General features: G+C 36.0%; 1 protein-coding gene and 1 pseudogene across 1 annotated transcript; both read left to right on the top strand.

Moving 5' to 3' along the window:
* The first annotated feature begins 29,677 nt into the window (after nt 1-29,677).
* LOC149215040 (beta-galactosidase 8-like) lies at nt 29,678-95,448 on the top strand. The gene is made up of 19 exons (XM_089392498.1): nt 29,678-29,773; nt 30,008-30,120; nt 30,368-30,434; nt 30,592-30,684; nt 43,545-43,688; nt 62,208-62,299; nt 66,063-66,168; nt 66,353-66,437; nt 66,636-66,754; nt 67,063-67,227; nt 74,974-75,155; nt 82,040-82,149; nt 84,123-84,232; nt 84,496-84,603; nt 89,084-89,194; nt 94,125-94,272; nt 94,321-94,336; nt 94,515-94,848; nt 95,261-95,448. Exons 1-19 carry the CDS (start codon nt 29,678-29,680, stop codon nt 95,369-95,371), a joined length of 2,310 nt encoding a protein of 769 aa, XP_089248624.1. The 3' UTR covers nt 95,372-95,448.
* Nucleotides 95,449-117,701: 22,253 nt separating this feature from the next.
* Nucleotides 117,702-118,229, top strand: LOC149215039 (putative pentatricopeptide repeat-containing protein At3g23330 pseudogene; annotated as a pseudogene).
* The last annotated feature ends 25,950 nt before the right edge of the window (nt 118,230-144,179 follow it).

The following is a 144,179-nucleotide window of genomic DNA, read 5'->3' as shown; positions in this document are numbered from 1 at the left end:
TATATACATGATGTTGTGTGTTGGATCTTTGGTAGGATGACTTGGAAAGAGATGACTAGATAGGTAAACATTGCACTAACGATAAGGATAAAATATGTGTAGACTAGTTGGTTTGTGTGGGATTTAATGTGAGGATCTTAGATTCAAATCTCATGAGGAGGGGTTGAGGGTGGAAAAGTCAACTATGAGGGATAAACAATCCTAGTGACTACATCCCACAATTGGATAGATCGTTTTTCCATCTAATATTGGAGTTGGCCCTAGCCCAAACTTAACATAGCTCGAAAAAAAATCCAATATTGGAATCGGTGACCGTACATGAACGATTCTCTCGTCGCTATTGTGGTGGAAGTGGCTTAAAACGCGGCCAACAATCACTTAGATCTCTTGAATATCCAAGTTAGCAATAATTTGCATCTAATGGTTCCAAACCTTGCAAATCATTTCTATCTCGTAAATATCCAAGGCTAACTACAGTTTGGACTTCACTGTTACAACAAAGCCAACTATCATTTGGATTTGGTCAAGGCTATTATTTGGATCATCTAAAGTAATGGCAATTTTTCAAGGGTAAATTGAGTTGCGGGATATTTTATTGCCCCAAAAAGTGAGTTGGGTTGGGGAGATTTCCCCTGTGTATGCGAGTAAGCCTAATAATAGATCCAAATATAATGCAAGCTTCTAAAAAAAATTAACCGTTATGAATCTGCGTGCCAAAAAAAGTGAGTGGGCCTTAAGTGGGAAAATTTCCCAATAATGTTAATTAAAAAAATAAAAATAAAGTTCCATTTAATGTAATAGACAAAAGTGCATTTTTATTTTTTTTAGTATATAAAAAAAATGCTTTCCCGAGAAGAAGCAATGGATTTTATATATCAATTAAAATTTAAAATTAAATTATTTTTTAATCAATTATATAATATATAAAACAAGCGACATATATCCCTCTGAACACATGATTTGATTTAATGGGGAACACCTAAAAGTTAGCACCTAGCAAAAGTTTTTAGGGGATACGGGTCAAAATTGGGCTAGTTTTAGTTTCTTATATATTTAATGAATAGAGAATAAGTACCATATTTATGTTAGTTAAAAAGAGAATAAGACATAACTATGTTAATATAGTTAGACTATTATTTATTGTATATATTATTACAATTTTTAAATGTGAAATTAAATTAGGGGATCCAGGTCAAAATTGGGCTAATTTTAGTTTCTTATATATTTAATGAATAGAGAATAAGTACCATATTTATTTTAGTTAGGCTATTAATTATTGTATATATTATTACAATTTAATTACAATTTTTAAATGTGAAATTAAATTATTGAAATTAGGTTTTAGGGGATCCGGGTCAAAATTGGGCTAGTTTTAGTTTCTTATATATTTAATGAATAGAGAATAAGTACCATATTTATTTTAGTTAGACTATTAATTATTGTATATATTATTACAATTTAATTATAATTTTTAAATGTGAAATTAAATTATTAAACTTATTTATTTTTATTTTATTGTGATATTTTTTTTTGCTTTAGTTAGTGGAGTGTGAGGGTGTGCATTTTTGTGCATATTTCCAAACTAGTGGATGATAAAGTGTGCATCTACTTATATTTTTATAAGAGTAAATGGTGAGATAGTTCATTCCCATTATAGCATGATAGCATATATTTCTGGTTCTGTTCATTTACTTAAGTAGTTTCCTGCTTTTCTGTTTATTTGTTTAAGTAGTTGCATTTCCATTACAACAGGGTAGAACATATTAGTTGTGTTTTAGTTTGCTTCATTTATGCTTTTGTTCAATTAGTATGGTAGCAAAGAAAAGATCCACAAGGTTGCCCACAGGTGTCTCGGCCTCACCTCCTCCCTTTGGGAGCATGACGTGAGGAAGAAACCCTGCAGCAACCCCAAAAACACAAGGTTTTGGTTTTTCACAGAGAGTTTGTTGTTTAACACAGTCACTGAGCTCATTTCATATCACTTCGTTCCTTTAATGGTCATCTTCTCCTTCGCTCTCTTCCCTTCATTTGATCTCCCTCACATCCCTTTCATTCTCCTTCAACATGAAAAGCTGAGCAGAAGTTGTTAATCCACGTCCAAATGGTTTTTCACTGTAGATTGCCTCACACAGCAAAACTAACCAATCACCGCCCGAATTCACTTTTAGCGTTTGACTTTGTGCACTTTAAATCCCAACCGTCAATCTCTATCGCGCACCTGCTCACCAACCAGCTCGGTCAAACCTTCATCGTTAATCTGCCTTGCCAGATCCGACAGCCATCGCGCAATATCACGTGGATTTTTGTCCAATCGTTATCTACCCAAGGGCACGCGAAATGGGTGGTTTCCCCATGCTATGTGTGGGCCGGGGAGGGTAATAGTGTAAAATTTTAGGAAACCACTTACAGCTTTGAGGGAGCGCGATATACTGCTTACTGCTCTCTAAACTCTCTCCCTCATTTCTTCACGTTCCTTTAAGCGCTCCAATCTCCACCGTCAATCTATCTCTTGATCTAATGGCCATCGCATCACTCGATACCATTTCCGCACGTTTCTTTTTCCCGCGATCTAATCTCCGCCATCCATCTGCCAATAAATCTTGTCTATCCATCTCCTGACACCAACCGCGCAATATAATCTCAGTCGTTCAATCTGTTAGTTCACCTTGTTCGCCCATATACCTACGTACCCTCCTGCGATCTGATCTCAGCCATTCGTTTGCCTTTCACCTGAATGATCCAATGATTCTTAGGCGGTGTTGCTCCCTCGTGTCCTCTTTTCATCAATTTTACCTTTGACTACTTCTTCCTCTTAGACACAGACTCAGCTTAGTTTCCATTGTTTACCCCTTAGTCTAGTTTTAATGCTCTTACTTCTGCAACTTAGATAATTAGCATTAGATTAGTATTTGACCTAGTAATTCTACTTAGCATAGTTGTTTAATTGGTTAGCTAGGGTCTGGTGTGAGTTTATAATTACATGATTGCTTTCTTCATTTCTATAGTAGAATAACTCTCCCCTAGAATAGGTTTGCTCTCCTTCCATCAAAATCAAGCTTCTTCTGACCATATAGAAGTCTGGCTTGGAACCCCTGGGGTCTCTTTCCAGATGAGCAGTGACAACAGACAATATCTTCACTTCTACTTGTGTATATAGCACAATCACCTCCAAGTTTGTACGAACCCCGGGTTGATAAGTAAAGCTGGTAGCCCTCGAAGTTGTAGCATTCTTGCTACAATACCTAGGCTCATCACTTTTCACCACTTCTTTTGTTCTCTTAGCTTCTTCTAGTTGAATTTTAAAGGAGATTGACTTCTTCAAAAAATTTCTCTTGCTATTTCAACTTTTTTATCAACTTCTACTTCTAGCTTCTCATAATCCTCAACCTTTTCCTTCAACTAACTTAACAACATTTCTTCTCTCTTTTCTGCTTCCTTTGCTTGACATCTCAGAGGACAACTTTTGTTTCAACAATGTTATGATTCTCCTCTTCAAGGATTTCGAAATTCTTCTTAAGCCATATATTTTCTTTTTTAGCCTGATCATTTAATTTTGAGCAACCATAAATTCTACTTCAAAATCAATAGTGTAAACTTATTTTAGATATGACTGAATCTTATAATTGTCTTAATCTTCTTTAAAAATTTTATATTCATGGCTACACATGAGACTTATTTTGGGGGTTTGGAGTCACACCTTCTTGACATTTCCATCTGTGTTTCTAACGTCCACCTTCTAGTTGTTAAGTCATTTCAAAAAGTATTGTCTCTGGTACCAATTGTTGGAAACACTAAGAGGGGAGGTGAATCGATATTTCCTTATTTTTTAGTATTTTTTTATCTTTTAAAGAATTTGATGCACATAAATCATGAAACACAAATCTTTACCTAAGAAACACTTATCCAAATTTTCTTTGTAAATGTTTTGTAAACTTTCTTGTACATAGTAAGAACCAACTTACAAATTTTGTAGGCACCAACCTACATGAGATTTCATTCCTATATTTATTTATCAAATATTTTAATTCCATGAAGAGAAGGGGCTCCATAAATATGAATCTCCCTAAGTTAGTTAAATGATCTAATATACCATTTTCAAATATCCATTAATGTGATGAAAATCACAACAAGGTGTAACAATAAACTCCAAATTGGGGACATGCACTCTTCTTAGGAGTGCATGAGAACCCCAAAATATTTGACCAAACCCGTCAAGGAAAAAGGAAGAGGCAAGACCATATAATGAGATGGATATAGAATGATATCCACAAACACCACATATTTTTTTTTGCTTAACATTAATAAAAGTTCAATGTTCAACTTCATCAATGTTTAGAACATACGTGAAAGTAAACTATTGTTGACATGTGTTGACTTTATGCATCCTACACTACTATAACCAAGGATGAAGCAAGAGTTCAAGTGAAATCCAATAGTCAATGCAACCATCTAGGCATCTCCTCAAGACTATGGTCTCTACTGTTATGTTCAATAATGATCCAAATCAAGGCTACATAAAAAGTGAAATGAATGTATGTTGGAAGGTCTAGTTCATCATGGATACAAATTGAAATTACATAACATACATACATTGAAATTGAAATATGAAAGTTTGTTCTAGCACATGCTAATTCAATCCAAATTTCAAAAAGGTTTAAAAATGCACGTGATATCCCATCATCAACTTCCATACTATCAAATATGTGCTTCTACAAAGGAAAATGTGCAATAAAAACATCATCAACACCCTCAAGCAAAGAGGATGTAGGTTGCGCTAACAAGAATTTTTTTCTACCAAGCATAATTGTTGGCCAAATTTATTTGCATAAACTAGGACATTAATTTGTCAATCCATGAGTCCGTAAACTTGTGTGATGTCATGCACTATATGTGTAGGCTTAGATCTAGTCTCACGTTAAGAAATGGAAATTTATTATTTACCTAAATATCAGAGCTAAGTTGCTTAAGTTAATTAGTAGGAAATTTGGTAATTTAAATTCTAAAATTAAAAAATCAAGAAAGCATGGAACACAACTATGATTTAACATCCCAAACACCTGAAAGAAACTAATTACTTTTCTTGAAACTAATAGTACACTTCTTGAAAGTTAAATTACACTTCTTACTTTAAATATTTCGGAAGATCAAGCATGCACTAGTGTCTCACAAGTTGTAGTTACTTTGGATTCAAAGGTCGACAATGGTTGGCTCTTGATTCTTGTACTTATCTATTACGATTGATTTCAAGTATTAAAATAAAAGGAAATATCCAAAAATAGAAAGAATGTTTGAGTAAGGCTAGTTTGGTGGACTTTGCATGTACTAGGGCCTTTTCCAAATGGATGGACACTCCTAATACTTCACCCAACCCATAAATAAGCTTGTTTCTCAAGACAATTAATAATTTATGGAAAACAAGACTTACAATTCTTTTATACAAGACTATTTCGATAAACTATACATGCATTAAGGCCTTTCCCAATGGGTGGACACTCCTAATCTTTTACATAATTTATCAATAAGCTTGCTTTCAAGAGAATTGGTTAATCTATGATAAAATGACTTGATTTTTTCATGAATAATAGTAAAGCTATGGTATCTAATAAATCAATGAGGTTGATAACTTGAAATAGAGAACTACATACAAGTATGGACAAGAAAAAGCATATACGAACAAGATATTGAAATTTCTGAAGTAAAGGTTTTCTTGCATAAATAGGTATAAAATAAAAGAAAAACACATGAAAATATGTACCAACATCTACAATTATGGACAATAATAAAAAACAAGTGCACATACTAAGACAATGGGGATCGTCCATGCCTCAGCTTACACAACAAAAGCTACCGACTAATGAAAATTCACAAGGACTGCATATATTACTGATAATGAAACATAAATTAGAGCTAAAATAATGAAGTTTTTGAAGATTAAAGTCACAACACAAATCTAGAAGTTTGAAGTCAAAAAAATATTTGGCATGCTTCAATAGCTTTGCTTTTATACACAATTTGAAAGAAAGTACTAAAAAATCTCATTGTAGCTAATAAGAGACTAATTTGAGCCTTCTTCTAGATAAAATTCAACTCCCTCCATGGCCAAAATCATGGGAAAATCACGTTTTAGAATATTTGAGCAAATTCCTCCACAAAATCTATTTTTTAGTAGGTAGAGTGGGCATATTGACTGTGTGTTGATTGTGCCTCTGTGTGTAGTTTTTCAGAAAACCAAGGGGAACTCACCATCTTGGGATCATGGGTGAAAAAACCCATGTCCCCATTTTACCTAGCTAGCCTGCAAATATGAAAATAGATGATTATTTATCAAAAATGGTATTTTTTAGTAAAAATATGGTAAAGTAAATTTACAATGCGCACAATTTTCATGAAATTTTAAAAAATTATAAATTAACAACAAAATACCTTAGGAAGTAGTGTATTAGTCAAACTAAGTTCAAAATGTAATAAAAGTGGCATGGAATTGGTTTATTAAAGCCAAAATATGGTATCTTATTGGTGCAAAAATATCGTCAAAACAAAGGACTAACAATAATGATGTAGGGAATGAAGCTTTAGATTTGGAAATAAATTTCCACCACAATTTCATAGTTGGAAATGACTACTACAAAATTTGCACTCAATATCTTGTTATCCCAAACAATTTATAGCACCAAAAACACACTTTTCATCTAAAAAATGACAAGTAAATTAAAACAAATCTAGAGAAGTAGATGGTTGAAAATTTCCATCAATTACGTTATCGAATTTCTAAAAATATTCTAAACGATGTATGTTAGAAATGGATTAAAATTTTTCAAATAATCATTGTCAAAAACATGGTTCAAATTCTAAAATAAATCTATAAGTATGCATGAGAAAAAAAAGCTGCAAATTTTTTTGTTTTACCCCCTCATTTTCAACAAACTCATCCACAACATAAAGTTGTTTAAAGCCCCAAAATTTGCACCATTAACTTTAGAATTTTTACTACTAATACCATAGATAGGGTGTCCATAAAAATGTCAAGAATGCAAATTTCCACTATGGTTGCTGATAGAAAAAGTTGATCTACTTGGTTTCTTTTAAACAAATTTAAACAATATTTTCTTCCAAGGGTTTGTATTTTAAATTGTTTTGCTCAAAACCATAAGAAAATACTTCATAAAAATTAGAATCTTGAGAAGTATCAAAACTTACAAAGCCTTGGTATTCTTGAGCAAATGAAGTAGATGGACAATCACAACAATGTCCTCCTTATATAGATTTTTAGTGGAAACATGAGCAACTTCTTCATGTGCATCTTCCATAGGTGATGAGGGGAGTGCTTAAAAATCATGTCTTTTTCACTCGCAGTGGTCCTAAGAGTTTCAAAAACCTTCTCATAATTGTCTTCTTCATAATAAGCATCCCGATGCTTGAAAAATACTTTAAAAAAATCTTCAAGTAAAGAAATTTCTTTCTTTCCAAGATTTTCATACTATTCTAATGCATCATCTTCAACTATACATGCAAAAGTGATTATCATAACATCTGTTAATCAAGGTTGTCATTGATGTCAATATGGCATTATTGGGATGGAAAATATTATTGTGATGCATAATATGATGATGTCCTTTCTCATGATGACAAGTCCCTCTTGTTTGATGAGGATGCCATTACTGAAGATTTCAAGCTATTAGTTATTCCATTATGATGTCAAGCCACTAAGAAGATGTCTTGTCCTAGATGCTTAAACTAACCATGAAGACACCATAACCTCATGTATCCTTTTTCTTGATGAAGAAGCCCTAGAAATCATGATGATGTTCTTACTCTTGATGAAGAAGCCTAGAATCTGGATGATGTCCTTACCCTTGATATTGAAGGACTATACATGAATGACCACACTTGACGATGTCATATGTGATGGCACCTGATGAAGGTCTTGATGACATGGAAAATGATTGGAGACATGACATGAAGGACTTGGAAATCTCCTAATGGAAAATTAATAAATGTTGTACTGTGGTTGGTGACATATCACTGCACTATTATTGGATACATAATGCTACACTATCTTGATGACATGAATGCTAAATACACTATCATGATGATATGAATGTTAAATACACTATCATGATGTCGGATACACTATCACAGTGACATGGATGACTTACATGATGAGAAAGCACTTGGGGACACACTAATAACCTTCTTGTTGTCATAATCATCAAGCCCTAATGACTTATTGTTGTCCTAACCATCTTCTGCACTAAATATTTCAAGGAAAATCACAAAGAAAAATATTTCTTGACATCTTGGAGGCATCTTTCCATAATGAGACCTATACCATCTTATAGAGTATATTTTCACCTTTCTAATGAGCCCTTACTTTCCCTCAAACTCTTGGTGGTTGAGGAGATAATGAATTTTTAAGGTCGAATGATTTATTTTGCAACCTAGCCGACCTAAAAAAAATAGTCATTCAAGTCAGCCTGCTCCCAGAAGACGTGTCCTTTAATTTCAAAGTCAAATTCATATCGGACTGTCATTTTTACTCACTGATTTCTGGTGTAGATTTCAGAGATAAGGCACAGAAGAATACAGGCCGAGGAGAAAAAAAGAGATTTTTGTTTGGGCTAATTATTGGGTCATATTTTCAGCTCATACTATAGGACAATCACCTTGGAGACCGATAAAAACCTCAAACTAAGTCTTGGATCTATGAAACAATGGACAACAACTTGTGATACTTCGGAATTGTGGACAAGCCTTTTGTGGAAGGGTTGAAACAATGATTACTACCTTCAAGCTCGGACTTGGTGCAAACTTTGTGACAGAGAACAGTCACAAGTTTTAGAGAACTTGGACCTGTGGCTCCTGTGGAAAAATTTCAGATCTGTAGCACTGAAATCTTGGATTTTTAACATATAGCATTACATCCTCAGACCAATGACAATATTTTCAGACTTGTGACATCTATTTCAATTTTTTTTTGGACCTGTAACAACTTGGGAAGAAAACTTCTAGCAGTTTGTGACCTCACTATAGCTCGATCTTGTAGCAGCACTGAATTGCAGATGTGAACAATCATCTAGGAGAGCTCGGTACCAGTGGAGGTATAGTAAACTTGAAGGGTTACATATTTTTTATAAGGTCTAGCCTTAAGTTCAAACTTGTATCAATCACTTGTGGAAGGATAGTAGCTATAGTCAAGTATTTGAAGCATTAAGAAACCTTGGATAGTCAATTTTTTGAAGCATCAATCAAGGAGCCTGTGGAGAGATATCTTGTTTAGGAAAGGGTTATTGAAGACACCCTTGAAGAATCCTTGGAACAGACCTAATGCAACATAGTGAAGAATCTTTAAGACATCTTGAAGTACCTTGAAGAATCTTGAAGATTTGTGGAGATCATTGAAGACTGTGATATCATCATGAGGTTTTGGGTACTATGAAGAGCAGTGGTGAAACATTCTAAGAAAACAAGGTTGTCGTTAATTACATAACGTGGAGACTATGGTGAAGACGAAGATAGGTAGGGCTCATTGAAGAGGACATTGGGATCCGTGAAGTACAACAAAACATACCTTGACAAAGTGAAGCTATAGGGTTCGAGCCCTTGGGGTTGGTGCCTCAAAATTAACAATGTTGGTGCCCTGGAAATTCCAAGTTGGTGCTTGGAAAATATAAGATTGGTGTCCTTGGAGTTGATGCTCCTAAACTCAAGGTTGATACCTTCAATAAGATAGGGTTGGAGCCCTAAAGGATTGGAGTCCTCAAGAAACCAGATCGGAGTCTGTACCAGAGAAGGGTTGGTGCCCTAGGGGTTGGAGCCTCTAAACACAAGGTCGGTGCCTTGAGAAGATAGGGTTGGTGCCCTAGAGGTCGGAGCCTCACAAAAGTCCAATTTGGTGCTTGGAAATAGGTTGGACCCTGGGAGATTGAAGATTGATGTCTTCATCTAGGGCTTTAGGCTTACATATATTGTACTTGGTTTATTGTAAAGAAGAAATTAATAAAAGAATTTATTCTTATTGTTCATTTGTGTTCTAAATATAAGTGATCTAGTTTATGAGATATTTTTCGGCGTAAATCACATGATATTTCATTTGTCAATGCGTTTCGAACCAACTAGTGTGGTTCATCATTAGGACAAGTTGAAGAAACAGATCAAGCTATGCATGTTAAATAGATAGAGCAGACCTCCAATAGCTATAATTCTTGACTAACAGCTAAATTTGACTAGGGACAGTTATAAACTTGATATGGATCACAGAAGCCTCATTTCAATAAGTGATCTAACTGGTAAAAATAACAATTGAAAATAAATATTGATTCACCCACCCTCTCAGTATTTCCAACAAGATCCTCATGAAAAATATGAAAATATGCCATAATCTCAATACATGATGTAATATGAAACAAAATTGAATCACAATACACAGAGCCTCACAAAAGTTCAATTTGGTGGTTGGCAACAGGTTGGAGCCTGGGAGATTGAAGATTGGTGTCTTCATCTAGGGTTGGAGGCTTACATATATTGTACTTGATTTATTGTAAAGAAGAAATTCATAAAAGAATTTATTCTTATTGTTCATTTGTGTTCTAAATATAAGTGATGTAACTGGTAAAAATAACAAGTGAAAAGAAATATTGATTCACCCCCCCCCCCAATATTTCCAACAAGATCCTCATGAAAAATATGAAAATATGGCATAATCTCAATACATGATGTAATATGAAGCAAAATTGAATCACAATACACATGAAATAATCAAGCAAATTTGGAGCATAACCTTATTTGGGAATCTAAAAATGTCTAAGAAATCAAAAGGAGCATATAAATCAACCAACCATGGAGCTAAGGCTCCTCACTTTTAAATCTTCGAATCTGAAAATGAAGTCTACAAATAAATATCTTCATACCTCATACAAAGAAAAGTGGAGTCACCAAGATGAATCTTCAACTCCTTCACAATATCATTTACTACACCATACAAGTAATAAGGTCAAAATTTCCGAGGAACGAGGACTTTGTTCCTCTAATGGAATTGGTTAAGATGAGAATATGATCTTCAAATATACATGATCATCAAAGAATATTTCAATCTACAAACTTCTCCAAGAAAATGGATGTTATTTGTAGAAATGATGCCAAAATGTTACAATGAAATTTAGCATCCCCAATGTGAAATCCCAAGCATCAAGGAGCCAATTTCGTGCAATTCAATAAGGCTACCAATTGTCACCTTAATAGTTATTCTTCTCACTTTTGGTTGTCTCTTCTCCAACTCAAGGGGAATTTTTGAAGGATAGGATTGCTAAGGCAATAGAGTAGAGGCACTAGGTGATATATTGAAGAGTAAGCCAAAGAAAATAAATGGTTGTAGTATAGATAGATAAGTGAGTGATGTGAGAAAAAATTATGAAGGAAAATCTCAAGACTAGTGCCAATCCAATTATGGATTGAACGTAGTAAAAAATAGTATGAATCCAAGAGGGAAAGTGCTTGAATATGTAAGGTTAATAAGGGTTGTTATGCATGTTAAAAATCAATTTTAGCTTTGCTAAAATTTAAGCAAAAAACTAACCTTAGAGTGCTAAGATTAATACTCTAAAACAATTATGAAGGTGATGTTATATTATTTCAAGCATTAACCTAGTTTGTTAGATGCAAGTTTTTTTTTTCTATGTGGTTCATGGTCCTCAGAGAGTAGTGATAGCTACATCCACTGAATAAGTGTACCAAGAAGATCTACCTAAAAGGATCACTTTATATTGGTTCAACCATGGAGCTTGACCTCAGAGTGTCAAGAGAATTTAACTCCTGACCTCTCAATAGCAGATGTGCTTTTCTAATGGGGACTCGACCAATTGAGCTAACCCTTGAGATTATCTGTTAGATGCAAGCTTAATACAACAACACTAAATATACGAGGGATTAATTCCTCACATGAAATCATGCAAATGACATATGGTTCATTACAAGGCCTTCATAAAATGCTACAAGGGTCTCCTACAATAAATAAACAACATATGAGAGAAAACATAAAAAAGCCGCATATTAGATAGATGTTATACACCCAATCTTCCATAATGTTTCCAACGGGATGTACAATGAAACTAAAGAGGCGAGTTCCTCATATCTCAAAATCTCAACAACCATTATAATGGAGAGAATGCTCTTCTTTATATAGGAAGTCTATTCACTCTCATACAAGAAAAAGTTGTAGAAATTAGGTTTTAGATTTGCAACTGCTCATGAAGTTTTAATCAAAATCACAAGACACAAACCTACTCTACTGCTCTAAGGATATTAATTCAAAATTTAGAACAAAAATCTCAAACATGCGAGAAGAAATAACACACATGCAATAAGTATTTTTATCTGGGGAAAGAAATATGCTAAAAACCCCAATGCTTGCTTGCATTAATCAAATTAATAGAGATGTATTACAATTGCTTTGCTAAATTGAGCACACCCTGCAAGTGCATAACCTATCTCTTTTCTCACTGAAGGCCTTTGACCCATAATTAGTCAAATTTTTCCTCTCCTTGAGCTCATATTTCCTTGTGTTCTTCCTTAAGGAATTAGGCTCCTATTATTTAGAAAATTTCTCAAATTGAATTGCGCAATTCCTTAAGTTAATCATCTAACTGCATGCAACACCTGTACACTCAAGACTAGTCTACAATTGATGTTACACTGCCTTGGAATCTCCACCAAGCCTTAGGAACTCAAATTATTTACATGCACTAGCTATTTTAGGTTTATTAATCAGTTAAATGGATGAATACTGAGTTTTACTGAAGTCCCACTGCACAACTTGACCCTATACTAGTTCCTCCAACAATAGGAACTAGTTTAACTGAAAACAACCTTAGATAGCTAACCTTGATTGCTACAAATTAGCAATCACAAATGATTAACTAAACTCTAACTCTTCCAACTCGAGTTTACTGAGTAAACTAGGTGGCACAAGCTGTGTCACTCAAGTTGCATCATCCAAGTTGTTTGCTGATGTGGAAATTCGAATTTTCACAATTTAATTAAAAAAATCAAATTGAGAATTTTTTGCTGCATTTTTCAACACTCCATCTTAGCAAGAAAGGGATTATCAACCACCCCTATCCTGCACTTGTGGAACTCAAACTTCCCTCTTGACAAGGCATTTGTCAAAATGTCACCATCTTGTTCCTCTGTTGAAATGTACTGCAACAACATTATCTACCTCTGCACACAATTATGCAAATGGTGATACCATATATCTATATGCTTGGATCGATCATGAAAAACAGTTTTTTCAGAGAGCTTGATGCAATTTTGGTTATCATAGTTGGATCCATCATCTGTCCAAACAATCCAACAAGTATATTTCTCATCCAGATCACCTCACATGTTGCTTGACTAGAAACCATGTATTCTTCTTCTGCTGAGTTGAGTGCCACAGATCTTTGCTTCCAATTGTACGAAGAAACCGTTGTGGAACCAACACTGAAAATTCCAAATGATGTACTCTTTCAGTGTAATGGACTCCTCGCCCAATTTGCAGCTGTGAAGCCACATATCTTCATTCCCCCTATCTGTCTATACCATAATCCAAATTGGATAGTGCCTCTGAGGTACCATAGAACATGCTTAGCTACCTTCCAAAATAATTTGGTTGGCCTAACCATAGCTTGTCTCAGTTGGTTAACTATATAGAACATATCTGGTCGTGTGTTCATAAGATACATTAGTGAACCCACCAACTTCCGGTAAACAATAGCATCCACTTCCTCACCTGAAGTGGCATCCTCTTGCAACTGTCTATGCAGAACCTTTGGAGTATCTCATTGGCATACTTCCCCTGAGAGACAAACAATTGCCCATCACCTTGCCATACTTCAAATCCGAGGAAGTAGTGCATGAGACCCATGTCCTTCATTTCAAACTCTCTTGCAAGGTCCTCCTTGCAAGATCTAATCAACTGCTCATCACCAGTTAAAATCAAATCACCAACATATAAGACAATAATCAACAATTTACCTTCTACCAAGATATGATAGAGGTTTTCATCCACTTCACTTTTGGTGAAGCCTAAACTGGTGAGATAGTTATTGATCCTAGCGTACCATGCATGGGGTGCTTGCTTGAGATCGTATAATGCTCGTTTAAGTCTGCACACATGAAACTCCTGATCAAAAGTCTCAAAGCCTTCTGGTTGCTTGATATACAACTCCTCAATAACTCCATTGAGGAATGTTGCTTTTACATCCATATGGTTGATCTTCCACCCCATCTGTGCATCCATAGCAAGAATTGATATAATGGATGATTACCTTGCTATAGGATAAAAGGTCTCCTCATAGTCAATCCCCTCAACTTGAGAGTACCCCTTGGCCACAAATTTGTCCTTGCACTTTTCTATGCTTCTAGTTGTTGCATGCTTTACCTTGAAGATCCATCTCGAACCCACAATGATTTGTTTGTTGGTCTTGGGACCACTTCCCAAACATTGTTCTTTACAATGGATTCGTATTCCTCCACCATTGCATCAGCCCATACAGGTCGCTCTACTTCTTCCTTGAAAGACGACGACTCAATTTTTATAAGATCAATCATTAGAGCCATGTAGTCAGAGCACTGATCTGATGAACTTTTATGCCTGCACTGATTTGAAGAAGCACCCACATTCTCCCTCACGTCCTGCACAAGTCTCTCAGCTTCCCTGGTCCTTTTCCTGCCTTCTATGGATTGTTATGCTTGAGTGGATGTCTCCAGTCTCTGTTCCTTGATTTGTGGTTTCTCCACACCTTCCTGAGGCTCCTCCTTTGGAGCTGAAATCTCCTCTTCTAGTGGGATCTAAAGCTCCCTCTCAAGAGAGCACCACACCGCTTTATCTACATCAAATTTTACATCCCTTCACACAACTGTCATTATGAGGAATGGAAAGTACACATGATAGTTGTGGGGATTTCTGTGTAACCCACAAATACCACCAATTTTGTTGTCGGCTCTAGCTTCTTCCTTGATTCTTTATAGACATGGCAATAAACAGAGGCTCCAAGAATCTTGAAGTGCGACACATCTGACTTTCTCCCCAAGAAAGCCTCCTCCATGTAATCATGCCCAAAATCTGATGAGGACTTCATTTCTTCAAATAGACTATTGTGTTTCATGCCTCAACCCACAAATGAAGAGGTAGGGCTTGATCATGTAACATTGCCCTCGCTTCTCCCAAAATGCTACAATTCTTTCTCTCAGCCACCCCATTCTTTTGTCGGTTGTGGGGTGTTGTCAACTCTCGTCAAATGCCTTATTTTGCATATTTTTTTAAAAATTCATTTGACACGTAGTCACCTCCATTATTACTCCTGAGAGCCTTCACCTTCTTGCCCGTTTCTTTCTCAACCAGTGCCTTGAATTCTACGAACGTGGAGAATGTCTCATCCTTCTTCCACATGAATATCCAATAATTCCATGAGAAGTCATCAATAAAAATGACAAAATATTTGTGCCCGGTAGTGGAGGCTATTAAGAAAGCTCCACAGGCATCCGAGTGGATCCTTTCTAAGACTGCATGCACTTTAATGTCATGATCATGGAATGTGGATTTTGTGTACTTCCCCAAAGTACATCCTTTGCATACATCTTGTTGCTCAAGTGCTCCTTTGGGGAGGCATGTGGTTATCTGTTGCATGATCTTCAAAGCACCATGATGCAAATGGCCAAGTCTTCTATGCCAAAGTTCATCAACATCGCAGCTTTGCACCTTCTCCACCTTTGTGCTCAATGCAACACAATCCTCCACATATAGCTTGTGCAGTTTCTTCACACGACCTCAATTTGCCTCACATGTTCCATGGCTACATGTCTCAGGAATGCCTTTCCTTTGTTGAAGATCACATCATAACCATGGTCTTCCAAAATTGCAACAAAGATGAGATTTTTCTTTAGGCCCAGAACGAACATGACATCCTTAAGCCTGGGGGGGGGGATCCCTCTAAAAGGTGATTGTATTAATCTCAGTCACGCTATACCTTCCGGCGTCCCCCATCTTGATGTGCATCTACAACTACAGGTCACTAAAATTTATCTTTGGCTTATCATGTGGAACGATGCACTTGAGTCCAAGTACCACACACTCCCCATCACTGTGCTGGCTGTTGGGTTCTGTTATATTCTTTCCACAACTACCCCACACACGGGGGGGTCACAGTGGGGTGGTATCCCCCCTGCATGCGGTTTGGTGCAGTGCCCCAAGAAATTTTTTTCGAACCCTATATTAGGTGAGTGGACCTACCTATGGTTTTGTGCATGGATTTCGCACATGGTTTTGGGCATGATGGTTTTCTATCCATGGTATTTTGTAGATCCGATCAAGGCAACTATGGTTATGTTCTAATCCACGGTTAATGGATTGGGGTTTATGGATGCTTCGGCATGTATATATATGTATTGTAACACTGAAAGGAATATAATGAAAAATCAATCTAGTAATCCCGGTTTCGGATCTAGGGGAAAATCTCTGTGTAGATCTATTTTATGTTTTATGCTCTCTCCATTGTTTATTTTATGTTTTTAGAATTCATATGTGCATAATTTATGTACAGGGTTAAAACCTATATTTTGTATCAGAGTTGTTTTGGCTTCAAGGGGACACCTTTTCTATTGAGGGTTTTTTGCTCGGGGCTGTGGTAAACCTCGTTCAATGGGATCTGTGGGATCGATTCTTGTGATGAAAGAAGATGGTGAGCAGTGGAAAGATAAAGATCGAAAAATTTTATGGTTAGAGTTTTGAGTTGTGGAAACTCAAGATGGAGGATCTGCTGGTGGATAAAGATCAGTGGATCGTGGTAGATACAGGTACTAAACCAAAAACAATGTCAGCTGAAGATTGGGTGAAGTTCGATCAGAAGGCAAAGAGCACAATATGATTATGTGTCTTAGATTCAGTATTGTTGAATGTATCAGGGGAAGCTTTGACGAAGGATTTGTGAGACAAGTTAGGGACTTTGTACCAATATAAGTCTCTAGTAAATAAATTGTTCCTACGGAAAAAGTTGTATAACCTAAGGATGAAAGACGGAGACTCAGTGACAGAGCATTTGAACGCATTTAATAGTGTGGTAAGCCAGTTTTTATCTGTTGATATTAAAATTTTGGATGATGATAAGTGCATTATTTGTTGTGTTCTTTACCAGATTCGTGGGATAGTTTGGTTTTTGAGATAGGTAGCAACACAACTGCCTTGCAGTTTGATGAAATAGTCTCATCCTTACTATCAGAGGAGATGAGACGAAAAAATATGGTGATACCTTGTCTGTACGAGGATGATCCTAGAACATAAACAAAAATAAGTCCTCGAGTGAAAGATCTAAATCTCCAGGAAAACCTGTAAAGATGTGCTGGAAATGCAGAAAGGAAGGGCACTTCAAAAGGGACTGTAAATCTAAAGCTCTTGAGAATGGAAAGGGATCTGATGATGCTCCTTCTGTAGAGGTGAAAACCACCTCAGATGAAGGTGGGGATGTGTACTTGGCTTCTTCTTAAAGTACACATGTAGATCATGAGGCATGTTTGATTAACTAAGGTGCATCATTTCACTTCACTCTCCATAGAGAGTGATTCTCAAAATATGAGAAATATGATGGTGGTGATGTCTTCTTAGGAGATGAAAGGAAGGCTAGAATCATTTGTAGCAGAAAATTCAAGTTGAAGTTGCAAGGTGGAAGAATTAGAACGCTTCTAGGTGTTTTTCATATTCCTACATTGGCTAGAAATCTGATTTTTGTAAGTAAGCTAGATGATGCAGGTGTAAAAACAATGTTCGAGAAAGATACTTGTAAGATGGTTTGGGGATCACTGGTATTGATGCGGGGAGTTCGAATTGGAACTCTATACAAGCTTCAAGGTAGCATTATTATTGATGGGTGCAATAGTTCTGTGGTTCCTGAAAGTGGAGCATAAAATCTAGTGGTCTCTGGAGAAAATATCATGCTATGGCATCAAAGGCTTGGAAATATTAGAGAGAAGGTCCTTTGAACAACGGTCTCTTCGAAATACTGAAAAGTTCGGAGAAACAAATCCATTGTTCTCCTTATGTGATGACATTTCGAGAGCCTTCAATCCATTCGTGAGGAAGCGAGAAGCTACTCTCTTTTGGGCTATGGGTCCTAAGACACAATCCAACCAAAGGGAGAGTCGGGAGAGACAGATATCGTTGCTCGACCAAAGGGAGAGTAAGGATGGATATTAACACCCTCATGGTAATGGTATGATAGAAGGTATGTCTAATTGATCTCTGGATTTTGATTTCTGTGAAAATTGTGTATACGGGAAGCAGAATTGGGTGAGTTTCCCCTCTGGTGCTAAGATGGCGAAATGAATATTAGAGATTGTGCACAATGATGTGTTTAGACCTGTGTCGGTTCCATCACTGGGTAAGTCTGTGTACTATGTATCATTTATAGATGACTTATCAAGGAATACATGGATATATTTCCTCGGGAATAAATCTGAAGTCTTTGACAGGTTCAAAGAATTTAAGGCTCTGGTGGAAAACTAGATAGAGAAGAAGATAAAGGTGTCAAGGACATATAACAGTGGAGAGTTTTGCAATAAGAAATTTGAACAGTTCCGTAAGAAGTGTGGGATGGCACGACAAAAGACTACTCCATACACACCTCAGCAAAATGGAGTTGTAGAAAGAATGAAAAAGAAGTTGATAGAAAATGCAAGAAGCATGCTTAGTGTTGCGGGGTTGGGATAGGAATTCTCGGCAGAGGTAGTGGAGACTACATGTTACCTAGTCAACAAATCACCTTCATCAGCGTTGAAGGATAAGACTCCACAAGAGGTATGGACTGGTAAGAAACCATCTCTTTGACATCTGAGGGTATTTGGATGTGATGCATATGTACATGTTCCAAAGGAGAAAAGAACAAAGTTGGATAGTAAATATGAAAAGTGCATCTTTATTAGGTATAAGGATGGTTTAAAAGGTTATAAGCTTTGGAACCCAGAAATAAGGAAGGTTGTGTATAGCTGAGATGTGGTGTTTAGAGAGGTGAAAGATGTTATTAAACATGAATTCCTACCAAAGGAACATGAGAAGATAAAGTTTGAGATAAAGGAGGAAGAGTCAGACTCAAGAGCAGAAGAGGAATCAAAAGATGAAGAGCCACAAACTTCGGCTGTGACAAGATCAATTCGAGAAATAAGGTAGCCATAAAGGTATAGTCCATCTGGTTTTTGTTCAAATTTTGCTTTATATATTACTGATGATGATCCCAAAATTGTGAGGGAAGCAGTAGATTCAGAGGATGGTAAACTCTAGAAAGAGGCCATGGTTGATGAAATGGCATCTTTGCACAAAAATGAGGCTTAGGATCTGGTGGAGTTTTCGGCTGGAAGGAAACCCATTCGTAGAAAATGGGTGTTTAAGAAGAAGATGAATGCAGAAGGAAAGGTGGAGAAATACAAAGCTCGGTTGGTAGCAAAAGGTTATCCCTGAGTGCTGGGAATTGATTTTGGTGATATTTTTTCTCCTGTTTCCAAGGTAGATTTTATTAGATTAATTTTATCTGTTGTTGCTTCTTTTGATTTTGAGGTAGAACAGATGGATGTGAAGACAACATTTCTTCATGGGAATCTGGAAGAAGAGATATACATGAAGCAACCTGAAGGCTTTGCGGTGAAGGGTAAGAAAGAACTGGTATGCAAGTTAAAAAAGTCTCTATATGGGTTAAAATAGTCACCAATGATGTGGTATCAAAAATTTGATACATTTATACGGGGACTCACTAGAAGCAAAGCAGATCATTATGTCTATTTTACATTAATTGGTGACCATGTTATTTATATGGTCTTGTATGTGGATGATATGTTGTTGGCTGGAAATGACAAAGAAATTATGTAGGATTTGAAGATCCAATTGTCCTCCAAATTCGACATGAAATATCTTGGTGCTGTAAACTATATTTTGGGCATAGAAATTAAATGGGATTGGGTAAAGAGGAAGCTCTGGTTAAACTGGAGGAAGTATGTTGAGACAATATTGCAGAGGTTTAATATGCAAGATAGTAAATTGGTGAAGGTTCCTATTCCTGTAGGTGTAAATTTATCTGTTGAACAGTGTCCCAAGGCACAAGAAGAGGAAGAGGACATGTCTCGTGTTCCATATGCAAGTGTAGTTGGTAGCCTAATGTATGCAATGGTTTGTACAAGACCAGACATTGCATATGCAGTGGGAGTAAACCAGGGAAGGAGCATTGGACAACAATGAAGCGGGTTTTCAGGTATTTGCGTGGCACTAGTGATTATGGTTTATGCTACCAAGGAAGACCAGGATTGGACAAAGTTTTGGACATTCGTGGCTTTGTTGATGCAGAATGGGCTGGAGATTCGGATCAGAGAATATCTACAAGGGGGTATGTGTTTAACCTATTTGGAGGTGCAGTCAGTTGGATGAGTAAGAGACAGTCTGTAGTGGAACTTTTAACTACAGAGGCAGAATACATGGCAACCACTCATGCAAGCAAGGAAGCAATTTCGTTGCAAAGATCATGTTCAAGTATGGGGTTAGTACAACGAGCTATAAGGATAGATTGTGACAACCAAAGTGCAATTTTCTTGGAAAATATCCCTGCTTATCATTCAAATAAAAAACACATTGATGTTCAGTATCACTTTGTGAGGGACATGGTTGAGGACAAAAAGGTGTTGTTGGTAAAGCTGGATATTTTGAAGAATACTGCAGATTCATTGAAAAATTCTATCAGCACTAACAAGTTCTCTTGGTGTAGAGGGCTGGATCAATGACTAAGCTCTCCTATGGCCCCTTGTGGAAAGAAAACAACAAGTGGGAGAATGTTGGGTTGTGTTATATTCTTTCCATGACTACCCCACATGGAGGGGGGCAGTATCCCCCTTACATGGGGTCCGGGGCAGTGCCACGACAAATTTTTTTTGGACTCTATATTAGGTGGGCGGACCTACCTATGGTTTTGTGCATGGATTTCGAACATGGTTTTTGGCACAATGGTTTTCTGTCCATGGTATTTTGTAGATCCAGTTAAGCGGACTACAGTTATGTTCTAATCCAAGGTTAATGGATTGGGGTTTATGGATGCTTCAGAATGTATATATATGTATTGTAACATTGAAAGGAATATAATGAAAAATCAATCTGGTAGTCCCAGGATCCAGGGGGAAATCTTTGTGTATATATGTTTTATGTTTTATGCTCTTGCCATTGTTTATTTTATGTTTTTAGAATTTGTACGCAAGTAATTTCTGTACAGGGTTAAAACCTACACTAGCCATGCAGGAAATAAGGGTGAAGTTAAGCTCGAACTATGAAGCTAAAGGTTCATTTGCTGCTCCTCCTGAGGTCTTCTTGCTTGTCTTGTTGTGTGGACACTTCATGGAATAATGCCCAAATTAATGACAATGGAAACATTTAATTTTTGACAAATCTTTCTTCTTGCCCCCTTGACTGGATTCTAGTTTGGAATGGGATTTCTTCCCTTTTCCTTTCTTTGTCTTTTCAACCAATGAAAGGTTTTCTTCATCCTCACCCTTGGATGAAGTCCCATCTCTGGTATTCTACCTTATTTCCTCCCGTACCAAATCACACCATAAGCACTCCCAATTCAGTAGTTTCTCCCTCATGTTTACTGAATCTTGATAGCTATGCCAACTCTTGGGAAGGCCTAGAAAGGCTAGGCTTACCAAGTCATCTTCAGGGACAGTAACACTGACCCCGCCTAGTTCATCATGACATCATGTGAACCTGCTCAGATAATGTGGTATAATGTCATTCTTCTGCATCTTGATACTTCAAAGTTTATCCTTGAGCGCTAACTTCATGTGGTCACTACTATTCTTCAACAATTTTGTCAGTGCTTTCCACATCGGGAGCAAAGTTTCTTTTCCGTGGAGATTTGAGACAATATGATCATGTACTCCCTCCAAGATTATTCTCCTCACCTTGGCTACATCTTTCTTCCATTGTGCAAGGTCCTAAAAATTAGGTGTTGGTGGTCTTGAAACATCCGTCTTGATATATTCAAGTAATCCCTTGTCATCCAATACTGACTCCATACGGTCCTTCCATGCAACAAAATTTGAGGTGCTTCCAAGGCATACTCTAACCTTAGTCTATTGATGGCCATCTTATCAGCTCTGAAGAAATCCTGCTACACTAATCTTCAAATTCGAACCTATGAGAAAAACTTCGAATTTCCTACTCTAATGTGAATCCAACTCCGAGACCATGTAGAAATTAGGCTATATATTTGCAACTACTCATTAAGTTTAATCAAAATCACAAGACACAAACCTACTTTACTGCTCTAAGAAAATTAAATCACAATTTAGAACAAAAATCTTAGACATGCAAGAAATAACACACATGCAACAAGTATTTTTATCTAGGGAAAAAAATCTGCTAAAAACCCCAATTCCTGCTTGCATTAATTAAATGAATAGAGATGTATTAGAATTTCCTTGCTCAACTAAACACACCTTGCAAGTGTATAACCTATATTTCTGCTCATTGAAGGCCTTTGACCCAGACTTAGTCAATTTTGTCCTCTTCTTGAGCTCCTATTTCCTTGCGTTGTTCCTTGAGGAATTAGGCCCTTAAATTGAATTGCGCAATTCCTTAGCTTGAGCATATGATTGCATGCAACACCTGTACACTCAAGACTAGTCTACAACTAATGTTACACTTCCTTGGAATCTCCACCAAGCCTAGGGAACTCGAATTCTCTGCATGCACTAGCTATTTTGGGTCGATTGATTCGTTAATTGGATGATCACTAAGTTTGGCTGAAGTCCCAATGCACAACTTGACCCTCCACTAGTTCCTCCAACAGTTGGAACTAGTTTAATTGAAAACAACCTTAGATATTTAACCTTGATTGCCACAAATTAACAATCACAGATGCTTAGATGAACTCTAACTCCTCCAACTCGAATTTACTGAGTAAACTGGGTGACACAAGCCATGTTACACAAGTTAACATCATCCAAGTTATCGCTGATGTGGAAATCGAATTTTCTCAATTCAATCAAGGAAAAATCAAATTGAAAATTTATTACTGCGTTTTTCAACAAAAAATATTATTTGCTAACTAACTCAATGACAAGTCAAAGAAATAATATAAAATTTAGAAATAAGATCTCACTTCAATCCATGACTAACCACATTGAGCTATGTGGACACTAGCATCTCCAAGAACTTGATGTTCATCCCAAAATAGGAAGAGAATTATGTCTAAAAGTCTCGAAGAGAGGGCATACAACTAAAAATACTAAATAAGCATGATAGCTGAGTGAACATGCATAAAGTCCACATAGAATAGGCCCTCACAAAGTGAGTCCTAGCAAAGCTCACAAAGTGGGCCCTCCAAGATGCATAAGAGATATGCAATAAAATAATCCTTCTAGGAAAATGTTTCAAAACATCCATTAAAAAATAACAAGTGGTCGACAAGATGCATGCAATAAAAGCACATGTGTGAGTCCTAGGGCAACCAACTTGGATAAATGTGCAATGTGCCAACTTGATGGAGCACTCCATAAGAAAGGAAGCTTGTTGAACCCAAAAATTAATAACTACGTTATTACAAGTGCATCCTCTAATATAATGCTCCCATAATAAAATGAAGACCAAGCAAGAGCATGTAGTGTGTCATGAGTGGCCGTCCAAATATGCCACACGCCTCTTGACAAAACATCCTCCATAACCACCTTCATTAAAATAATATATTTGCAAATAAAAAAGGTGAAGATGCTCTCTAATAAAGGTCAAATGATGTCAATCATAGTTGAAACATCCATGCAATAATGATGAGAAAGCACATAGGAGAGGTGTCCCTTAGAAAATTTGACATGTAACTACCTCAAGCACCCATTATATAATAAAATATCTCCATGTTAAGTGCACCCTAGGAAGAAGGGCCAAAATTGTTAGACTTAATTAATGCTCATGGCAAAACCATGTGTTGTTTACCAATGCCATCAACTAAGCTCCATGAACCATGTGCACAAAAAAATATGTACCCTATACAAGTGTGCCAACCTTTTCAATAATAATAAAATAACCATGCAATTATTAGAAATTGTGTCCAAGAGGGGAGCATTCCATCAAAACCTTTAATCCCCTCCAAATAAATCCCTCTAAGTGTGAATAATTTCCAAGCGAAGTAGGGTGCTTAACCAATTAACCTTCATAAAATAACTAGATTAATTAACTATTGAATGGTTAAATCAACATCAACATGTGCACAAAAAAGTTTATGCTCTTATAAAACCATACTCCAACCTCCTAATAGTTAATAATTAATTAAATCAACATGAACATGTGTGCCAATAGGGGGTGATGTGTTTAGATAAGTTGTTTAATATGAAAAAAGGTTATATATCGTAGCAAAGACCACTGTGATAATAACAAAATGACAAAATATAAGCTCCACCTAGGCTTGAACTTAGGGCACATTACCAAAGGACTATAATAAGATAAATACCTCATCAAACCATGGAAAAAATCTTTATCATCTAAGATGTATGTAGTACCACTCCAACTAACTCCAACTTAGGAAAAAGTGCATCAACAAGGATACTAACATCATCAAACATTCCCACCTAAGCGATATTCAACAAATACTACAATATCAAGTCATATCATCTAGGTAAATCCCACCAAGGCAAAGTGCACTACCACAATATTCATCATCCAACCACATCAACACATAAGAAGGGGAAAATATAAAATACTAACCCACCCAATCACAAAGTATGTCCCTACCTCACATCCAACACAATAGGACCATGTAGAACACCCCTTTCTAGTGATACCGATTACACAACATCAACATGCAAAAGTCATTATGAAAATCTAACAATGTTACCAAAAATCTATGTCCTCACACCATCCTCTAATCCTTAAGGGGTCTATAACCATCATCCAAGAATAAAATCTAGCACATCTAAGATAAACATGTATACCAAAACCACACCATAATGAGATAGCATGCTCCATAACCATCAAATATGAAACCGAGGGATGATCAACAAGGAAATCACATGTGAAAATACCACCAAGCTAATAAGTGTAATCATCCAACCAAGGAGAAGTGTGACTCCCCTAGCCAAAGACCTCCGTAAAATAATCTAATGCCTTGGAGAGAAAGGGATCCATGAAGATGTATCCCCTTGAGTCGATCCAATGCTCCAAGATACGACTTGCAAATCTCCATCGATGTGATGAAAATCACAAGGTGGAATTGCATATAATAAGAGTTGCAACACATTGAATATGAGTGATTCATCTATTTTAATACAAAGACCATCCAATAATTTGACCTCATGAAGAGAAGTGGCTCTATGAAGATGCATGCCCACAAGTTGGTGCAATGCTCAAGATACCACTTAGAAATCTTCAGCAATGTGATTAGAATCACAAGATAAATCTCATACCATGTGAGGTGTAACACATTGATTAATTCATATTAGTACATTTTCCTTCTTATCTCCATATGAATAATCTTATTCATAATCTTTCTTTTAGGATGCAAACAATGATAATGAATAATATTGCTTTTAGGATATAAACACCAATAATGATACTTTGAATGCATCTTTGTGATCTATACCATGGACTATAATCGATATGCAAATATACATTTTATGTACATTACAAATATTTGTTGTCTAAGGATAGGGCAATAGAAAACAAATCACCATGCATCATAAACTACAAATTCTTGGTATGCTTATAACAAATAAAGTTCTTATAATCTTATTAACACTGCTTATAACAAATAAATCTCTTACTATCTTTAGTTATTTTATTGACACCCTCTGCTAAGATTTTATAATCGGGATGTGTGTGGAAAACCTGAGGGGATTATTACACTGCCATGGATTTAGAATCAAACTGTATTAGATAAGGGGCGCACTCTAGTCAATCTAAATATATTTCCGATCAGCGTTTGTAAAATTGGGACTGTTCGGAGTTTTATTATCTGGTAATCATTATAACTACTTAAGACTATTTACACCAGTCATAATCGTGGTGATGAAATGAAATGATATGATATTTTAAGGTCCACGAGACTAAAAATAGTCTATGGGACCATTAGTTCCCTTCTTTTCTCCTTTTGCAATTCAATCCTTTTCTTATTCAAATTGATGATGAGTTGGCCCAACCTTCCAACAATTCCCTCGCCGAAAAGACAATGCCAATAAATCGATGCTAACATATTCCTATAGCTTTCTCTGATGTCTTTGAATGCATCACATTCCAAAATGAAATGTTTTTCCGATTCCATTGCTCCAGACATGCAAAATGTACACACCCGTTTTCTTTAGGCTTTTTCCACCATCTTGTTTCACACCGAAGTTGATGTGAGTTGGTTCTTAATTGAGCAATAAGAACTTTTTCCCTCCATGGAATGTTGGCTCTAATGAACTCTTTTTGTTGTAGATCACGCGTAGGGTTGAATTCCTCAATGTGGTACTTCTTCTTTCTACCCAACTCTTTTCCCCATACTCGTTTACGAAACTTCTCCATAACAAAATTATTTAGCTCCTTGCTATTTGTGGGACATGCATTGAGGCAGATACTCCATTTTTGTATCCATGTGTAGTTTTGTTTCATCCATGTTTTCTTTCTTTCGCTCATGCCTTCATTGAAGATAACATTAGGCCATCTACCTACTCCCATTTGCTCAATTCTTTTTAGATATCTTATGAGCCGCACCATAGCAATTGCTTTGATGGTAGTTGCTCATGTTTCACTCAACATTATCTCATAAGGTACCAAACATTTTATTTTGAACTTGTTCATGATCAAGCGTTTTTTTATTTTCTTAGTTTGTTTCCATTTTGAGATGGGGGTGTTGCTAGCCCACAATTCACATCACTGGACAAACTAGGAGTCCAAAAAGCACTTTGATTGTTTTCCAATCCCATAACGTTGCCTCTCTACATCTGTTTTGAAGAGCATATAATGCTTTCCACCCTCCTAAAATTCTCTTTTTCTGCAATCCTACCAATTAAGTTTTGTTGTTGAAATCAATCCCAAGGTACTTGTACTCATTTACTTCTTCAATATTGTTGTCTTCAAAGAAGAACGTATGTTGGCTCTGCTTTCTTTTATTAGAGAAAATCATTATTTTGGTCTTGCTAGTACTGACTTGCATCCCCACTGCTCTACAAAAATGCTCAAGGGCATATAGGTGCATTTGCAATCCATGGGTTGATTTAAGAATCAATATAAGATCATCAACGTATAAAAGAAGCTTTATCACAAACTCCCCCAACCGAACACCATCTCTACCTTGCAGATTTAGCCATTTTTAACTTAACCCAATCATACTTGGTTCAAACATCACATTTATTCAATACATAGTACGGTTTAATGTCATGCAATCCATCTCCCATGTGCAAAGCAATCTTTATGGAACAAGAGTAAATGTATATACATGATGTTGTGTGTTGGATCTTTGGTAGGATGGCTTGGAAAGAGATGACCATATAGGTAAACATTGCACTAAAAATAAGGATAAAATATGTGTAGACTAGTTGGTTTGTGTGGGATTTAATGTGAGATATGTAGATCAGATCTTAGGTTCAAATCTCATGAGGAGGGGTTGGGGGTGGAAAAGTCAACTGTGAGGGATAAACAATCCTAGTGACTACGTCCCACAATTGGATAGATCGTTTTTCCATCTAATATTGGAGTTGGCCCTGGCCCAAACTCAACATAGCTCGAAAAAAATTCTCTCATTGCTATTGCGGTGGAAGTGGTTTAAAACGCAGCCGACAATCACTTGGATCTCTTGAATATCTAGGGTAGCAACTATTTGCATCTAATGGTTCCAACCCTTGCAAATCACTTCTATCTCGTAGATATCTAAGGCTAACTACAGTTTGGACTTCACCGTTACAACAAAGCCAACTATCATTTGGATTTGGTGAAGGCTATTATTTGGATCATCTAAAATAATGACAATTTTCCAAACTTGGATCTCTTGAATATCTAGGGTAGCAACTATTTGCATCTAATGGTTCCAACCCTTGCAAATCATTTCTATCTCATAGATATCAAAGGCTAACTACAGTTTGGACTTCATCGTTACAACAAAGCCAATCATTTCGATTTGGTGAAGGCTATTATTTGGATCATCTAAAATAATGGCAATTTTCCAAGGGTATTTTTATTTATTTATTTATTTAATATTTATTTATTTATTTAATATTTATTTATTATTTATTTATTTATTTTTAAAATTAATAAATAAATAAACAATTAAATTAAATTAAATTATAAATTCTTACTACATTTATTTATAACAATCCTAACAATAGGATCTTTTTATTAAACTCTACAATTAAAACAAATTTGAAATGGTTAATTTAATTGAATTTAACTTTAACTTATTTTAATTTTTAATTAAGTTGTTCTCCTTTCTCTGGTCCTATCTTGCTAGCCGTTTCCAAGTTCCAAGTCAAGATTAGCCGTTAGTTGGTCAAAGTCATTGGAGGTCTTGCTCTAACTATTTAACTTGTTTCCAAGTCAAGATTCCAAGTTCCAAGTCAAGATTAGCCGTTAGTTGGTCAAAGCCGTTGGAGGTCTTGCTCTAACTATTTAACTTGTAGCCTTGATCCAGTTGGTTTGAAACACGTAGACAAATGTAAGTTCATGTGATTTACGCCAAAATTTTTTCTCATAAACTTGATATGGATCACAGAAGCCTCAACTCAACAAGGATAAATTGAGTTACATGATGTTTTATTGCCCCAAAAAAGTGAGTTGGGTTGGGCAGATTTTCCCCGTGTATGCGAGTAAACCTAATAATAGATCCAAATATAATGCCAGCTTATAAAAAATAAATTAACCATTATAAATATGTGCGCTAAAAAAAGTGAGTGGGCATTAAGTGGGAAAATTTCCCAATAATACTAATTAAAATAAAAAATAAAAAATTCCATTTAATCAAATAGAGAGAAGTGCATTTTTATTTTTTTAATAAATAAAAAAAAATGCTTTGTCGAGAAGAAGCAATGGATTTTATAAATCAAATAAAATTTAAAATTAAATTATTTTTGAATCAATATAAACCAACTACATATATCCATCTGAACACATGATTTGATTTAATGGGGAACACCTAGAAGTTTGCACCTAGCAAAAGGTTTTAGGGGATCCGGGTAAAAATTGGGCTAGTTTTAGTCCTCCCTACACTCTGGCATGATACTCATATCTGGGGGTTCTCAGCTACATACTTGTAAGTTGTTTCTATGTTAAGGGTCAAGAGCCCATATATATATTGTGTAGTACGCATATGAAGCGCTGAAGCTTCCAACTAAAGGCCACTTTCTGCAATTGCTCCAGTAAACGCCACATTCTGCGATTCGTGGGACATACACAATGTATATCTCATTGAAAGCAGTTGTGGGATTTTGCCTGTGGGTGGCCTGCTGCATATTTGCAGATGGATTTAACGTAGCATACGATCGTGCTTCTCTCATCATTAATGGTCGCCGAAAGCTTCTGATCTCGGGATCTATTCATTACCCTCGTAGCACTCCTGACGTGGGTATCTTCTTCCTTAATGCTATACAATTTTCATCCTTCTAATACTCTGTGGATTGAGTGTATATACAATGTCTATATGATGAATTATGATTTTTACAGATGTGGGGTGACCTGATAGACAAAGCAAAAGATGGAGGACTGGATGTCATTGAAACCTACGTTTTCTGGAATATGCATGAGCCTCAACCACGCCAGGTAATTGTGCTGTTATTATCTTTATTCAGATGAATATATCTCATGAATTAAGTAATTATACAGAGAGGAGCCAATTGCTCTGTATATCCAGAGCTGAAATGAATATATTTTAGCACGGATAAACCATTCTATTTATTATGACTCTGAATTTAACCGATTTTATTTATTATGCTTGTGAACTTAACCCATTCTATTTATTATGACTATGAATTTAACGTTCTTTAATTATTGCAGTACAATTTTGAGGGGAGATTGGATCTGGTTAAATTCGTGAAGTTAGTACACTCGAAAGGACTGTATGTGAATCTGAGAATTGGGCCATACATCCAGGCTGAATGGACTTACGGGTCAGTATATTCTCATTCTCATTCGTATCGCATTATAATAATCAGATTCAAATCTAATTTGTGAGCTGGATGATGGTTCATGGTAAATTAAAGATGTTTCGTATTAGGAAATTTTTTTCAATGCAAGTAGGTTCCATGAAATGGGATCTCTTACAATTTAAAAAATACAGAATTCAATCAAATTTGATCCAAGATGTTGGACTCTTAAGATCTCATACTGACAAATTCATGATGGCTTTCAATGCAGTGGAATTCCATTTTGGCTTCATGAGATTCCGGGGGTAACTTTTCGCACAACAAACAAGCCCTTCAAGGTAACATGCAGAGATTCAGCATTGTGTAATTGTGCATATCTGATAAAACATCAATGTAGTTGATTGCGGGTGCAAATTCTTTAAGGTCCGCATTTTGAGTTTGTGTTCTTTTGATCTTTCTGTGTCATTGAATCATTTTGTGACTGTGGGATTGCAGAAGGAAATGAAAAGATTCACAAAGAAGATTGTAAACATGATGAAACGTGAAGGCCTTTACGCATCTCAGGGAGGTCCCATCATTTTGCAACAGGTTTCCCTTCTTTTCCTCCTCTTTTTGTTTTTTCATAACAAAAACCACCTGTATTTAGCCTGAACTGGACAAAGAACTAACAAAAAACACCTGTATTTAGCCTGAATAGGATAAAGAACTAACAAAAACCACCTGTATTTAGCCTGAACAGTATATAAAGAACCTGAGTTTTTTCAGAACAAAAACCACCTGCATTTAGCTTGAACAGGATAAAGAACTAACAAAAACCACCTGTATTTAGCTTGCATAGGATAAAGAACTAACAAAAACCATCTATATTTACCTTGAATAGGATAAAGAACTAACAAAACCATCTATATTTACCTTGAATAGGATAAAGAACTAACAAAAAACACCTGTATTTAGCCTGAACAGTATATAAAGTACCTGAGTTTTTTCAGATCAAAAACCACCTGCATTTAGCTTGAACAGGATAAAGAACTAACAAAAACCACCTGTATTTAGCTTGCATAGGATAAAGAACTAACAAAAACCACCTGTATTTACCTTGAATAGGATAAAGGACTAACAAAAACCACCTGTATTTAGCTTGCATAGGATAAAAAACTAACAAAAACCACCTGTATTTAGCCTGAACGGTATAAAGATCCTGAGTTAATATTGGAAACTACCGCAAATTGAGATTTCCTCCTCCACCTTTAACGGCAATTGTTTTGTATATTGTTGGGATGTCTGTTGTCATTAATAATGCACGATCCTGGTCCTTGGGAATCGGGCGGGTCAAATTTTCTTTTTCGAATAACGGATCTGCATGCGAGAATTTATATAGGGTGTCACCAAGTATAGAATCCAAGAATTTATGAAGGGTTTTCCCAAGTATTGAATCGAGATTTTATGTAGGGTTTTTCCAAGTACAGAATCAGAAAAAATATTAGGTAAATGATTCCGTTAATTAAAAGAAGAGAACATGCAATATAATTGTAGTTTAATTAGGTTTTTTTTGTCGGGAAAGTTATGGAAATTTTGATTATATTTTGATAAAATTTGTTATATTTTTGTAAATCTAAATTATTAAATTTCAAGATTTTAAGTACGAGTCAAATTTTTGATAATGTTAAATAAATTTCCACTATTAAAAAACATAATTTAAATACTACTTTTACAAAAAAAAATTATTTTATCCAAATTCCCTTTTAATGTACCCACAGTTCCTCCATCTCCATAAAAATACTCCTAATTATTTATTCTTACCACCCGGGATTTTAATATTCAACAATTTTATTTTAATATTCAACGAAAAGTTGATTCATATTAAAAATATAATTTACCTCGTAATTATCATTTATTATTGCGTTACTTATATTTTCATTGTACTGAAAAATAAAAATAAACAATATTTTGAAAAATATGTAATCTCATTCTTTTAAATCATTCGGTACGGTGGTTTTATTAATTTTTAAACATTACATATTATATTATATATTTTTATTATTAAATAAATGTAAGATAGAAATATGTTTTTTAAAACCTTTAATATGGAAATATGTTCACGGTAAAAATTTGCCATACTCCCGTACAATTACGTACAATTCAAACATCGCAATAATGTTGTCTAGATTCGGCCGATTAGAGCATTTATTAATAGGGAAGTGTCAAGCTATATATACTGTTTGAATATATATATATATATATATTTTAAATGGGAGGGGTTAGTTTCATTTAGAAGTATTTATGGATTCTTTTTGTACATATACTTGTTAGAGCAAGCTGACAACTTTCACATCAAAATATTACAATCAATATACGCCATGGATCGGAATAAGCTGCAGCATCCGCGCAGCTTCACAAGATTCGAACGCGGCCAAGGTGCATACAAACTGACTGCCCCAACCCCTACATCATGCACTCGTATGCATGCATATATATATATATATATATATATATATATATATATTTAAAAAAATAGAAATAAATTGGGGTTTTTTTAACTTTAAATTATTGGTAATTAAGATTTGTTTGAATTGTTTCTATTTGACATATTATTAGATTAAATAATTATTTATTAATTTAAATTTTTTATTATAATTATATTTAGATTAAATAATTATCTATCAAGTTATAATTAGAAATTATCAATTTATAATTAGAAATTTTGTTGGATTTTAAATTTTACGAGGGTTGTTTTGTTAAACTAGATTTTACTAAAGTTGGTTTAAGTAATTATTATTTAATATATAGTTAAATTTTGATTAATATGTTTAATGTTTGATTTTAGACTTTAGATTTTTGTAATTTATATTGTAAATAAGAATGTTTTTTAGATTAATTATATCATTAAAATTTGGTCAAATCCTAATGATGTGATTAATGAGAAAGACATTCTCATTTGTAATAATTTAAATTAATTATATTTTTTAATTTTTAAACTAGAAAATTTTTAGTATTAATTTAGTCTTTGATTAAAATAATCCAAATTTTGTCAAAATTAATTAAGATTTATTATAATATAAATAAGGACCAATTTATTTTAATTAATAATTTTTAATAATAATTTAAATTAATTATATTTTTATAATTTTAATTTACTTTAAAATAATAATAAAAATAAATTAACATAAATCTATTTTAATCTAAATATTTATTGAATTGTAAAATTGGTCTTTTATTGATTTCTTTTTTATTAATATTTAATAAATATTGTTTTCTTATATATTTAATTAATGAATAGAGAATAAGTACCATATTTAGTCAAAAAGAGAATAAGACATAACTATGTTAATATAGTTAGACTATTAATTATTGTATATATTATTACAATTTTTAGATGTGAAATTAAATTATTAAATTTATTTATTTATATCTTATTGTGATACTTTTTTTGCTTTAGTTAGTGGAATGTGAGGGTGTGCATTTTTGTGCATATTTCCAAACTAGTGGATGATAAAGTGTGCGTCTACCTACATTTTTATAGAGTAAATTATAAGAGTAAATGGTGGTGAGTGAGGGTGTGTTGAGCATCTTGCGAGAAATGTAGATGGAGAAATGTAGATGGTGGGGTGTGTATCTATCTTTTCAAGGTTGTGTAAGAGTGGATGGTTAGGATGTGTATTTGTGTATATGTCTTTGGATGAGTACAAGTGGGAGTGATTGGAAGGATTTGTGCATGTGCCCAAAAAAACGGATGGTGGGGTTGTTCTTTCATGTACGCATTTTTGAAACCATGGATGTTGGAGATTATGGTGTGAATTGTGTAGGATGAAGATGTGCATTTGTTTGCATGTGCACACAAATAAATCTGTTCGCCCCTTACTAGCTACCTCTAAAAAAATTAAGTTTATACATTTCAGTAAGCAACAACTAATGAATCTATAAACTTATTTTATTTTATTTATTATATTATCTATAAATTTATAATCTATTACTAAATAAACGTGAAATCACATTTTTACATCATAATGGCCTTCTAAATAAAAAAGAAAGACAATAAAGATCATTCTTATATAAATGAAAAAACTAAAAAACTTTAAAAATGATTAACTGATGTTACAATATATGTGGTGAGAAAAAAATTAAAACCCTAACCCACTCAATCCAAAGTAATCAAATATATAAATGATGTACTATAAAAAAATTCAATGAACCTAATTATAGTCTTTCCCAAACCAAACTTCACAAATATTTCATCTTTCTTATTTGATAAAGTTGTTAAATTTCCAAACCATAATCAATTATGATATGTCTACCTACCACAAAATCTCCTAAATCATCAAAAATCAAATGGCCGATACATGTGTCTTTGAAGCAATTATTTTAGCAATCCTTGTACATTGAATTACATAATGTATTAATAGCCCTAAAACTATTAAAGTTTAGAGCATTGCTCATTTTTCAAGTAAAAAATGGCACTTAGGAATTTCAACGTTTTTCTCTATCTTTTTAATTCCTCTACATCTACTAGTATAACAATATTCCACATCCACTCAAAGAGATCTATTGGGAAACTATTCAAACATAGCACTTCCATTATCTTCAAAGCAAACATAACTTTATGTGATTCATCCTCCAATTAGCTTACAAAGATGTGTTTTTGTTTCTTAATTGATCATTTTGGAAATGCAAGATAGAATGACCTCTCCTTCTTCTCTTGTTTTTCCCTTTGGGTTAGAAAGAAGGGATTTGAATAAGGGACATACTTCCTCCACAATATTTTGGCCTTTGATAAGATTTGCATTTAAACTTCAATTCTTCTCTTACTTTGAACATTTTGTCAAATATTTCATATTTCATATCTTCAATCTAGAGTCATGTGGATTGTTATGAAGTATAAACACCTTTGACACTTTTAGACATGATTGTCATCTCACCATTATTGAACTTTATTGGAGAGATTACCTTGATGTAAAAATTGCATATCCTTGAATCTAAAACATAGCTTTGAGGACTTATCTTCTAGAGTTAGGTTTAGGATAATACACAAATGATTTGATAGAGAATCTTTAAAAATAAAAGATTCTGAAATTATTTTCCAACCAATAATTGTTGACAAGAAACCCGTTAAGGCATTCTTTAAGCAATCCTGTACCTTTTCTTCTGTGATGAAGTAGAATAATTTGTTTCGAATTTTAGATTTCACATTCACAATGATCCAAACCCACAAATTGTTGAACTTTGGACTACTAAGTAATTCAGATTTATCCTTTTGGTTGGTGCTCAACTCTTACCATTAGGGCTCTTATAACATCAATATACAAATTTATTATTATAGTCTTAATTATGTTGCAGTCATTTGGGGTATGTATAACTCAGACTCTTTAATGAAAATGATCTGAAAATGGGACTCTTGGGTTTCTTGTCTAGCTTACAAGAACCTCTCCCACTTCCAAAGCTTGAATATTCCCAAGTCTTTTTTATTAACCAATGTGGAATTAAGAAATGCTTGAAAATATGGGTGTATGCTTGTATTTGTTTTCAACTGAGTACTTGCTTTAATTTCTGTTGTGATGCTGTAAATTAGTGTGCTGACACTGATGTACAAATACATATAACAGTAAAAAAAACAACAAAGATAATGCAACAATAAACACACACAGAAACAACAATTTAATTTGGAGTTCACCCACATTCCTTGGGCTACATCTTCGTGAGCTCTAGTCAACTCAACTAGGCTCTTTGGGATTATGGTATAAGTCTTTTTCAAGCTCTTTAGCTCAACTCCTGTTGTTCTACACATAAACAGTGGGTTCAAACACCATTTAATCCCTGGCTCTTGAAGCTCTGGCTCTTGGCTCTTGGTTTTGGCTCTTGGCTCTGGCTCCGGCTCTTTGGCTCTGGCTCTCGGCTCTTTGGCTCTAGCTTCCTTCTGCCTTCTGCAACCTTCAACTCTCTGGCTTTTCACTTGAATTTCAAGTGACCCCAAAGGCTCCCTCAGCTGCACTTTTGCTTCTGCCCTGCCTCTTTGGCTTCTACACTGCCTCTTTGGCTTTTGCTTAGCAACAGATACCCAACAACAACAACGATTCGGCCACTGTCAACAACTCAGTAGCCCACAGTCTTTGACATTCATGGCTTAAAAGCCAAATCGACGCTATCTGTTGGTTGTCCCTTTCGGGCTCCCTGTCTTCCTACCACAGTCCATTCAAATCTCATCTCTGAGCATTAGCAATCATTGCTAAACGCCCTCAAGGATGAATGCCACCTATTTGGTAACGGAAGGGGTCTATCAGCACTTTGAATCCTTCAAAAACGGTCGCTCTGTGTTTACACAGAGAACGCTGCTATACATGGAAAATTCTGCAGAAACACTGTTCCCCGGACTTGAAACATTCATAATCCCGCTTTATAGCACCATCGGGTCCGCCTGGGGATCGCTATCACATATGGCAATTGGCCTGCTCCATGGTTTTCCCTTTGTATTTTAAAATACATCGAAACAATGAAAATAACGCAAACATGGCTTTGGCGGATTTCAAATATTATGCATTTTCATTCCCAAACCCTTTCGGGTCCGGTTTACATCGCATCGCGCTTCCCTTCACTTTTCGTTTATTAAACGAAATATGTGAAAATGCATGTAAAATTGCCTTTTGACGGACTTCAAAATATATCGATTATCGTCTAGATCCCTGTCGGGTCTGGCCATCGCATCGCATATATGCATATATATCTAGGCCCACTCCATTGTAACGCGCCGATGCGATATCACGATGCGACTTGTCGCAATCGCAAATTGCTCATGCCCCGGGCCTGTGTAGTGCTCCGTTATGGTCGTCGATTGCGATATCACGATCACGCTAGACATATACCATGTGCCGATTTCCACCAACTGCCACCACCGATTGCGATCGCCGATCGGATCTGGACCGTTGATCGGCCAAATCCGACGGCCCCTGTGCAACCACTATTCAAGCCTCTGATAGCCTTGTTTTCAAAGTTTTCTCCATGTTTTCAAGGCCTGATAGTGTAACCTGATATGTCCAAGGCTTCTCCTTTTTCGATGGTTTTTCCCTTTTGGGAGATTTGGAAGACTTGGAGGGTTTCTTGACCCATTATTCAAGGGATTTTGCCTCTTTTTCCTTTGAAAAAGGGAAGCCTCATTTTATGATAGCTTTCCAATCTGAAGTCCATTTTTGCCCATTTAAGTTGTGTTGGATTCAGAATGGAGGGATCTATGCAATGAGACTATTTCTGAGAGTAGCCTGCTACTTTCATTTTCCTCTGATTTACAAAGGATTTGTGCCATTTGGCACCTTTTACCTCTTACATGAAGTCTTTTAGACTTAGAGGTTTATCCAGGATCCATTTTTGGATTATGCCTTCCCACTAAAAAAACTTTTGGTCTCCAAAAGACTGATATACTAATCTGAACAGTAAATGAGAGTGACTCACCCTCTTCTTTGAGCCTCCCTACACTTGCCTTTGCATAGTGCCTCTGAACCAAAGTGTCTGACCACTTCCCTTCTCTGGATGAGCTGGTCTTCATGAGAAGAATTGTCTTCCTCCTTGCGTTCCTGCAAAACTTCTACTGAAATGGTCATAGAAGGTAGTTTGAGCTTCTTTGCCTTCATCATTGATCCAAGGTGGTTCAACAAATGTGAATTACATCTGCTCCCCAAAACTTTCATTTTTACCTGTTTGACAAGCTGCTAACAACAACTGTTAACAACAACAGGCATACAGACAACAACTGGATGGACTAACTCCTGCTTCAACAAAAGAAACATATTTCACATCTTGTGAACACCTCCATGTCTTACATCTGCACACAAATGATGGACTAGATAACAAGCCCACAAAACATGCCTTTAAACAAATGACCCATAAGTCAAACATGTAGAAAAATACCATTTGGATTCTTTTTCAAAAGATGAAACACTTCATCATTATCTTCATTTGGAGACCAAGTTAACTTCTTCCAAGTCAAAATGGCATCACATACATGTCAAAGCAATCAACCCTGCAAGTTAATTACACATACATGTTCAAAAACAAGGAAATCATCAGTATCCCTGTGTTCATGCATCTCAAGCTCATGCATGCATTTCACCTTTCAACATTCGCTTAAGCACACTGTACTTTCGAAGCTATAATGAAATATAATGTAGATGCATCAATAGACATGCAACCTTAATCGGATAAGAACTCTAACCATTTCTTACCAATCCCTTTCAAAGGTACTACCTTTGTCTTCACATCAACATCATCATGTGAATCATTTTGAGACACATCATTCATGGAATCTTCACTTCCATTTCTGCCATCTTCTCTTTCCACTTTCTTCAGCTTTGGTGGAAGCATTGTTGGATTCAGTGTCCAAAATTTTGCAGCAAGATGTCCTTGCTTTTGGCAGTAAGTGCACTGCATGTGCATCCTCTTGAAAGCATGATGTGCCTTGTCCAATGGACCTTTGGCTTCTTGATTCTTTTCCTTCTTCTGCTTCCTGTATGCGGCCATTCTCTTCCAACATCTAAAAACATCATGGTTATCCAAACCACAAAAGGAACATGCAACTATTTCCTCGTACTTATGTGGAAATTTATCATGCTTTGAAAAATCAAAAGCAATATGTTTAGAACCAGATTTATACCTGCCTCTTTCACCTTTATTGCCTTCATGAGGAGGTGAAGCAAATGAAGAAGTGGCTCCCTTTGGAACACCATCAATCTCTTCAAGGCTGTTAGAGTCACCCCAAATCTCTGGCTCAAGTGTGTGCTTCTGAACATCTGCATCCTGCAATTGATGTTTCAAGCTATTGTATTCCTCTAGGATACAATCTTCACACTTTTGAGGTAGAGGACATGAAATGAAACTCCTTTTTGGGACTGTTTCAATGGCATTCATGGCAGCTTTGGAATTCTCTCCATAAGACTGTCCATAGCCAAGACCCAAATATTTAGGCCTTTCCTCAACCATTATTGGTTCAACAATACCTTGTGCATGTTTTCCCAAGCCCTTTCCTTCATAGCCCATCTTGGACATTAGCTTGGAACCTATGCGTTTAGTATGTTTTTCAAAAGAACCAACACAAGCATTCTTAGAGGAATTTGAAGACAAACTGGAATGGCTTACCTCTTCTTCAAGTTGGTACTTGACTAAGGCTTCTTGGGCAACAAAGAGCTGTGTTTCCAACTCATGCATCCTCTTCAGGTTCATATTTGCAATATTAAGTTGCCTCTCCATTTCCTGCAATTTGTCAGCAAGCAACTACTTCTCTTCCTTCATAGAATTCAACTGCTTTCTAAGCATGTTGCTCTTCCTTCCATCCTCATACATTTCTCTCACATGTCCATCATGGTGGATAATTCTTGCTTCATGTCTTCATCAAGGAGTCTTGTGAAGAGAGCAGGATTGGAGGACCCACTTGTAGAAGTTGTCATTATTCCAATGAACAAAGAAACTTTAATAAGATAATAAAGAGCTTATTCAGCAACCTTTTGCAACAAACCTCTTGTGCTCCAAAAATTGCCTTGAGGTCCTTTGGGATGGAAGAATGCCTTCAACCCTTCTCCTTCTTATCCTTCTTGGATTGAGCTTTCCTTTTACGTTTGCAAACTCAAAAAATGGTCAGTGTGCAAAACAAGCATACAATTAGCCTCTTGTTGTTCAAACACCTTTCAGACAAGCAATATTTGCTCTGTCAATCAAGCATTCTGATATAACCTTCTTAAAGGTGTGGTTAATCAAACTTAAGCTTTGATACCACCTGATCTGAAAATGGGGCTCTTGGGTTTCTTGTCTAGCTTACAAGAACCTCTCCCACTTCCAAAGCTTGAATATTCCAAAGTCTTTTTTATTAACCAATGTGGAATTAAGTAATGCTTGAAAATATGGGTGTATGCTTGTATTTGTTTTCAACTGATTACTTGCTTTAATTTCTGTTGTGATGTTGTAAATTAGTGTGCTGACACTAATGTATAAATACATATAACAGTAAAAAAAAACAGCAGAGATAATGCAGCAATAAACACACACAGAAAGAATGATTTAATTTGGAGTTCACTAACACTTCTTGGGCTACATCTCCATGAGCTCTAGTCAACTCAACTAGGCTCTCTGAGATTATGTTAGAAGTCTTTTTACAAGCTCTTTGGCTCAACTCCTGTTGTTCTACACATAAATAGTGGGTTCAGACACCATTTAATCCCTGGCTCTTGAAGGTCTGGCTCTTGGCTCTAGCTCTTGGCTCTGGCTCTTGGCTTTGACTCTGGCTCTTTAGCTCTGGCTCTCGGCTCTTTGGCTCTTCGGCTCTAGCTTCTTTCTGCCTTCTGCAACCTTCAACTCTTTGGCTTTTCACTTGAACTTCAAGTGACCCCAAAGGCTCCCTTAGTTGCTCTTTTGCTTCTGCGCTACCTCTTTAGCTTCTACGTTGCCTCTTTGGCTTCTTCTTCAGCAGCAGAACCCCAACATCAACCTTCAACAACAACAACAATTCGGCCACCGTAAACAACTCAGCAGCCCATAGTCTTTGACATTCATGGCTTAAAAGCCAAATCGACGCTGTCTGTTGGTTGTCCCTTTTGGGCTCCCTGTCTTCCTGCCACAGTCCGTTCAAATCTCATCTCTGAGGGTTAGCAATCATTGCTAAACACCCTCAGGGATGAATGCCACCTTTTGGTAATGGAAGGGGTCTATCGGCGCTTTGAATCCTTAAAAAACGATCGCTTTGTGTTTACATAAAGAACATTGCAATAAACAGAAAAATCCGCAGAAACACTATTCCCCGGACTTGAAACATTCATAATCCCGCTTTATAACGCCATCGGGTCCACCTGGGGATCGCTATCGCATATCGCAATCGGCCTGCTCCATGGTTTTCCCTTTGTATTTTAAAATGCATCAAAACGGTGAAAATAACGCAAACATGGCTTTGGCAGATTTCAAATGTTATGCATTTTCATTGCCGAACCCGTTCGGGTCCGGTTTACATCGCATCGCGCTTCTCTTCGCTTTTCATTTATTAAACGAAATATGCGAAAATGCATGTAAAACTGCCTTTTAACGGACTTCAAAATATATCGATTATCGCCTAGAGCCCTGTCGGGTCCGACCATCGCATCACATATATGCATATATATGTGGCCCCGCTCCATTGTAATGTGTCGATGCTATATTGCGATGCGACTTGTCACAATCACAAATCGCTCATGCCCCGGGCTTGTGTAGCGCTCCGTTATGGTCATTGATTGCGATATCGCGATCGCGTTAGAAGTATACCATGTGTCGATTTCCGCCCACTGCCACCGCCGATTGCGATCGCTAATCGGATCTGGACTGTTGATCGGCCAGATCTGACGGCCCTTGTGCAACCACTGTTCAAGCTTCCAATAGCCTTGTTTTCAGAGTTTTCTCCATGTTTTCAAGGCCTAATAGTGTAACCCGATATGTCCAAGGCTTCTCCTTTATCGATAGTTTTGCCCTTTTGGGAGATTTGGAAGACTTAGAGGGTTTCTTGACCTATTATTCAAGGGATTTTGCCTCTTTTTCCTTTGAAAAAGGGCAGCGTCATTTTATGATAACTTTTCCATTTGAAGTCCGTTTTCGCCCATTTAGGTTGCGTTGGATTCAGAAAGGAGGGATCTCTGCAATGAGACTATTTCTGAGAGCAGCCTGTGACTTTCATTTTCCACTTATTTACAAAGGATTTGTGCCATTTGGCACCTTTTACCTCTTACATGAAGTCTTTTAGACTTAGAGGTTTATCCAGGATCCATTTTTGGATAAGAAAACTAGCTTTCAAAAATCAATTATCCAAATTCTAATCTTAAATGTGTTCATTTGCGCCAATGTTTAACTTGGATTCTTGTATGAAAACTACATCTCGCTTTTAACAAATATTTTTTTCATAGATCTTTGTTATTCAAGAACCACTTCTCTCATGTTAAAAAATATTTTCATCTCTATTTAAGGACACTAATTTTCATTAATAGGAGCAGATAAGGGTTCCAATTTTCAAAGTTGGGAATGAATATATATTTATATCCATAATTTGATGGTTTTCAATATTTAATCAAAAATATTTTAACTCATTTTATTTTTTTACAACAAACATGTTTATCTTTTGATTATATTTGATGTGCAAAACATCCTTTGACAAGTAATTTGAATAGAAAACTCCATATTTCATTAGGTGAATTATGATCTTTGAATTTGAGCTAGCTTGCTCTAAGAATCTCTTATGGGGCTTGACCTTAAGACCTTATAACCTTCTTCACCAAGAAAAGAAAAGAACTCCTCCTTTAACCAACATAGTAGCTTCCTACATAAAGCTTCTTTAGATTTTTTTGGATATCTAATAGTTAAGGGTCTCTCTCTCTCTCTCTCTCTATATATATATATATATATATATGTACTTGCTTGCTCAATTGTTAAAAAATGATGGATTAATGTAGCGCCTACCAAGGTCAAGTTTCACGAATGACATGACGTAAAATCCTTTAAACATATTCTAGGCATTTTGCTAGATTATGCAAGATTCATGTATGATGTAATGAACCTTAGAGATAAAACAAAGTAACTTGAAACAACATGACTATATATATATATATATATATATATAACAATGTTAGTTTAATTGATCTAATCATTAGCCCAAAGGACCTTATATATATATATATATATATATATATATATATATATAACAATGTTAGTTTAATTGATCTAATCATTAGCCCAAAGGATGTTGTTGACATGGAGACCATGGGTCACAAATATTCGAGGGTTACTAACCATTATTGCAGTTGTCGATTAAATAGCATTATGTTTGCATATTCTAAGGAAGAGGGGGATCTCTCTCTACACACATAAATGTTCGTGCATAGTAGATTTAGGGCACATGACCTTGTTGGAATCAAATATGAGATTTGCATAACATGCCAAATTATCAACAACACCTTAGTAAATGTAGTACCAATGGTTGCTAGTGGTTTGAGTTATCTTTTATTAAAAAACGAGAAACCATATTAGGTTTTTTTTGAAAAATTATGTTCATAAATTTTTTTATTATAATTTTTTTTATTAACTAGATTTTTTAATATTAAATTTAACTTAATAACATCTAATTTAATATAAATTTATTATAATCCCAGTCTAAATTGTCTTCATTCTCGATCAACCAAGTACAGAGATATCAATTCTCTTTTCACCTTAAAAGAAATTTACATCTCAAAAAATTTGATCTTTTAAATACTTAATAAATCTAAAATTAAGATAATCTTACTTTAAAAAGAACTATATATTTATTAATTACTCCCTTAAATTACTGTCGAACTGATATAGCATGTTTTCTATATTTTTTATTTAAATGAAATAGTGCAGGGACCTTTGTATGCAGTTACAATGCCAAGCATATTTATTGATCACGTATCCTGTTACAATGCTAAGTATCGTTTTAATGGTTGTTGCAGATAGAAAACGAATATGGAAAAATTGGCGATTATTTCGGAGCAAAAGGGCATTTATATATCGATTGGGCAGCTAACATGTCAGTGAATCTGAATACTGGTGTTCCTTGGACAATGTGCAAGGATGCAGATGCGCCCAGCTACGTGGTTAGTAATTTCTACTATTGTTTTTCTAAGAGACCGCATTTAAATGCATCTTGCAGTATACACCTACTTAGCCCCTTAGAAATATTTTAGTACTGTCAAAAGTTTTAAACAGTATCCAATTTCTGTTTGCTCAAGCTTGTTACATGCACTAAACTGTGGAAGGCCAATAGTGGTGGACGAAATTTAACATTAGAAAACTCTGTCACTGTTTAGCCATCGTTCACTGCCATCGCACCTTCTATTCATCCTACCCAATAATTAAGTTGCCAATGTCGAGGTAATTATTGAAGTGTATTTTGTTAGGGGCATGCCATATAGTATAAATAGTCGTATTACAAGTTAGGAGGATCATCCATCCTTTTCCTACCTGCTTTTCAAGTGGGCCTGGTTCCAGCAAAGATTACACAATAAAGCTGGGTTTGTTTACCATGAGGTTGTAAATCTCGAGGCTGTATATCTTAAATTCCAATATTTGATACATCTGCCATTTGATGTGTCCTCGAGCTTTGCGGCCTTGAGGTGCTCGTTAAATATGGGTTTAGATAGGTCTGTGATAGTGTCCAGATTTCATACACTCATTGCATTGTGTAGATTTGGCACTGTTACACACTTAAAGGTGTTAATTGTTGAAGTGTATTGTGCTATGGGCATGTCATATAGCATAAAGTTGTAGTATAAATTAGGAGAATCGGCCATCATTTTCCTACCAGCTTTTCAAGCGGGCCTGGTCCCTGAAAAGATTGTACAATAAATGTGGGTTTGTGCAGCATAAGGTTGTAAAGCTCGAGGCTGTATACCTTGAATTCCAATACCTAATATATTTTCCATTCGATGTGTGCCTGAGCTTTGCAGCCAGGTGCTTGTCAAACCTGGGTTTAGAATCTAGATAGGTTTGTGCTCGTGTCCAGATTCCATACCCCCATTGCATTGTGCAGATTTGGCACTGTTATACACTTGAGGTGTTGTTGTGTTCCACCATCCCCATTTGGGTTGGAGAGCATCTTGCTTCACCCAGAGTAAAAGTTCTCCAACTAGGAGCTCTTAAGAATAGATATACTCCACCCAAACTTTCACATCGTCTTGTAGACCTCTTGTCTCTGCAGAACCAGAAGGCATGCACTAAATCATCTTCAATCTGCTTTTGTATTTGGGAGATTAGTATCTTTTTATGTGCCCACGTTTCAGCTACCTCTGCTGAGTAAAGAGCTCTATGAGCTAACTGCTAATACATCGAATTCTACTTTGGCTTCCCATATTTCCGCCATATCCAACTCTAATAAGTAGTAAATCCCAATTGCTTGACATGAACTCGTCCTTAAAAGGTTTTTTTTTACAATGTTTTTATGGTGAAGGCCTGACTTCTTGCTCTATGCAGGCCTTGAATCTTTCCTAGGAACATTAGGAGCAGTTCTGCTTTTTCCGTGAATAGATATGATTCTCTTTCACCCTTAACCAACACTTAGAACATGCAAGGATCATCCTATCTTGATTCTTATCATTAAAGATATCTCTTAACTTATTATATTCCATGTTGCTTCAAAATGTCTCTTAGCTTAGCTGTATCTGCTTCTTCACGTAACTGACCACTATGCTGCCTTCTGCATCTATCTTCTCGCACATTAAGTCCTGCTCCATCCTGTCCCCGAGCAGTCAACTAGTTTGGTACTACCTTATTCTAGACTGTTGTCATTGGCATCCATGAATTCATCCCTGATGTGGCTTGATTCATTTAAAACTTTGCTCGATCAGTTGTACTGCTGGTAAGATACAGGAAAATATATTCCTTTTCCACAAGTAATCTTTTGAAGTAAAGAAATTCCACACTCATTTTTCTCCTTGTTAACTTGCACTTTCTCGAGATAAAGTTCGAAAAGTTCAAGTGTGATCTGAGTGAAACTAAGAGGGGACCATTGTCACCTCAGCAACCTTCTTCTGCACTTCAGGCCAGCTATCGTCTAGCTCAAGGGGGGCTTCGCTAGGTTAAGATTGCTGGGATTTATTGCAATGAGTTCAACCCAACCAAATGGTTTTGGTAATTTTTTATGGTTTGGTTTGAAGGACAGATCACAGACCAGTGGCTTGTCCTACTACTATTTTTTGAGGTACATGGGATCAACTAATGACTCCCTTGGTGGATAGAAAGTGGATCTAATGTGATATATAGAGCTGTCCACTACAGATCCTAGAAGATCTGTTGAATTTTGGAGCTATGGTTGGTCTTCATAATCAATTTTTAGCCCTCCAAAAATTTAAGAAATGATAAATATATACGTGGATTCCAAGTCAACCTCAAAAGAAGAAAATTTGAATTTTTTAAACTTTGAATTTTGCCTCCAAATGTAAGGTCGGCTTCAAGTTGGCCCCAGTGACACACCAATTCAACTCATTCAACACCTATATATTGGCATTCATCCTCTCCATTTGATGCACAATTCGGATCACTTTTGTTCACACATGGGAGACAAGAGAAGGGTGAATCTGAGGAAGAATAGAAGGACAAAATCTGAGGCAGACCTAATTTTTTGAGGAAGGCTGAATTTCTGAGGCACAACAAACCAAATTTCTGAGGCTAATTGAGGGCAATTTGATCAGGTTTGACCTGGGTTTGGTTACTGGTCAATTTGAGTTATTTTAACTAGAAAATTCAGATTATATTCCTTGTTGAATTGGACAAATTTCACTAAGAAAAGGTTGTTGGGTTTTTTCCTTGGTTTGGGGTTTTCCCATGATAAATTTTGTGCCTCTTATGTTTGGTTGTCTCTACTATCATTATTGTTTTATTGTTGAAGATTTTATTGTATAATTACTTAATGATGAATGTGGTATAAGATGAATTGGTTTAAGAATCATTGGAAGTAATTATCAATTTAGAAAATTTTGAAAAATCAACACGGTTTCAAAGCTTGGGTTATAGAACAGCCAAAAGACTAGACACTTATTGAAGAAAGGTTGAAGCCCTAAATTTGTTATGATTGAAAGGAAGATCACAAATCCCTCATCCTTGTCCAAGAATAAACAATTTTGTGAAAGTCGAACCTTGTTTGTATTTAATGGTTTTGATTGGGCTTGAAGAAGGGCCGAAGCCCTAGAATGGGGACTAAATGACCTCAGTCTTACCTGCAGGAGGGTTAAGACACACCTTAGTCCAAGTCTTAGGAGGCCGAAAGGCCTTAGAACTAGGCCGCAACTTATCTGAGGTAGGCTACAGGAAAAATAGGAGGCTGAGAGACCTCAAGGAGTGTTTAAAAGAGGCAGAGGAGCCTCAACAATAGGTTGCAAAATTTGAAAAGGGCCTCAGTTTGAACATAAAAGGCCGAGGAATCTCAGAAAGCCAACAAGTTGTCTCTTGTGTAAGAGGTCTGCTAAAGTTTGTTTGCATAAGGTGAATTGTGGAAGACACTGTACATGTTCTTACCATATTGCCATGGATTTGGCTAGTGGGTTGAGCTTGTTCCTTGTAACATCGGGAAAGTATTTACAATTCAATGACATGTGACGACATGTGGGAATGAGAAATGAGCCTCGGGTTTCACCATGGGTCAAGTGGGGTTCCTGACATGTCTCCAAGTGACATCTTGTTGAGTTGGTGACCCTGGGACTAGTGGGTGAGTAGTTACTCCTTTTATGCTAGTGCAAGGATGCTTTCCTCATGTTTCTAGTGTTGAACATGAGGTGGATGGATTCATCAACAGAACTGAGCTCTTTTATCCTTTTCTTGGAATAGAGAATTTTTCAACAAGACAACATCTATGGAAGTCATTATGAATACCTCCCTAGCTAGGAGGGAGTATTGAATTTTGTAGCTATGGTCGGTGTTCATAATCAAGTTTTATCCCTCCAAATATTTAATAAATGATAAATACATGTGGATTCCAAGTCGGTCTCAAAAAAAAAAAATTGAATTTTTTAAACTTTGAATTTTTGCCTCCAAATGTAGGTTGACTTCAAGTTGGCCACAGTGAAGGGACACACCAATTCTTCTCATTCAACACCTATATATTGGCATTCGTCCTCTCTATTTGAGCATCACTTTTGTTCACACATGGGACACAAGAGGACACATTTGAGGAAGAATAGAAGGACGAAATCTGAGGCAAACCTAATTCTCTATGGAAGGTCAACTCTTTGAGGCATAATAGACCAAATTTTTTAGGCTAATTGAGGGAAGTTTTACTTGGGTTTGGTTATTCGTCAGTTTGAGTTGTTTTAACTAGAAAATTCAAATTGTATTCCTTGTTGAATTGGATAAATTTCTCTAAGAAAAGGTTGTTGGGCTTTTCCCAGGATAAATTTTGTGTCTCTTGTGTTTGGTTGTCTCTATTGTTATTATTGGTTTACTATTGAAGATTTTTTGTATAATTACTTAATGTTGAATGTGGTATAAGATGAATTGGTTTAAGAATCATTGGAAGTAATTATCAATCTAGAAAATCCTGAAAAATCAACAAGATCCACCTAGTGCTTTATAATATCTAAGAAGTTCAAGGGAAGTTTCTCCACTAGAAAGCTTCCTAGGGATTTAAAGAAGGGCTCCTTTAAAAGAAATAATGTGAATGCACCGTCTCCACTAGATGAGCACAATTACACTTAGATTATCTATAAACAAATCCAACAAAATCAGAGAAGTCACTTACTCATAAAACCAATATCATCCATCAAACCTTAGCCTTGAACATCCATATAACTAAAATCATCTCCAAAAGAAGTTGTTCTAGTCATCCTTCCATAGCCTTTTGATAATGAGAAAGGTGGTAGAAATTTAGAACTAGCTAAGGGATTTCTCCCCGAATCCATCCATGAGAAAATATTGATGAGGAAGTGCATCTTTATTTATATGGAGATGCTCAACTTCCTCTTTCACTAAAATATCAATTTCTTTAAGTAAAACCCCTTGATATAGCTCACAGAGGGTAAAAGTCCTCTTCTCTAATTAATTAAGTTAAAATACAAAAAGAATGGCTTCTACAAGCCATATGTACAACGATCAACATCCGAAAGCAGGGTATCTCCACAAATGCTGGAAAGAAAAGGCTTCAAGATAATGCCCACATCCTCCAAAGATCTTGAGGTTTCCTTTTCCTCCAGAACAATGTTACTTGGGAGCGGGAGCGAAAGCGGGTAGTGGGAGCGAAAATGGGTGCGAGAGCGACATTTTCAAAAACTCTTGGTTTGGGAGTGAATCCCAGAGCATTTTTTATATAATATATATTTTTTATATTGTTATATTTTGATACATATATGTCAACAAAAACATGTAGAATTATGAATTAGATATAAAAAACATAAAAAAAAACATAGATTGAACCATATAACAACAATCATCTAGAAGTTATAATCGTCATCAACCACGTCCACAAGTTAGTAACATAGTAACATACAACATATTGAGTCTCGTGATTCATCAATCTTAAAGTTTCAAGCTTTCAAAATTCAATATATAACATTTATTATCATTGATCACCAAAGTTGTACTTGTAAGATAAGTGTAACCATTACAACAAATAATATCTAACAAGAAATGAAATGTTATAAAATGAAATGAAACAACTTTCAACTTTCATGAAGCATCATATTCATAATTCATTACTAATGAGTTATAATTGCCAACTTCAAACTTAAATTGTCATGTATTGCTTAAACTTTAAAAAAATATCATAATAAATATGAAAGAGTCAATAGTTATACAAACTACTAGAAACTAGAAAAGACAAGTAAATCTATTATCTATTGCTTATGCTTGGGCCTCTTGCACCACGAGAAATGTCTAGTTTTTTAGTCTTGTTGGAAAATCAAGATCTTTGTCATTAATATCACCCTCTAAGCATTAATATCCAGAGATATCTTTGTCATTACCTCTGTATCTGTATAGGGATCTTTGTCATTAATATCATCCTCTAAGCATTAACATAAGATAGAAAAAGCATGGCATGTCAAGTCAAGATTTTGTTTGAGTGATGCATACATTTTTGGGAGGGTCATGATACAAGAGTTCAACAACCAATGTCACTAACATCAAGGTACATAGAGGGATTGGTGCTCTTGATTAAATACGAGTTCCATATCCTAATACATGACAAAATTCAATGGAAACATTGCAATCCTGAAATCCTAAAAAACTGATAAGTCTGCTGGATTTTGAATGAAATCTAAAATTCTACTTTGTCCATATGAAATCCAATGAGGTCGGAACCACTCTCAAACATCCTGAGTCATTTCATGGTAATGCTAAAAATTTAAGTAAAATGATGAAAATGAAGATTAAGGAGAATGTCACTTTTACTTCAAGAATTTAACATTACCATGAATCACATATCAATACTAGGGCCATAGGCTTGATCATTAAGTTGCCCCACTCAAAACTTATTTGTTTCTTTGAAAAAAATTGCATTTGGAACATTACTGCAATTTTTTTTTTGCAAAAAAGGCTAAACGGTCCCGAAAAGGCAAAGAGCGTTTTTTCTTTAGGGAGCGTGGATTGGGAGCGGGATCGGGGTGGGGGGGTGCGCTCCCTCGCAACACTGCTCCATAAAATAGTAAGTATAATATCTAAGTATCCTCCTAGGTGGGCCAATGGGTTTCCAAAATGCATGCTTAGCCTTCAAAGGCTCATGGGCATGCCTCCTCCATAAGTCATGTAAGAAATGTTTCCAAAACCTCCTCCATGTGTGGTCATTTTGACCTCCAAAGTTCAAAGCGTGGATGCATATGGCTTAAAAAAACAGAATATTTAGATTACTCGTCAATCTCCCCAAACCCAATTATGTACTTTGTGTGGGCAAGAATCTCTTTTCTTTTTAAAGGCATCAACCGCCTAAGTCACATGACACGAGGACATAGGACACGTAAATACAGGTATTTGACATGAGACACAATAACCCAGGAAACATGACACAATGGACACACACACATATATTAAAAAAATACGGAAATATAGTGTCTAATCCATATTTTCTAGAAATTAAAACATCTACAGGTATGAATCATGATGATGTCTATTTAGTAATTTAGTATTTACAATTTTAGAACTAGTTAGTTTATTAATTTACTACATCAATGATGGAATGTTATATGCCATCCAACCAATACAAAGTTACATAACGTTGAATCAAGTTCAAAAAACCCTTCCTTGTCATGTTGGTTCAGGTTCATAACTTCCCACATCAAATCTCATAAAAAACCCTTTCTTGTTAAATTATTAATGTATAGTTAGATTCTTAAACAGACAATGTTGACTCAGGTGCATAACTTCCCACATACTCAATAAAAATCCAAATCTTATACAACCCCTTTCTTGTTGGGGTTAGTAATGCAAAGTCAAATCTTAGAGAACCCCTTATCATGTTGTTTCAGGTTCATAACCACCCCACATAGTACAAACTCTATATTTTTGGTTTCAATTCTTATTTTTTATGCTTACACCCAAACGAAAAAAGGAACAGTATTAGGCCATGTGCATATGGCAACTCACGAGGTATTGTTCTCTTTGGTCTTGACTGGACGCATTCATATATAAACCCATCTAACTTATAAATAAAATTATTATCTTACCTGGTTGATTCACATTAGTCTGTGGCCTTCAGAAAAGACATAGGAAGTCCGATTAGCTACGCGAGCAAAAGGTGAAAAGCATTGTCTCAACTCTAGCAAGATGTGAAAATGCAAACAACGAACTAGACTCCAGAATACCTAACGAACAGAGACAAAAAAATGATAGAAAAGCAAGACGCGACGTTTTAAATTGGGGATCTTCAGGGGACACATGTCCTAAAATCGAAATGCGCTAGGGAATATTTTCAACACGGTCCAAAAACTTATCATGATTTTAGGACATGATGAAAATTGTGTTCGACACGTTTTAACGCTCTTGTTGTGTCCGACACAAGGAATACAGGACATGAGACCCTAAGGGACGTGTCCAATGACTTAGCTAGCCACAAATGCTTGACAATCCCCTTCCAAGCAGACATTGTGGTCTCCAATCAACGTCCCTTCTACTTCATGAACTAAATATTTCAAAGCGGTTGGCCTCTCCAAATTTGTCTTGTTACCACTCCTTTTAGCAAGGTTGTTGAAGATTCATGCCACATGCTAGGTCGGCACACATAGGACAAAGAGCCACTGTCACCTCGCCCAAAGTCCCTACTCTTTTAGCCCAAACTCCTACCAAAATGGCTATGGGAGGCTTCCCTCGGATGAATCTTGCCAACCAATACAAGACTAGTGCCTTGTAACAAGATCAAATGGTTTAAGTGGAGGAGTTTGTGTTGCTGCTCTGCTAGCTTACTATGAAAAATCTGTAGAGAATAAACTAGTCCAGCAAGAAAAAAGTTAAAACACTTCACTTTAACAAGATATAGCATGTGAGTAGTCAAATTGAGTGTGAATAAAACATACTAACCAAATATAAAATGATTTTTGTGATTAAATGCTTGGTTAGAGGAGTTGTTGTATAAATCCAAAATCGGCTTGCTATCCTGTTTTTACAAGTCTGTAATTGTTGCAAAATATGCAGAAAATAACAAGATAACTCCTTGAAAAAAATCACCCAAAAGTGCCTAAACACTTCTAGATCAAATCCCTAGGGGTGGGGAGGATAGAACATAGAATATTGGTCAATTTGGACCACTTTCAAGCTTTGGACCTACAATAAAATAGAATTTCCAGCAAGCTAGAAATTCAACTATTGAGGTCTTGGGGTCAAAATCCCTAGGCGCAAAAGTCAGAAAATTATTTCAGCAAAAAATAAGATGTTTTAAGGTCTGAAACAACTAAATTTAAGCTATAGATTAAATATATAAACTATTAAATCAAATCTAAGCTAAAGCAAGGTGAGTTAAGATACTTGTAGAAATGACACTTTGTAGAGTGAAAATTCTGCAGAAAGGGGTTTGCTACAACAATGCCTTACTGCAAATCTACAAAATTAGCTAAATACACCTATATATGAAAGGTATGCTCAAAATCAGATGTATTATTTCCTTGGTCTTGATATTGGTATTTACTTCTTTTTTTCCAAGGATTGCTAGTTGTGAATGATACAAAAATTATAACAAAATAATTAAAAAAATAAAAATAAAATGGATATTTAGATTTTTGAAATAAAATGGTTGAGAAGTGAGGATTACCTTGGCCTTTTAATTTACCAATTTGCAAAGTTGTGATCACAACCATTTCTTTATCAACTTTTTCTTGAGGACTAGAGATGAATGAGTTGGGGGTGAAATTATCCCACTCACTTAGTTAAAAACAACTTGCACAAAAATCAACCTCATAAGGGGGATCTTCTCACACAATATGCCCAAACTATTATATTGGCAATATCATCAATAGTCCATAATCTGGTGGAATATCCCCCCTAGAGGGCTCGCCCAACACTTGGAAAGTGTATTTTTGATACTAGCTAAGGGTGAGGTGGAGGCTTGGGCCTAGATCTCCGTTTCCATGTGATCATTTGCCCCTCAATGGATCATCATAGTAGTCTTATGATGATGAATGTATGTTTGCAAATTAGCTCTTTAGGCACAAATTATAGGAAAATGTCAAGAATAGAAAGCATAGAATAATCAACTCAATACAATAGTATATTTCCAAATGGCTTCTTTATTGTATGGCACCAAATGATCTCATAGTCAACAACAACAATAGGGAGAAGAAGCTAGGAATTTTTAACTTTCTTTGCTAATGGCTAGTTGTGAATGATACAAAAATTATAACAAAATAATAAAAAAAATAAAAATAAAATGGATATTTAGATTTTTGGTTGAGAAGTGAGGATTACCTTGGCCTTTTAATTTACCAATTTGCAAAGTTGCAATCACAACCATTTCTTTATCAACTTTTTCTTGAGGACTAGAGATGAATGAGTTGGGGGTGAAACTATCCCACTCACTTAGTTAAAAACAACTTGCACGAAAATCAACCTCATAAGGGGGATCTTCTCACACAATATGCCCTAACTATTATATTGACAATATCATCAATAGCCCATAATCTGGTGGAATAGTCCCCCTAGAGGGCTCGACCAACACTTGGAAAGTGTATTTTTGATACTAGCTAAGGGTGAGGTGGAGGCTTGGACCTAGATCTCCCTTTCCCTGTGATCATTTGCACCTCAATGGATCATCATAGTAGTCTTATGATGATGAATGTATATTTGAAAATTAGCTCTTTAGGCACAAATTATAGGAAAAAGTCGAGAATAGAAAGCATAGAATAATCAACTCAATACAATAGTATATTTGCAAATGGCTTCTTTACTGTATGGCATCAAATGATCTCATAGTCAACAACAACAATTGGGAGGAGGAGCTAGGAATTTATAACTCTCTTTGCTAATGGCTAGTTTCCTCTATGTCATCCACAAGTCGGAGACTAGGTTGACCTCTAGAAAATTATTTGTTTACATGAAGTTTTCCCGCTAAAGGGGTTAGATCTGACTCTCACAACCCAAGATAACCCAATATTTCACTTGCTAGTGGTCTGGAAGACAAAGATGAGAAATAATAGCCATTAGTGCTCCCACGTTCCCCTTGAAGTCTTCAACATTCCAACTTTCACCTCAATGAATTGGTCTTTGAAATTGACTTGATAAACACTAGAATTTTGTCCATAATCTTATCTTCTTGGTCCAAAATAATGTCCTTTGACATTCCAACAACTATCTTATCCATTTAACAAGTTTCTTTGATTTTCATGCATAGAAGAAATCAATGTTTTACGACTCCGACTCCGACTCCAACTCGGCCGAGGATCGACTCCGACTCCGACTCCGAAACGGTAATGACTCGGCCGGCTCGATTTCAATGACTCGGTCGTTGTAAAAAATACATTAAATATTTATTTTTTTATTAAAAAACATAATTTTAAATATTTTAAACATAATTTTAAAGATTTTCATTCATGTTTCCAAACACACAGCATTATAATATAGATGGAAGACAACTTTGTATCCATCTGGCCCACATTTGCCAAAAGAAACCTAGCTGCAGGCACCGAGGGTATCAAACCCTATTACAAGCTTTAAAGGGGACATTTACCCTTGACGCTGGGGGTTTAATAGATTTATTGTTGTTAATCATATATACTGATATTTTATTTACAGGCCTAGAGATGAATTTTTGAGGGATTGGTGTGAGTTTACATTGAGAATTTGTCATTTGTGACTATCCCTGTTGATTTACAGGCCTGATTATCTTTCCTTACCCTGGCCACTGGCTTATTGGGCATTATCACAGGTCTAAAAGGCTTATTTCTCTTTTCTGCAGCCTTGTTCAACCTTGTCTCCCTCAGCCACCAGCATCTATAGGGTCTCTTCCTTAATGTATACAGTATAGGGCCAATAAATTTGTAATTGCAGGCTCAGCGTTGCATTCTGAAGGGGTCACATTGCCAAATTGGAGTCCAACATTCATATCCAGGCTGATTCAATGTTCACTGTACCATATCTTAGGCCTGGTGTTTTCCTTTTGTCTCTGAAGCTCATTGTTAGTTAACTTATGCGATAGTAGATAGCATTATTTCTCTCTTTGTGAGTTATCTTTCAGATGCATTAATTTGTCAAATTGAAAAATCACTGTTAACAATAGCAATTATCTATCTCATTATATTGTGATTTCACTTGTCCTTCTTGCTGTCATAAAACGTCTAAGTGAAATTTCTACACACAGTACACATTAAGAGGCATCCAATTCCTATATACATCAGGCGGTTGTCAATTAATTAACTTAAGGACATTCGTTCATGATCATTGTTTGAACATTTTCTCTGGTCTGTTCTAACATCATGATCAATACAAAAGGCTGTTACAATATCTCAGCATTCTGAAGCTAACAGTGGTGAGAGCATGCTCCAATACGTCTAATTTGCAATATATAAGTCTCTGTTATGAATTTTTTTATCATTTACGCTGCCCAACTGTCCCAACAGTGACTCGGCCAGCTACCCGGCCGGGTTGACCGAGTCACATATGACTCGGCCGAGTCATTGGATGACTCGGCCGAGTCATATGTGACTCGGTCAACCGAACCGGGTAGCTGGCCGAGTCACTCCCCAGGCCTTTGACTCGGTTCGACTCGGCCGAGTCGGAGTCGATTCGGCCGTTTTGTAAAACAATGGAAGAAATTCGACCTTGGCCACCTTTTTCTAGCTCTTCAATGCCTTGCTAATTTGGCCAAATGTTGCATTTAATTGGGGTACTATTTGCTTAGTTGTAACCTATCATATATGCCCTGTCAGCCCCAAAATTCCACCACCTCTCATGCCCATACAAGAGATCTCTAACGCTCTTGTAGTACTTTAGAAAGTCAAACATGGGTTTTTTCCATCTCCTCCCTTAGACCATTTTTGACATAATGCATGTGAAAATCGGCCCCAATGCTCCCCCTGTTTTGCTGCATGGAAACTTGCAATACTTGTTAGCCAACTTTGACAACAACCATAACTTGAGCATGCCTTCACCAATTGAAAAATTCCACATGGCATGTCATCCTCTCATCAGTCTCTATATTATAGTACCAAGTTGACTTTTTGACTTTTGAGACCATTTTGGATTGGGAAATATGAACTGCCTTGGGAATCGTGAAGTTGCTAGCTGTGAGATTGCCATGTTGAGAAACATTTATGGGATACTGCACCAAAGTCAAGGCCACCTACAAAGTCAATGGACTCATAACCATGTGGTATGACATAGGCACACCCGACATGGGCTGGACTGACTCCTACACTGGCGATCACCTCTACAAAAGCAGGGTCCTCTAAAACAACTAGTCCTCATGTAAACCCATCCAAGGTCCTCCAATCCTATCAAGGATGAAAGGATAGATATGAACTCAAAAGAATTGGCCATGGTCCAATCCATCACATGACACAAGGTCTAGGACACTCAATAGAAAGCCTCACATGGTTGTCACAAGGAGTTAACTTGTGACCTTGGGCTTACAATGGTGTGAAAAAATGTTGCAATAGACATGTGCCCCTGCTAGTATAAGGGGTAACATGTCCCAAGACCCATTATGGGTTTTCTCACTTAGAACATGTCCCTTCAAGAGGAAGCATTCAATGAAAAATCCCACATAGGTTGGACTCTTCCAGTAGGAATGCCAGTCAACTATATATGGTGTTTGTAACTTTGTACGACACCCAATTGGATCAATTCCTATTGAACAACTTCACTGGTCATTTTCAGCATGATTAATCTCCGCTTTCCTTAAAGAATGCTTTCCGGGAGGAAACTGAAGTTCACCACGCGTGGTTGGTAATATGTCTTCATTAGAAGACATGTCTGCAGATTTCATAAATCACTAAGCCAGTGGTTGGAGCTCATATCTACCTTTGTAAACCTGATATTATTGTCTATTGTTTTTGCATTGATCATTTCCATGCGATCATATGCTTGGTATGCACAAAACCCTTTAATGCTTTCCCAAACTGTGCATAAACTGGTTACTGCATGATGGAATTCAAGCATTTGGCCTCATCTGCAGTACTCTCGTAGTACAAATATGCTGCATAAAACACAATCAGAAGTTGAAAAAAGCTGCAAAACTTGGCTTAGAAACATGTTTCCAAAAACAACAACATTTCTATCTATATTCCCAAGACTTTTTCCAATCTGTTGATAATTCATCCAATTGGATTAGTCTGGAAGAATGACATTGGAGTTCTTAATATGGAGCTGAGCATACCATTCTGTAACTGCTTAGCAGCATAAAGGTTTGTCAAAACCAGCCAAAACGTGTTTGTCAACAATACCAATCCCTGCTGAAAGGATAAAATGGCATAAACAATGATGTAAAAATTTGGACCCACATCTCCTTTGGAGCAGTTTCATCTGTCCATATGCTTGGCCATGTATTGCTTTAGACTCTCAAAACTTCTGATGCCACATAATCTGAAAGAAAACGAACTACCCATAAGCCTCCTGGTGTATTTCTGTATCTCCGAAGGGCTTGCAAACTCACAGCTCCTGTGATTTTGCTTCAGCCTCCATAAAATACAGTATAACATTGTCTAAGAATTTGCTATATTGATTCTTCACTATAGGCTTTAAAGTTTACCTTGGATATCCAGGAAAATGTGGGCAGGGCTCTTGCATTTGAGGAACAACTAGCTTGGATCTCAAGTCATTGGGAAATATAACAACTTCAGCTGTTAGTTTTTCAAGTTGAATCTCAGATCCAAAACTCCACTTATGACAAAATGGTGGGTAACACTACCTTTATCTAAAAAATAAGCACAGGGTCTCTTAAACCAGGCACATCAAGCTGCTGCTTTGAAGATATGTCCCTATTGCTTATCAAGTCTCCACAGATCTTCAAAACATAAATGTTAACATTATTACTTGATGGGACAGACTAGGGCGTTTAACTTGTCATGCTTCCAGCACCCTCTTGATTTTGTCGGCTCTATGAAACCAGTCTTCTAACTTTATTGGCTTGATATTTAGGGGAATTTCTAGTTGTTGTATCACACTATGTAGTATGTATCACCTAAACTTGCAAAATGTCAACCAACTTGTTAATGGATGGTCCATATGAGCGAGGGGAAGTCTTAATTTTACAAACTTAACCCTGATGACCAAACCTTTAAAACAAACTTGCAATTCTCTCTTTCACACCTCTACCTCAAGTTTATCTACTTTCTCCATTGATATGGTGTTTGTTACACATGATTAGTGGGTGATGTTCAACTCCTTTATAATCACAACTCCTTTACAGTCATACATGATTAGTGGAGCATCTTGAACTCTAAGGTTAGGGTTTTATCTCTTGGAAAATTGAGATTAGGGTTTTGAGATGAAACCCTAGGGTGTATTTGTAAGAAGAAAAGGAGGGGACATCTTGCCTTGGGACTTGTTTGAGCGATTCATGCATGTCGGAGGTCCTTGGTTGAGCTAAGGTTTTCATTGTTTTTCCTAGCTAGGGTTTTGGAGGGCTAGCAAATTGTACTAGCCTTGTCATAAGGATATGGAATGTATAACAAATTCATCTTACACATATTATTGAGGTTTTCAGCTTCTCAATACTTGTGAAAATTTAAGTTTTAATTTTCAGCTTGCTATGTTCTTTGTGGCTTTTAATTCCAGCTATATATGTCTTGTTGATTTGACGTAAGGACAATTATGTTAAACGATGATTTTCTGCTTATTTACAGCTGTAAATGAATGTTTTGGGATCTGGTTAATGCATGATAATATTGCCTTGGAGAGATGAAACTTTTGGAACACCTTGGTATCTTTTTTGTTGGATTGTCTAGAAGTTTGGGGTTGTTAACAATTGAAATATTGTCCTTTTTTTTACATATTTCATAGGAGCCCTAAGCCAAGCTGCGGGGGAGCACCCCATGTTAATAAGAAGCTGATTAACTTCCAATCCCAAATTTCTTTTCTTTTTCTTTATTCTGTAGTGGGAATGCCACTTTCCACTCTCCTTGTAGCCTTTTTCTTGTTCCTTGCTCCCAATTCAACTTTTCATTATCAACAGCCAAGTATTTGTAGCTTTATATGATCTCCAATGGTTTTTTGTTGAATTTGATCTAAAGTTGGGCTGTCTTTCTTTGCAATTAAAATATGACTACCTTAATTTTGTCCACATAAATTCCATACCTCTTTGCAGAATTTTACAAGTGCCTCCAAATTCTCTTGAAAGCTTCATTGCATTCTTGCTGTTAAGATGACATTGTCTGCATATGGTAAGATTTTAATAATTATGCTTTATGTTTTCACCCCTATTCCTTTCTCATCAATTGAGCTGTTGAATTTATCTGTATATAGGCAAAATAGTGTGGCAGAGAGGGGGAAACCCTATTTTACCCCGATATTGCTGCTAAAGCTATTTGACATATTTCCTTGAGTTTTTATTTTCGCTTTGACTCGCTCATATTTCCTTGAGTTTTTATTTTTGCTTTGACTTGCTCATATAGTTTGTATAATGTTGCTCTCCCTTCAGTGGGAACTCCTAGTTCCAAGAGGCTTTCCTTCAATTTCTCCTTTGGGTTTGTGTCAAATGTACTACAATTATTCATCTTTGTCATCCCGTTTTTTCTTTATCATGTACCTTGAGTAAGGAAACGATCTATAGTGGAGTGTTTCTGTCTAATCTTCACTTGGCGACGTGGCATGTGGCTTGTTTATTGTTTTCTTCTGCCCATTTGTTGATTTCTTTTGCATCACCCTTCCTAGTAATTTTGAGAAATTTGAGCTTATCATCATTTGTTCTATAATTGCTTGGGTTATTCTTGTTCCTACTTTTGAATATGGGGAGAATGACATTGTGACAAAGCACATTGGTCGTCCATCTTTCAGGGAATCCTTCTTTCACCATTTGGTTCATAATCTTTGCTATATGATGGTTGATGTGTTCTTGTCATCGTTTGAGGTTTTCCACTAGGAGACCTTTATATTTGTCATCGCCACTTGCCAAGAGTTTAGTGCCTCCTATGTCTGCTTCTATGAATACTTTCATTCTGAGTTCAATATCTGGGGGCTTCCTTGTTGCTGATATGTTTTCATATAATAGCTTTGCCTATGATTACCACTGTGAGTTTGAAGTGTCATTTTCCTGTGGTGGTTTTTACTTGCAATTCTAGCCAAAAAGGCTTTGGGGCCTCTCCTTCATGAAAATGTGTTTGTGTCTCTTCTCAATCTGCTTATATATCTTTGAGTTTGCACTATTCTTATTCTGCCTATAATTTTTACTTGCCTTTTCACACTTGTCATCAAGGATTCACTGGTTATTTGTTTCTGGTTGTCTTTGTCTTCCTCTTATTTTTTCTTCCACTCCACAACTTAGTTTCATGAAGATCAGGTTTGATGTGATCCTTTCCAGTCCCTTTTCAAATATATCCACATTTTGTTGATTGCCACTATATCCTGCTTTGCTGCTCGCTTTGAATTTTCTTTTCTTTTTATGTCTTGCTTTCCCTTCCATTTGAATTCTGTGTGTATTGGCTCATGATCAGATGACATCTCCTTACTGACAATCTGCTATCTCAAAGTAGCCAAGTTGTTTGAGGCTGCCTGTGGAATAGGTTATCTAGCTGGTTACACTCTGCAGTTGCATGTATAGCATGTGGCTCTTTTCGAAATTTCCCATCAAGCTAGCCTCCTGAATTTTCCCATCATGCTAGCCTCCTAACTTTTCCCATCAAGCTAGGCCATTATAGATGACTGGTTCATGTGTGTTGCACATATTTAATAGTTCCTTGATAAAATGGGTGGTTTCTTTTTCTCCATATGCAGATTTTCTTTGCCAAACTTATTCTTATTCTATTAGACATAGTGGGTGATTGCTCTGTATGTAATGGTCCATCTATAGGTTCTCTGTCCTCACATTAAAATCCCCTGTTAACATGATCTTTCCTTTCCTTTCTCCTTTCTCTAGTGGAAAGATATGCAACTAGAAGATGCCACATGGGAACCAAACAGTGATTCTCCAGCAATTTCCTCACCTTCATCTTTGAGGAAAACACTGCTTCTGAAGGTGGAGGGCATGTTAGGGTCCTATGTTAACTCCTTAGATACTTTCTTAATATATGAGGCCACCTATCTTGAATAAGGCCAATTAAATAGTTAGTTAATACTTCATAGTCATTCATTGTAAAAGGGGTCTTTTTTTATTAATAATGCTTAAATTAGTTGGTCGACCCTGATTTCAAGGGGCTCATAGGTAGATAAGATTCTCTATTGCTAGCTATATATGGAGTAGAAGGTTATGTATTGTTTTGTTACAAAGTGCTATTGTATTTGGAGCATTGCTCTTGGAGGTTGCCCCCTTGAAGAGGCAAGTCAACATAACTATACTTTTTACCATCAAAGAGATCTTTCTTAGGGTTTATCTCTCTTTTATCCTTTCTTGTTGGGTTTTTCCTATGTTTCATGTGTATTACACTATATAGTACTTCCCTAGGCTGTTAAGAGATTATCCAAGATGAGTTGTCCTTGCTAAAACTTGTTAGCTCATGAAGAATTATTCTTGAGGTTGTGTCTTTAATGTGATTTGTTAAATCTTTAGCTAAGACCTTCTAGGACACTTTGAGCAAGGTGGTATATCTCCAGCCTCAAAGGATGTCCTTCTTAGAGCCTTTTGGTATCAGCTTGATAAACCCCACATTTATTTGTACTCTAGTGCCTCTGGGCACATCCTTAGATCATGGCCTTCTGTTTGCCACAATTTAAAGTAGAATCACATTGTAGGCCATCCAATCCAAGATATTTACTCTTATCCATATCCCATGCATTTCTATGATCGTTGAATACTAGTATTAAAATCTTTTAAAACTAAAATTTTACTTATTTTATGTTGTTTCAGTATTCACTTTATCATAATACGCTGATATCATACTTTACTTTGCTTTAGCCTTTGCTTATTTGATTGTATACAATATATAGATATTTTTCTCATAACTTTCCAAGTTTTTGAATACATGTTGATGTAAGAGGAGCTAGCTACACTATTTATGAAGTAGGAAATATTGTTTGTTTGTTTCTCTCAATTTTTTCTTAAGTGCCTTTTATCTTTGTAGATCAATACTTGTAATGGCATGTATTGCGGGCGCTTATTCACCCCTAACTCAAAAAATGCGCCAAAGATGTGGACTGAGAATTGGACCGGCTGGTATGTTTCTAAAGAGTTCTCATATAGGCTTTATATAGCATATATAAAGAGTTCTTTTTTAATTATAAGAGTGAATTCATAGTCTACTTCAGTAGAAACCATCATGAAATGATATAACTAGACTAATTGCTAACTCTTACCATTATATTAAAAGAAATATAGAAAATGAAATTATTCCCTGATAAGTATTATGCAAATACAAATTATAAATCATACAAGTAAAATCTTATACAGTAGCCCGGCTAGCCAAGCTTAGTATCCAATGCACTTTTTATGGACTGCATGAGAATTGTTATCCCTGGAAAAAACCTTTAGAAATCGTACTGCCCAAAGTGTGTGGATAGCTTTAAGGAGCGTGCCATGTCACCTCTGTTCACTCTCTTGCACATCTGCACTTATTTTTGTCAGACTGAGGGGGTTTCTCTGGGGGTAGACTTTGAAGTTCATGTGATTTCAATTGATTTTATTTTATTTTTAAATATTCCCTGAATTTTTTTTGTAATTTCATTATCAAATTAAAATTACAATCTTCGTATCCATGATAGCATTTCTATTAAAAAAAAAATTCAATTTTCATATGCATGATATCATGCCCAGTGAAAACAGCTAGAACTGTACATGACCTTCACACATGTCCACATAACACTACATATATCTTGATTCCCCTCCCATCAAGACAAGTTTGAATTGATTCACAGGACCTCAAGCATATTCATGAACTTCGCTGCCACCTTGAAATACACAACAAATTCAACCAAACAGCAAAGGAAGGCTGCAGATTTCTGTGAAATTTATCAATTACAACAGCAATTTATGCATGTATATCATTGTTTGTCGGTGTTTCTGCAATTAGAATCACAGAACAGCAAGCTTTTTTACCCTCTGTGTCAGATTTTGACCTTTAAGATTGTTTCTCGAGGTGTAACTTCATGTTGCCAACTGGTCCTTCCATTCCCAGTGGCTTATGGGGAGAAATGGAGTTTAAAATTGAAGAAAATTAGTGAGGAATTGGTATTTAATCTCACTAACTCATTTAACACGCCAAAAACCAATTCAAAGCTTATGAAAGAAAGAGTCATTCATATCTCATGTAGACAAACACATTAATCCTCACCAAATATTCTTTAAAAGTGTTCTATCAATCAATACATCAAAATTCAGATCTGCTTTGGAGACACCCAAAGAAGTTACAAACATGCTACGGGGACCTAAAAACAACATGAGCTGGAGGCTGTTGCCTACAATATCTGCTGAAACTTGATGGCTTAATGGAAATGTGTGTTGCTTCAAGACTGGAGAACCTCTGTTAAAGAAAGAAGGAAAGAGCACTAGAAGAAAAGAGTGAATGAAATGGAAGCTTTAGAAAATCAATGAACCTTCATTCGGCCTTATTTGCATCGAATAGTAAACCTCCAAAAGTGATGCACCCTCATTGCCTTGGAATAAAGGAGAGATGATAGGAGAATAGTCATCCATATGGTGGCTAGAACTGCTGCATGCATACTCTGAGAGTAGGGTGCCATAATAAACTGAAGAGAAAGAAGAAAAATGCATGGAATGGTGCTCAAGTGATGCGACCTACTCTTGGCCAGTAAATTTGGATGAAAGGAGGATAAGCCAACTTGGCATGACTCTTAGATAATGCATTCTCATTTCCCCTACACGGGGACTGACCTGAACTAGACGATGCATGGATAAGAAGAACTGAACTAAACTAGTGCACCCTCCTTATCCTACCTAGAATAGTTTGCGTGTTGCATGGATAAGATAGAAATGAAACTCTCTGAAATGAGGTGCATTAGTTGGACTCAAAATAAACTGGATAATATTCCTTTTTTCAAGATTATCTCAATGGAAGCTAGGCATTCAATTGCATGGATAAGATTCACCCTTTGCTAGTAATATTATCTCGTAGATGCTGTCAAAGGGGAGCACTGGAGTCGAGTAGAATTATTATCCACCCAAAGTACTCACGAGATCGAGTGCTCTTCTTTTGCCTACCCAAAATCACAAGATGGAGTGCTCTTCTCTTGGTCAACTCACTAACCCTTAACTCTTTGCTTGACCATGACACACGTTAGAATCCTCACCATCACAGAAAAATGAATATTCTTTCATTATTATTCCTACTCCATACTTAGATCAATCACCTCAAAGTCACATGTGATCAGGAAAATGCATCTTGGCGAGTTAATAAAAAGCTTGATAATAATTTGAAAATATCGTGTGACACATTTTTTCAAGGTTATCTCTTTGGGTAAGCATTTTGTTAGGAGTTTTTGTTAGGAGTTTTGATTGTTGACATATTCTCAAAGCTAAATGTCCATTGATCTATCCCTATCTTGAGCCAATGAAGGATGGCTTGAAGATGAGCTCCTTAATACTACACATCTCATCCACGTTCAAATGGTGCCGAAGCTTAGTTACCCTAACTTTTTTCCTTGAAAGTTACCCTAACTTGTTACTCTTCATTGAAAGGATTGTTTTCTAGGCACTAGCTCACGTAGCCTAACTATTCTATGACTACTTCCCGATCATTTTCTCCTGATCGGGAAAAACTACCTACCATACCCCCTCAACAAAGAGATGTTGTGTAATGGTACCTTTTGACCATTCAATCCAACTAACTCCTCTTAGACCATAGTTGAAAAGATTGTCAAGTATCTTGCAACATTATCAAAACCAAAACTGACCGAGGGTTAATTAACTAGGATCGATTGGAGTTGGACAGAAACAAGTTGAAAAATGGCTTGAAAAGTCCACAAAAAAGCATGCTACAACAAATAACTACATGTCACTAAAATCATCGCCTATATCTGGATCTTTATCATTAGTAGCACCCTTCACATCATCCTTTGGCCTTTGCGTTGATCCACTAGAAATTTCAATACTATTGCTTTGTGCTACTTGTAGATGCCATTCGTGTAAATGCCACCTATAGTTCTTAGTACTTACCACCAATTTGTAAAATAATGCCTTACTAGATTTGCACCAATGTTGTGAACATCGGCATTGGAATAAAATCGGCAAGAGTCTGGAAAACCAAAAAAATCGGTAAAAATTGGCAAACATCGGCAAAATCAAGATACCATCAAAATATTGGTAAAAATAGGCAAATATCGGCTAGGCCAAAAAATCGTGATTCAAAATAAAATTGGGATGTTATCGAGATGTTCGCAACACTGATTTGCACAACATTGAAATCCCTAAAACTAAAACGAAAATTGCCACCCATAAAAATAGACCACAGGAACTAAAACAAAATTCTAACAAATTGTTCTTATTGCAAATTATCAAGGAACATTGTGTAATCAACATCATAAAAATAAACCATGGTTATCGTCCTCTTAACTATGGTTGCAAATTGACTAAAACCATGCACTATTCAATTCCATCTGTATATTCCATCAGACCTGCGATTGCGGTCTCCAAGTTGATAAACCAAGGATGGTAATACTAATTCTTAATATAATTAAGCAGTATACTTTTAACTATGCAAATTACGATATATTTCCACTATTTATAATGATAATAATAATGATATGCTGCTTTCACTTTGGAGTTAAAATGCACCACAGTTGGGTTGAAAATTAGGAATTTAAACTTGAACTTTTTTATTTTTGCTGGCAATCTCTCTTTAAGATAATTATGATGGCCAAATTAATTATCTTATACTTTATTATGATTTTTTGATTTCTACTTTTTCTAGCGAATCTTGGGAACGTCCATGTTTAATATTTTGTGAAATGATTTTCTCACACAGGTTCTCAGTATTTGGGGGTAGGTCACCTCAAAGACCAGTAGAAGATATTGCATATGCTGTTGCACAATTTTTTGCAACACAAGGAACATTCGTAAATTATTACATGGTATGAAACAATTTATACATACTAAATCGGTTTCTATTCATTCCTTGAGATAGCTACGATAATTTATTAGTGCATGTTATCCTTGACGAAATAACTAATATGAAAAGACATATCATCTCAGTGAAGTCTAAATGTTTTTAAAATTTCACTTTTTTAACGATTGTCATGGGAATTCGCAATAAAGTATTATGGAGGAACAACATTTGGGCGATCTGGAGGGCCATTCGTCATACCAAGTTATGATTACGATGCACCAATAGATGAATATGGTTGGTAATGGTACCCATTTTTGAGTTTTGTCTTCTACCAATACAGAATTTCCTATTCTTACAAGACAGCATGAATTTAAGGGACAATGGACCTAGGAAAAATTCTAGTACATTCACGATTCATATTATCATCTACTAACTGAGATATGGAAGAGGTTATAACATCAATGAACTAACGTGACCTTTCTTTATTTTCAGGCTTTATCAGACAACGTAAATGGGGCCACCTTAAAGATTTACATGTGGCAATAAAGCTATGTAGCCGTGCTTTGCTTTTTGGAATGCCCAGCTATTACTCATTGGGTTTATTACAAGAGGTAAATAAAGAAGGCCCGGCCTTTGATTCTATTCGTTTAATAAAGGGATAAGTCTATTACAAGAGGTAAAGAAAGCAAGTTCGGACTTTGATTCTTTTCATTTACATAATAAGGGCATAAGGGTATCTTAACCATCTATGAAAGATTTGATGAGGGCTTTCAGTTTTTTTGAAAATTATTGGCGGTAAGGTATTGTTTTTATGAAAAGTAACAGATCTAGTATTTAGGTATATATTTTCCGTCGAAAAGATATAGAAATGAATGCGAAGGCATGATTTGGTGCCCTTGATGGTGTAATTGACATACAGGCACAGGTTTTTGAAACGAAGAAAGGAGAATGCGCAGCATTCCTTTCAAATATGGATTTTAAATCTGATGTGACTGTCCAGTTCCGAAACTTAACATATGTCCTGCCTGCATGGTCAATTAGCATACTTCCTGATTGCAAGGCTGTTGCATTCAATACTGCAAAGGTGAGGTGCTGCTGTCATTCCATTTATCTGGTCTGAGCTCGTTAAACAACTAATGCTGGCAATGCATCTTTCAGTTAGCTACAGAAAAATGATAAAGTGGAAAATGAAAATCCCGTGAAATGAATAAGCCTCTCTGATCAAACATTTCAGATATAAGCGAATTTTATTGTGAATGAAGAAAATTCAATACGGCTAGTTTCAATTGCACTCAGTATGACAACTAATAGAATATTTCTATACGAAATCTTGTTTGGTTTGGTTTGGTTTATTTCTACTTGGATGACCAATTGATCTACAACATAATCACATAGCTCTTTCAACCTACTGGACTTGAACCTGGCTCCAAACTCTAGCACTAGCTTGACCTGCAAACTGGACTCCAGACTGGGGGCAATCAACTGCTTCGAGTCCATACTGGAGAGATTTCTCAACACTTATTTCCATTATTTGTCTGGTTACCTCTAATCCAAAACATTTGTCGATAATGCTAATTTTTAGTACAAAATCCATGTTTGCATGTGCTCTATTTTTGAAAGACTTTTCCATAAGCGTTGGTGGATGGTTACCTTCATCAATTGCCAATTAGGATTGACAGCCTTGAACACTCTTCCACAAGATATGGTTTTCTGCAAAGGAACTACATCATTCTATGTAGTTCTTATAAGCTAAGTATTGCGTGTGAGTTGTAGGATATCACCTGTTATAGTTATTTTTGTTGCAGGATCACACTCTAATTTCCCCTCTTCAGTTGAGCAATGATAGAAAAACTAAAATTGACAGCTGGTTTAATCCATTGCCAATCCTATTTGGCAACTGATTAAGAATACTTATGGAAGCTTGCTTTTCTTCTATTCTTCTGTATTGCATTTGTAGAAGCTATTATTATAGACTGTACAGAGAATACCATTCTATGATATGAATTGCACTTAAAAATGGACTTATTTAACTTGTCAGTCTACTTCCTTGGGGCTCTCTGAACCTAAAATTTCTTATCGTTATAGTCATTTTTCCAAATTTATTGCAGACTTATTTAAGCATTTGGTGTGAAGAAATCGTGCAAAACTTTGTTTTGTTTTTGTAAGGCTTGACTTGATAAATATAACAACAATGATTATGCTGTATGATCGCCTTTTATGGCGTGCTTCCAACCATGAAATAGACCTTAATATGCATTCAATTTTTTTAACAATGTACTCTCACCTATGAAATAGAGCTCAAATTCTGCCAGGGATTTTATGATGTGCCCTGAACCATGGTATTTACTATTGACCTAAAGTTCTGGTCAGATTTTTCCACAGATGTTGGGCTTTTTTATAAATTGTGTTGTATGATGTATGTTGTATTGGATAAATGATTGTTAACCCATCATAACAGGACAAAAAGCCCATACAATCCGTACAGATTAAAATATATATAAGTCTATATCAATAATGATGTAAATAAAATTACCGGAGTTTTAAAAACCGGTTGACTCGAGCTCGGACTTGGTTGAGTTGACCCAGTTGATCTTGGAGGATACTGACTTGGCCTTCAAATCAGATCAGGCAGCAGTTTAGTAAACCAGCCAATTCAATGTGCGAATTGGCTGCTTTATCACTGAACCGTCCAGTAAACCGGTTGAGTTGATACCAGTTCAATACCCAATCTCAAACAATTCTCATTAAGGCCTGTTAAAAAAAAATTATTCTTATTATTTAATTAATTCTTATTTTCTATTAATTCTTTTTAGGTTGAATTAGTACTTTAATTCTTATTTTAATTAATTTATTCTTTAATTTTTAAATCTTATTATTTTATTATTAATATTTATATTTTCTATTTTTAACTATTAAATTTTTTATTTTTTATTTTTTAATTTTATTAATTCTTATTTCGATTCATTTTAAATCTTTTATTTCATTTGAAATTTGGTCAATTTTAACTCATTCTTATTATTATTATTTAATTATTAATTTTAATTTTAAGCTATATCTTTTTATTAATTAATTCTTATTTGTATTTTTTTTTCCCGAAGAAAAATCGTAATTTAAAATCGTAATTGAAAATTACATGCTGTAGATACTAGTAGCATATTTTGTAAAAGTGGTCAAAGCCACTGACTGTGATGTTCTATCCAAAAATGAATCTATCCCAAGCATGGGAGACTATTTAAATAATTACATATGATATGTTCTATAAATATATAGACATTTTTTTTTTCTCAGTAAAACTAGCTAATCGATTATATTATATACAGGTAACATTACATGCAGAAAAACAGTTTGTCCAGGGCCAACTGTGGCACCTTGGAAGACCTTGCTTGACACAGAATTTGCCCACGCAGGGGCATCACCTCCATGATAAACCAAAACATCTGACACAGACTTGAACTTAGACAGTAGTTTAGCAGCCCGCGCAGGGGCGTCCAGCAAAAAGACTCATAGTGGACCTTGCCATGACACATAACAGATGGACATAGAGTATGAAAAAGAACTAAAAGCATACAAACATAGCGAGAGAAGTAAACCAGAGAGTGCCTCTGAGGATTAGTCTTCAGGCTCTTCCTCAATGATATAGCACCATCCTTGGCCTTCAGGAACACCAGCCCACATTTCCCAGGGATCCTTCTCAGTGGCCGGCGGAATCTGCTCTGGAGGCTGAGGAGGGGCTTGCTGCGGCTCCTTCTCTGGATTGCCCTTTTCAATTGGAGGCTGCAGCACTGGACTATCCTCGCTATTGCCTTCAGGAGGCATCTCAGCCGAAACCGGTTGCTTTCCCTTGTCGTTCTCCTCCGGAACCTTCGTAAAGAGGACTGATATATGCGCATTGATGCCTGTGTTTCCCTGCGAGCTGCCCAATGTGAAAACAACTGAGCCGAAAGCTGGAAGCACGGGCTCACCTTCACTGGAGCTGCCCACCTCCAAGAACTGATTGGCCGGAACTGGTAAGGCTCCCGCCCTCCTGTAGCAGTAGCAGCAGCAGCAGTGATGGTGTTCATCTGCTGCAGGGGTGCGAGAAGATGTCCCGCGTCCAGGTCCCCTCCTGCTCGGCTGTCTCTCCCGCAGTCGCGCCATGATTTCCACGATTCCTTCAAATTGCTCCAAGAACGAACTTGTGGGTTTGAAATCCCAACTCTTTCTGCTGCCTGAGTGCCGTCCCCAACTCCAAACAAAGCCGAGTTCAATTGCCCAGGTACCACGCACAGGATGAGCCAGCAAGAAGCAAACGTCGCCCAGGTGAACGCCTTCACCTCCTGCCTCAGATGCGTTCCTTCTGCCCTCAGAACTCTGTGTTGCTGGCTTGGCTCTCTGAGCCCTGAGCAGCAACATTCTTTCCCATTTAACCTTGCATTCATTCTCTTGGGATTTGCAGGCATTGAATTCCCGCTGCGGGCTCTCCATCGTTCCCAGCGTCGCCATAAAGATCTCTGCCGCGCCTCCCCCTTCTTAACGTTTCGGCGGCCCTGGACATTAACTCCCTTCGCTCTTCACGTGGCGGCACATGCTGAGCATGTGGCACGCCATGCCCGGTGACACCCGCATCCGGGGTATAAATATATAGACATGAAATGTACAATAACAAAAATTAAATACATCAAAAAAGCTCCATATATGACATAAAATCAGGGCCGGTTGGCCCCATTCTGCTGCACATCCTCATATGGCCGATGGTAGTAGCTATAGAATTCCTAATTAGACTGTTCCCTAATCAACCAGATCCCCCGTTGCTGGTGTGAGGCTTCTTTGGATCGCTGATCAGAAATTTGGTTGCGCTCCCTATATATATGATGACAAGAGATATAGTCAAAATGAGTCCTCAACATCAATGTATCATCCAAAATATGTCGGAGTGTGAGTGTGACATGTAGATTGATGATTAAACCAATTTATGATAATCTATGAGTCACCAAAAATCTGTAAACCATGGCATCCTTTCTCAAGTGCAAAAAATAATAAATGACAGAGAGTAATGAGTTCAACAAAGTTGCTTGTCCTGTCCCCCAGACACATCAAAATGAGTCATCAGCATCAATGTATCATCCAAAATATGTCGGAGTGTGAGTGTGACATGTAGATTGATGATTAAGCCAATTTATGATAATCTATGAGTCACCAAAAATCTGTAAACGATGACATGCTTTCTCAAGTGCAAAAAATAATAAATGATAGAGAGTAATGAGTTCAACAAAGTTGTTTGTCCTGTCCCCCAAACACATCTGGATCTTATAGTAGTGGTTTTTAGTGATATGTAGGAGGATGCCCCCGCCACATCCATGATGCTGCGTCGAGCCATCAAAGTATGCCCATGGAGTATTACAGTCAATAGTCTCAGCAATGATGGTGTGCACTGTGGGAACACGGTCATCCAGCGGAATGCAATGATATATAGAGATAAGATGTGCAGTAGCATGTGACCATCGAGGGTGGTGTCAGTGAAAATGATTTTGTTCCTTTGTAGCCAAATACACCAGCAGATCAAAATAGGTAGGTTTCGAACCCTGTGTGATTGTGTAGGCGTCCACCACAGTTGCCAGGCCTCCAAGATGTCCATCTTGTACCATCTAGTTTGAACTTGAAGAAGAGCAGTTACTTCAAGCTAGATAGAAATAGTAACAGGGCAGGTAAGAAAAATATGGTCTACAAATTCCAGTTCCTATTTGCAGAGAACACACCAGGATGGTCCTTGATAGTATCGCTTTTGTAGATTGTCCCTAGTGGGAACCTTATTCCAGAGAATGCACCACATGAATAATTTGGCTTTGGGTGGCCTCTTCAATTTCCAGAGTATAGTCCACCGCCAACTAGTGACAGGTGGTTTGTGATTCGAAAAGATGTGGAGATATCCAAACTTTGGGTAGTATTTTCTATTGAGTGAGCCCATATAATTTCATCATCCCCATCGGTAATTTGGACATGGGATTCCATAAGTGAATTTGTATATGATTGCCAGAGTACATTCCAGATGGGAGGGATGCCCAAAATGCCAGAAGATTTCTAGGCATGTCTGAAGATATTAGTGTTCCCCTGATCAGGAATATGGGCCAGTCTAGTGAAACCTGCAATTGAGAGATAGTGAATATGATCTTGGGGAAGTTGATGTGCGTTCCCACAACCAGTCCATGGGTCCAATCCAATGTGAACCAGATTGCCATTTCCAATCTTCCAAGTCAATCCATCCCTGATATGTACAAGTGAATTTAGGACTGCCCTCCAAACTGTTGAAATACTTGATCTGTCCTAGGAGGGAAGTCGAATCCAGTTGAGGGGATGGAGAGGGGAGATATACTTCTGGGTGACAACCTCTGCCCAAAGATTCCTGGAGGTGAGGACATTCTAGCCCAATTTGGCTGCTAGGGTACTTGCAAATATATCTAGATTTTCCATACCCAACCACTCCATTTTTTGGGGAGAGCTAGATTATCCCATCTAGCCCAAGAAAATATGTGCCATTCATGTTTCCCCTTCCAAATGAATCTACAACACAGATGTTGTATTCTACTAAGGATACCTTTCGGTATCCAAGCAAGTGACATCCAGTACACCAGAGTAGCTTCCATAATTGATTTGATGAGGACAAGTCTGCTTGCCCTGGATAGCCATCGATGGTGCCAAATATTCAGTTGCCTTTCGATTTTAGCCACCAGCCAAACCCAATCTGTGATCTTGTATTTTGCAGGCTTTAGCCGAAATCCCAAATATTTGAGACCTTCTTCAAGGGGAAGAAAGGTAAAGGGGAAGCACTATCGAGCAAAGAGAATTTCATAAGGAGTGCATCCTGTAGCAGATAATGTGGATTTGTGGTGATTGCAGTCCATGCCAGTGGCAAAGCAGAATAATTGAAAAACAAAGGAGAAAGCAGATGTGTCCCCAATCGATCCATTTAGAAAAATGAGAATATCATCAACGAATAGAAGGTGTTAAGGATGCAATTATTTGTGGTCTTGATGCCCATCAGTCTGCTCTGTCATTTTTCTGCAGTAATGTGACTACTCAGTCCTTCCATGACCAATAAGAACAGGAGAGGTGAGAGATGACAACCTTGTCTAAGAGCTCTCTCGGCATGAAATAAAGATGGTGCAAAGCCATTAATAAGGACATTGTAAGATAAATTAGTAATACAACACATAATCCATTGAATGAAAGGTAAAGGAAACCCCAGGTGAGTCAATAGCATCCTTAGGTAGAGCCAGCTGGTACGATCAAAAGCCTTAGCCAGATCAATCTTGAGAATCATACCTTTAAGTCTCTTAATTTTGATGGAATGAAGGACCTCCTATGCAGTGCCGACTGCTTCATGGATTTGCCTGTGTTCAAGAAATGCAAATTGCTTTGGGGATATGAACTCAGATAATATGGGCTTTAGACGATTAGCAATCACCTTGGAAATAATCTTATAGATGCAATTGTAGAGTGAAATAGGCCTGAAATCATTAAATGTTTGTGGATCATCAGATTTGGGGATCAGAGCAATAAAAGTAGAGTTAAATGCATCATACATACGCCTCCCCATTCGACATTCTTCCAAGACCTGAAGGAGGTCATTCCCCAAGATAACAAAGAAAACAAAGGTAAATTCAATCGACCAACCATCCGGTCCAGGGCTTTTATCCTTCTTGAACCATTTAAGGGTGCCTCCCAGTTCCCCCATAGTAACAGGCAGTAGAAGGTCCTTTGTTGCTTCTTGATTCACAAATTTAGAGAAAAGACCTGCCACCTTGATGATCTCAGTAAGATTTGCATCTTGTGAAGCTTTGAATAGTTGACTAAAATGGGAAGTACTGTGAGTAGCTAATTGATGAAAAGTCTTTGCATGTGAACCCGCATCGTCCACCAGATGCTAGATGGTATTGGTGACCCGGCAACCATTTGCAAAACAATAGTAAAACTTTGTATTTTCATCTTCTTATTTGTATTCTTATTTTCAATTTTTTCATAATTTTTATTTTAATTAATTCCTAATTTTCTCTAATATTTTTTTCAATTAATAAAAATTATTTTCTTTTCAAATTTAAAATGGTTAATTATCAATTTTTAATCATAAATTTTTTAAGTAATTCTTTTTATTTAATTGTCAAAAGTGAATTTGGTTAAATAATTTCTAATTTAACTTATTAATTATATTTTTTGACTGTTAATCCAACAGATACCTGATTCCTTTTCTCCTATAAATAGGCTCTCAACACTCATTTACCCACAAGGCTCTCTGGTTCCGGCTGATGGATGAAGTTACCATCCGAAACGTTGTACGGATCAAATATTACACAGTTCTATTCCAGAAATCTCCAACAACAATATAAATAACTATAAAAGTCTCCAATCACTTATATTTAACTAGTTTAATAAATTTAAGTAATTTACATAACTTCATAGATATATAAGTTAGAAATTAAATTTGCATATTGTACTATTTCTTTGTTGAAAATACATGTAAAAAGGGGAATCAAGTTCACATGCACAAGTAGTTTCAATTCGATCCTGCTGGTTGAAAACAAATTTATATTCGGTAACAATCAAAAGAGTAGACTTGGTTATAGGGTCATAATGGGTTTTTCTATTTTGTATAATCCTCTATATGCTATACAAGTTGCGAAACAAATAGCATTCATACTAACAATACGAGGTCATTTTTGCACATATCTTTTAAATTGCACAATGCCACTACATTCTTGCAGCTTTTCACCTCTGCGGAAGGTAAAATATTCTATCAATTTTACTGTATTGTCTATTGGATGGCATTCTATGCTAACCATTGACCTGTTCATAACAGGTAACTTCTCAATCGAACATTATGGAAATGCTACCAACTGGGGAACTTTATGAGGGTGAAAGGTGGGAATCGTTCAAGGAGCAGATTGGAGTTTCGGGAAATGATTATTTTCAGGCAGCGGACCTTTTGGAACATATCAATACAACTAAGGACTTATCAGATTACCTATGGTATACGGTCAGGTATGACAATTGTTCTTGTGATCAAGTATCTGTCATTTGTTTGAAAGACTCTAAAATTATAGTTTATTCCTTTCATCCTATTAAAGTTATTACATGTATCTTGTCAAGAAGATAAAGCCTTCTATAGCACAACGTGGGTGGAATTTCAAGGCTTTTGGAAAATTAACGTGTTTAGTGTTTATATCATGTTAATTTTGTAGTTATGTAACTATGATTTATATGGTACATAGTTTATACATTTTATACGTGTAGGATGAAAAGGTGTAAGTTTACTACCATTATTCAATCTTTGATATGTTTTGTTAATACTTTGTAACTATGATAATGAATAGATGTCACTGAAGGGTTTTTGTACGTTGCTCTTGGCTACTCATATATGGACTTATTTTACTTTTTGTTAATGTCATTGTTACTGCAAAATCTCACACCTTAGTGTAAAGTTTCACTAACCAATCTAGATCAAGAGCAACAATGAGATTAGTCACGACTGTCACTTTAGCAACTACTCTCCTGTTATTCTTTAGTTGGATGTAATCCCCAAAAGGGAGGCTTCCCTAGTAGATCTCAGAGATTAGATAACATAAGTGGTTTTAGGCCAAATACCCCCTAAGGGTTCTACTATCTAATTCACCCAAGGATAAATGTTCAATAATTATGGAGATAGGTGAGATAAGATGTAATTTCAAATGACCCTATGGCTAAATATTGAGGGCTTAGTAAGTCTTGGAGAGTCTCAAATATGTTCCCAAACACAAGTCATCGATAATATACAATTTGTTGCTATAAAGTAGGGTTTCAAATTTCAATCAACGCAATCACAGCATGCAAATATTTATAACAGCAAAAACAAAATAGCTCAAAATTTATAATACAAGTGAAAATAAGGGCTATTCAGAGGTAAAATAGGAAATACATTACAACAATTTTCAGTGGTCAATGACACAAAGCAACAATAAAAAACCTAGATGGCAGCACTAGTTAATGGCTAAAAAATGCATGTAAAATAATATTTTTACTTTTCCTATCAGATGCATACAAAGTATAACCCTAGGACTACAAGGTCCAGGTAAATAATACTTAAAAATGTAGATTTTGCTGTAACCTATCCCTAAGTTACCCTAGAAAATGTAAGGAAAACTTAGGGTTTTATTTTGTTATTTTATAGAAATGACACAAGATAATGGACTAATTCTTTTCTCAATCAAGGCCAAATGGAGTCTAACGCTAAAGTCTATGGAAGATAACTGATGGAAGCGATTTAAAGGAGAGAGAGAAAGCTACACGTAGGTTTCTCAAGTCCTCAAACCCTAGCTTCTTTCAATTTTCTTGGAGATATATGGGAGAAAGCTACAATTAGGTTCCTCAATAGAAACTTTATAACAATCTTGTCAAGAAGTTGTTAGAGCAACAAAAAATTCAACAATTCTTTGGTGGAAATTTCATTTAAACCCTAATTGTAAACCAAGTATAAGATGGAAGAAGATACTTATAATAAATTAGCACAAATCATCATAGAATCACTATTCATCATTCAAGAGAAAGAACCATCCAATCACAATATCCTCCCCAAGACAATTTACTCATTTAATGCTCCATAGCAACCAAGAGAAAAGAGACAAGCTAGTGTGCACTACTCTCCAAGAGTGTGTGACAATGACCCAAGGCTAAATCGATTTCCCTCTACCTATATGAGGGCAACCATGTCAATTAGTCCAAAAAGTAGACTAAAATCCCTAAAAATAATATAAAACAAGATTACAAGTTGAATAGAGCACATGCTGATCCCCAAAGATAGCTAACTCAATGATAAGACATAAAAACAAGCATCTTTTAACCCACACATATGAACTAAACAATCTCCAACGGTGATGTCTGTTGAATTTTCTACAAAGTGAGTAGTAGAAAATAATTTTCTGATATGATAATTACTACTTAATGATCTTCAATCAATTTATCTCAGGCCATTGGTATCATTGAGTAATTATACACTGAAAATATCAACTCTAAAGCAATGAAAACAATAAATGTAACAAAAATAGAAAACCAACCATGCATGATAGAGACAATATTTTAACCCTAGGAAACCCAACCTTGGGAGAAAACCTAACAACTTTTCTTGAGGAGAAATTATTCTCTAGCAAGGTCTACAAATCAACAATTTGTCTAGAAATTTGCCAATAATCCACGTTAATTACCAGTCAAAAGTGTTCAAACTCATACTAGTCAACCTTGGTCAACTCTGTTAGAAATCAGGCCCTATGGCCCTTGTGTTCCGGCGACCTTCTAACTCGGCCTCCTTCATGCTCAGTTCATTGTTGCCCTCTTCCATGTTGAGAAAGTTAGAAACCTATAGGGCAATGAATAGAATGATTTCTCTTTAGCTTGATAATTGTTTGTGATCTTTTTACTTTTTCTTACTTCTTAGCTTCTTCTTGTATTATTATGTTATTCTTATCATTAAAGTTTCAAACAACTATCAAACTCATAAGAGCTTAGTCCGCTGGCATTCACAAGTGTAGGAGTTGGCTCTTTGTTGGCGCTATAAATTCATTTAGACAAGTGGAGCTAAAGGTGGAAACAAACTTCGCTAAAAACTAAAGCCATCCACAGATAATTGATCCTCCAAATATGCATATATCACAAAAAGGAACTTGATTTGTTGATTGGGCCAGTGAACCTCTTAACTGGCACATTAACTCGGGCCCTACTTGGTGATGAACTCGACCATCCAATGTGGCCTCCAACTTAGCAAAGGACTGATCCTTGACTTCACTTTAATTTCCAAGTCATTTTCTTTGTTCCCTTGACTTGGAAAACATAATTAACATGTCTCCCATTATCAATTTTTATTTTTTATTTTTTGTCACCTTTTTGTCACTAACCTAGGAAAAGTGAGTTTTCATTGGGTGTTATTGATCTTTTGATCCCCAAAGTGTACCTTATGAGAATGTTGGGATGGAGAGCATGAATTTTGAGTACTTATACACCCCCAACATCTTCTAGGATCATTTATTTACAATTTTACATAGAAATTAATTAAAAATCCCGTCTTGCGGGAATTTTTAATAATTTAAAAAATCTTATAAAAACCTAGTCAAATTCCACGACACTTTAGATAGGACCTAACATGGTAATTTACATTGACTCTAGGCATTAGGGCGAACACAAGACCTAGTTTTCAAACCACGCTCTAGCTTTGTGAGTGTACGAGTGAAAAACCCAACAAGTTATTCATTGCTGAAAAGCGAGAATAATGAGCTAAGTGAAAAAAAATACTCTAGAGCGGACTCACTTGATAACTAGGTCCCAAGTCGCCTAAGCCTATTACGAAATTCATTAGGCCAACGACATTTAATATAATTCTCCTATAGGGGTACAAAATTAGAGAGCGAGAAGGTAGAGGGAGGAGAGAGAAACTAGGCATAGGTGCCTTGTTGACTTTTTACTTTCAAAAAAATTGGTTAGTGCCTTGTACATTGGCCCATGGGGTCTTCAGATTCTTCTAGGTACAACATAGCAGATAACACTTGCCATGCAAGCTATGAGCAAGAACTCCTCAAACTTGGAACTGAACTCGTCCACCTCTGCCGATGTTGCTACTTGGTCATTCTTGGACCCTTTCTTCCTCTAAGGGCACTTGGCAGCGTAGTGCCCAAACTGATGACACTGGAAGCATTTTATCTTGATATTTCTTCTCTTTCTTGCCTTTGGCCTTACCCCCTTTGCTAGCTAGTGAAAAGTTCTCCTTGTCCTCATGCTTAACATGAGCTATAGATATAGCATGCCTCTGAATCTCCTCCTGAACATAGTCACCTCACAATTGCTCGCAGTCTAGAAGCTTCTCTCTATCACTCAATGTGTCCCACAATTTGTGAAGCCCTAATAGTGCAAGAATCACCATATTTGCTTCAAGTATTGTCTCCGCTACACTAGGCAACTCGTCTTTCACTTGGGTGAACCTAGTGAGATAAGAGACTATGGGCTCAGATTTTCCCATCCAGATGTTTCTTAGTTTGTCCTTGAGCATGAGTTTTTTGGTCTCAGTTGAGCTCTGGTAGGAGTTCAAAATGGTTGTCCACATTTCTTTGGTACCTCTTCTTGTTGGAAAGATGTGGCACAATATGGTATTTGACTCCCTCAAGAATGATCCTTCTCGCTCTGGCATCATTCTTGTTATGGTGAGCCCACTGCAAGGGGTCAGTTGGTGTGACTGGTGGATTCTCCACATACTCCTTCACACCCTGCGCTCCTCTAGCACCATAGTAATCCTCTCCTTCCATGAGCAGAAATTTGTTGCTCCCTCCAAATTGTGCTCTGGTATCAAACCCTGGTAAGACATTCTACTATTTGAACTCTTCAGAAACTCTAGTGTGCTGGCCTGGCTAGAAAATATGCGCTTTGTGGGTCAAGACTCAAAACTAGGTCGCATTGCTAGAAATCTGAGCATAATGCTTCAATTGTATTGTGCCTTAAACATGTTCTTGAGGTCGAAGCACGGGTGCTGCTCTAATCAAAGACATGGCTTTGATACCATGTTAGATTTCTTAAAACTTAACAATCTAATCTATGGATTTTATTAAGTAAAGAGCATAAAACTGAACTCAAACTTTAACCCACAAATATACCGAGTATACTATTTTATAGTAGAAATAAGGAAGAAATGAAGACAAACACGCCAGAAAACCATACACGAGAAATTTACCCAGAACCCCAATTGGGGAAACCTGCAATCTTGGTGTTTTTATTATTTTGTTTTGCAAATCTTCAGAAAAAGGATTACAAATGTGAGGGAAAACTTCCCTTCACCCAGCGAACCCTCTGCGCCAATGATCTGCGCACTTCTCACCAACTCAGCCTCTCTTCTACACCCTGTACAAATTCATACGACCTGTACAACCCCTTATGTGCATTGAATTTGGCCCCTGGAAGAAGTTTGCATTGGATGGAAGTGATCTGAGGCTAAATCGGCCTCTTTCTCCCTCTATCTCATTGATCTAAAGCCCTAGTCGTTGAACAAAACTCTCTTCCCCTTTGCTGACCAGAACACCAAGCTCTCTAGCGCATAATGACCAAGTCTGCGCCCTTTTTCTCTCTTAGAAGTTGACCTAGGCCCACTACTGCGATGAAGGGCTGAGATTAAATCTCCTTGGATTGTTGAGATTGCTCTTTTTTTTTACATTTTGGGAAAATTCAAATTTTCCTAAGTCAAGGAATAATAGAAAAAATGACATTTGCGCCTTGGCCCCACTTGTGGGTCCCTCTGCCAAATTTAGTGCACCTGCTAAATTTGGCTGAACTTTTCCTCATCTAACCCCATTAACAAGAACAAATACATAACTTTGAAGTAAAATACATGTAGAAATAAATAGTTTGCTAGATGGAACCCATTACAAAACAAATATCCTATCTCTATTGCTTTTATAAGGACTGGTTAGGTGTGTGGATAGCATATCTTTGGTGTTGGGGACTTGGTCTTGAGGTTCTTGATTCAATTGTTTCCTTCCAAGGGGGTAGAGGCTTCAATGAGTTGATCTCTAGCAGGATGAGGATTGAGGATGCCACAAACATCGATGAGTTTCTTTTGGGATGCTCTTACAAATTATATGATCGTATTTTGTTGTCCTTTGGATTATGTTAACCCCCTTTGTCTTAATATGACTAGTTGTGCATGAATATTCTTCGATAACCCAGACCTCAATTGTTCACTTTGTTTGTGAAAGATGAGTGTCCTAGATCGATAATTTGGCCCCAAGACCATCGATTTCTTCCCTATATGTCATAACTCGTCAGGGATGCATTTGAGATCTCCCAAAGTAGTTGGATGATTGGGGTTCAGTTCACTTTCTTTGGGAATGTAGTGCAGCATTGAGAAAAGGCAAATAGGGATCTTCTAAGGCAATAGTGAGAGGCATATGAAACAGAGGGTTCTTCTCATTGTGGCGTGCTTTGAATGAAAGAACATATCTACTGGAATACATAGGGTTAGGATGAAGCATGTGAAGTTGTGATGAAACTTGCTGGGTACTGGTTTGTACTGGTTTTGCATGAATGGTCATTAAGGAGGGTAGACTAGAGACTTCGGTGCAGCCAAAAAGGCACTATCCTTCCAAGAAAACTTCTGGGATGCTTTGTCCAAAGTTGTTCTACAAGTCTTCTATCTTGCTATTTGAATTGTCGTGAAACAAGAGACTTCGCTTTTGGTTATGGCTTCCATTGGACTTTGATTGGCTTCCTATGATTTGAGACAATGTTGTCCCCTCCGTAGCCCTTGCTCCAATGTCTTCATGTTCAGCAGCCCAACTGTTGTTCATGTGTGTTGATTTGCAGGTTTAGAGAATCAAATCCTAAGGCATTGCAGTCCGCTAAATGTTATTTGATTCATGTCACTTTGACAAGAACAAGCATTGTTTCCATTTGGATTTACCTTAGGGTATACATGATTTAGCATATGATACAATTTTTTGTTCAAAGACCTTTTTTTTAAGAATATATATTTATAAAGTATCATATGCTATTGGTCTTTTCTAGTATTTTGCATCACTAATCATCTCTGGTAATTTATGGAGTAATAGCTTGCTGTGAAATACATGTGCATTTAATTGACTAGCTAGTAGCGGTTGATAAATATATCGATATGAAAAACTATAACAATGAAGGAGTTAACTCTTAGTGCTCATGGTATCAGCACTTGACCATACATATGTAAACTATGTCAATATTTTTCTAATATTTCAATTACCTTTTATCTAAATTCTTCTTGTTAAATTGTACCTTTCTTACTAGAAGTAAAATTTAGTGCATGTAAGATGCACCTTTGTTGTTTCGGATCGGAGTGCGAAACATTTATTGAATTGACTGTGGCATTTGAACTTTTTGGCTTGCAGTATTGATGTGGGCAACGATGAACCATTTTTGAGAAGTAATGTTCGACCAGTGCTTCACATTGAATCGCGAGGTCATGCTATTTGCATATTCATCAACGGTGTATTTGTGGGTAACTCTCAAACCTTGATAACGAACTATTGCATTAAAGTTGTAAATATAGCATATCATGCTGTCCTTCCTAAGCAAAAGATCGTAAGCAATATAGACTTCTCCTTTCTCAAGTATCCGCTAGTCAAGTTATTTTGATATTAGAAACTCAGAGCTACAATTACGGGAGATCAAAAGTAGCTATCCCAATATCCTAAATATGTCTTACGATCTTTACCTGTAGACTAAATTAGTTTTTTACAATTTAAAGTGCTCTCAGGTGCTGGTTTTGTTGTTGAGATTCAAAACCAGATATTGAATTTGAGATTGTGAAATGGATTCTACGCTCTATTTAGGCATTGTTTCTCGGGATGGTTGCAGCTCGAATGCTCAGAAATAATAAAAGAATTTCACATTATATTTTTATTGATAATCACAATATTGACATAATATAATACTACAGAAACAAGGTAGAGTTAATTCCTTTTACACCAAATTCAGGATAACTGGATAACATTTTTCCTACATATAGAAACTTCAATTTTCAGATTATGTCAGAGATTTGTTGTCTTAATTTTATCAAACCTAAATTTCCTAAGTCTAGTATGTAGCTAGTCCCATCCTAGAAATTTGATTCTCAAATTTGCTTCCTGCATACTTTTGTTTTTGTAGCATATAGTTCAACTGTAAATCTCCATGGATAGATAAAGTTGAAATCGTCTTCTTGAACTTTACTTTCAACCTTCCTTGATTTATTGCATTCCATGATCCTGGGCTGCTAATCTTTCAGAAGTATTAGGATGCTTGACATGGAAATAGCATAAGATGGAATTATGCAGTAATTTGGTAGTTGGATCAACTATATGGCTGTGCTACCTTAGAAGAATTACCTTATTGATAATCTATGCTGCAATTGTGCTTGCTAAATTTTTTTAGCTAGATAAATCTTCTGCATTTTCCATTCTCCCAAGAAAGACAATAGAATCCCACAAACCTTTGGAAATGAATACTAAAGTACCAGACAATGCGGAGGTCATAAGATAGATTGAAGGATAGCTAGAATATTTTTCAATGATTCTCTCTTACATGACAGTGGATACAATTAATGAATCAAATGACATTTGCAATAAAGGAAACCAAAAAATGTAGAGGGAGAGTTATGTATTTCTAGTTTATCTAACTATGGGTTTCTCAAAAGTATGTAGAGTGGGAGGTCCATTTTAAACCTCAAAATTATTTTAATAGGAATTACATTTACCGAATTGTAATTAACATGATAGAGTGTCGTCAAATTTTATGATACTTTCTTACTATTTTGGTAAAGTGGTTGGGGAACGACTCAAAATGATCATTATATTTCCATCAATTTAGGGAAAAATGTACAGTATGGCCATTAAATTATGATACAATGTATAGGCACTAACCTTTCGACTATGGAGAATTGATGATCCTAAATGGTACTGACCGTAGAAATACGATCTTATGTGAGGTTCACGATGATCATAATTACTTCTTTAATTATGCAAATTTATTGAATCCAAATACAAACTTAATAATCACATATCCTAGTTATTGAGTAGATTACATATATGCTAACCGTGTATCGAGTGGGTTCTCATGTCGTGTTTCTAGATTCGTAAGTCGATCCTTAAACTTTGACTATCCATTCTTTATTATGTGATACTTATTGTGCTTCTGTTATCAGTGTATGCATTACATTTGAACATTTAAAGGATCTGTATGTTTCTGTAAGAATTTTAATTTTTTTTAAGTAATTAAGTTAATCAAATGTGTACTAATTATGTTAAGTGTTTTGTTTTCTTCCAAATTAAATTAAAAGAAAAAAAAAATAACACGGGAAAAGTTTAGGCTTGAATTATAAAATATTTAAGATTTGAAAAGTTTGACCTTGTATGCGGAGCATCCTTGTGTTTATTATTTCAATAAGATGTAAAGTAGTAATATGACAAAGATGTTATTCTGTAATGTTCTTAGGAAATGGAAACGGAAATAGCAGAAATCCTATGTTCAAGCATCGACAATATATCTCCTTACAGTCCGGGAGAAACAATATAGCTCTATTAAGCACGACAATGGGATTGCCGGTAATCTTTCAAACTTAAATCAATGATATAATTGTACTTGTGTTTCTATGGTTATTATAGTTTCTCTTTTTCGATGCTAAATACTGATTATAGTAATTAATATTATACTTTTATTATGCTTTGAGTATGACGGCAATGTGGTTGATTATAGCTCCATATCTTCATAAATGTTCTTCATATATGTTACTGATATTTTCTACCTCTGAATTATTACATGAGAGTGTCTGCTGACCATTAAAATTAAACTTTTGCTTTTGACAAAGAATTCTGGAGCACTTTTTGAGAAAAGGGGTGCGGGAATCACCAAGGTTGCAATCGAAGGCTTCAAAGATGGAACTCGAGACTTGTCGAACGAATTATGGACATATCAGGTCTCTCTCTTACTGCCTTCCTTGTTTCTCTGTTTGTTTATAGAGAAGAAGAGAAAGAAACCGGTCATAAGAAATTGTCTCATACAATTGTTCGTATAAGATCTCTATGATTTTGTTTCTTATACTTTGAGTTTTTGAGAAAAATTACATGGCAATCATACCAATAACCACTATATGTATTTTAGAACACGACGCCCTGCAATGTTGTCTACTTCTGTTTGATTACATTGGGAAGGCTATTGTGAGGTTTGCAGTAGCTTTTGTGTAAATACATGGATTAAATATAACCAAAGTATCCAGGGTGAATGAGAGTTGATATGTGTATCAAGTTTGGATCCCATATCATTGATTTACATGTATGCCCATGTTAATATAACCTAGAAAAGTTCAAATTTGAAAGTTCGAAACATAAAAACGTTAAAAGCATGTTAATGATTATTCATCAAATTTTGGAATTTTAACATATTAATTAATCAAATTTCATTAGAATCTTAATTTTAAAATAAAAATAATATTAATAAAGTAATATATCGATTTGTCATGTCAAAATATTTTTATAGTTTAACTTTTTATTAATGTAATATACAATTTTCTAAAAATTTAAAAATTAGTTACATAATATAAACTTTTCTAAAATTTAAAAAGTATTAACAAAATACATTATTAAATTGAAAGACTAAAAAAAGACCATACTTATTATCAATGCTTTCTAAATACAAATCACTCTAAAGTTGGAGCTTATTTACAAGGACTATAACAATAAACATTTCAACAACGCCATCCAGTTCAACTTCCTCATCCACACATAAAACATCATTAGAATTTGTCATATTTCACTGATTCACACATAAAACATCATCACAATAGGTCATATTTCTTTAAAGGACCTTCTCTATACTCAAGAAATTCGTAAGAAAGAAGATAAAGTGTGTATTACCAATGTAAATCGGGGTTTTGACCTCCTTTCATCCTATTTGGTTGCTCTTTGCAAAATGGTTGCCCTTTTGCAAAATAAAAGACTTTAAAAACTTCAATTCCTCTCGAAGGAAAAAGGGCTAGCTACTTGTGAGATAAACCATGTAGTAGATGTTTGTAGCTTTGGAATATGCTTTTGATGATGTGTCTATTTGATCCCCTACACTCAACTATCCTACAAAGTTTATTTGCCAAAATAACATCACCAGGTTAAAAGTTGAAAATATTGACTCTAGACAATACATTCCTCCTTTCTAGGATCGTGAGTCTTCTTCACTAAAATAATAAATCCCTTCATCTCCTGTATAACATGGGAATAAGGTCTTTTCCTTGTTTAATTTCATACTTTTTGGGTTAAGGGCCTAAAACATATTTAAAGTCCACCTTCCATTGTATATGTGTATCTTTAAATGTAAATATGAAATGATCTCTCTTGTGATGGATTTACTCCTCATACGAAGTCAATGTCTTAATAGGAGGTTTCTTTGTATCCATATAGCAAATAATGTTAGAAATTAGTTTTATGAAATCAATGAAAAAATTAACGCTATCTTAGAAGGGACGTTCAAGAATCATACACCTCAACTTACTTTTAGTGTATGTATAATGACGGTTTCTCCATGATACTCATATGTTACTAAGAAAAATAACCTATAGAGCCCTCTTCATTTTGTCGAAAGTGAATCCACTTCGTAATGATCGTGGTACAGGAAAAAAGAGACTATTGATTCTGAAAAAATATGCGTGAACAAGTCTTAAATAAATAGGAAAGAAATACGAACCATTCACAACATTATTCCCTAGAACACCGAATTTTTTATTGAAGATATTATTCCAACTCACAACCTTATGTATGCATTCATACATTTAATCAACAAGGATGAGCCACGAAACATAGTATATAATGTTGTTTCCTTCGGTTGTTTTGATAAGTTTGCCTCTTTATTAACGTTCAACCGAAAGGGGAACAGAACTGTTCATTCAACTAATTAAAAATTAGTAACAAGGACTTCTTAATAATGAATCTGTGCTTGAGTATCCTCACCCAAGCAGTAGTAGACTACCATATTTGGTGATGTTTCCATCTTTGATCAGTGACAGTATAAATTCTCATGAATTTGTCTTCAATTTCTTTAGCATCTCTTGATTTCTTCATCGATGAGTTCCTTATCCTCTATCACTTGATCAAACACTACAAGAGGGAAAGAGAGAGGGACAGTTATCCCTGAATGTTTCTTTACATCACTCAATAGAACTCTTTCATAGCACAGGTTCATGATAAACACTGGAGATTGATGGTAAAAGAATAGTTTTGACGTTTTATAAAGCTATCCCAGAATAGAATTTTTTCTCACATGAAGAACACTAGAAATTACTTGGTAAATAAATTCATTTAAATATGGAGAAAATGTATTCTAGTTCTCATCATTTCTTCCCTAGTTGGAGAAACTTGTCTCCATTTTTTGTTGGAGATGGTAAAAATGCTGTTCAGATTGAGAAATATGTCCAGTGACCTGTCCCTCCTCCACTTATGCAGGGCACTCTTGCAGCACTCCTTTTGCTACATCTGCCTGCGTTATCGTTATAAGTTGTCCTTTGTCATCCTTTTGATCCCCACTCTCACAGTTTTTGTGTACACCTTCTTTCTTGGTTTCATCCTTAATTGCATTATCTTCCACAAATGCTTGGAAACATGTTGGTGCAAACATCACATAATCCTCCATTCACCAATTTAGAAGGCCATTGTTTGAATTTACTCCATCTTAGTAACACTCTTAAAGCATTACTAACGCATCTATTGGCTCAACATTTTCCTCAAAAGTCTCTAATTGAAATCCTCTGTTTTATCATGGTTTTTAGTATTTGTATTTGACAAAGCTACTTATTCTTTGATTATCATTTTCTTCAGATTAATAAATAAGACTCCGCCCTCTTTTCATATGGCCAGTGTGCCTCTTCCTTAGCGATAAATAACTTAATTCTACCTCAGCCATGGTCGCCATACAAAGTTGAATAAGATAGAGCCCTTGGGTATGCATAGTTTCTCACGAAATCCACGCACAATCTTTGTCTACATTAATGTTCCCATCCGTTCTACTATTCTACTCTTCCATATCCTTGGCCAAAACCTAGGAGGTCATATTGAGTCTTCCCACTCTTACCACTCTTACCATTCTCTATATGGTAAGACATTGACTCCTTGATCCCGCATCAATCACAGCATGTTACTATTTACGATCATTGATTGTGATTATGACTTCAGCTTCCAATATCCATCATCCTGTTGATGTCTTCCCCTTTTATGACTAAATTCTCCACAACTACCTCTTCCGAAATGGGTTTGGTTGTTTCCCTACACTCAACTACAATAGTTTTTATTGCGTGTAGCTTTATTGACTCATCTTGACAATTAAGTTCCTGGCATAAAATTATTTGTTTCATCTGGAGAGAAAAATTGGAAAGAAAACAATGGATGGGAAAGGAAAAAATTTAGTAGAATTGCCTATGCTTCTCCAAGGAAGTTCGACTTTGCCAAAAAAATAAAAATAAAAACAAAGGCTAGGTCAAGCACACACACTTCTTCAAGGAAGATATTGCTGCTAGGCCACAGGTAGGTATATATAGACAAGCACAAGTACGAAGATTAAATAGCAGATTATACATCACTAACAGGAATTCTAAAAACAAAGCTGGGATTTCTTTTGTTACATATATTTGTTCATAGGGAAAATGGAAAGCAACAAGAGTTACTTGTATACAACGATGTCAGATTTTTCTTTTGGAAGTGCTTTCGGAAACATGCCTAGAGGGGCTGTACCAGATAACATGGACTTCCTTGGACCTTCAGTTTAGACGCCAGTTCTGACAGGTATCTATTATGCCAAATTCACTGGGGACATGAATACACTCTCATTCCTTTTTAAAATGCCATTTGGGTGGGGAAGACCATGGCTAGAATGGAGCCTGGTTAATGGCATCACTCTATCTCGCTCACCAGTGAACCAAGACCCGGTTGGCATATTAGAACTCTTTGGATTCAAACATGTTCCCAAATTTGATGGCTTCCTTCTCAGCTGAACTATAGTCGGATAAAGATACAAAAAAGTGAAGAATATGCATGATTTTGCCTAAAAACATTTCAGAAGCATCATCATTCAGACAAGTGACGACCAAAGGTGGACAAAGGAACATGGGATTTTGATTTAGCTAACAACTTAACTTTTAAATCAATCTGGTTGATGCTCAAACCCATCCAAAATCAAACACCATACAAGATTAAAAAACAACGCATTTCTTGAGCATAAAGCTCAAGTGCACGTTTCTCATGTAATGTAATATGTCAAAGCCTCAAAGAGAATGCATGGGTCTGCATCAATCAATATCTAGCTTCCCAGGCACGTGTTTTTACTTTTGGCTCTTTAGTTGAATGTGCAGGCATGTTTTCTTTTAACTAACAGCTAGGAGAGTATTTTGTTACATGTTTGACCTTTGTTATATTATGCAGGTTGGCTTTAGTGGAGAGAAAAAGCAAATATACAGTGAAATTGGATCCAATACTGTCAACTGGGTACCTGTGTTGAATTCTCTCCAGAATCAGCCAATGACATGGTATAAGGTAAACTGTTTCTAAAAGCTTTACTCCGCTTCCAAAAGTTAGCCGCACCAAACTTAGAATGCATGCAAAAAAGAGTGCAGTGAAGAGCAAACTCATGACAAACGCAAATCATATTCTTAGATAAATTTAAATTTAAGAAAAATGCTATCCTTGTCTATAAATTAGGACCAAGTGATGCACTGATAATTTATCACTTGGTAAAATTTCTTCAGATAGACTGCTCCTATATTTTTATCAATTTTGAGATCTAGATAGTGATTATCTGATACAATGACACTTTACCACTTGGTAAAGTTTCTTCAGGTTGAGTGATTCTACAATGTTATGAACTTTTACCATCATATTTTTGAATAGTAAACTTTTAAATTGAATTCTAGAGGTTTTTTCAGATATTTTATTCAAGGATGTTGCCTTTGTTTGCCTTCTTTGGTGATTGAAAGTAAGAATCTCTTCAGTCTTATGTTCCTTAACTCATTTGTCCTATTCAGTTTCTGACTCATTACTGGCTTGTAATTCTTTTGTAAAGTGTGTTTTACAGTTCTGCCTCCCCTGAGCATAGAAAAACCACAATTTAGATATGATACTAATGTTTCAATCTTCCTTTCATACGTTCAATCAAACAAGTTATTTTAACATATATTATTAGCATGTAGATGCATTCTACTAAAATCTAAGGGTGTGTAAACTATAAGATCCAATGTTATCTACTATTATGGATCTAATTTCTTGGCAGCAAAAAGTCTTACCATGGAGTACTACAATTTGATCTGATACCATTGTTTCAATCTTCCTTTTATTCAACCAATCAAACAAACTGGTTTGACATATACAATATTAACATGTAGATGCATTCTACAAAAATCCAAGGTCGTGTAAAATATAAGATCCTCCAATTCTTTGCATCCAAACCTCCCGTACTAAACTTCAGGTACGAGGCATATTTCTATGTGAGCATTGCAACACCACTATAGAACGTAAAACATAGTGTATACCCAATGGCTTCTAAGTCCCATATGACTCCATCCGTTCTCAAAATAACGTGGCCCAAGCGGACACAGCATTAGGACCCAAAACCTATGGCATGTGCTTAGCAAACCATGTAGGGGGTAAATGCATAAGCACTATATTACTCCTTTAACTGGATTTCTATTAAGATGATTTGGATAATATATGCAGATTTTTAGTCCCAATCATAAGGACACCTAAAGTCTTATTAATGTTTGTTATTTATATATAAAATCATCTTTTATAATGCTATTCAGTTTTAGATGTTTTTTTGGGCATTTTTCTATGGCTATATAATCTAATTTTAAAATGTATGTATATGCACAAATTATTTTATTAAGCAAATAATGCATGGTAACTTCTAGAGATATCCGCTCTAGTTCTATTAAGGTAGATAAATCATAATACATGGCAATTTTCAGGAATATCATCTTAAGATGAAAAATATGGATAACCCAATGTGTAACAACATTTCATATAAAATTTGGAAAGATACGGAACATACAGTTTAGAAAGATACTTACAAAAATAGGTTTCGAATACAGAATAAATCACAACAAAATAACATTAGTTTGTGAGTTAACTTCTTAATACAAGATAATAATAATAATCAGCATGCCTCCTATTACCTACGGTAATATTTATATAAATAGAGGCATGCTTCCAATTATCTATAGTAATATATATGTAAATAGAGGTAGATAGTGGCAGGTGCCGCATACATTCCCTTGCAATGACAAGTGGAGAGGGGAAATCTTATTTTAAATATAATTAAAGCAGAAGGGAATGTGCTAATAAGAAAGTGACCTATTTCTATGTGATCGTAGCAAGACCATAAAAAACATAGCATAGGCCAGTTGGTTCCCAAGTCGCATATGATTCTATTCATTCTCAACATAGTGTAGAAGTACCAAACACAACCTTACGACTCAAAACCTATGGCATATACCTGGAAAACTAACAAGAAAGTGACCTAATGTGATCGTAGCGAGACCACTATAAAACATAGCATAGACCAGATGGCTCCCAAGTCGCATATTATTCTATCCATTCTCAACATAATGCAGAGGTACTAGAAACAATCTTACACTCAAAGCCTATGGCATATACCTGTAAAACTATGTAGGGAAATGCATAGGCACTAACCTCCTCTCTTGTAACTGGATTTCTATTAATGTGATTTGGATAATATGTATTCATATGCAGATTTACATTTCCAATCATAATGACACCTAGAATCCTATTTATGTTTGTTGTGCTTACATATAACCATTTATTATAATTCTCGCCAGTCTTAGATTTTCTCCTAGGGCATTTTCCTATGGTTATATGATCTATTTTCAAATTGCATGCCTAGTTATATCTTATATTAATCAAATAGTACAATCAACTAGTACATGACAATTTCCACAAATAGCCACTTCAGTTCTAATATGGTAGATAATAAATGACAATTTCGATGAATATCCACCTTTGTTCAATAGAGGCAGACAATACATGGCAACTTTTACAAACATCCACCTTAAAATGAAAGATATGGATAACCAAATGTGTAACAATATTCATGCAAAAATACCAAGCTGATTTGTTTAAAATTTATTTCATCACTGTTCACAAATCCTAACTTCCATAGGGTATAACTCCCAAAGTACAGTGAATCAAATTCTGAAAATGGAACCAGCTATGTTTCGAGATTTCTCTTTAATATGTTCCAAGTTTCACTTTATGAAGCCTTAGAAGAAAAAAATTATCGCACAAATGCCAAAATGACCTGTTTGAGATTGAATTCTGGATGATACAGAAACCCCAACTTCCTTGGAGCATATCTCTGAAAATATAGCAAACCAAGATTTGTAACTTGGACTAGATAGATGTTCACTATGATTTTGCCTCAATGTAGTCCAAGTTTCATGATCTGAAGCCTCACAAAAGGAAAAAAAATTATAGCGAAAATACCAAATTGCTCTGTTTGAGACAGAATTTAAGAGCATTCAAAAACCCCAACTTCCTTGGATCATATCTCTAAAAATATAGTGGACCAAGCTCTTAAACTTGAACCAGAAATTTTTTAAGATGTCTTCTCAATCTTCTCCACGTTTCACTTGGAAAGTTAATGAACAAGAAAGTCACCCAACTAAAATTTTAAAAAATGTTAAACAGAAAAATGGAAAATGTTAATAAGAGAGGGAAGGTGAGGAATATAACACATGACACATATATTATTAGATACTAAATAAGGTGGGGAATATAAAAATTGGAAACATAACACAAATTAGATGATATAGACACGAACAGAATAAAACCCACAGATGCAAAGTAGAAAGGATTGCCTTAATGTACATATATGTGAACTCTATATGGTATTGTAAGGACAAAATTGGTATAGAGACCAGTTTAACCAAATCACCTACGGTTAAAATATACATATTTAGGTGAATTATCAAATTTCACTAAATCATTTATGATTTATTTACAATAATACAACACTAAAATAAAACTACAAATATAATAATACATAATGCAAGCCTAATAAAAATTTAGGAATAAAACTTAGCAGCTCTGGTTTTTGTTGTGGTAACTGGTCTTTTCTTGGATAATCACAAGAGACGCATAACATTTTTCAAATATTAGAAACAGCCAACCTTCACATGCCAGGCAGGCCACCACCTCTTCGCACAAATGAACTTGAAACTTTCATTAAACAGTCAACATAGCGACCTACAAAAGATGGCCAAACTTCCTCAACAAGGGCAACTTCCTTAGGGGAGTCCTCTTTATGTAAGAATGACAAATTTATAAAAGCAACGATAATTCTTACTTTTCTTCTTTTAGGGCCTCACACCTCCCAATGAAGTGTCAAAGATTGAGGCATAAACTGAGCATATAGCATTAAAGTTTCAAGTCAATATACTATAAAGTTAAAAATGGATTTCTTGAGCATAACTTGAATCTGTGATTAGCCATAAATGATAATTAAAGCCCAATTATGAAGACAACCAGCTTGTACTAGTTCCACTAACTGTACTAGGTCACTACCCATATTTACTCAACTAATTCAAGGATATTCTGTTGGCCTTCCTATACTGCCATCATGTAATCACACTAGTTTTTATTTATTTTTCATCGCACCACTGACGATTTAAGCAAGTGGACCAAAACCTAAAGCAGTTACTCGTTCATTGTCCTTTGCTTCCCAAGAGTTCCTGATCGGTACCAATTATGGCAATGACAACGTAACAGTATGAGGAGGCAACATATATTATCACTGTTATAGTAGTAATTTCCTACCACGTACGACCTAAAAACCATTGCATACTAGCAAAAGCATTTTTTTAACACAACTAAAATCAGATACAAGTCTAAAAGCTTAAATTTTCCCTGAAGCCTTTTTATAAAGATTGGTTCCTGTCACAATAACAAAAAGCTCTCATTTTGGTTGCTGGTGCCCGTTTTTAAATTTTGACTACTTCTTGGCCGCAGAAAGATGACCGAAAAGCAGTCAAAGCCAGTTAACACTTCTACTGACCAGATAGGACTACAGATCAGTGTTAAAATAGTTGAGTTTTTGGTCAACATTCATTTCATGTGGGTTTGGGAATGATAAGTGTTCAAATTTTAACATTTATGTCACATGGTTTTGGGGATGATAAATATCTAAATTCTGTTGTAAGGAGTTTTGAAGTTATTATATATTTTTGGTTATTACCCCTTTTTTTCTGCATCTCTTGTATCTGATTCGTTTCACCATATTGAACATATTGTACGAAAGTTGATTATAGTTTCGCTCAGACTACCTTGTATAGAAGGGATGGATTTCTTGTTAAGCTAATGTTTATGCATCTGCATGAAAATAGCTGGATATCGGTCATAAGTTTATTTTATCTGGATAAGTTCCCAATCTTGTAGTGTTTCTTATGTTTTGCAGAGAAGAATAAATGCACCAGCTGGAAACGATCCTGTTGCTTTAGATCTAAGCAGTATGGGAAAAGGCCAGGCATGGATCAATGGCGAAAACATTGGGCGCTATTGGATTTCTTTTCGTTCTGTCCCAGGAAACTGTCCAGATACATGTGATTACCGAGGACGCTATAATAAACTCAAGTGTGAATCAAACTGTGGACATCCTTCTCAGAAACTGTAAGGGCTCCGACGAATGTTCTTTTCTGCATTAAGAACAATAACTAAAATTTTGAATTTTTGACAAAGATACACTTATGCTTTGAATTTATCAATTTACCTTTTCCCAAATTAAAAATCCAGAATCGATGGGACTAACTTTGGCATGATGAATTGAACTTCTTCACATTATTTGCAGGTACCACGTCCCTCGATCATTATTGAAGCCCACTGGCAACCTGCTGGTGTTGTTTGAGGAGACAGGAGCTGACCCCTCAAAAATAGCTTTCGTGACAAGGTCGGTTAAAAGCATTTGCGCATCTGTCTCTGAAGCCGATCTTCCATCTCCTCACTTGTGGAAACAGCTGGGAACAGTGCCAGTAAATGCAAAGCCGAGGCTTCAACTTGAATGCCCCAAGGGTAAGAGGATTTCCTCCATCGAATTTGCAAGCTTTGGTAATCCTGAAGGAGAGTGTGGAAGTTTCAGAAAAGGAACCTGTCATTCAACACATTCATGGGGGACTGCTGAAAAGGTAGATATTCCTATAGTTTCACTTAGCTCAAATAGATTTTTCTATTGTTTCACTTAGCTGAAGAAAATTGTCGTTACTTCGAGAAAAAGCAAAGAGCTATTTTCTCTTTCCATTTTCCTCTGTCTTCATTTACCACACGGTCTGCCCATCGCAATTAGTATGTAAATCCTCGAGGAATCCAGAAGCATGTTAAGCTTTTACAATATGGCAATTGTGGTTTACAGGATAGGAATTTCAAATCTGAAACACCCTTCACACTCTGCCACTTTAATGCTAATTTTGTTGACTACGTAGAGTTTTTTTGGCTGTATATAATTTGCATAGAAATTTTTTGGCTATCGTTTACATTCCCCAGTCCTTTCATAAAAATGTTGCATGTCACCTTGTTTAATAATTTCCTTGAATTTTCCAGGTGTGCTTGGGACAGACTGCATGTTTTATGGATGTTTCATCAGAAACTTTTGGAGACAATCCATGTGTTGACACTACGAAGTCTCTGGCAGTTGAAGCAGTATGCAGCTGAATTAGATAAAAGTGCCTTACTGAGATTTTCTGTATCATAGGGAAGCTGTGATGCCACTTACGAGTGCTGACTTCTTATGTCAGCATCCATATTTCTCGAGTGAATATGTTGTCTTAGCTCGGAGTGCAGTTGTTTCTATTATTTTATAAATTAATTACAGTGATATCACAAACAACAAATCCAAGGCAAATTTGTTGGGAGTGAAAGTTCATTAATTGATTATTTTGTTTTTTTAATAATATTCGATTGATTTATTTATTTTTATGTATAAATATGATTAAATTAATAATATCGTTTTTTATTCCATATTTGTTTATTGCCTGAATAATTTTCATATTATATAGTATTTAAATATTTAGAAAATGTTATGGAAATGTTTAAAATTATATATATATAGTCACAATACTATATATATATAGTATTCCAATATAACATATACATAGTATTTAAATATTTAAAAAATATTGTACAAATGTTTAAAATTTTATATATAGTGATAGTATTATATATATATATATATATATATATATATATATTATTTAATTATTTAAAAAATATAATGGAAATGTTTAAAATTAATTAATTATATATATATATATATATATATAATTTAAATATTTAAAAAATAATTTTTAATGAATTTTATAAGAAATATGAATAAAGTAATGTTGACGATTGTTTTTCCAATTTAATAGAAATGATATCAAAGGTCAAAATATACCACAAGTGATATGTAAATATTTGTAACTAAGGACATTACAAGTGTGTGACTATTGTTTCTCCTATACTATTTTTTTTTGTTACATGGGGCTAGATATATCTATTTCCATAAGATTACGTATGTTGTAACTACACAAGTTTGAATTTTTCTACAGCATGGTATTAGTTCAATTTGTGATTCAATATATTGAAATAACAAATAAAATCCTCACTCTTTCCCAATGACTAAAATATAGAAAGCAAGATGTTTATAATTAAAAATTTAAATATATGAGCATGATGCAAACCTATCCAAAATACATGTATTGCAATTTTTGTTAAACATCAAGTTATGATGCAAAGAGTATGTCATAGAATTGTTGAAATAGATGACTAACAAATGAAAACTTGAAGATGACCAAGAACATTAGTCAATCAATGGTGAAAGGATACATACCATTTTTTATTCAATTCATGTCTTCTATTTACATCTTTCCAATTGCTTTGGTAATTTTGGTGTTAGAAATTTTAAAAGTATCTTTGAAACATTGTAGAAGTAGAAATAGATGCCTAAAATACGAGGTACATAGATTTATTTGTTCAAATATTTTTAAGCAATATAGTCATTTATCTCTAACCATCCATTGAGATCTCAAAACACAGAAAATTATCCAAAGAGTTGTAACGCTATTCATTAAGCAATTCAAATATATTTTGAAAATAGAAATATTATAAACTAGAAAATTGATCATTAATACCAATATTATGATAATCCTATGACATTGTAGCACAAATATCAATTATACAATGGTAGTATATTTCAATGAATTAATTGATTATAAATTATTTAAAGTGACATGTTATTAATATGTTAAGTCATATTTATCATTATGTTGTCTTTTAATTGAAGTATGGGTAGACAAGATTTTATGCACAGATCATTGTTTTTCGTTATGTATTGATATTACGATACAATATATATTATAATTACATTTTTTTTAAATATTATGATTTTAGGTATTTGTGTAGTTTATAAATAGAGATGTATTGTTATGATCTCGTTAACTCAAATAATATAAGAATAGAAAGAATAAGTAATACCACATTTTGAGAATGAAAAAAGTGAATGAATACTAATACCACTCTAATGGGAAAAATATATTTCCATCTTATATCTATAAATAACTTTTGAAAATCTTGAAAAAGTAAATGTTCTCGGTGTATATGTATGTGTGTGTGAACGGTCTAGTAGTAAATAAGGAGTCTAACACCAATGTCAATTGTAATATAGCAATAACAATTAATAGCCCAAGACCCTGGGGTTTAACATGCCCCGATCCTTTAAATAAACATTTACATTAATGCTAGTTTAGTTACAAATGTTTCTATGTGAAGAACTCGTCTTTTGAAGTTACATTTTCCATTGATTGATTTTTCCAATTGATGAGGAACTTTGTAATTTCTATTTGCATGTTATTTCCTTTGGTAAGTTTTGCCACTTCCATTGCCCCTACAAAGATAGTCTCGTTTCACACAATGACAATGGTCCCTTTTCAAGTTCGTATCCCTAAATGGTACCAAAGTTGATATTTATATAGTTTTCTCTAATTAGTTTTTCTAACTCATTGAAGCACTACAATTTGAGATTCTAATAAAAAATGATAATTTTAAGTTGACACACCTTGTAAAAGCCCAATTTGAAGGCCTTAATGTTGGTCGACTTGCACCCATTACAACTTTGTTCATTCCACTCTTCTATTGATTAAACGTTTATATGATGTAGTTTGATATGCCATTTTCAAGTTATTATTGATCCACTAAAATTTGATTAAGAGAAAGTTATGGTTGAATTATCATAACCGACTATTTTTGCCCTATTTCATCGAAGTGAGCTTCTATCGTCTATCACTCTACACCTATAGCTCTTCAAGATGTGAAATTTAGATTGCAAGACCTGGGTTTGTCCTCTTTCAAATGACATCAATCTTACTTCAATTTGACTTTTCAATCTCCAAATGAGTGTTTTGGTTGAACCTATGCTTTAAGGTTTTGAGACTAGGAAAAATAACTTTTACAATTTGTATCGTTGAAATTATAGTGAGTCAAAATCTATTATTTTAACAAAGATATTTCAATGTTTCTTCCTTACAAACCCATAATTCCCTTGTCAATCCAATAACTTATGAAAAATTAAAGTGGAAATGTTACAATGGTTCATTCGAAGAGAAAACAAAAAATCATTCACTTTAAGACAAAATGATATGGTTTATTGAACCCAAAAAACATACGAACAACAATAATAAATAATGTCACACTCTGAAAATGATAAAAGTAAATAAATGGCAATGCCCTTGAGGGTCAGCTTCTTTTACAATTTACATTTACAAACATTTATTGATGATTCCTAAAATTAAATCTATATAGGAAACATAAAGTATAATTATAAATAATATGCTTACTAATTATTGTTAGTCATAAAAATAACAATTTAATGATACAACATGTAGGCCTTTTATATATATTACAAGGAATGAAGGTGTCATGCAACAATGTCAAGTAGAGACAAGGTCCATTTACAACCAAGATGGAATTTTTAGCTTGGAAAAGCCACATATAGAAGAGGGGCTTGTCATTGAGGTGGGATCAAAGGGTCATGTAGGCAAACGCACACATAAATCAAGCATGCATTAAGCGTAATGTTTCTATCACAAAATATGTAATAGAGACTAATATTAATAGCAACAAAGTCATAGTAGTAGAAGAATCACACGTGCAAGTGACATAGGAGTTAAGAGTTGTAGACTCATGTCATAGAAGCAAAATGTATAAGTGGACTAATATAATTAGCTAGAGTCTCAAGATAGGAATATATTCATAGAACGTCATGATCATCCATAAAGGGTAAAGATATGATGTAGTTGCAGGTGGTAACAATAGTGCATATGTTGTAGGAGAGGCTGAAAAAGGGCACCCAGGTCACAAAATAATTGTGCACAATGAGGTCATGAAATGAAAAGCAACAAATGTAGAGGAATCTATTTTTGCAAAGGTGTTGACTTGGGTCCTAGAGGATAGGAATTGGTTATTGATAGGAGACATGAATTCCAAGAGCTTGCAACTTTAGGTACATAACTTGAGATTGGGATATAATAGTAAGATTGTCTAATTGTAGACTTGAGAAAAGAAGCTTGAAACCAAAGTACGTATTTATTTATTTTTGTATGTATTTTTTTTTTAAGTGGACTTGTCGTATGATAGAAAATAGGTGTATACAAAGCTGAAAAAAATAGTGAAAGGGCATATACAATGGATGTGTATGTCCTCTTCTTTAGCTATACTAAATCAAAAAGAAAGTGAGAGTAAGTTATTTTTCATGGGAGGTTCCCTTCCTTCATTCTCGCTCCTTTTATTATGTGTACTTTGCTGCGTCTTGACATTATCCTAGGAGTCATTAAAATGAATATCGGGTCAATTTATCACTTTCTTAGGACCTTCAATGGATTTGTTGCTACATGCAATGATTATCTAATTGAGCCTCTTGGGATGATCTTCATTTGATGTGCTTGAGAGACCATTGTTCTTGGGTGCCTCACAACTTTCATAATAGCCAAGACCTATTTTAATGAGGGAAGACCTTTACATGCTAAGAATGTGATCTAAAGATTTAGTCCCTTTGTGAAGCTTTGATTTGGGTGCTCCAATTCTTCTTTCAAGAGGACGACTTCTTCCTCTAGTTTTTCACAAATTTGTTCCTTCTCATTTAGTTGTTTTGATAAAATCTCCTTCACCCTTTTAGCTTCTTCTAGTTCAACTTTGATTGCAAGAATGGTGTCTTCATTTGGATTTTTGTCTTGAAGTTGTTGCATTAGTTGACCTTCTCTCTTTTTGAGGATCTTTATTTCCTTCAATGCACTTCTAAATTCTACTTTATAATCTATTTCTACTTTAGGTTCTTTTTTTCAGCGATGAATGATATTTCACCCGTTTTGTCATCGGTCTTGCTTTCATTGCTTTCATTGTCACTATTATTTTGAGTATATTTTCTTCTTCTTATTAGCTTGAATCTTGTTTTTATGCTTAGACTTGAATCTTGACTCATCTTCACTATCATTCATTTTAGCATAAGGACATTTGGAAGCATAATGACCTATCCTACCACATTCAAACCACTTGAAAGGGAGCTTACATTTGAACTTTTCGGTTGCCCTTTTTAACTTTTTAGCAAACTTGGATTCTTCTTCATCAAAGTTAGATTTTGCTTGATCTTCGTGCCTTTTCTCTTTGGTTGCTTATAATGTTGCTTCTTTCCCATTGTTTTACTTGGTTGTGCTCACCCCCATGCGCACTACCTCAACATGAGAGTTTAGGGTCTCTCCTCAGGTTGTGGGGTCAACTAAAATCCTTTAGAATGGTACGTAGCCCATACTTGAAATGGTTTGGTACCACCTCTCCCATTATTCTCATAAACACTAGAATGTTGGGTAGTTGAACTACCACATCAAAGGTTTGGGCAATATAATTTAGGTAGATAGGAAACTTCACAAATCCCCTTTATAAATTTCCTTAATTAAGCTTCCTCTCAGACATCGGGATCCTTGTTAGCTTCTCTCTTCTCCAACTTTAGTAACCTACTTATTAAAAAAAAGTATATATACGTTAAATAGAGTCTAACAATATATCCATATTGGCCATCCCACATTATTAATCTTAATTACATTTACAAAATCGTAGGACTAAAAAGAGATGTTACAACCAATCCTTCTAGTTCAAAGACAACATTTATCATTCCTAACTAATAAGAGAGGCATCTCTTCTAGTTCAGACTTAACCCTTTTCAATCTTGAAACATAAGAAATACTAACATTTCAAAATCAACTCCTTTGGGTCTCAAAATTGGTCAAGAAATGAATGGTTGCATCTACCTTTCAATGGGACAAAGGATCAAATCAATTGAATAATATGTTTAGTGTTGGTTAACCTTATAATGAGGAAAAAGGGTTAATTGAATATTGTGTTCAAGGATAATATTTCAATTAAGGTCAAATGTACAATTTTATATAAATTGGAGTTTATGAAAATTATAATTTTTGAAAAATCATAGTAATTTGTGATATTTTAGACTAGTAAAGTGATATCCTTTGTATCAATTATGCAATTGGGGTAGTATTTGGTTTGATGTATATGATTAAAACTATCTGTTATTAGAAAGCACATGATCCCAATAGAGGTAACCTCAATGATGAACACAAGAGATTCACTTTCTTGTGCCAACTATTAAGGTTGAATGTAATAGCCCTGGTTACAGAATCCATGTAAATATAAAAATATAAGATCGCAATCATGGGACACGTATTCTAAGCTAAATGGTGAGAAAAACATCCTAGTAGGGTGTCACTTTGATTTATTCTGACTGAGGAAATCGGTAAAGGAAGAAAATGCTTTGGAAAGGTATGAGGCATTTATTGGCATTTTATTTATGAAAATAAAGGAAATTAGGAGAAAATGAAGGTGAAATGTCATAGGTTGCATGTGAGGAGGAAAATGAAGGAAAATAATGGAAAATGAAGAAAATGGAGGCATCATTGATAAAATGGCTTCTGAGGGTCAGTTGGAAAGGTTTTGCTCAGGTTTGGTCAGTGTAACCTTTTGTCAGTTCAGTTTTGGAGCTCTCTCATTATTCTCTCTCTCACACACTTTTGGTCACTTAGAGTTTTCTTGGAGCATTCTAGCTTTGGAGCAAGGAAGAGCAGGATCAAGCAGCTTCAACAAAATACTTGTAGATAACATATTGCATGTGTGATTTCCTAGATGGTTTTGACATGCATGGGTTTGCATGTTGGTATTTGGTTCTCTCGTTGTCAGTGGCGTGGTCTTGTCGGGTTATGATAATGGTTTTCAGCCTTGCCTTGCCCTTTTCTGGATAGCCATGGTGTGATGGGATTGTTTCTCACTTTTGAGATTTGGAATTGTCGGATGGTTTCGACATCTGGGGTGGAGGTGTTCTCAGGAAAATTACCAAAGGCCTAGGAATCCCTTGACCAGTTTTGGCGGGATACACGATAAAGCCTGAGGATGGAGTCTTGGTTTAGGGCCTAGTGATATGGTGTGGATTGTGGTAAATCCTAAGAGATAAGGAGACGAAAAATTCCTCAATGATAGTGATGGAGTCTAGAGGCATTCCAAGTTCAGTTTGGTTTTGTGATCTCGGTGTCGGTTTTGGTGAGATCACAGTTTGGTGAGGGTGGAGGTGTTTTAACCTCTATATTCCCTTGGTTGTTTTTTGATTGGTTTATCCATGAGATCCCACATTCATGCTTGGAATATGGCACAGGGGTGACTAGCTAAAAGCAAGATTTGGTTCAGTCATGTCTATGATCAGGTGGTACAAGGAAGTCCTGAACCTGGTTGGTTCTTGTCTACGTTTAATAAAATCTAAGTTCTCTTACTTTTGTATTTATTATTATGTGGCCTTAATGGTTGTTATATCAATGTTATTTACATGGTTTAATGCTAGTTATAAGCATGGTTATATGATTGGTTATATTCATGTTTATTTCATGTATTTAATTGTAACTGAAAGGATAATGGATGCAAGGCCTAATTGATGTCAAAACAGTTAAGGGAAGAGGGTGGTGATCCTTCTTGTCAAGTCTCATATGAGTTATCAACCATTTATGCTCTGTCTTGTATTCATGTCCTGTAGATTGTATTGATGTCAAGTGTTTGATAGAATGTCAGTCCCGGTTGGGGATGGTCAGGCCTAGTCTTAGAGCCAGTTTTTGGCTTGCAAGTCTTTTTGTCATGTAAATTATGGATTCTGAAAGCTACAAGGGTTTTTGGAAAGTGACATGGATTCTGGGCTTGGAAAGTGACATGAATCCCAGAGTCACAGGCACAACACTGGGAAAAAAGTCCCCAGAAGCTCCCTTGCCCTTGTTGTGGGAGCTTCTAGAGTCGCCTAGATGCACCCTTGTCCATATCAAGGGAATGTCCATGGATTTGGTGCCCTAAAACTTAGTGGGACCCAAGGATTGGTCATGGGGATGACTCGGAAGGCTTTTGGGAGTTATGTAAAAGGTATAGAAGGTCTGTGTTGTGGGTTTCCATCGGTTCCACTTCCTTAAGATCAGCTAGGAGGTTGAGTCTTGTCATAGTAGCCCCTCATCTCATGTTTACCCCGGGTAAGCCAATGAAAGTGGATAGATATGAGGGGAGGCATCGTTACAGGGTGGTATCAGAGCGGGTTGCACTCTCTTTGGGTCATATCTAATACCACCGAGTGGTATTAGAGCAAGTTGCACTCTCTTTAGGTCATATCTGATACCACAGGGTGTTATCAAAGATGGTTTCTCTCTTTGGGTCATATCTGATACCACATGGTGGTATCAGAGTGGGTTTTGTCCTCTTTGGGTGGTGTTCGGTTTCCGATCTCATTGTGTGATATCTAATACCACAGAGTGGTATTAGAGCATGGTTCACCCCTCGGAATGGATGGGCGGTGTGTTGGTCATGCATTCATGTCGGTTGCATATGTGTTCCTTATGCTTGTAGTCCATGTGCTTGTTGCATTTGCATGGTGTTGATCATGGTTGTAGTGATGTCGCCATGTGAAGGTTGATGGTGTTGTTGTGGGATGTGTCATCATGAGTGTATGGTTGTATATGCATTTGTTATGCATGTCGGTGTCTATATGTTGTTATGCATGCATTTTCATGGTGAAGGTTGTTGTGCATAAGGTCATTGTATGCAATTAGGTCATCATGATGATATTGGTATGTTATGATGCTAATGTGTTGGTTGAGATAGAGAAGGAGATGCAGATCATTAAAGTGAAGTTGCAACAATGGAATTTGGGGTAAGAGCATATCATCATACAAGTTTATATGGTGGGCATGCAAGTATGTTGGTTAATGTTTGTTATAAGCATTAGGGTTACTGATATGATTGTCATTCTATTATTATTATGGTTACATGTATGATAAATGCTAGTTGATTAGTGTATTCATATGCACGTGTCAGATATTCATGAGTGATAGTAACTTGTGGTTATATGCATTGCCATTGTTGTTTTATGATAGTTAACTTGATGATTATGTTATATGTTGTTGATGAGCATGATATATGTTAACTTGTTGTTGTTATATGTTAGTTAATGATTGGGGCTATTGCATTAAGATCTTGATGTTATATGTAGCATGCTAAATTGGATTGGCCTATGCAGATGGTTAGGGTTATGACATTAAGGTATGAGTTTGAATATGTCATCTATTTGAAGTTTGAGTGTTTGATTATGTCATCTAGTTGATTTATTTAACATGCAAGTTGGTTGAATATTTGATGAATTGCATAATATGAATATGTGTATGTAAGATTGCTCGAAGGAATGATCTTGTTTTAAGATGGTTTTACTCACACATGTGTTGAGATAGCTGATGCGTACTTGAGTGTATGTAGGTGACAATTGTAGCATTATGTCTAATGACTACGAGTTGACTATGGATTATGACATGATTGTTAGTCTTGGTAAAGGTTGATTTCAAATTAGTAGATATGTTGTCTTGATATTTGGAACATGTGGCTGACATGTGTGTTCAGTTACAAGGCAGTGTAATTGGCACAACAAGGTAAGATAATTGGTATATTGTTACATTTATTTATGCACTGACAGTTATGTGTTATGGCAGTATGATACAGAGAATTGCATGGCAAAGAAATTTCCATGGAATCTTGAAGAAGGCTCAGGTTGAGCTTTCCCTTGGAAGCACTGGGAACCCATGGGGATTGAGTCATGGTGTCTGTTGAGAGTCTTGTGCTTTTGGTACCTTGTCATTTTCTTGCGCTTGATTTGCAGTTTTGTTATGTCTAGTGCATGATCATGCCACTTTGTTTGTGGTGTCGTATTGTTATTGGTTTTCATGATTTTCTTCTTGTTTGTTTCTTGTTCTTGATTTTATGTTTCGATGGTCTTGGGAATTGGTCAGGAAAGAAGAAAGTTGATGGAACCCTGGGAGAGTTGTGTGGAATTCAACAGGTAATGAAAGGCTCCGATGAAGTTGGTGCATGTGTAAGGGTAGCTAAAGGTAAGAGTATGACAGCTAGCTAAGTTGGCTGGGTCCATTAGTGTAAATGGATGGTGCCAAGGCAATCATGAGAAAGCTAATAGGAAAGTTAAAGTAATGATGTGAGGCATCTGATTTCTTGGCTATGTTGGGAATGGTTGTTCTTAATATTGTGCATGTGCGCACGAATAAATGAAGTTATCTTCACCTTGGTCTTATGATATTTGGTAATTATGTTGTGATCATGTTTATGCTAATGTTTATATATATGAATGTATAAATGTATGTATGTATGTAATTGTCTGACAAGATCATGACTATTTTATGTTGATGTTTATATGTGTGTGTGACATGTGTGCATATCGTTGTCTGATAGGGTCATCGGGAATCGTTCTTATGGAAGAATGATTGCTTATGCAGGTGAATTGCATGAAGAGATTCATGGTTCATGAGGAATCAAGTGGGAAGAGTAGCCTGAAAGATCTTTGTGGTCAATATCATGTGGATATAAATTGATATTATGTGATTATACTATGTCTATGTTTATGTTATGGATAGGCTAACGCTAATAGATACATCATCGGAATGAAAACACTGTGATTCGCGACATGATAGGAAAGCATGGATGGTAGAGAGACATTGGAAGCAAGGTTGCTTGGTAGAGGCAATGTGGTCTTGGATGTGCAGTGCTATTGTTGTGTATATGTTATGCATATTTTCTATTCAATAATTGTACCTATGGTGTTGTGTGCATATTGCATATGCAGTGTTGGGTATACATGGTGCTATGTACATGTTGGATATGCGGTGATGTGTACATATCGTATTGTGCACATTATGGATGTGAAACGTTGTATGCATATGGTGTTGTGCACATGCTAGATATGCAATGTTGTGTACATATGATGTTATGTACATGTTGTATATGCAATGTTATATACATATGGTGCTATGTGCATGTTGTACAAGTGGTACTATGTATATATGGTGTTGTGCGCATGATTGTACATGTGGTGTTGTGTGCACATTAGAGGAATTTTGAGGTCTAACATGGGCCTCCTAAGGAAATTATAAAATAATATTGGAAATAATAAAATAAGATTAGATTACATCATCAAATTTTAGAGGGAAAAAAGAAAAAACTATTTTTTCAACTCGTATTTTCAACTTATCTCTCTATGGGTTTACTCAAATTTCGAGCGGAAACACTCATTGGATGCATAATTTGATTCTTCATCCAAGGAGTACCCATCTTGCATACTTTCGATGGACCCTGCTACATGAAAAATGAGAAATACATTAAAAACATGATTGCAATCACATTTTTCAAGTATTTCTCATTTTTCGTGTAATAGGGTCCATCGAAAGTATGCAACATGGGTACTCCTTGGATGAGGAATTAAATTTTGTATCCAGCGAGTACTCCCGCTCAAAATTTAAGTAAAACCTTATGGAGATCAGTTGAAAATACAAGTTGAAAATTATTTTATTATTTTTTAACTCCAAAAATGGTGAATCATCCCCCATGGTTGACATCATCATCTTGAATCCGATTGGTCCTTATAAAGTTTATTTTGGCTATACATTTTTCTTAGGAGGCCCATTTTAGACCTCAAATTTCCCCTAATGATGTGGTGTTGTGTACATGTTATACTTTTAGTATTGTGTACAGACAACGTTGTGTACATGTCATGCATGTGATGTTGTGTACACGTGGTGTTATGTACATGTCATTCATGTGGTACCATGTACATATGGTATTGTGTACACGTTGTACAGGTGGTGCGATGTACATGTGGCGTTGTGTATGCATTGTGTAGGTTGTGCAGTGTACATGTGATGTTGTGCACATGTTGTATAGGTGGTGTTGTGTACAGGTGGTATTATGTACATGTTGTACATATGGTACTGGGGTACATGTGGTTTTGTGCATGTGTCTTACATGTTGTGTTGCGGGCATACGATACTATGTATGTGCATTGTGTAGTTGTGGTATTGTGACATATGTATTCAATGTGTTGTACTTTGTGTATGTATTTGTGTTGTGTTGTACACCAGGTGTAGGTGTATGTATTGTGTTGTAGAATACACCGGATGTAGGAGTATGTATTGTGTTGTGTTTTACATTGGGTGTACGTGTATGTGTGGTATGTCAGCGGTAGATGCATGTATTGCATGGCGTTGTATGACGTGTGTGGTTGTATGTGTGTGATGCACACTACGTGTATGTGCACATGGTTGAGGAGAAGGCACTAGGTGTTTTTCAGGCGTGGCAACTAATTCGGTGTGTGTATGGAATAAGTACAAAGGTAGAAGCTAAGGATTGATTAAAGGATAAGTATAAGTATTTTATTTCAGTTATATTATGCATGTGATTTATGATTCTAGTCGATGATGATTACATACGATCTATCATTCTGGTATATGATGGTTACATGTGATTTATGATTCTAGTCTATGATGATTGATATGATCTATCATTCTGGTTTATGATGGTTACATGTGATTTATGATTTTGATCTATGATAGTTGTGTTTTGAGCTAACCTGATGTGATATGATTATATATGATGATTTGGTCAGAGATGCTAGTTTGACTTGTTGTGACACGAAGTAAACATGATTGCAAGTGTACCTTATTCACAAGCTATCAATGAGGTATGATGTGGATTTATTTCAATTTATTTTAAATCTAATGGCAGTTATGTGCCTGGTATAGGAAAGCATGGGAAATTCTAGGGTTGGGTGGTCGAAACTGAAGGCAAGCATTAACAACAACAACAAAAGGAATTGGAACAAGCAACAGTGTGTTGGTAAAGCATTCAAGACTAGGGCCATTGTGGGACATTGGTTCCTAGTAGCATCCATTAATTTCCATGAACATTTTATGACCGGTATGATGGTTTTGAGGCGGGTATATACCTTGGTTGTTTAACCTTCTTATGCGAGGAAGCCTTGCCAGGGGATGGATCACCCGGGATAGGGGATGTCAGGGAACTTGGAAGGTGAGTGCCTGCACGGAAGGGGGTAACCAGATTGCCTGAAGGACTGTGTAGCAGAGAAGGGAAGGTGGGGATGGATTTGCTTTGGTCATTAGCATTTCTAGATGGAATCAGATGCACATTAGGAGAGCGCCTTGGAAAAATCAGTCGATAATTGTTCGTTGAGAGCACAATTAGCACACGATTGTAGCGTCATACATTGGATGCATCTTTGACTTTGGTAGTGGATTCTGACTTCCTAGGAAGGAAGTGAATCTTGGCATTACTTTTGAGCGTGGAGGTGTAAGCCTCTGGATTCGCTTGTTGTGGATGCGAGCATCATATCCTTTTATTTGTTGGTTGAGAAAATGTGCATATGTGCATATGTGTGTATTATTGTAAATATTGTATCGAGCTAGATTATAAAGCTCCATGAACAGTATGATTATTTGTTGGGTGAAGAAAATGTGTATGTGGGTCTATGTGGTTATTATTGTAAATATCGTAATGAGTTGTCTTATAAAGCTCCAGTAAACAATATGTTTGTCATGTTTTAGCAGATGGTCATTGTAAATACTACAACGAGCTATGTTATCAATCTCCATGGGTAGTATGCTTTGTTTTCAGCAGTCTTGTTGGTTATATGTATCATTGAACACAGAGGATGGTGTTCCCCCAAGGGGGAGGGTTCTGTAGCATCCCTAGTTAAAAAATCCATGTAAATATAAAAATGTAAGACCACGGTCATGGGACACGTATTACAAGTTGAATGGTGGGAAAAACATCATAGTGGGTCGTCACTTCGGTTTATATTGGCTAAGGAAATTAGCAAAGGAAATGGAAAAGGCTTCGGAAAGGCATGAGGCATTTATTGGCATTTTATTTATGAAAATAAAGGAAATTAGGAGAAAATGAAGGTGAAAGGTCATAGGTTGCATGTGAGGAGGAAAATGAAGGAAAATAATGGAAAATGAAGAAAATAGAGGCCTCGTTGATAAAAAGTTTTATGAGGATCAGTTGGCAAGCTCTTGCTCATGCTTTTTCTCAGGCTTGGTAAGTGTAACCTTTTGTTAATTCAGTTTTGAATCTTTCTCATTATTCTCTCTCTCTCTCACTCACTCTTGGACACTTAGAGTTTCTTGAAGCATTCTAGCTTTAGAGCAAGGAAGGGAAGAGCAAGAAAGGAAGAGTAGGATCAAGTAGCTTTAGCAAGAATACTTGCAGGTAACATATTGCATGTGTGATTTTCTAGATGGTTTTGACATGCATGGATTTGCATGTTGGTATTTAGTTATCTCGTTATTGGTAGCATGATCTTGTCATGTTATGATAATGGTTTTCAGCGTTACCTTTCCCTTTTCCGAATAGCCATGGTGTGATGGGATTGTTTCTAGGTTTTGAGTTTTGGAATTGCCGGATGGTTTCAAAATCCAAGGCAGAGGTGGTCTTAGGAAAATTCCCAAAGGCCTAGGAATCCCTTGACCAGTTTTGGTGAGATACACGGTAAAGCCTGAGGGTGGAGTCTCAGTTTAGGGCCTAGTGATCTGGTGTGGATTGTAGTAAAGCCTGAGAGACAAGGAGATGGAAAATTCCTCAAGGATAGTGATGGAGTTCAAAGGCATTCCAAACTCGGTTTGGTTTTTTGATCTCAGTGTCGATTTTGGTGAGATCACGGTTTGGTGAGGGTGGAGGTGGTTTAACCTCTGGATTCCCTTGGTTGTTTTTGGATTGGTTTATCCATGAGATCCCACATTCATGCTTGGAATATGGCATGGGGGTGACTAGCTGAAAGAAATATTTGGTTCAGCCATGTCTATGGTCGAGTGGTACATGGAAGTCTCGAACTTGGTTGGCTCTTTCCTATGTTTAATAAAAGCTAAGTTCTCTTTCTTTTGTACTTGTTATTATGTGGCCTTAATGGTTGTTATCTCATTGTTATTTACATGGTTTAATGTTGGTTATAAGCATGGTTATATGACTGGTTATAGTCATGGTTATTTCATGTATTTACTTGTAACTGAAAGGATAATGGATGCAAGACCTAATTGATGTCAAAACAGTTAAGGGAAGAGGGTGGTGATCCTTCTTGTCAAGTATCATATGAGTTATCAGTCATTTATGCTCTGTCTTGTATTCATGTCCTGTAGATTGCATTGATGCCAAGTGTTTGACAGAATGTTAGTCCCGGTTGGGGATGGTCAGGCCTAGTCCTAGAGCCAATTTTTGGCTTGCAAGTCTTGTTGTCATGTAAATTATGGATTATAAGATCTACAGGGGTTTCTCGGCAGTGACCTAGATTCTATGATTGAAATGTGGCACGAATCCCGGAGTCACAGGCACAATACTGGGGAAAAAATCCCCCGAAAACTCCCCCATCTCCCTTGCCCTTGTTGTGGGAGCTTCTGGAGCCTCCCAGAAGCACCCTTGTCCATATTAAGGGAGCGCCCAAGGGTTTGTTGCACTAAAACTCAGTGGGACCCAGGGACTAGTCATGGGATGACTAGGAAAGCTTCTAGGAGCCCTGTAGCAGGTATAGAAGATCTGTGTTGTGGGTTTGCGTCGATTCCCCTTCCTTAAGGTCGCCTAGGAGGTCGAGTCTTATCATAGTAGCCCCTCATCTCATGTTTACCCCAGGTAAGCCAGTGAAAGTGGGTAGACATGAGGGGAGGCATCGTTACACTAAAATTTCCTTATGGCCTTGGAGTAAGACCTAAAATTACTTTTGATTGGTTAAGAGCTTGTCTTCCTCAGATGCAACAAAACAAGTTAATGACCCAAGACTTATGGGCAACTAGCAAGAGTGAAAATATGTTGCATTACGAAACACGAGCAAGTTATTCCATGTGGTGCAACTTTGCTTAAATAAACGATGAATCAACTTACATTCATGGATAGTATTTAGTGATTGCTAGCATCATAACTCAATACAAGTGCGTTATGATTAATTTTGCCACCTTAAAAAAGAAAAAGGTGTTTTATATCAACTATTTTATTTTTATAATTTAGAAGAATCATTAACTAGCTAACATAACTTGGGCAAGGCCTAAGTTGAAATTCTACTTGTTACCACTCTAACCTTTAGAATAGTGCTAACAAACCACAAACTAAAACCTAAAAAATAACTTATAACTTATCAAAAGCCAAAATATATAGAGACATACTTGTGAGCAACTTCTAAACATATACCTTTTAAACCTATCACACTAAATTAAAATCTTATTAAAAAAATTAATCAAAATGGGGAATACAAAACTATCTTTCAAAAATTTCACTATATCACCTCAACTAAGAGAATATGAGACTACCTTTCAAAAATTTCAAGATATCACCTCAACTAAGAGAATATAAAACTACCTTTCAAAAATTTCAAGATATCACCTCAACTAAGAGAATACAAGATATCACCTCAACTAAGAGAATATGAAACTACCTTTCAAATATCTCAAGATATCACCTCAGCGATTATTATATCTATATCTACTTTTATTAATTTAAATACATAAATATACTTAATATTAATTTAAGTACATAAATATACTTAATATTCATAACTTGTGTCGTCATGCCCTGTGAGAGATCATACCATTCAACACAATTTGGGTTTAATAATAAACTAATGAGAGGTTATCGTAGTGAGTTTAAGTTTGATTTTCAACTTTTTAACTCTCCCTTTAATTTTTTATTTGGAGATCCTCGAAGTCATAATATTCCGATGGATTGAACCCATTCTAGTAAAAAATACGAGTTATACGAGTTTTGTTAATAAAGTATCTGTTGGAATTAAAGTCAACGGGTCTTATGTTTAATGTGTAATTTTTCATCAAACCATAAGGGTGTGGTTGGTTAATTTGGTTGGTTAATTTAGTGGTTAGTGTAATTATAGTTTATTTTTATTACTGATTTTGGATGGTTAGATTTTGTTGGAATTGAGATATTATTGTTAATTAGTTAGCTCTTAGTTTGGTGTGTGGTTGAGATATTTTCTCAAAATGTTATTAGTGTGGCTAAAATAATATATCTATTTTAAGCCAAATCTTGATATATTTCTATGCAATGTTGATGATCAAATAATATAATCAGTTTAGTTTTGTGAGTGATGAAATCATCTCTACTCCCCTATTTCTTTACATTGTATTGGAACAAAATTAGGCTTGACTACTTCATGGGAGTGCCTAGGAAAATTAGAGATGTGACTTCTAATCATATGTAAATACGTACGATTAACTTAAAGTAAGATAGTGAATTGTTGGTGAGAGTAGATTTTTAATTTTAATTTTTTGTTGGGAGTGGAGTGATTTCTACTTTATGTTTGTTTTTGTATGTAGTAAAATTATCTAGAGGAAGTCTTGCAGCAGTCAAGATCCTAACGAAGAGTGGATACAACTTCACAGTAAGCATGGAAATGGAAATCATAAAAGGCATGAAGGAAAATCTCAACTATGTAGTGTTGGAATTCAAAAAAAAATTGGACATCATGAATGTCACACTTATGTTCTTAGAGAATATTTACAAATTGTTAGAAACACGGGATATAACCATCAATGGTGATAGATTATGATGCATAGTGGTCTTGTTGCAACATTCTCTCATCGACATGGAAGCTCCCTACATTCATGAGACATTTCAATTGCATCATGAGGTGCAACATGGATATTCGAAAGGATTTGAATGGGTGGAGGGTAGACCTTGTTTCCTAGCATTTTTGACCACATGACCAAGAAATTCACTACTCTCACCTCATCTTCCATGAAGGTCAAGGTCATTGATAATTACAAAGAAAATACAATTTCTAGCTTGGTGGCTTCATACTCACCTTGCTAGCACCTTTCAATGTTGTGGATTACCAAGGCCAAATATGATGAGGCAAACCATCCATTTTCTAATGAAAGTGCCTCTAACTTGCATAATATATGGGTTATTGATGTGAAACTCCATTTCACAATATGGACGTGCAAAATATTTGCAAGCTAGAAGTTGGTGTTGGGCTTATTGTGCTAAAACTCACGCTGGTGACATATTTTTTTAACAATATAATGAATTTGTTGCGTAACTCCCCTAGGATACTCATTGTATGTCTTATACACATTTTATTAGGCTAGTAAGCCATATTGTGATGGGTCTATGTGCCCATTTATATTGTATATATAGGTTTTGGGGCATACGTGCCTATGCATATATGTTTTGAGGCTAGAATGCATATGTGATTAAGGTAAGAGAACCTATGTGCTAAAAATACATTAAGCCTAGAGTTGTAATATGTAATCACACTCATGTTAATAAAATAGATTATTATTGTAGATTGAGTCAGACACAAGAGATGGGATCGTGGACTCCAAAAGAAAGAAATGTGAGGGGGAGGAACCATAACATGGTTCCTAAGCGAAGAAAATAATAAAATATTTGTAAAGTAACTTTATGAATATAATGAAAAGTGAAGAAGGCATGTTATAAGGCTAATTCATGAGGGGATACTATATCATAAGTCCAAAAATTAAGGAGGGTTAATGGTCTCCTTTACTCCCAAGTGGTGAGGGTGAGTTTCTTAAGTGATACTAGGTGAAAATATTACATGCATACTTAGTGACTCTTGTTTTCAATGATTATCTCCATCATTCTATCATCTTCATCCATCATTCTTCCATCATTCTCCCAAGTTCCTTGCTAGTTCATTCTAGACTAGAGGATAAGCGAGCTTGGGCAACCATTAAGCCCTATGACTTGGGAAGCCATTGTGATTTCCTAGGAGGGATTATGTTTCCAATTCTCCCTCAATTTCCTTGGATAAGGCTACAACTCGGAAAAGGAGCTAGTTGGGTAGGATTTCCCTCTGTAAGGTTTAAGGGGTGCCTAGAAGACTCTTGAGAGTAGTTGGAACTCCCATAGCTATAGTACTATGAGACTTTCTAGCTATCATATTGATCAGGTGTTTAGTATTTAGCTCAAAAAAACAAAGTTCTCATAATGACTCGAAACCTGAACAACCACGTCCGTCTCGGCGAAACGATCCTAACGCAACTCATTTCACTGAAAACTGAGCTTGTATGAGGAAGATATCGTGTTATGTCCACTTTGCCACACAGAAGGATTTCTGCAAAAAAAAAATGTATAGTCATTGCACAGTCAGCAGTCCGTACTGCTGATGTGGTAGGTGACTGAGCAGGGTCAAAGGTCGGTCAACATCTAATCAGATTATGACAAGTGTCAAGTTGTGCTTGGCTTATGGTGTGACGTGGCATGTTATTACTGGTTTGAAGTGGACCAATGAGGAGGGGACAAGTGGTAAGCCCGGACACTGCCACATGTCCCTCCCCAAAGGTCGATCATCGGCGCGCTGCAGTGGAAAAATAATGGGCAGGTTGGCGGGGTCGAACTCGCGACCTCGCCCCAGCAAACTCCGCAACATATCGTTATACCACTACCTTAGGTCTTAACCTATAACGCTCTTTGCATATATTTCAAGTTTCATGGTTTGTGGTTTGGGGGTTAGGAGGGAGCTAGCCCGCGGCCAGTGCCCTCGATGTGAACATGCCATAACATGTAATGGCTATGGTTACCGTTAACAGAAGCTGCGCCAACATAAACCATGACCGTTAACATTTAATCTGCCCATGTAACCTCTTCCACCAAGATCATCGAGGTTAATGGTTAGCAGAATTGTGGATTTGCGCTAATCACAATTAGTGATTAATTAATCGTGCTTAACATTAATTAATCTCCAGTTTAATTCGGCGGAGTTTTTGGTAGTCCCTCATTTTTCGGCGGTAACTCCAGTTTTAGTGGAGTTAAGTAGAGTTCCTCCAGTTTTATTGGAGGTTTACTAGGGAAAACAATTTTGACCATAACTAGAGCAAAATTCGACTAAATTGAGATCAGGAAAAGGTGTTCCTAGTTGATTTGAGAATTATGAATACATTGAAGCAGGTTTCAGGAGCAGTAGAGTATTTTAAACAATATTTTTTACATTATTGAGCTAATACAAAGACCCAAGCCATGGAAGCTAGATCAAGGAGATGTAGCCCAGGAGAGGTGAACTTCTTCATCAAAACACTATGTTAAGTGTTCAATTTGATGGTTTGTTGTACTTTTAATTGGTGATGTTCAACACTTGTTTTTCATACTATTTTGCTCATGAATTTAACATAAAACTTGATAAATTTATTTGTTTTCAATCACAAACACCATAAGGGAACTTATGCACATGAAGCAATTGACAAGCATTTGTTTATAAATCTAAAGTTGAAATTAGCACAACAAAACTAATATTCAATAACAGATCACCTATGTTAGAAGCACTGGAAGGGTAGTGGCACAAATTGTAGGACTATGAAGGTAAAGAAAAAGGTGCATTACCTTGGTTTGTGTAGGCTAGGGGATATGTGACTATAGTTAGGGAGGCTATTAGAGTTGGTGTCTAGGCCTAACACTTGTTTAGTATTAAGTATATGTATGTAGTTGGCTCAAGGTGATCCTTTGCTCTGGTGGAGTCATAGCCCCAAATCAGGGGGATTTAAAGCAATGAGGTTTATGGTTGGGTGGAATGTTTGAAGTTTGTAGTGAATCAATGAGAAATTGCAAAATAAAATAGTTCTTGCATTCCATGTGTTGTTAATTATGCATAATTATGTGTTTGTTGTTACTATTAACTTATTGAATATGTTGCACATGTTCCCTGTGTGTCTCGGTGCATTGGTTTGCATTTTGTTATACTTGTTTATTTGTATCATATTACACAACAATTCTCTATATATATCATTAGTAGAAAATGAAACTCGTATATGCAATCAAAGGGAAAATAACTCATTTATCTGAGTCAACAAGCAATGGATAATACATCTGATACAGTGGACATTGTATTTAGCCTACATTTGGTTCACCTAATTGGATGGTCAATGGACAATGCATTTTTATGCGTAGTCAATGGGCCAATTATATTCATTGTCTATTGGGTCAGGTCAGATCGTCATTCAAGACATTTTTTTTGTGAGAAAAGATTCAATATCATAATATAGTGAAAGAAGGAAAATGTGTTTAGATAGAGGGCGTTGACTATGTTACATGTTAAAATAGAGAGTGCTGGGTAGTTCACATGTTACATTTTTTTTTTTGTGAAAAAAGATTCAATATCATAATATAGTGAAAGAAGGAAACTGTGTTTTGATAGAGGGCATTGGCTATGTTACATGTTAAAATAAAGGGTGTTGGATAGACATATTAATTAGGTTGCTAGTATGAAGATCCTTCAAAACATAACTAACAAAATAGAGGGTATTGGGTAGGTGACATGTTAATTAGGTTTCTAGTGTGGAGATCCTTCAAAACATAACTAACAAAAGCATGGTTGGTGTGGTAGCCATTAGTTTGGACCAGAAGACTTCAAAGGAAAGAGAGAACAGCTATGTGCCAGCCACTATTTTGAACCAAAGACTTGAGGAAAGTGATGATAGTTTGAGATGTCTTTACGAAAAACCAACGGAAGCTCACCCGTAACCCCGACCCACATAAAAATACTTTCTTCAACAACAACGGGTTCGTTTTCGAAATCAAAAGTGGAAAAGTGGGGTTTGCTTCAATACCCTAGCTTTGGCGATCTTGTTTTCAAAATGGGTTTGGCAGTTCTCTGGTTTCCATCCCTGCGCTAACTCCAAACATTCAGGGCATAACAAAATTCTCTAGGAAACCACCATTGTTAAATCACCCCAAAAAGAGAGCTCTGGTATTTTGTCAACCCATATTTCATCTCACAACCAGTACTTACATTATCAATATCCAAAGAGAACAATGTCGTAACCAATGTCAATAACAGCAACCCTCAAACCCCTGAAATTTCCAGCTCTTTGGCAACAGCTGCCGAAAAAAGCCATGCAAATATGGGTTCCTGTGATTATATTTCTCGCTTGCAAGCATTTACCAACAACAAACACCTTGTAGAAGGTAAACTAGTCCATGCCCACATCATTCACAGTGGACTTGAATGCCAAGATATCTTTTCAGCGAACACGCTTATGAACATGTATATGAAATGTGGGCATATGCAGTACGCACGCAAAGTTTTTGAGAAAATGCCTGAACGAAATGTAGTCTCATGGACTGCCATGATTGCAGCTTATGCCAGGCATCGAAGAGCCGAGGAGGCCTTGGAAGTGTTTCGGCGAATGCAGCTAGCAGCCGTACAGGTAAATCAGTTTACGCTATCTAGTATTCTCTTTGTGGCCACTTGGGAGCTCAGCAAGCTGGGAAGGAAATCCACGGAGAAATAGTTAGAGGTGGATTTCAATCCAATGATTTTGTGGGCAGTGCGCTGACATGTATGGGAAATGCGGGTTAACTGAGGATGCGCGCAAAGTGTTTGACGAAATAGCTCAACGACCTTTGGTATTGTGGAATGCAATTGGTATTGTGGAATGCCATGATTGCAGGATATGTGCAGAATGGGATTTTTGATAAGGCTGAGGAGCTCTTTCAAGCAATGCCTGAGCAGAGTATCAAATCTTGCACTGCAATGATTGCGGGATATGCGCAGAAGGGGTCGTTTGATGAGGCTTTGAATCTTTTTCGGGAAATGCCTTAGCGGGATACCATTTCGTGGACTGCAATGGTTGTAGGATATGCGCAGAATGGACACCTTGAGAAAGCCCTGGAGTTCTTTCGGAAAATGCCAGAACGCAATGTTGTCTCGTGGACTGCAATGATGGCAGGATATGTACAGAATGGGCAGTTTGAAGAGGGCCTGAAGCTATTTCAGGAAATGATAGTAAGCGGTATGAAGCCAAGCTCAGACACCTTCAATAGCGTTCTCCCAGCATGTGCGAGCATGATTGCGCTGAAACATGGTAAGGAGATTCATGAGATTCATGAGGACATAATGAGAAGTGGAAGTCTGTTTGATGTCTTTGTGGGCAATGCACTTGTTGACATGTATACCAAATGTGGAAGCGTTGGAGATGCCCGCAAAGTGTTTGAAAAAATGCCTGCGAGAAATGTGGTCTCTTGGACTGCAATGATAGCGCCATATGCTACTCATGGTTGTGGGAAGGAGGCTCTCCACAGGTTTGAGCAAATGCTCCATTATGCAATCAATCCAAACCATGTCACTTTCCTAGCTGTTTTGTACTCGTCTTGACTGCACTAGAAAATCAACAAGGTCAAGGTTAGGGATTAGGGATGTCATTCTAGTAACTAGGGTGGCTTCCAATCATGTTTGGATTCTGGTCATTACTTAACCAAGTTCTCAATTCTATATAATGTACCTATGGAGGTATCACAGAGGATTATTGCGCTGGTAGGTGCTCTACAACCCAATTTATATGAGATACAACTTAATTTATGTGAGATGTGTAGATGTAAGGTAATTTATGTGAGATGTGTAGATGTAAGGTAAGAAAGTTTGTGACATATTTAAATGTTGGGAAAAAAATTATATAGAAAAAATAATGTAGGTTTTATATGTTTTAATTAAATGTCAAATTAAAACATATATAAATATAATATGTAAAATGCACATCGAAGTCAAATAATTTCACTTGACAATCATAGAAAAAATAATGTAGGTTTCATATGTTTCAATTAAATGTCAAATTAAAACATATATAAATATAATATGTAAAATGCACACTCAAGTGAAATAATTTCACTTGACAATGATTTATTTTGGTCATCTTAATTTATAAATTGAAAATTTAATAAATACAAATTAATAAATTGGATAAACATAAATTACAAAACCAGGGGCAAAACTATAATATTAAATCTACTAAAAATGAATGGTTTAGTAAGTTTTTTTCACAGGTGGGAAAACCTATCATAACTCAAACCAATAGTGAGGACCTCCATCTCTAACTTCTACCTCCATCTGTAACTGATAATAACCTATCATAACTCAAACCAATAGTGAGGACCTCCATCTCTAACTGCTACCTCCATCTCTAACTGCTAATCATGAATGCAGGCTAACTCATCACCTTTTTTCAAGGAAAACCACGCCACTTAGAATCACACCACTTGGAATAACCCACTGGGTAACTCATCACCTTTTTTCAAGGAAAACCACGCCACTTGGAATCACGCCACTTGGAATAACCCAGTGGGTACTCTTCGTTACTTGGAATAACCCATTGGGTACTTTTCGTTATGTTTCGTTACGCTCTTAGCCAACTAAAACTTCGTTATGTTTCGTTAAGCTCTTAGCCAAGTAAAAGCAGTTTTAGGGCATACTTCAGGGCAATGGTTTAATAAGTTATAGACTAAGTGATATTTATATAATATTTAATTTAATAGAAATTAAAAATCATAATTTAATAATATTTTTAAAATCAATTACAATTAATAAAAAGCTAAGTAAAAGCAGTTTTAGGGCATACTTCAGGGCAATGGTTTAATAAGTTATAGACTAAGTGATATTTATATAATATTTAATTTAATAGAAATTAAAAATCATAATTTAATAATATTTTTAAAATCAATTACAATTAATAAAAAGCTAAGTAAAAGCAGTTTTAGGGCATACTTCAGGGCAATGGTTTAATAAGTTATAGACTAAGTGATATTTATATAATATTTAATTTAATAGAAATTAAAAATCATAATTTAATAATATTTTTAAAATCAATTACAATTAATAAAAAATAACTAATATTAATGTAGAGTAGTTGAATTTGACCATCAAAAATTAACGTAGTAATAAATTTATTATGCAAATTAGGTATGTGGTCCATTGAAATAATTAATATAAAATATAAAATATGTATAATTTAATAAATGAAAATATATGTAGATGAAATACCTATTGAACACTTTAACAATAATTATGTAAATAATGTATATGAAAATGCCTATTTATAACTAAAATTTAAAAATTATCAATAAATAAACCAAGTGCCTTAAGGTTTTTTTAGGGTGCATAATTATTTATGCATTCAAATGTATATTTTAAATAACAAGAAATCACAATCTTGCTAGAAACTCCAACGGAAAAACCATTTCATCTATTAGTTAGACTACACCAAATTAAGATTGAGATAATAACTTTTTTATTATTAATTAATAAGTTTAAATTTTAACAGTTAAAAAATAATACTTGATTAATAGACTTTTGTGATCTATAGTGATTTTGATAAAGTTTTTTGGATTAATCACATTTCAAGTTGTTGGTGTTTTAAACCAACTAATGTGCTTCATCTTAAGGACAAAGGTGAAAAATAGTCTATCAACTTTTTTCACCTTTGTCCTCGGGATGAACCACATTAGTTGGTTTGAAACGTTGACCAACAACTTGAAATGTGATTAATCCAAAGACTTTATTAAAAAATAATACTTTAAAGAAATAATAAATGAATATTTATTATTTTTTCAAAATTCTTAACATAAATTGTCCATAGATGATGACCAGATGCTCTGTTAAGGCACACTTTGATGTAAAGTCGCTAGTTCAATTCCTCGCCCTAATTGGGGTGATATATTGGACATCATGAATATGTAGTCCGGCCAAGCTTACAAAAAAAAATATATTCTTGACATAAATTACTATTAATATATTATAATTTATATTACTTTATAAAAATATTATTTAACAAACAAAACACACTTACTACTTAAATATATTTGAGACATGGAATGAAAAATAGAAATTATATTATTTTTAAAACCAGTTTAGATCTATCTTAATTGTGGATATACCAAGTGTTGAGAGGGATCAAATCTCTTGAGATATAAACTTTTTTTAAAGTCACAAGAGATTTGATCCCTCTCGACGCTTAGTAGATCCAGAGTTAAGATGGATCTAGGATGGTTAATGTAATATCAAATACTTAGGGAGCTATGTAAGGGGAATATGTAATACAACATGACAATAATTATGGAATAAGGACGACATGGTAGTTGGTCGATAATCAATAGATCCATTAGATAGTTGGAAGTGATAAATGTAATAATGAAAGACAATTGGTATAGACTCCCAAAAATACTCAAGAGAGTATATATATACACTTGAGTATCATTGTATTAACATGTGTTGAGGATTGTATTATAACAAGCATGACTTTTGGAGTGATGGTGCTATCTTTCTTTAATGTTTTTCTCTATATATTTTTGTTCATTCTTGTGTAAATATAATTTGTGATTTTGAATCTAGGGGATTTAATTTTTTTTATCCATTAAGCTTCACTACAATTGGTATTATAGCTTTTTCTTGGAAAAAAAAAAAGTAGAAAAAAAATGTTTTCTTTTTTTGCAAATTTTGTAGAGAAAATGTGATTGTGACATTAAGATCCATTTTAAAGGCTTTTGTGTTGAATTTGAAGAAATAAATTCCAAGTCTAAATTATTGTCACATAAATACACAATTAAAAAAGAAACACTTCACTCAAACCAGAGTTTGGGAAGTGAAGTTAACATTGACTTAATATAAATTATTATATGTGGTTTTTCTTTCTTTTCTTTTCTTTTTAAGTGTGACAATTGTGAATCTTGTAAAGCAAATACTTTTAGATAAAGTGCCTAGATTTAACCAAACCAAAACTACTATAAATAGAGTGAGTGCATTCAAATTTTGGATCATAATAAAGAATAATAGGATGATCACCAGAGTTATACTCTTTTCAAATTAAAATTTGTGTGATTTGCTTATATCTCTATTTTTGAACCAAATTGTTATAGAACTTGTGCTAAGCACAACAGTTGTGACATTTCAAAAATGGGGTCATACTAGAAATTATTATTGTTTTGGGAGTTACACCTCCTTTAAGTTGTGACTCCAAACCCTCCCAATAATTCTTGCAACACACTTTTCTATATGTTCGTGTATTAGATAGTTGTAGGACCAACTTTATTAGAAGTAGAGTAGTTGTGGTATTCAAAACTAGGGAAATTGTGATCAATATTGAAGTTATTACATGGTCATTTCAAATTCATTGCCCCAAAACTCTTATTGTAAAAAGGAATTCTATTGAAAAGTAAGTGATTTCTTCAAAACTCTAGTTCTACTTTTAGGTTTCCATAAGGAAGATGCATTTCACATGAACTCTAATGGTCCTAGTTGTAGAAATTTCTCTATAGATCAACTAGCTCTGATACCATGTAGAATTTTCCATCGTAGATCACCTGATTATGCAATATACTAAAGCAAAATACAAGATCTACTTCTACAACAAACTTTTCGAAAGCTTAATCGAATATGAGCAAGATCAAAGAGAACACAGATAACAGATGAAGAGAAATCAATCACACATGAACACAGAAGAATAACCTGGGGAAAGCCTCAACCTAAAACCCCAATCTCTGTATTATCATACAAGTGGAAATATGTTGAGATTACAAAAAGGATCATCTCACAAGCTGTCCTGCTCCCTCTGCAATCCAACTGCTGCTTATAAATAGTCAAAGGCTTCTCACAAACCTTCTCCTCTGCCCTCCAAGCCTCCTATTTCCTTGCGCAGTTTTCCTTGGGGTCCAGTGCTGCCACCTATGTGAATTGGCCTCTTCACACACTCACTAACCTCTAATCTAACTGCGCAATCCTGAAGGAGATAATTCCTTCTGCATGGATGAGTTTCCTATATAGGAAAAATCCTCCAACTGATAGTACATTGTCCCTTCCTCTAATCTCAACTGGGTCTCTGACTGAACTAACATGCATGAGTTATTTATGAGAGAATATTAATTTATCTGGAGAGTAGCAGTTACATGCACGCAAGCATTAACTAACTGAACTCACAATTAATTCCACAAACGGTTGGAACTAATCTAACTGGACTTAACTCAGTTAACTGAGCTAACTAATTACAACTCAAATTACACCTCATCCTTATCTCTTTAACTGGGGGATAAATTTCTCAATCAATGGAGAAAATTGTTGAATGTCTTCACATAGACTTCATGTTTGATTTTATACAACTAATTAACTCAAGATGAATTAATTAATTATTTTACAAACAACTGCTAAGATCAAATTCGAATTTTACTTCTCAATTTTAGTTTAGGGACTAACTAAAATTGGAATCCATCTTGAAATACTGTTTATAGCAATGTTATTTTTAGCACTTCCAGTTTTCATTCCTTATTGCTATGTCTAACATTGGTACCCAAACTGCTATTTATAGAAATGCTATTTTTAGCCTTTCTTGTTGCCATTTTCAACACTTCCTCTCAACAAGAAAGGCATTCAACTCGAACCCGATCCTGAACCTTTCGAATGTTCTACATGCAACACTTCTCCCAAGTGTTATTGCTCTAGCAACTCTAGAAACAAAAAATCTCCCAACTAACCTCCCTATTGGGCTAGAAACATCCTTTGATGTTGAAGTTTCCTCTGTCGCTGACAAGTGCTCCCTCTATGACCTCTGAGCTATTGCAACACTCCATGCATCTCGCATCGTTGCACACCTCTCTATGTCAACCTGCACTGGTGCAACACTCTTGTGCCTATCGCATTGTTGCAACCTGATAGCTCTGCACTGTCTTGGGAGTCCTGCACTGTAGCTCTCTCTGCCACTCCATCCGCATCTATCTCTACCCACTCAGCCAGTCCTGCTACTCCTCAGCGGGGCTCCCGTAGCAAAGTCTAATCAAAGAGGTTGGGTACCTCAACGATCCTGCCCCTATTCCAGCCTTCTTGGGACTGTCACTCCACATCGCCCCACCTCCTACCTGGAGGTATGGATGCATGTGATCCCTCTACACACTTGGCTCGAAATTTCCCCCTATTGAAGGTTTTTGCATGAGTGGATGCCTCCACTCAATCTCCTCTCGGCGTCTCTAGTTGTGGCTTCTCCACAACCTCATGAAGTTGCTTCACCAATTGTGGCTCCTCTACAATTGTTTGAGACTTCTTCTGGTGCTACATGTTGAGAGGTAATGTACTCTCCCTCTCAACCACCAAGCCTCCATCAATTTCTTTGCTCCTCAAGGCTTTGCATGCATCTTGAACCTCAAGAGCATGCAGGTTCTTGACTCGTGAACCGATCTGCTTCACCTGTCTATGTTGGGTCCCTATAATACTAGTGATTACCCCATTACTATTGTATTTATACCCCTTATTTATATTGTTGTGCCCCTATTACCCCCATATTGTTATTTTTTTGCCCCTTAGAATCCCTCTATTGTTATTTTTGTGGCTTTATATTATTATTGTTAGGTCAGCTGGATTATATTGTGACTCCTTAGACTCCTATATATAGAAAGGAGGTTTTGTCATTTGTATCATCCAAGAATTGTTCATTTATGTAATGTAAAGGAGGTTTCCCCCTCGAAGAGGCTGAATTCTAAGGCGTTGATCTTTATTTTCTATCTTTTCTTGAGCTGGTTTCATAACATTTGGTATGAGAGCTTTGGATTCTAGGGTTTCGCTGCTCCAAACAGGTCATCGTGGCATTTTCGCTATAACTTTTTTTCTGTGATGTTTCAGAAGTCGCAAAAAAAACCCATTTGAGAAGACGTCACGCTGAACCTTGGGTCCGAATTTCAGAGCATTTTGCGCGATATTTTCGGAGATATGATCTGAGGAAGTTGGTCTTTTTGCAGACTCCTGAATTACATTCAAAACAGGTGACCTGGGGAAAATCGTCATAACTTTCTTTCTGAGCATCAGATTGAAATTTCGTAAGAACTTAAAGAAAGAGTACGGACTGTAGTTTTCTTGTATATATTTTTCAGAGTCAAAGGTTGGAACAGTGACACGTGGCACTTCATACAAGTTCGCTCTACTGAACTAGTCTATAATCAGGTCACTGCAGGGGATTGTGCATAACTCTTTCTTGGAGAATCCAATTTGGATCAGACTAGTGGCATTGGAAAGAGGACATAGAAGGCTACTATAGGTCACAGTTTCAGAACTGGATGATTCGAAATTACAGAGATACATCAGATTCAATATCAGGCTTCTACAAAGTAAAAAAAGGTGTGTAGTTTTTTTTTAATTTTTGCATAAGCTTGGTTTGAATGAATTCAAAGGGCATAGTAAAGCATTATTATCGGTAACTGATGCCCCGAGGAAAGAAAATGCAAACACCTAGTAAGGAACCTGAAATCTCTAGCATGACTCATGAAGAAGAGGAAGAAATGCTACATGATATATCAAAATTAAAAGAACAAGTGCAACAAATGTCACGCTCACAAAAGCTAACAGATGCTAAGATAAATGGCGTGGAATCTAAGATAAATGGCGTGGAATCTAAGATAAAGGGCATGGAAGCTAAGATGGATGATCTCAAGACAGATTTGAGGGCAGATTTGAAGACAGACATGGCAGATTTAAAGACAGATTTGACAAATTTTCTACAAGAAATACTTACTAATGGTGAAAAGGTTGTAAAGGAAACTCATGATGTGAACAAAAGAAATGTTAATCATGATTCCATAGACTCTAATGTTGGATCGAAGACTCACCATATTCCAAAAATCGATATGAGGAAGTTTGATGGCAAGGATCCCGCCACATGGATATTACAGATGGAGCAGTTCTTCGATCTCAATAATGTGCAAAACACACAAAAGGTACGTATGGCGACTTTATATTTGGAACCAAATCAGTTTGTATGGTATCAATGGCTTTGTTCTCGTAAACAATTTATCACTTGGGCAATTTTTACGGAAGAATTGATAGCACATTATGAGGATACAAAAAACAACACTTTTTTTAGCCAATTGATAAGTCTCAAACAAAAGGGTTCAATAATGGAGCACATTGAGGAGTTCCAAAAATTGAACATAAGGGTAAAAGATATTCCAGAGGAGCATAGGATTGATGTGTTCATAGGGTCTTTAAAGGATAATATCCAACATGATGTGCGCCTTTGGGAACCTGATTCATTAGAGAAGACATTCAAGTTAGCAAGAAAAATGGAAAGCAAAATTATGGCAACTAGGAAGCATACCATTCACAACTATAAAGACGGAAATGTTGTTGCCCACAGTCTTCCACAACCTACAAGGTTGACACCACAACAATCGGAAGAAAAAAGAGCAAAAGGGCTTTGTTACAATTGTGATAGCAAATACACAAAAGGCCATAAGTGTGCTGAGAAGAAATTATTCTACATAGATTGTGAAGAGGAAGAAGAAAAGGAGCAAGAAAGGTCAAAAGAAGAGGATATATTCCAGGAACAAAGCCTAGATGAAGAACAAATAAATCCGACCATATCTTGTAATGCATTGGTGGGAATTACCACTCCTCAAACCATCAAGATAGAAGGACAAATCAAGAAGAAAAAGGTAATAGTGTTGATTGATTCAGGAAGCACCCACAATTTTATTCATTGTAGGGTAGCAAAAGAATTGAATTACTTCCTATATCCAGCACCAGAGTGTCAAGTGATGATTGCAAATGGAGGAACAATAAATTGTTCTGGAAAGTGCCATAATATCAAGCTATCCATAGGAGAATATGTATTGACTAGCCCAATGCTTTCCATTCCAATGGGAGGTGTTGATGTTGTACTAGGAGTCCAATGGCTACAATCCTTGGGTACAATAGCTTTTAATTTTCAAGAACTTTTCATGAAATTTTTTGTGGAAGGAAAGGAAGTTGAATTAAGGGGTATTGCAGGGAAACCAAGAAAGATAATCAGCTCTAATGGCATGACACAGCTTCTAAAAAAAGAGCAAAGAGGTGTAATTGCACAATTATGTTCGCTAGATGTTTCCATATTGGAATCATCTATTTCTCCAGATCTCCAAAAAGTCCTGGACAATCATTCCAAGGTATTTGAGACTCCCACAGGTCTCCCACCTATGCGTGATCATGATCATGCTATTCATCTGATTCCAGGAAGTGTTCCTCGAAACATCAGGCCGTACAGATATCCATATGTCCAAAAAAGTGAAATTGAACGTATGGTTGCAGAAATGCTAGAGGCTGGTATAATTCAACCGAGTCAAAGTTCTTTCTCAGCTCCAGTAGTATTGGTGCAAAAGAAGGATGGATCATGGCGCATGTGTCCAGATTATAGGGAACTCAACAAGCTCACTATTAAAGATAAGTTCCCCATTCCTGTCATTGATGAATTACTGGATGAATTGCATGCATCAATTTACTTCACCAAGTTGGATCTTCGTTCGGGATATCATCAAATCAGAGTGAAGATTGAAGACATTCCGAAAACGACATTTAGAACTCATGAGGGTCATTATGAATTTTTGGTCATGCCTTTTGGCCTTACCAATGCACCTTCAACATTTCAAGGTTTGATGAATGCAATTTTCAAAGCATTCCTTAGAAAATTTGTGTTGGTATTTTTTGATGATATACTAATCTACAGCAAGTCTTGGAAGGATCATGTTGAACATGTTGACAAGGTGCTACAACTATTGGAGGAGAAACAATTATATGCAAAAAGATCCAAATGTTTCTTTGGAGTCCAGGAGGTGGAATATTTGGGTCATATTGTATCTCATGAAGGAGTTAAGGTAGACCCTAGCAAAATTAAAGCCATTAAGGAATGGAAAATCCCCACATCCATAAAGCATCTGCGAGGATTTCTTGGGTTGACAGGGTATTATCGCAAGTTTGTTAAGAATTATGGGAGAATAGCAGCACCTCTAACAACATTATTGAAGAAAGATTCATTTTCATGGACTCCGGAAGCAACAAAGGCCTTTAAACATCTTAAAGAGGCAATGTGCCAAGCACCGGTCTTAGCTACACCGGACTTCACAAAAACCTTTATTGTGGAATGTGATGCTTCAGGAAATGGAATTGGTGTTGTTCTAATGCAAGATGAAAGACCCATTGCTTTTGAAAGTCGTCCAATCAAGGGAAAGTTTTTAAGCAAAGCTATTTATGAGAAGGAAATGTTGGAAATACTCCATGCACTTAAGAAATGACGACCCTACCTAATGGGAAGACACTTCAAGGTAAAAATGGATCATGATAGCCTTAAATACTTTTTAGAACAAAGATTATCCTCTGAAGAGAAACAAAAGTGGGTCACAAAGATGTTGGGTTATGACTTTGAAATCATCTACAAAAAAGGGAAGCAAAATGTGGTGGCAGATGCACTCTTAAGAAAGGATGAGGATATGGAAGCAATGTTGTGTGCCATTTCTATTATCCAACCAGATTGGATAAACGAAGCAAAGGAGGAATGGAAGAATGACGAAGAAGTGTGGGCACTTATTCGAAAGCTACAACAAGATTCCAGTACTTCTGATACATTTAGCTGGCAAAATGATTCGCTATGGTACAAAGATCGCTTATACCTCTGTTGGGCCTAAGTTTTGGTCTATTTTTGCTTAGGGAAACCTACTTAATTCTTATATTTTCCATCCATTTTCCATCACATCCATCTCATTTTGATGTATTTTATGCATATTCAGGTGTTTAATTTTAATTTTGCAATTTCTAGAAGTTTTTATGAAAATTGAGTTTCAAGTGCAATTTTGGACTGAATCAGAAATTCCCGTAATAGCTATGTGGATGACCTATTTGCAGGACACTTGGGATCGAGTTTGATGCATGGATGGACAGCGTGGGAACTAGGACTAAGCTAACTCCACTTGGTTCGGCCAGAACAAGCTTTATTAGGCTCGGTCAAGGCTGGTCAAACATGACTAGTCACCAGAAAATCCCTAGGAAATAGGGCAATTTTGAGATTTTATGGGATTGACCATATTTCTTGGGATGGATTGGATGAGTTCGACTTAGATAGGTGGATATGAGTAGATATGAGTGTTAGAGATAATATAGACTAGTTTGTTTCATTAAACCTCTATTTAAAGCCAAGACTTTGATGGCTTTTGTAATGGAATTGGTATGTAACTGTTGTATAATTTGAGTTGGGAGCTAATTTGAAGAACTTGTTTCATTCCAATTTGTTGTTCATGCTTGGTTGATCTACTGAAGTTGTTGTAGCTGAGATTTCTTCAAGTGTGCAAGGCAAGGGTGGAGGGCCCCCACACCAAGCTAAGTACACTTCTGGTTCAATTTTCATAGTTTTCATAGACTAGTTTTTGTTTCAAATGTATTTAGATGTGTGATGATTGCTGAATGAATATTGGTTTAATTATAATCTACATATGAAGGGACACACAAGAATTTAAGTTAAATTCTCCTTCTATTTGATCTTGAACTAAAACTGAATTTCATTCTCCATTTCTCATTTGAAGTTATTTATGCATTTCTGGTTTGAAGCAATGGTGATTGTGATATAGTAGGATTGTGAAGAAGGACAATCTGGACCTCCTTAGTTAGGAGCATCTTCTTTTACATCTTCTGCATCATAAGCCATTTTTAATTAGTGCTCTTAGATTTATCTTCATGAATGTAGTATTGTAGGGAAGAACAACCTGGTTCTCCTAAGTTAGGAGCCTCTTCCCTCATATATTACATAAGTGAATTAGAAATTGTTAAAATAGGTTTATATTTGTAATATGTACTTCTTTAAATCTTCAAATTTTATCTTCTAAACTTGATTATATCTGATGTCCATATACAGTGGATTTGCCTCCAAGTTTTACAAACCCGGATTGATAATTAAATACTTGTGTTAATTTAGTCAATAAATTAGCCCAACAACCTCTGTAAGAATTCCCAGCTAAAACAAAAGATTCTTATGGAATTGCACACTTCTCCCTTAGGAGGGCACTCAGGATTTTTAAAAACTTACCACAGGGTTAAGAAGGAATTTTTTTGGGATGGCCTTAAATCAGATATTCAAAAGTTTGTGTCGGAATGTTTGGTTTGCCAACAAAATAAAGTTGAAACAATTAAGACACCAGGTCTATTGCAACCTTTATCCATTCCAAGCCAACGTTGGGAGGAGGTTTCAATGGATTTTATCACAGGTTTACCCAAGTCTGAGGGAAAGAGTGTCATCATGGTGGTAGTTGACAGACTTACCAAGTATGCACACTTTTGTGCATTATCACATCCATTTAAAGCCAATACAGTTTCTACTGCATTTATGGAAACAGTTCAAAAGCTACATGGAAATCCAAAGATTATTGTAAGTGACAGAGATCCCATTTTCACTGGAAATTTTTGGACAGAATTATTTTCTTGTCTTGGTACTCAGTTAGCTCATAGCTCATCTTATCATCCTCAATCTGATGGGCAAACTGAGATAGTAAACAAATGTTTGGAAGGATATCTTCGTTGCTTTGTATCTGATAAACAGACACAATGGGTCAAATGGTTGCCTCTGGCTGAATGGTGGTATAACACTTCCTTCCATACAGCAACAAAAATGACCCCATTTATGGCACTTTATGGGTACCAACCACCATCAATCACATCATATTTAAGAGAAAATTCTAAGGTTCAGGCAGTGGAACATCACATCGAACATCAACAACAACTCCTCCAACTCTTAAAGGATAACCTCGTGTTGGCACAAAATAGAATGAAACAACAGGCAGATCAACATCGCAGTGAAAGAAGTTTTGATGTAGGTGATTGGGTATTCCTACGGCTACAACCATATAAGCAAATGTCCCTAAAGCAAGCTAAGAAGGATAATAAATTATCACCAAAGTATTATGGTCCGTACAAGGTGTTGGAAAAGATTGGTACTATGGCATACAAATTGGAGCTTCTTGCAGCTTCTCGATTGCACCCAGTTTTCCATGTTTCATGTTTAAAGAAGGTTATAGGTGACAAGCTCCCAGTTCAAACAATATTGCCAGAACTTGACGAGGAAGGAAAAATTATATTGGAACCGGAAGCAGTCACAGAAACAAGAACTCGACAGCTACGAAATCGATCAATTTCAGAGTATCTTATCAAGTGGAAGAACTTATCCGCTGAAGATTCCACATGGGAGGATGAGAATTTTATGCAGAAGTATCTAGAACTACTCAAGCGTTGAGGACAACACTTTTTTGAAGGAGAGGGGCATGTTGGATCCCTATAATACTAGTGATTACCCCATTACTATTGTAGTTATACCCCTTATTTATATTGTTGTGCCCCTATTACCCCCATATTGTTATTTATGTGCCCCTTAGAATCCCTCTATTGTTATTTTTGTGGCTTTATATTATTATTGTTAGGTCGGCTGGATTATATTGTGACTCCTTAGACTCCTATATATAGAAAGGAGGTTTTGTCATTTGTATCATCCAAGAATTGTTCATTTATGTAATGTAAAGGAGGTTGCCCCCTCGAAGAGGCTGAATTCTAAGGCGTTGATCTTTCTTTTCTATCTTTTCTTGAGCTGGTTTCATAATAGTCTAGTGGTGATGTGTCGAAGGAAAACATTTCCCTTACTGAAGACTACATCATAGCCTTTGTCTTCCAACATTACGATCGACACCAAATTTTTCTTCAGTCCTGGTACATACTTGACATCGGTCAAGGTAATGCGAGCTCCATGCTCCCTCTGAAAAACAACCATGCCTACACCTGAGACACTATACTTTTCATCATTACCCATCGCTATGAGTATCTGGAGATCTTTCTCCTCCAAGGTACTGAACAAACTCTTGTCACCGGTCATGTGGAAAGAAGCTCCACTGTCAAGAAACCAACCACATCCCACCATGGATGAAACCATGCATGCGAAGAGGGTGAAATCCAACTCAAACTGTGAGGCCAATGCCTCACCTTCATATCCTTCCTTGGATCCCATCTTGGATTTCTTCAATGGACAATTTGTAGCAAAATGGCCCACCTCATGACAACGAAAGCATCACACTTTCGATTTGTCAAACTTCTTCCCACCATGGGAAGAATTGGATTTGGAATGATAATCCTTCTCCTTCCCTTTCTTTTCCCTACTCCCTAAGGCGGAATTTTCTTCATCCTCCTTGGATGAAGAACCATCTCTGGTGCTTCTCCTTATCTCCTCCTGCATCATATTCGACCAAAGTTGTTCCCAATCTCGCAGTTTTTCTCTTCCATTAACCGAGTCTTAGTAGCTATGCCAGCTCTTAGGAAGACCGAGGAGTGCAAGACTCACCATGTCATCATCGCTTGTCATGATCCCTACACTTCCAAGCTCATCCCTATAGGTGGTGAGCTTGTTCTGATATGTAGAGATCGTGCCGCCCTTTTCACACTTGATTTTTCGAAGCTTGTCTTTTAACGCCAGCTTCCTCTGATCGTTGTTGTATAGATATAGATCTTTCAATGTTTTCCACATCGAAAATGGTGTCTCCCTCCCATGGAGACTCGAGACTATGTGGTATCGAACTCCCTCCAAAATGATTCTCCTTGCTCTAGCCACACATTTCTTCCATTTCGCCAATTCTGTAACATCAGTCGGCTTGGGGACTTCTTGATCAATGAAGTCCTTTAGATCATTATCTTCTAATACTGCTTCCATGCAATCCTTCCAGGCTATATAATTCGAGTTGCCATCAATGGCATACTCGAGTCTTAAACCGTTGGACGCCATTGGTGAAATTTAGATGTCATAAGAACTTGATTTCTATATTCAGGAAGCTCAAACTTTGAACTTCTCCCTTCGTGTATATTGTTCTTCGCTTTGATCACCTTTTCTCTAATACCATGTAGAAATTTCTCTATAGACCAACTAGCTCTGATACCATGTAGAATTTCCCACCGTAGATCACCTGATTATACAATATACTAAAGCAAAATACAAGATCTACTTCTACAACAAACTTTGCGGAAGCTTAATCGAATATGATCAAGATCAAAGAGAACATATATAACAGATAAAGAGAAATTAATCACACATGAACACAAAAGGATAACCCGGGGAAAGCCTCAACCTAAAACCCCAATCTCTATAATACCATACAAGTAGAAATATGTTCAGATTACAAAAAGAATCACCTCACAAGCTATCCTTCTCTCTCTGCAATCCAACTGCTGCTCATAGACAATCAAAGGCTTTTCACAAACCTTATTTTCTCCCCTCCAAGCCTCCTATTTCCTTGCGCAGTTTTCCTTGGGGTCCAGTGCTGCCACCTATGTGAATTGGCCTCTTCACACACTCACTAACCTCTGATCTAATTGTGCAATCCTAAAGGAGATAATTCCTTCTGCATGGATGAGTTTCCTATATAGGAAAAATCCTCCAAATGATAGTACACTGTCCCTTCCTCTAATCTCAACTTGGTCTCTAATTGAATTGACATGCATGAGTTATTTATGAGAGAATATTCAGTTATTTGGAGAGCAGCAATTACATGCATGCACGCATTAACTAACTGAACTCAAAATTAATTCTACAAACTGTTGGAACTAATCTAACTGGACTTAACTTAGTTAACTGAGCTAACTAATTACAACTCATCCTTATCTCTTTAACTGGGGGATAAATTCCTCAATCAATGGAGAAAATTGTTGCATGTCTTCACATAGACTTCATGTTTGATTTTCTAAAACTAATTAACTCAAGATGAATTAATTAATTATTTTACAAACAACTGCTAAGATCAAATTCAAATTTACTTCTCAATTTTAGTTCAGGGACTAACTAAAATTGGAATCCATCCCGAAATGCTATTTATATTAATGCTATTTTTAGCACTTCCATTTTTCGTTCCTTGTTGCTATGTCCAACACTGGTACCCAAACTGCTATTTATAGCAATGCTATTTTTAGAATTTCTATTTTTAGCATTTCTTGTTGCCATTTTCAACACTAGTATTAAAAAATATATCACATGGAGAAGTCAGATTACCCAAAGGAGTGGAGCATAGGGCTAGTCATGGATTTAAAAGCCAATGTGACCATATGGGTGAAGTTGCTTAACATAGGGGAGATGTTGAAACTTCTAGAGGTAGAATATGACAAATTATTTTTAGACATATGGTCTCATGCTAAGAATTAGAGGTTTATTTATAATTGGAAACTTCTCACTGCAAGTTTGTGGATTCTTTCAACACGAGAAGGTTGATATCATCAATATTGACTATACTAAAAGATTGTAAGTCTCCACAAACCATATTCAAAACACAAGGGTTGAGGGTGAGAATGTTCAAATTTTAAATATTTGAAGATTACAATTGATAAATGTGTTTTACGTTTTGCTTTTCATGTTATAGATATGGATGATGTGGTTTTTATTCTTGAACATCCTTGGATGAACTTGGCATGTTTAATCATAAAATGGTTTTTCAATCAAAGTTCACAGAAGAGAGTTTTAATCATATGAATTCAAGTGATGATGGATCCTGCCTAGTGATCATAGTGATCACGTTAACTTTATGTTCGAACGATCATTTGAATATTACCCTTATCACTAAGTTCATTGTTGTCCCAATTTACTTAATGGCTAGATTGACATAATGAAATATAACTTGATGCCATTTTTGGGTTCAATATCATTTGCATACCCTAATATGAGTCAAGGAATAGTTGAGATGGCATAGTTAATGAACAAATGATCTAGTGGATTCATGTAACAATAGCACATAGAAATGATTGGATTAAAAAAATGCTTCTTGTATGTGTGGTTCTTAGTTGTTCTAGCAACAACAATAGACCTGAGGAATCTTAGAGTTTTTTTTAGCATACTCACTAATCTATGAGCCTCTATGTTAGTTTTGTTGATAATTACACCTTGAACATGCTAAATCTTGAGCAAGTGTCACCAATATACTAAAGCATATTAGTTGGGAATTATTTTGAGTTATTATTACTATGCTCAACACATAATTGGCATAATTAGTCTAAAACTCTGATATTTGGTTGATAATATAATAAAGTGGCAGTTTTTGCTTCATCCACATCATACCTTCCATCTCTATATGTTAAATAAAGGGGTGTGCTTATAATCTAATCACCCAAAACCTTGGTAAAAGTTAGGTAAAGCGAAGTTGTAAGCTAAGGAGGCAAAATGCCATATTTGTTAATGAAAGACTAGATTCAGAAGATCTTAGACCACTACCTTGGTATATGGAAATCTAAGTAAGAGGGATTGAGGCTCGCTACTAACCCAGGAAAAGGAAATTTATTTTCATTATAAAACAACAACTTTATGAGAAAGCAAATTGTAATTTTTAATGTCTAGCCCCAAGTCTTTGTTGAAAAGTCACAGGGAGAAAACAAATTGTAATAGGAAACCTCATGGGAATTCAGAAGTCAAATAGTTCTAAATATAATCCTCTTAAGTAAAATTGCAAGCTTGTAAAAAGGAATTAAAGGGCTAAAACTCTAAAGGTTTATTTGAAATGTGAATGGTTTCAATGTTGAAACATTAAAACCATTGAACTTCTTGTATTGTGTCTCTATATAAATAAGATCAAAGCCAATGAGAAGGGGTTTTTCCTTAACGTTGTAAGTTTTCTTCTTGTTAATTGAGAAGCCACTATTAACCAAATTCTACTATTCATCTCTAGTGCTACTATGAATTTAGTGTAAATTATTATTGTTGTTCATGGTGGTCTAGAGATTTGTGAGAGTCCATCTCCATATATTCTAGACTTTTCTCATGCAATCTAGTATCTATTCTTACTACCCTATTTTTGTTTTCCTAACAACTTAATATGGAGTTGTCACTAGTGGTCCAAAGATAATGTAGTTCATTATCTTGTGAACTTATTTTCTCATTGTATCTATGTTTGTTCCATGTTTTTTAAAGTTATTATTAAATATCATAGTATAGGTAGATTACATTATTTTTAAAACATCCTTATTTCAACTATATATCTTAAATTTAAATCATAAAACCAACAATGGCAACGAGGGCATAATTTAGAGGGTTTGCCATAGCAAATAGGGGAAGTTTTAATTGGGTCGATTTGCTTAGTGACCCTATGACGTTGACAAAGTGACTTTTCATGTGTCCATGAATCTCTACTAGGTATTGTTAAATTATGAGCATTAAGTATGAAAAACCACATGCTTTCTGTTGTGGTTTTTTCTAGCACCACCAGCACGAGTGCTTCAAGGGACATTGAAAGCCTCCTAGAGACAGCTGTAGAAATTTTGAATAATATGACACATATTCACAGAGATTATCCATATTATACACTTATAAGCGGAACATGCATAATACATAACCTCCTCTACGTTGATCATCAATTTACAGAAGCAGAAACATTCAGAGGCGTACATAGAAGCATCAATCACACATATCAACACAATATTTTCCCGGGGAAAGCATCTCGCTAAAAACCCCAACTATATGTATATTATAGTGATTGAATCATGTAACAATACATAGTACAATACTCCTCACAAGTACTCAGTACTATCTCCACATGCTACACACAATACAGCTCAGATCTGATCTCCAAATCTCCCCCACTGCTTGCCTGCCTCCACAGCTCAATACCTGCTCAAGAATGAATGAGAATGGTTTACCAAACTCGTATTTAACCTCCAAAGAATCACTCACACTGGGAAAGACGTGAGCAGAGGCTATAATACTTGGTATTGGCCAATTCATTGGCATACTCAATCCCTTTGATTGTGCAAATCATCATGCATAACTATAGTCACAACTGATAGCAATCTAATCCTCTAACACCTATCCCTCCTGAACTGAACATGCACTGACATGCAACTGAGTTAACTGATGTATTCTATAGTTGCATTATGAGTTAATAATTAGTTTAACAACTCATCATTAGTCTATTTGCAGTTAGACTAATTACAACTAGTTTAACCAAGTCAAACTGAACACAACTCCATCAACTCTACAATCAACTCCACCAAACTCAACTGATTGAATTCTAATTGAAGTCATGCATGCAACAACTCAACTGACCCACAAAGAAAGCGTACTTCCTTTTGACAGTTGCATGTGCCACACCTGTAGCTCAAACTGAAGTGCTCCAAGAGAATAAGATCAAGTTTATAGTCCAAATATTATTATGGGACAATAATATTTGACTTTTGTATTTTTGACAGCCAGTCTAAAAATAGACTTTGATCACTCCAGTTGTGATCACTCCTGCTGTGGTCACTCCTGCTGTGATCACTCCTGTTGTGATCATCCGTGCTGTGGTCACTCCTGCTGTGATCATCCCTGCTGGGATCCAAAAATAGAACTTGTGCCATAATTTGCCTGCGGGCCCACTTAGTGAAGGCGACTCTTTTCACTAAGCTCCATCATGATTCTTGTTGCATTCTCAACAATCATTTCTTGTTGCACACTTTTCAACAACAGCCTCTAGGTTGATTGTAGACCAATGCCTAGGACATCTTAAATAGAGGAATGCATGGAAGATTATGAGTGGGGTTTCTGTTGCACTCCAATTGTCACGTAAGTAAAAAGAGAATAAAGAGGTCTTGGTTCAAAAGTTTGTCATGTAGGAAAACTCAAGCCGACATGTGGATCCAAATGTTCAGGGGGTAAATCGGGCCAACCTCAAAGAGAAATGTCTGGTTCTGGTGGCTGACACACAACAACAGCGAGCGTTATATTGAAGTTGTAGTAAAGTGAAGATGAGGAAAGGAAGGAGGGAATTCGACGCAGAGGATTGTAAACACGACAAAATCCTAAGAAACGATGTTCCAGTAGAAATATGGAAGAGAGAGAAGGTGGAAAGATAGAAACATCGAAGTGCTCATTTAGGTTATGTACCAGATATAACATGGGTACCATTAGTACTAAACAACAAAAGTAAATCTGGGTTCACACAGGTACTACAGGTTAATCAAATAACACAAGTAAATCTGTCTTGTACACAGGTACTGTAGGTTATAGGCTAACACAAGTAAATCTGTCTTATGCACAAGTATTGTTCGCTTATTTAGTAGCCTAGATAAATCCATGAATCAGAGGGAAATTGACAGATTCATCACACTATTTTTAGAGAAGGAAAACATATATGAAATGAGATTACAGAAGGGAAAACATATTGTGCATTGATCTTCTTGGAATCACCAGGGAGTTTCATTAATCCAATATGAGTCCAACATACCAATCCATTTACATTCAACCAAGATATCACTCAATTCCCTCATGGACAGGCAAGTAGAATCAAAATGGATTGTAGAAATCCTGACCCATAGGTGCAGAATTTTGGAACCTCGTGTGAGTGTTTATCCTCCCTATTTAAAAGAAGAGGGGGGAGCTTGGGTTATAGTTACAAAATATCTCAACCAAAGGCTCATTGTTTGATGTACTAGATGCCTCAGCCTGTGATAGCCCCTGCTGCTCAAAAAGATTATAATCAGGATTTGATCCCTTCTTGGAAATAAACGAAAATTACAGAAATAATAAGAAAAGGAAAAACTGGAGGATGATGGAGGAAGATTTCAATTTTTATGTTCCTGTGAAAACCTCTGGTCATCCACGTCTCTATCATTGTGCATCCCTCTAGCTTCTTGATAGATGGTCCCTGTTGCTTTCGCCTTAATTGCCCAACTTCCCCACTCTCTAAAGTTGAAAGTGATTGACTATAGTTGCCCTTTACAGAGTAGTAGTGGAGGTTGTCTTGGAAATCCTTTGATGTGTATCTGAGTGGAGCTCCATGTTGAGCCATTAATCTTCCTGAATCCCCATACTTTCACTTACTCTCAGAAGACGTACAACAAAATAGTCGAATTCATTTCTGAGGGTATTTATGTCCTGGGTTTCTGTTGCGGGGCTTCTACGGGATTATCCCATATCGGTGTGCCACTGCCCCATGCCTTCATTCAATACCTCAGCTGCCAACCCATCCGCCCTTTAAATCTATGTACAATGCTATCAAAGCATTACCACATTGGGACCTTTACTCTAAAAGGCATTGTAGAACAGTGGGTTCTGGTGTTCCTTGGCCCCCCCTTGGTTTAGCCCCTGCCTACATTTCTTCTCATACGACCGAGGGCTATGACCAAGTTCTTAGTCCTCGGGTGCTAAGGCCTTTGGACTGCCTTCCGAGGGGGTTTTTCCTTTGTTACGGAGAATATCGCATACCAACTATTTGTAGTGCTTTGTCTGCGGCATTCCCCTTGACCCTTGCGATCGTCGATCTGCGGGATCGAGCCCACCAAAGATATCACAATCGCAACACGGGAGAGGGGGACCTTTTACCTCCTTTCGTAGCACTGGTTGATTGTCCGAATGTGAACTCCTTATAAGATAGAACACATGAAATATCGCATCCTGGAGGATCCCCCGCATATCGCAATACGGGAGAGAGACCATTTACCTCCTTTCATAGTGTTGGTCGACAATCTGGACGTGAAATCCCGTAAGATGTAACACATAAAATATCGTATCTGGGAAGTTCCCACATATCACAATCGCAACCTTTTAACTTTGTCAATCGCTGATCTGTGGGATTGATGACATCATTAATGCCACATGGCACCTCCTGAGTGGTGACATGTGTCACCTAGATATGCCCCCATAGGACCCCTGAAAAGGCCAGATTGGCATACCACGTGGCCTCCGTACCGCCAAATCATGTTGACGTCAGCTGCCATGTCATTTATAAGGACCAATGGTATTCCGCCATGTCTCCCCTTGCAGGAGAGAGAAAAATGCCCGCATTTCCCTGTTTTGCGTCGATTTCCTTTGTTAAATATTTTCGGCCTTCCCCAGCGATTTAACACTATATGCCCAGTTTTTGGTGATTCCCGTGATATCGACATTCAGGGATGATTCTAGCCATGTGCTTTCATGCACCCCTTTGCACCTGGGATCATCGATCTGCGATATCGGCGTTCAGCATCATGAACTATCGATAAACCATAAGCCTGTTCTCGAGACCCCGCAGATAGTCGATTCGCTGATATTGTGATATTGCAGGACTACAGGATTGCGATATGCAGGACTACAATATCACGGGATTGCGAGATTTTGATATGGCTGATATGCGGGATGCAGGACTACAAGATTTTCCCACCACCAATATGCAGGATTTACTGTGCCCGGGGCCCTCTAATCGCTGATATGCGATATTTTCTCTACCTCGGACCCGCTAATATGCAATTTGCGATATCAACGATGGGATTATCGCAAATTCTGGTGTCTCTCATTTTCACTGCTTTAGTAAGCCCCGATTTGCGATTGCAATGAGCCTGACCCTTAGTTATTTTCTCCTTTCTTTCTAGGTTTTCAAAGGGTATCTTTAATCTGATTTAACTTCTGATCCAGGAGTCCATTTTTGGACTTCCATATACCATTGGAAAGCTTATCAAGAGCACTATGCAATGGATAGGGACTGATTAAACTTTGAAAGCTTATGTGGCTTGGGAAATGGCTTCAAACTTCACTACTTTTCTGCACTCTGGGCAACTGATAACTTTATGAAGCAGTGAGTGACAACACTTTCACTACTCAAAGGCATCCAAAACTCAACACAAAATGGGTCTCAAGGAAGCTTCCTATATGAGGAATCCAATTGTTATATATGAATAGTATATAAAGAAACTCACTTTTTTTGCCACAAGGACAATAGGATGGGGTTCATTTCATTAAAAACCTTGCATTGATGGTTTAGGTTGAATTCTTGGTCATAGGATATAATAGATTTGGGACAAAATCATTTTTTCCATACATATTTGATATGTTATCACTCAGGGGTTGCTTTATTGCCCATTATAAGAATCCCTTGCCTCCATGGAGTTACCATGGTGTCACAAAGCTTGTCCTACTACCAACAAGTGCCCATAGCTCCAATGAATTCCTTTCTCAGTCCTTCCTTTCTTATTTGATATACACTTTAGCAATTAGCAAACAAGGGAAACAATGAAATTTTACAAGCTTGATAAAGGATGACTACCCAAATATTGAGATTTATTTAATAATTTTTTGCACATGGTCATTAAATTAATTATCTTTTGATTTTTATTCGAGAGACATGAAATTTCACCTTTCATGTGAGTAATAGTTTAAGTGTGTGGATGGATCCATTGACACATCAAGCTTTCTAATCAGTGAGGATGCAAGGACAACCAATGATTATCCATTTTTGGAGATCATGGTCCAATAAGTTTCACACTCCTTTATATTCCTAACTTTCATTAAAGATAATATTTCCTTCTAACTCATAACTAGGCATAATCATGTAAAAAAATTTGAACTTGTTTCTTGTGCATGATGCTACCACTATGAGATGAAGACTAAAAAACACGTGTACAATTATCCATAGCCAATGAACCAAAATAATATCAATACATACCCCTATCATCCTTAGGAAAATTAAAATTTCTAAAACAAGATGCTAAAACATGGATCATTTGTAGATGTCAAGTAGGACATGAGTTGAAAAACTAGAAAGACAAGCATTTATAACACAAGCAAAGCTTGAAAAAAAGATTTCATTAAGTGCAAAGCAAAAATAGGTTTCCAAAGTAAAATATATATAAATAACGCAAAACACATGTTGAAAATGGTTGTTATTGATGTCAAAGGTTGTTCAAATGAAGAAGAAAATTGCATAGATTAATAATACGTTATGAGACCTTTCCAACATTATATAGAATGCCTACTAACTCCTCACAATTGAGAAGATATGCATTTCTGAAATGTATATATTAATGTCCCTACCAAAACACAGGTTAGCACATTCAATGTCAAGCCAACCCAAAGACAAATTGGACCCCAAAAATATGATGTCAAAACACTATAAATATGCCACATGTGTGGCTCATTTGAGGAAAGAAGACTCAGATATGTTTAGGAAGTGAAGAAGATGTGTGAAGAAAGAATTGAAATGAGGAAGGAAATCGAGTTAAGGAGGGGTTTGGGTATAAATCTTTGGGAAAGGGTTTTAAGGCTAGGCTGAATTTCTATCCCTTTGGAAGGCCAAGTTGTAGGAGATTTAGAGGGCTAATTCCAAGTTTTTTTTGAGGTCTAATTCTATTCTTAAAGGTGGCTGAATTCTATTCTAATTGAGGTTGAGATCAAGGTCTAGTTTGGAGGAGGTCTATTTTTTTTATTGAGAAGATTGGGCTTTGATTTAGAGGAGGTTGAGTTCACCCATGTTAAAGCCTTATTGGAGGCACTTTTAGAGAATAATTATGAGGTTGAGTTCTATTCTAAGAAACCAAACTATGGAGGGCGAGTCTTGCACCACTAATTTTTGCATAGTTGTGATTGTTTTGGAGGTTTGGCCCTAGTCTTGTTTGGGTAGTAGAGTGATAATGTGAGTGTTGAAGGAGGTCGAGTCTCAGGCCATATGTTAAAATATGTGATTTAATTTTGTTTTCTTTAACATAGGTTTGAGTTATATTTGGGAGTATGTTCGAAGGTGCAGGTTTGAAGGTGCGGGTCTGAGTGTAGGTCAACATATTTGTTATGCCATGTAGTGCCTTGGAGCAATAAGATATAAACAATGAGATGATTTTTGTGTGGAATGATAAATCTAGAAGAATGTGTAAATTCCAAGAGTTGTTTGTGTTTAGATGAGTTAAGGAGTGTCACATGTGATGACAACAAATAATGGTGATATAAAAGAAATCTAGGAAGTTGTATGGAATAGGAGAAGTTGTGAGTATCTTGAAGATGAAGGTTGGTTCCTGCAAATTGTTGAGTTGGTGCTCAGGGATTAGAGTCTTATGTAGGTTGGTGCCTATGAAATTGTTGAGTTGGAGCTTCGTTAGGAGTTGTAATTCCTTATATTTTGGTGCCTACGGAAGTTGTAAGTTGGTGATCACTAAGGATTGGTATCCTCATCTTTTTGATAGGTGTTGGGAAAAAATATTGTCGTTTAATAATTTCCCAATCATTAATTGTCAACCCGAGGATTTTGTAGACTTATGAAGCACATGCACAATATATGCAATTGAAGCCAAATTAACCTAATCTAATGCTTGAAATTGAAGCACACAACTGAAATTGAATTACATAAATTAAATTAATCTAGAAATATGAAATTGCATGGAAGAAAAACAACATGTGAAAAGCAACAAAGGATAAATAACAAATAGCAGAAATAAACACATTTGAGCTCACATTCACAATAAAGAAATCTCAATCTATTACATCGCAATGACTTACAATCCTCTCCAACCATAACATAACATAACATAACATATTCAAATATAGAGAGAGCACTCATATTTATACATGAGTTGCTTTGAAAATGAGATAAGAAACTCATAAATACAACTCCACTTTTCTCTCAACCAATTTCCATAATTGCAAAATATGATCCCTTCAAATCCTCACACAAATCTTGGATGAGATATCCATATCCTCATGATTATCTCCTTGAAATGGGCTTGGATGATTATGTCCTCAAACCTATTTGAAGAATCCTTTATTGAAATATTTTCTCCCATGAGATATGTTAGACTCCTATCCCAAATATTATTTCAATCTTGAAGAGAATTCGAAATTGAACCTTGGAGGCCACATAAGAGTGTCTTGGAAGCTTCCAAATCACCTACACATCTCACCAAACTTATTCCACCTTTAGGTATAAGTATATACATGTTATTTTTCTAACTTTTAATCATAAATTCTCTCAAACTACTTGAAACTAATAACTTTGGAAAATACTAATGTCACCACATATGAACATGAAAATGGAGGCTAATGTAAGGTTATAGAGTTGTGAAATGTGAGTGAAACAGTGGCGATGATAGTAAAAATGTATGACATTTTGAAGACATTTTGGAGGCCCAAAATACCCCCAAACTTAAGTTATTGCATGTCCTCATGCAATCTATTGCATTGATTTACTTTAATCATGATTTGATCTTTTGAATTGTATTTCTTTTATATGAACTTTGGTTGATATTTATTCTTCATTCAACTTCGCATAATCATTTGATCACTTTGTTCCTTTTGCAAAGTGTTCTTTTGAAAAACATTTGATTGCAACATATTACTTTGGTTGGTTCTTGTGTCGCAACCAAATTTTATTAGTATTGGTTCTTGTGTAACAATAATTTTCTTGTTTTTGTGTTGCATAAAAAAGGATTTTGAAATCATTTAATCAACCATCTAATGTGCTCATCCTTCGATCATAATTTGCAAAACATATAACTTTTTGAATCATAATGCAATAGTAGTTGTTTGGAAAAGTATGTTGGTTAGGATGACATTTGATATCAAAGGTGATGATGAAATATGAATGTGATATGTATCCTGAAATGTGAACATGAATTGGTATCCTCTCACCCCGGCTAAATGTATATTAGTTTTTTATGAAATGAGAAAGGGAATATGGTGAAGTATTTTCCAAAAATTATAATTTCAGTATTAAAGGAATTATATAATAAAGAACTAGGAAAGAACATACCTTCACTTACCTAAGAAGTGGAAAAATTTTGCATATC

This window comes from Pinus tabuliformis, chromosome 1_1, assembly GCF_031772625.1.
Source record: "Pinus tabuliformis cultivar Carrire ecotype Pingquan chromosome 1_1, CPIR1, whole genome shotgun sequence".
Classification (NCBI taxonomy): Eukaryota; Viridiplantae; Streptophyta; class Pinopsida; order Pinales; family Pinaceae; genus Pinus; species Pinus tabuliformis.
This window is presented reverse-complemented; position numbering and strand designations above follow the sequence as displayed.

Excerpts from the sequence above, each read along its gene's own strand:
- LOC149215040 (XM_089392498.1), top strand. The coding sequence starts at position 29,678 with ATGTGGGGTGACCTGATAGACAAAGCAAAAGATGGAGGACTGGATGTC. Across the intron at positions 29,774-30,007 it reads ATGAGCCTCAACCACGCCAG|TACAATTTTGAGGGGAGATT; the intron begins GTAATTGTGCTG and ends TAATTATTGCAG. Across the intron at positions 67,228-74,973 it reads TTGCATTCAATACTGCAAAG|GTAACTTCTCAATCGAACAT; the intron begins GTGAGGTGCTGC and ends TGTTCATAACAG.